Consider the following 128,997-nt stretch of genomic DNA (forward strand, 5'->3'; position numbering starts at 1 on the left):
CATGAACAGTGCTCTCAATAAAGGCACACACAAACAAGGGCAAGAAAGTATAAAATAAATGAAATAAAATCAATTTTTGGACACTTAAAATTGATTCTGAATCATACTAAATGAGAATCGTGATTCTTATGAGAATCGATTTTTTGGCACACCCCTACTAACTAGTGACACATACCAGCATGCATGTAGTGCCAAACTCGCAGCTAGTCAGCTTTTTTATGCACTAGTTGCCCACTGGACTAAACAAGAAATGTTCAAAGTCTTACTAGTTGACTAACTAGTAAGGCACAAAAGCTCTAACATGTTTACTAGTTGACCGTGAATTATTCTAACATGTGAACTAGTTACATCTGATTTCCTGCACTAGCTAACTAGAGAGCTGAAATACCTACTAATATATTTATTGCATTTTAAATTAGGATGAGCGGTAAAACGGGAAAAAAATGGATGGATGGAAGTTTTACTTACGTTATTCATATTTTTTAGGGGTATCAGGCGATTACAAATTTTAATCGTAATTAATCTCATGACTTCAATAGTTAACTCACGATTATTAACAAATTTTACACCTGCTCTAAATGTAGAATAAAATATGAATAAATAAGTTTTCATACTCTTGTTAAGATAAAAGTGAGAAAAATGTTAAACTAATAGAAATATGGCTGCATATTTTAGTTGTTGATACAGTAATTTTATAATCATTCATAAAATTGAGTTAAAATTAAAAAGATGTACTGTAAAAAATGAGTGTGATATTGATTTGTGTTGGTCATTTTTCTGCCACTAGATGGCATAATTGCATGTGTAAGACATTGGTGACAGCTCAGTGCATTTTTCTTTTTATAATAAGAGCTATCTAATTTTTAACATGAAATTACTTCACATTTTTAAAATTGTAAAATATCACTTGACCCCAGTCTCTAAAAATATACGCATTATTATAAAATTTATAACTGCTAAATGCTTACATGGATGTGTCTGCTTTATTGCGACCGGGATTCCCCCAGTACAGGCTTTCCAAGTAAGGGGTGGTAATGAATCGTGCGTTAAAGGAAATTAAATTAACTCAAAATTAACACACTTTTACTTACAGTATATGTCTATGATGTTTTTGCACTTGACAATGTTAAAATGTTTTATGAAACTCTATTTGCATTTAAAGTTGTAAGCGTTCTACTCCCCCAAACTGGATTACTTCTGTTTGGTTTATATCACATGGTGTAAGTACTGTATATTGGAAATTTTGAAGTCTGTCCAATTGAGTCTTTCAAGTGTCCACTAAATATGTTTTCTGTACAGTGTAATTTCTAAGGTTGAGACCTATCCAATTTGTTTTTATATTTGGGGGTGTGGGGGTGTATCCCCGTGGAAATACCAGTGAGCAAGCACACTAACACACGGTCAAACTATGGTGCTGACAGTCATACTAGTGCAAAAGTAAGTTATACAGTGTAAATAACAAAAGTCAAACAATGGTCGCATTTCAATAATGTTGACACAAGTGGAAAAGATTTGTTCTCCCCGAGGCCTCTCATTTTGCTTTTGCCGCCTCCTCGCCTCACAAACGGCAGTCATCCTAACAGGTTTCCTGCGGCTCCTTGAAAAGTCTTGGCAATGAATCTTAGTCGGGGGGCTCTTATCAGATGCATGCCATTTATGTACTTAAGCAACTCTGGACAATGTGGGGGATTGAGAACATTGTGAAGTTTGATGAATCACATTGCATGTGTTTTCAGCATTTGCAGAACACACAAAATGAACTGCATGACAATTTTGTCCATTTAGAAGCCGATAAGCTTCCACCTGTTTGCATAAGCAATGAAGTGTGTGCCCGTTATTGGATTTGCAACGTTTTAGTAAATCATGGTCTGCGAAGGTGAGTTAAATAACTACAGTAAATTTTTAACATGCATAATTAAAAAAAAAGTAAATGTCAATAGTCAAAATGTGTAACTAACACACAATGAGGCAGCAGTCCTAGCTACTGTTGCCACTTCCATCATATATTTTTCTTAATTAACACCCTTTGTTGATTCTTGAACTTTGGGAAGAAGTTTTGCAAAAAAAAGCTAAAGTAAAAGCAAAACTTGTGCAGAGAAATTATTCCATAAGCTCATAACTCACTGAGCGCCGAAGGTTTGTGAAAGTTGATTTTCTTCAGGGTTCGTTCTAGGTCGCAAACGGCCATTTGCCCACAAATAGCCTTTATGGTGGCAAACTAATTTTCTTGTTGCAAGGAAATTTGAACGTGAAAAATTTCTTGGTGGAGAAAATGCCACTACTGAGAAATTACCAAGAGGTGGACATCATTTTATAATTGAAAAGACAAGAAGAAAAGTGGTTAGGGATGCTTCCAGGAGGCCGATAGCAGCACTGAAGGTGGAACTAAGCAACATCATGCTAAGTCTATTCTTCTTTAGCTGGAACTGGGGCCTTAGTCAAGGTGGAGGGGCAGTATTAATAGTTCAAAATGAGTCCTTGTTGGCATTTTCCCTGTACCCTCTCTAAAAGAATTTTTAACAGGTTGTACAGATTATGAGTCATAAATATTGAAAAAAAATGTTTTGAAATGATTTGTCTTGGTTTCAGATTTTTATATCACAAATCCTGGCATTTGGACATGGGTGTGGAGATTTTTTTACATACACTGTAGACTATATGACATATGTAAAATTATTTCAGACAAATATTGCTTGGACAAGTGGAAAAGATTCTGTCGTGTTTGGGGATTCTGAGGTCTTTTTGACTTTTCAATAGGTTGTAGATAAGTAAGACTAAATGTTGAATTATGTATCTGATTTCCTCCCTGCAGGTTTCTTAAGAATGCATTCACACTCTGCAGTGCAAGCAACCATGAGGTAACGCCCCCAGAGTTCCACCACAAGGATGTGTGAGTGCTCGCAGGACACATTCTCCCGTCTCCCAGGCCACCTACATTATTACCATTACCACCCTCCTGAGTGCACACTTGGATGACATTTTCTTTTGGACTAAGGCCTAAAGTGCTTATCACAGTTAAGAGATGCATTTTGAGGGACCCTTTTGAAGTTAACAAAACACACAAAAAATAATTTTACTGGTTTTATAAGATGATTTTAATGTAATGCACACTCTAAAAACAGATTAGTCAAATTTATCCCCCCTCTGTGTTAGAGGCTGACATTTTTTCAGGATGTGATCTAGCTAGACTTACTTTCTATTGTAACATATTTCATTGGTTGTTTGACTAACCAATAAAACTGGTATGCCCGTAACCACCCGGAATGGTCAATGTCTGACCAATCTATTGGTTAATCAAGCCAATATGAGCTTAACCTACTAGATTGGTAGTTTTTTTTTAACCAATCCATTTTTAGAGTGCAGTCACTCTCTGTTGTACAGTTTATGCAGTTGTGTGTATTAATTGTGTATGTATTTATTACATTGTCTTACTACTGTCACATGGATGTGACCCATCCGCACTCCTTGTTTTCAAACTGTATTTTTAAGAAAGAAAAAAAAAACATTTCTACAGGATGTTGTTTGATGTCTTAAGTGTTGTTCAACTCATATATTTGCATCGCCATCAAGTCTGTAACACATACCGGCAGATTCACTTTTCTGCACATTGTGTTTATTTTGTAATGTTACAGACATGACAACACTATATAGGCAATGTACACTGTAACAAATTTCTGTAAAATCGACAGTAAAAAATTACAGCCTTATCTTGTTTTTTTAACTGTATACGGCAATGCATTGTGGGTAAAACAAAATGCATTATGAGTTAAAACAGTACAATAATTAGCTGCATAATTAGCGGTCAAATACCGTCAATTTTACAGCAATTATCCTTTGGCATGTATACATTTGGATTCCAGGTAAATACTGTAAAGATTGCCGGGTTTTGGCAGGTGTCTCTACCGGAGAAGAAGCAAACAGCGGATCCTGTATTGTCACCAGAGCAAGGACAAGAAATCAGCGAATTGGTGAGTAATATTTTAGCGCGAGGGCAGTCTGCATCGTCTTCACATCGCATTTCTCCGATTAACAGGCAACTTTACAGCTAACATTCATTTATGCACTCGGCTGCAGAACGAGGATTGATTTTACAACCAGGGCGGCATGGTGGATGACTGGTTAGCACGCCCACCTCCCAGTGCTGAGGGTGTGAGATCGAGTCTGGGCTTCGGCCTTCCGGGTTGGAGTTTGTATGGTCTTCCCTGCGTGGGTTTTCTCTGGGGTCTCCTCCCACATTCCAAAGACATGCATGGCAGGTTAATTGAGCACTCTGAATTGTCCCTAGGTGATAGTTGTTTGTCTCTGTGTGCTGTGCGATTGGTTCAGGGTGTACCCCACCTACTGCCTGAAGCCAGGATAGGTTCCAGCACCCCAGCACCCCTGCGACCCTTTTGAGGAATAAACGGTTAAGAAAATGGATGGATGGATTTTACAATGACAAACTACATTTACAGGAATTTACTGGCAACTTTAGTTGTCAGTAAATTCCTGTAAATTAGAATACAAGAAACAGTTGTAAACTAGATTACAGTGAATTGCTGTTTTTACTTTTTTGCCAGTTCTTTATTGTAAATTTTACAGTCAATTCATTACAGTGTAGATATACTGTAAGGGCTCTGGCCGGAACAACAATGTTGGGCTGATCAGTCTGTAATTTATTACGCAGTCCAAAAACAAGGGCCATGTTACTCTGCATCCCTCTTGCTTCATTTCCATGGTAACACTAGCCTGTTGCCATGGAGTTAGCGACACATTGCACAGCTGGCAGAATTTGGTGGCACATTGTTAAAGATCCACTACTGAGTGACGCCAATATGCATACAGGGCTTGCACATGATATTGGACATGCTTGTTTTTGTTCATTACTGTGCTTGTCAATATGTTTTTTTTTTGGTCACATAGGTGGGGGGTGAATGGTTATGAAATGGAAAAAAAATACTTTGTTGTTATTGCAGGGAATGTGTTAAAAGTAAGTTTTGAATTTATCGGAAGAGAAGAACCAGGGAGATGCACAAAAAGGGTTCATGTGACAATTTATTTGGGGCGCTAGGTGGGCCCATAGCAACAATGAGGATATAAAAAAAAAGTATTTTAAAACTAGCTAAAACCCAATAAAAATGAGCAGTTACAATAGAAATAAAACCAAAAATAAAACAATTAAAACTTCTCAAAATGAGAGTGGGAGTTAAAACCAATCTCTTCTTTTTAAAAGACGAGGGAGGGGTGACCTCCTCAGGGACGCGGCAATAGAGTAGCGGTAGTCCTTCTTGGCGGGGGCCCGGTGGACCTCGATGAGTCAATTCGCAGCTCTTCGGGTGCTTCTGTGACCACGGCTAGGCAGAGCGTACAAAGAAAAAGATAACCGTCAGTACAAGGGCCAAGAATCTGTGTGCTGCCATTGTGGTCCTCGCTGGGCCACCATGTGTCACAAGAAATACTCACAGCCCAGGCCGGGCTCTTCACCGTGCTGCTGCGGTTGTGTAGCGCTGTGACACCTCCCGAGCCAGTCTCGTCCTTCTCCCGTCCGCTCTGCATAAGCCTGATAACGATCCTGTTGATTGGACTCAGCTTGTGTTTGAAGTGAGAAACCTCCAAAACCTGCAGGACTCCGGCCCTCGAGGACCGAGATTGCCCACCTCTGCCCTGGGTGCTCTCGATCCCTTCGTCAGTTTCCCTGTCCGTTTCCTTCCTTTCTTTTCTTCCCTCTCTTCCCTTCGCTGATCCAATGCCAATTGACCTTTTGCACGTGATGTCACAGCCCTCATGGGAACGCCCCCTACGGGACGCTGGATGGCAAAAAAGACACTTGCCTATATTGCAACCATTGAATCTCGTACAGCGTAAAGTTCTTTATCTAATCGATTATCTTATAAAATGGTCATATGTTGCTGTGGGGTCGGTTGTACAGACAGACAAAGGAGTAAACCAAATGTTGCTTTTTATCGCATACCTACTAATGAAAACGAACAACGTCGATTGATAGCAGCAATCAACAGAAGGGACTGGCAGCCCACAAAGTATTCACGGATTTGCAGCTATCATTTTTTGCAAGGTTAGTAGATAAATGTTCAAACATTTTACTAGTAAACGTACACTCTAACAAAGACTGTAATGGAGGTGTCGAATTGCGTGTTCCTAATCACATTAACGAGCCTGATAGTTAGCGTCCACTCCAACTGCACGAACACACAGCTTACTTTTAAAATGTACCTTGTTCAAAACTATGAAGTGCATTTGACTGTTTAATAATGGGGGATTTTGTCTTTGTGCTTGGAGTTTTTCACTCTGGAGCCGGAGTCATATTCATGAAATTACCGCATAGCTTGCCACTACAATAGTCATTTGTTCCATGCTAGTAAAGTGAAGAGGTTAAATGTATTCCTCTTTTGCGTGTTCCAAAAATATGAAGACAGATTTTTAATGTAAGAAAAAACACCTTTGCAAAGATGATTTATTAAAACAGAGATCTCCGGACATCGGGACGACCCTGAACATCACGTAGGAGGTGGAATTTTCAGAGTGCCCATTGTGCCCCCTCCTTTGCGGAAGATGGCTTCTTATAGTATCGAGCTTGGAAAGTGAAACGCCTTTTAAAACACGTTATACAACAGATTTGCAGCTGTGCCGATCTCCAGACAAAATATACTCTCCGGGTACTTTTTCTCAAAACAATATCTCACAAACAAGTTGAACTAGATTTAGAGTGGCCGTGAGCAATGGCGCAAACAGAGTGTGTGTGTGTGTTCGAGGCAGATTCTGTTCTCACGAACAGAATGTGTTTTCGCACACTGAGAAAGAATTTTAGACTAATCAAAGTGTATGGTTTAGGTTAAGGTCAAATTTTACTGAGTTCAACACTATTTCACCTACTTTACACATCTATAAAACATTTCAACATGGTTAATATATGAAATAAAGAATTAAAATGTTAATAATATCTAACAAAACATAGTAACATAACATCATCACAGCGTTTCAATATAGAACGGACTATGTCAAAATAAGTCAGTTAGCATGATAAACAAGTTTTACCTTTGCATTACGACGAGGTATATTGTCCCCCAGTGTGAGCGTAGCATCTCGTCCCAGAGACTCAAGCCAGCGACAAGCTTTTGAATCAGCCCCGGTGTAAGGAGAAGAGACGGCATTGACTACATAATGATATAGGTCGTGCGTTGTGAATTCCGGCAAAGTCAGCGATTTGATTAACTTGGTAAAAACAGCAGGCAAGAGAAGGTAAGGGCTGTTTTCAAACTAGCGATCTCCAACTTAAGTAAATATCGCGCTCTATGAGTCCTGACGAAATGTGCAACTTCGACTGACAGGCGAACTTTGGTTGAAGTAGTAGATTCCATGGCTCAATGGGCAATAATAACTTTTAATTTGTAAAATAACAGTCGCTAAGTCACTAAATCGCTCCGGGTCACGTCCACTTCCATTCAACAATCATTTCCTTCCGCCGTCCGTCTTAGAGCAGTCACGTGATCACGTGACGTCGGTGCAAATGGTCAATACCAGTGCCGTTTGACCTCATTTGACCAATCAGACGTAGCCAGCAGGTAGTCACATGACCACAGGCAGTCTTTGTGCGGCCCCACAAAGAAGCAGTTATCAAAGTAACTTGTTTATGAAACATGGCAGAAATCTGTATTTACCTTACAGATGGTCTACACCAGAAAATGGATAGACAAGATCAAGAACAGCGATGTCATGGACGCTCATCGGTGCCTAAAATATTGGCATTTCAGCCTACAAGAAGCCTACTTTGAACTTGAGAGCTCTAAAAGATGCTGTCTCAGCCTCAGTTTGGAAAATGGAATGCTCAGTGGAATAACACCAGCAGGTCAACGATACAGCACTTGAATGTAAAATGCATTTATGCACAATCTTAAGGAGAGAGAGGAATCTGCAATATATGCCCATCACTGAAGATAAAGATGTAAGTTGACACAACTTGGTGTTTTTGAGTAATCAACCACTAACCAGATATCAGCATTGCATAATCTAATTATATAACAATCTGCCTGGTAAATATTGTGTTTCGCGTGAGTAAAATTTAATCCAAACCATTTATTATGGTTAAAATTGCTCTGGTTCATGTTATTAAAGCTGCTCAATGTAGAAATTTGCCCCAAAATATCTTTACACGACTCAAACATCTCATAATTAGGATTCTAACATCTTTTCACAACGGGTACTCCTGTAAGCCTCTGACCAATAGTTTTCAGACTGGATTCAGGTTCGAATAACCCGCTCTGTCTGCGGATGTGACGCCATGTACAAATTGTGTATGTGAAGAAGGGAGTGTGCAGTTTCATTTTTCAGCCATGCTTGGCAGTAGCGATAAAAAAATTGAGCAGCTTTAAAGGGATACATGAGCAATTAATACCGTTAAAAACTATTTTTTCCACTTGCTGTGGACTCATTGGACGGAAAATGACATCACCTGTGCTGGGGAAATAGGTTTGCTGACCAAACCCAGAAAACAGGTAAGCCGTGATTGGTCGACTTGTTACCTTTTGAGTGTTAATTAGATACAAAAGTGCTATATAAATCCAATGCATTATTATTATTATTATTATTATTATTACTTATGTCCTTCCTCAGCACAGATAATGTCATCTTCAGTCGACAGCAAGTGAAAAAAATGTTTTTTATAGGTATTAATTGTTCATGAAAAATACCGTAATGAAGTTATGACATTAATTATAGACAAGATATTATCTACTTACTGTTGGACTTAAAGCCGCATTGTTGAAATGTTTGAAATAGCATATTACCATTGAATGTTTTGTCTATTTGACATTCATGTACCAATAATAGAAGCTGCTCACCAGATACTGAATACTTGAGTAGTTTAGTCACTGAATACTTTGCCGAAGTAAGGTACAGGACTTTTTTTTTTTTTTTACATTCTAAATTAACAATAATAGTGAGGAAAATCTTGAGCTAATCTGCCCATCTCACACTTATCTGAGCTCACGTCAGTTGTGACTACATACAAGCACCAAAGTAAAAATTTTAATCATTAGTTTCACTTAGTGCTGAGATATCCGTATAAAACTTGTTTAAAAAAAGTTACGATGTTTTTTCCCATTTTATTCTGGTGTTTAGGTTTCAGGTGGGTCTGACGTCACCCCACATTGTCCCAGGATGTCTCCCACTTCTCCCAGCGATACTACAAGGAAGTCCCGCCCTTTAACGCAAACGATTGGATGAAAAATAAATCAGCCCGCTAATACTCGCCTCTGATTGGCTGTAGGGGCTGCTCTCTACTGTGATCTGGCTTTGCGGTTTGGAGTCAGGTGGAACTCACACCGTGGGAGAACAGGATAAAACTTTGTGTTGCCCCACGGGAAGTTGTTTTTTTATTTTCTTGTACTGCTGATGCTTTTAGCAAAGATAGGAGGAATTTGACAAGCCAGCAATTCGAAATGAAGAGTCTCAAGTACCGGCTGAAAAAGCATGAAGTTAACATCACTGTAAGTGGACTTTGTGTTGTTTCTGACGATTGCTACTCTTTTTTTGTGATAGCTGATTTAGCTTTAGCTGTGTATTCGTGTGCGATGTTCCACCTTCTTGTGGTTTGCAGTGTAGTTTGACCTCTGCTCAGCCACACTTTGTCTCATTCTCACTTTCCGAATAGAATCAGCCTGTGGAGCACCTGCGGGTGTTTCAAGCCAGCCACTTGTTGTGTACGCTCAATATATACAACCAAACATGACTCGACCGGTGCGTTCTCTTTCTAAGTAGTTCCAAGCGCCTATTTTCTTCTCTTTTCACCGGGGACATGCTAGCCCAACTAGTATGGACGTTCTAAATTCTCATAATGTCCTGCTTTTTGGGCCAGATTCATTGTTCTGGCAGACAGAAGGGTGCGTCTGTCTACTACATCCGAAATGGCGAGCTTTGACTTTGAGTAGTACACTGTGTGTTGATTGTTGAATGAATCCCTAACCTGACATTAAGAAAAGTTGGTTGTGTATGTGGCCAAGATAACTTACTTTGTCTAAATCTTGTGATAATTCACGAGCATGTAAACCAGGGATGTCAAACTTGTTTTCATCATATGCCACCCTGGATTTATGCTCGCCCTCATCCTGCTTGTTATAATGGTGATAATACGTGCATGTAATAATTAGTTTGATACGTTGCTTTTAAAGTAATTTCACACTGCTTACAGAGAACAAAATGCAAAACTAGCTGCTTATGTTTTTGCATACAGGAACTTTTTGCAAAAGCTTTTTGCTAGACTTTTTTACTTTTTTACTTTGTAGCACTTTGAGATTGTTGAAATATAAAGTGCATCACAAATACAATGTATTATTATTATTATTATTACTACTAACATTTAAAATAAAACATCAACGTTTCCTTTTTAGTAAAGTGCAACAATACATCAATAACTTGGCTGCAAGGGTCAGCATCAATGGTGGTCTGAACAGCCAGTGAAAACTACGAGGGCCGACTTATTTAATCAGCCAATTTGACAAATTTACTTAACTTCACACTTTCTAACTATTTACAGCAGCTGCTGCAGTCTGTAAATAATTGCCAAAGTTGTTAATTAATAGCAATTAATAGCAATCAAATACAGCTATCAACACCGTTTATCTATTTATTTTGCCTATCAGTTAACAAACGTAACCATATTTCTTCTCTTGGAATTAATGTGCAAAACTTCTACCTTGAATCAAATACTTCTGGAAATGTAAATCTATGTGTTGATACAGTAGAAAAATAGTGCCACTTGTGTCCCTCCAATATGACACAAATAAACGTCACATTTTGGCTTTAATGTAGGAACCGAGGTCTGAGCTTGTCATCCCCTCCAACTGTCTGCTGATTTTACAAGTACAAATAAATACTGTTGTGTAAATTGAGGTGGCTGTTTTGCCATTGTCTTTTTAGCGTTATTTAATTGGCCAGTCCCCGGTGTAAGAAAATCGGCCATTTTACTGTGATTAGTCCGCTTCACAAAGTTCACCCCATCCTATAGATTTCCTTTCACTTTTCAATTAGTTTTGTCACTGAAAATAGGCTCTTATCAGCATTACCAGCCCACTATACTACATTTCATAAGGATTTTATGTCGCAGACAACGCAGAGGCTGATAAGCGTCACGGACACGGCGAGTGAAAGTAAGCTTGTCTTTCATACTGGTAAGTGCTTGCAAGGTGAGTCCGTCTTGGCGAGATAGTGTACATGTTGCGACCACGCAGCGACCTTAACGTGCACATTTGTGCTATTCACATAAGCTTATAAATGTCTATAAGCAATCATGATAAAATATCCAATTACAGCAGGCTAAAGATTCCTCGCTCTGGCAATTGACCAATATTGGAGCCGTTAAGAGCAAAACTATCACTACTATTTGAATTGCCAGTCATGGCAAAATAACCACTGCCTAAACAAATGCCATGGGGTTTTTTAAGCAATATACTTGCGGCTAGGTAGCATGGGTTGCACATACCTGGCTTCTCCCGTTTTCAGCAAGTGGTGAAATCGAGTCTTATTAGCGAGGGGCAACATGCCCGCTTTCGTGATCGCTCTTATTGTGCCCCTTTCTTGTCATACGTGCTTCCTTGTGTTAATGACTCCCCCACTGTAACATGGTACAGTGTTTGTTTTTTTGCAGGAGTTTTTTTTCCTGTTGTTGAGTTCCTCCCATATGGAGTGTGTGAGGACACGATTAGCAAAGCTTAAGCTACGGAAGCTATGGGGGCGAAAGCGCGGGCGCGGTGCAACGAAAGGGGGAAAAAAACTCTATATTATAATTGTTTTATCCGTCCACAACAAAACACTTGAATTAATTCAAAAAATCGATTTATCGCTCAGCCCTAGCTGGACAATAATTCAATACAAGTATGTATTGTGACAGACATGCAGTGTTTCCCACACAATACTTTGGCGGGCCGCCCAAGTAAATTGGCCACCAGCCAAGAAGTTTTCAAGAAAATTTATTAAATATATATTTACTTTACTTTTATTATTATAATACATGTGGATCGTGAGGCTAAAGGAGTTGAAGGAACAGGACTGAGACCCAACCCGCCTCCCATCCTCACCGCCGGAGTCCACCCACCCAAGTCGATTTCAAATCTGTGGGAAACACTGACATGTGATCAATATCAGTACAAAATGCATGAAAAAATGCGTTGTGTAGGCAGAGGGTACAGTGTGGCGTTAGATTTGTGCCACAATTACAAACATGTAAGAGAACATTTTGTGCATGGAAGAAAGGTTCTTGAAAGTCTAGTTCACTGCCTGCTCGCCTACTGAGCCAAGGAAGAAGCCGTTGAGGCAAATCATTGACTATGGCAATAATGAGCCTGCTAAAATGATAAAGTAGTCCAAAGATGGTTGGTAAGATAAGGTAGTCCAATGACGGTTGGTCAACTGTAATGTATGCACCCCAAGAGAGTATTTTTTTATTAGGTTTTTTGATATGCTACTTTAAAATTGAACATTGAGTAAAAGTTATTAATGTAACTGAATCAACAATTCTGCTTTGAGGTAGCGTTTTCTACAAATAAACAGGTGCACTGTTGGAGCAGTATTCATGTACACATTACAATGTACAAAAAAACAGTGTACATTCCTTGAACACATTTACTACCAGATACTTAAATTGGTATTTTCCACTTCATAGTTGTTTTATTTCATTTGATCCTTAATCATACATACAAACAGTAAGTTCTGGACTATAAGCCGCACCCTACTGTACCCGCAGGTGTTTTAATGTTATCGCACCGGGGTCCCACGACTTTCTTTTCCATAATGAGGGCACAAATTGTCTCGCTCTCGTGCTGTCTCTCCTACTATATTTGGGCTCACTTGGTTTGTTTTGCTCTATGTCTGTCGCTCCTGCGCTTCCTTTTAAAGTGTGCCCCCTTGTGATCTGATGGACAAGCGTCACCTTTATATTAGCCACAGGGTTGAATGCAAGTGAAAAAAGTAGTGTCTTATAGTCCAGAAATTACTGTAATTTTAATTTTATCTTTAGCTCGTTCACTGCTTTTGACGATTGTATTCTTCAGACAAAAAAGAAACGCTCACTGCCATTGACAAATACATTTGTCAAACCATTTTTTAACAGGGAATGCGTTGCTTACAGTCTCGCCTACTTATACTGTGACTTTCAAGTCGTCTGGATCTCTATACGGTGTATTGCAATTAATGCATTCTTATAATTTCCCGCTCTGTGAATACTGTACAATTTAATCAAGCAATTGTATGTTGTTGACAGTAGCATTTTATAATTGCTTGGATTGGATTGGATTGATTTCGATTTTTATAGTATGTCATTTGTAAGTAAAGGCTGAATAATACCCATTCTGGGCTAAATCCGTTCAACCATGTGTTTAGTCCATGTACTAATCTTCAGTCATTACTCATTACAATTCTGCACAGTTCAAGATGGAGTGTTTTTCCCGCTTCACTCAATTACCATGACAAAAGGCACAAAGCTCTGTGTGGGAAGCTGGTCCCTATTTAAGGACTAAAAAAATCATTTGAGAAGTAGAGGACAAATATATTCATACTGGAAGTTGTGCCTTCATTTTCTGCAGCGATTTCAATGAAGGGTTCAAGTAAAATTCCTCCTCTTTCTGCCCTGTCTATTACTTTAAAATCTGACGGGCTTGAGGAACTGTTCTGTTCTGTTTCAGAAACATATCATATTTACAAATATCATTTGATTTGATCTGTGCAGGCAAACTGAAAAAAAAGAACACGTTTCAGATATGAAGCTATCTGACAGGCCTGAGATTTAGCCAGCCAGGCGAAGGAGCTCCTAACATGGGAAATTGAGGTAGCCCGGTAATTTTCCAGGTAGCCTGACCCTTTGATACGAAATATGTGCTTTTTTTTTTTTCAAGTTGTACTGGATACTGCAACTGAAAAACAATACATTTTCCAACAGCATCCCTTAAATGTTGGACATCATGATAAATACTGGTAATAAGGGGAGAGGGAGGGAATGGGGGAAGAGAGAGCGGTGTGTGAGGGAGAGATTATTTCCACTGCCACTCTAAATCAGAGTACGCCTGCGCCTCTTTTTGCCAATGCATGTGCCGTCTGAAAGAGTCCTTTACTCCCGTTGACAATCTCTTCCAACCCGACACCCACGTTTTCCTAATATTCCTGGTTCTCCTTCTTTTGTTCATCCGTTGACTTGAATTTCTTTTGTGGAGGCTCAGAAGTGGTACTCCAATCGACCGCTTGAAAAACGAAAACTTACTGTTAAATGGGAAAAGGGAAATTATGGAAGGGTTCTCACGAGACTTGTCGCAAAGTCATGGTGCAGTGATAAAATGGTGTCACGTTTCTGTGTGCAGTGTATGGAATCACTTCCACTCGCGATCATTTTCAGGTCGCCATCCGGGCGAAAGGTACCATAAACTGAGTTCGCCCAGCGTGATTTTTAGTGGCCATTGGCACGTTGGCAAACGTTAAAGCTCAGCCCTGATCTGAGATGCTTAAGATGAGCATCTAGGGCTGGACGATTATGGAAAAAATAATGATCACGATTATTTTTGATTGAGATTGATTTCACAATTAATAAAATGATTATTCATTGATTTTAAAACTTAATATTGTTTCAAGTACAAACAAAATGTGTATTGATTATCAGTGGTTTTTGAAGAATTATTTGGGTTTATTAAAAAAAATTTACCCAGGCAATGCATTTAACTCTTTGACTGCCAGACGTTTTCAGAAACGGGTTGTCGCCAGTGCCAGCCGATTTAAGCATTTTGAGTGATCTTTCAAGGTCCACAGAAAATGTTGTGTTTGGACTATGGAAACACACATACTACCAAATGAAAGATTGAACGCTCATCTTTCATCAGAAAAAAAAGTTTGTTTCTACCTTATTCCGTTCTTCAGTAATCAACAATAGAAAATGGTTACTTTGACCGAAATGCTCTGTTTTGAAACAAAAAGCGGCGGAGAAAAAGAGCTTTTTGTAAAACTGTTATTTCATGCACTCTAGTGAATTGTACACTTCTTTTTGTCCATGAATGATGCCACAAACACCTAAATAGTTCTTTACTTCTGTAAAACGCTTTCACCAACAATGAAAAAGTGTTTTTAGTTTGCAAAATACGTTAATTTCCATTCAACAGTGTAACAATTTGACAAAACAATTTCACAAACTATTTACAAATGTGTGCAACTGTGGTACTACTTACAATTATGTGGATGTTTCAAATACAGTTTTTCTTTTTGTAACGCTCTCCTGCGTGCAAGGAGACGCCGCTGAACTCGCACAAAAGTTTACTTTCACCTTCGCATTTGTCCGTTTCGCGTGCAAACGTTACACTTTCTTGACGGCCTTTTTTTCCGAGGAATAAATAGCAAGTAGCAGACTGTACACACTCCTCCAATGAATATGCATTGGACCCGGGGCACTCTTCGTCGTCCGATTGAACGTCCGCCTGAGCGTTGTGCTCCGTGTTTTCCGGTGTCAGCATCGCTCGCCCGTGAACCTTTATAACGTCGTCATAGCCGCCGCGCCATCATCATCATCGATTATCATCATCGTCGTCATCAATGTGCTCTTTATCGTTGGTCGATGTCTTTGAAAAAAACGGCTCGACCGTGAGCTGCTTGCAAGCGGCCGCCATTATGGCTTCTTCAGCCAATGTCCCCTCAACACTCTAGCCCCGCCTCACGTCTTCTACTGACGCCCACCCAATCTTGTCAAAAGAGAGTCATCGCTGCCCTCTAGGGGCCAAAAATAGTCATTAGGCACAACAGACTTGCTGGAAACTTTCACCACAGATGCGGAAGGGTTCCCTCTACCCGTTTAAAAATTTTTTTAAAAAAAATGGGTGGACGTCTTTTAACGTCTTTGGCGCTCCTCCGTAGGTTTTTGCAGAACGTCATTTAACGTCTTTGGCAGTAAAAGAGTTAAAGGGGCGTCAGTTACACATGGATTTTCACTATTCACAGGCCCTCCTGGTCAAACTCAATCAATCACACTTTATTTGTAAATCACCTTTCATACATTAAAACTATTGCTGTCAAAGTTAAAGCATTAACGGATTAATCAATCACAAAAAAATATCGCATTAATCATTAACGCAGATTAATGCTGCTGCTCACCGCTCCCTCAGGGGATGGGTCAAATGCGGAGAACGAATTTCACCCCACTGAGTAGGGTGTGACAATCCGTGGTACTTTAACTCTTTGACTGCCAGACGTTTTCAAAAACGGGTTGTCGCCAGTGCCAGCCTATTTAAGCATTTTGAGTGATCTTTCAAGGTCCACAGAAAATGTTGTGTTTGGACTATGGAAACACACATCCTACCAAATGAAAGATTGGACTCTCATCTTTCATCAGAAAAAAAAAGTTTGTTTCTACCTTATTCCGTTCTTCAGTAATCAACAATAGAAAATGGTTACTTTCACCGAAATTCTCTGTTTTGAAACAAAAAATGGAGAAAAAGAGCTTTTTGTGAAACGATGTTATTTCATGCACTCTAGTGAATTGTACACTTCTTTTTGTCCATGAATGATGCCACAAACACCTAAATAGTGCTTTACTTCTGTAAAACGCTTTCACCAACAATGAAAGTGTTTTTTGATTGCAAAATGCGTTTATTTCTATTCAACAGTGTAACAATTTGACAAAACAATTTCGCAAACTATTTACAAATGTGTGCAACTGTGGTACTACTTACAATTATGTGGATGTTTCAAATACAGTTTTTCTTTTTGTAACACTCTCCTGCGTACAAGGAGACGCCAGGACTCGCACACAGTTTACTTTCACTTTCGCATTGGTCCGTTTTGCGTACAAACGTTACACTTTCTTGACGGCCTTTTTTTCCGGGGAATAAAAAGCAAGTAGCAGACTGTGCACACTTCCTCCGATGAATATGCATTGGACTCGGGGCACTCTCCGTCGTCCGATCGAACGTCCGCCTGCGCGTGCTTGGTTGCGCTCCGCGTTACGACACCGTCATAGCCGCCGCGTCAGCGGTTCCAATTTCGCCGTCAAGCTCGGATTCACCTTCATCATCATCGATGATGACCATCGTCGTCATCAATGTACTCTTTTAGCGTTGGTAGATGCCTTTTGTCTTGTAAGTGTAGAGCTGCTTGCAAACGCTCGCCATTGCCCGTTCCCTCCTCCATCTAGCTCCATCTAACGTCTTCTACTGCCGCGTCAATGCTTTCCAACCACGGAGTCACCATCATCTTCATCATCGATGATGATCATCGTCGTCAACAATGTGCTCTTTTAGCGATGCTTTTGGTCTTTGAAAAAAACGTCTCTAGCGTGAGCTCCTCGCGACCGGCCGCCATTTTTCCTTTGTTTTCCATTCTGATCTCCTGCTCGACGCTCTAGCTCCGCCTCTACTGACGCCCACCCGATCTTGTCAAAAGAGAGTCATCGCTGCCCTCTAGGGGCCAAAAATAGTCATTAGGCTCACGAGACCTGCTTAAAACTTTCAGTACAGCTCCGCAAGCCTTCCCAGCACCCGTTTAAAAAAAAAAAATTAAAAAAATGGGAGGACGTCTTTTAACGTCTTTGGCGCTCCTCCGTAGGTTTTTGCAGAACGTCATTTAACGTCTTTGGCAGTAAAAGAGTTAACTTAAAGCGTTTAATAAATGTTTGCATATTACATTTAGAATATTTGTTCATGTCAATATATTGGGGACATTTTTTCCCTCATTTTCAATTATACAAGTAATTCACTGATTAGAAAAAAGAGGAGGATGAGCGTGTGCAGTAGATCAGAAAATGTTGAAGACGTCCTCATAACATTAAATGACAAAAATAATTAACACATAACCGGTGCTGTTCAAATTTGGCAGGAAAAAAAATGTTGATTTAAAAAAGCCTTTTTGTTAAGCGATTAATCGTGATTAATCAAAATTCTAGGATGTGATTAATCTGATTAAAAAATATAATCGTTTGACAGCTCTAATTAAAACTCAAGGTGCTGAACAATAAAAACATCCATACTACAATACAAAGATAACCCACCCCTCCTCCTGATTCGCCGGGTCGGCTGTATCGTGCGTGTGTGTGTGTATGTGCGCTGTTACAATGCAATTTAATTTTTTATAATGTTTGTGCAATATTTCTGTGCTGTCCTTTTTTACCTTACGCCCTCTCAATATATTATGTTTAAACGTGTTTGTATTGTGTGTTTAAAGAGCTTAAAAAAAAAACTTGGAGCGCCGTAGGTGCTATGAAAACACAATTGGGTGTGGATTACTGTAATTGAATGATATGCAGAGACAGCAAACTACTTAAACAAACAAACAGTTAACTTTAGAATTGGAGGGTTTTACAGCTGATTTATGCAACAGAGATGTAAAGCAAAAAATTTATAAATAATCAAAATTCCACACCTGGTCTACAGTCCACAGTTGTTGCCTCAAGAACTTGCACAGCTCAGCTGTTTTACTATTTTGTTGATTTTGGATTTTTGATGTTGTAGTTTGGTGACTAGTTCACCAAACTCTGACCTGCCACTACATAAGCACTTCATGTGTTTGCTTAGTATTGTAACGATACAAAAATTCAGACTTTTATGTTATTTATACCTGCATAAAGTAGATCCATTGATACATCAGCAAATCCGGTCATGCTGTATCTCCCCAAAAAAAGGTGTGACCAAAACCTGTGTGTTGTGACCAACTGAAAAGTTGGTAGCACCAGTACAAAAGTTAGTGTAGGGCCCTGGAAACATTTAAGTTGACAAAGTTTGAAGGTTTTGGCCTTAATATGAAGTGCAGGTTGATTTAATGCCAAATGGGGTGGGGGGGGGGGGTGCATAAGTGCCTTAGTCCTTAAGTCCTATGAGTGTCTGAAGTAAGCTGGTAAAAGCCAACCAAATTAAATATGTACCACTGAGTGTGGCTCTATTTAATTTGAAGCAAGTGGTTTTATTTTTTTATTTGCTTGCTTGTTTACTTTAAATAGTGATTTGTAACAAGTGTTCACCCTTGCTAGTTCATACTGGTCTTTACTTACATTTGATAAGATCGTAAACTCTCATAAAACATCCGGGCAACATCCGAGGTTTGGGATACTGTGTGACTTGGGTATAGAATGTGTGTTAGGGTGACAGTCTGTGTTTTTAGGATTAATGTCTGGCTCCACAGGGGCTAACCATGAGGTCATCTCCGGTTTTACGCGTCTGTGTTCCCATGTTGTGCAGGCTGGGAGTGGCATGTTTGCAGCTTTTCTACACCAACCTTTTACTGTACGTAGATGTGTGTTTTCATATTCTACACATGATGTCACGTGTGGATGTTTGTAAACTGTAATGAAGACTTGAGAATCCACCGCTATTATGGATTTTGGTACTGTATATGTGAGGGCTTAATGCTATTGACCCACTTTGGGTGGGCTGCGGATAATATCATCTTTGCCAACACACGCACACGCACGCACACTCTGATGCCCATATACTACATGTAGGCATGCTCAGCAGCAGGGATACACAGGTTCTGCTGATGAGCACCAAACTGTTGTGACTTGGCTCAGACTAAGCCTCATCAAGCTGCGCTCTGGGCGTTGTTGTTTTTCTGTCTTGATGGATTAAACACAGACAAGTGTTGGTTTTATCTTTCACCTCACATTTGTGACAAGTTTGGGCCGTGCTCATACTTGACATGGGCAAATCTGATGTGTTGCTCCGCGAAGGCATTAGAACGATATTAAGTGGTGTATTGTAGACATTTTCTGAACGGTTTTTGTTCTATTAGTTGACAACAGGTTATTTGGCCTTGCGATTTTTTTAAAATATATATATTTTTTGTTGATTTTTGCTAGGAGCACAGTGTCCCCTAACCTAACATTTTAGGGGTGAAAGTAGATTTAGGGGCACACTATAAATTAACTTGCAAAGTAAAATATTCATTCCACTAATTTTCACTATATAAGGTAAGGTAAATTCCACTGATTGTCACTCCCAACTAAGTGGGGGCGAAATTCGTTCTCCGCATTTAACTGATAAATGGGCTGCAGTATGGAGCAGAAGTATGACTGCAAAAAACAAAAAACAAATCATGAATATTAATTAAAAAATCTGGAAACTTACTGGTTGCGCTAGCGCAAGTAGATGAACATTTTAGTTGCGCTTGTCTCAACACTGGCAAAATGACCCATTTAGGGGCAGTCTGGAGCCCTGTTATTGGTCAGTCCACGTGTGTGTGTTATTTTTACAAATGACTGACCAATGTAACGTGTTGAAAATGGCTTGTTCTCTTTGAACATGCAATGTTAATAGTTGAACAAACATGCAATTTTTGGGGTCTCCTCAAAGTGACTATTTTGGAGGTAGGTTTCAATCCAGTGGCAGTGATATGTTGCATTAATGGGAGATAACAAACAATGGTATCCCATTTGCAATATGAAACCTAGTTGCATTCTAATATGGCTTTTCAGGGGAAAAAAGTGCACTAACTGTCGGAAATTTGAAATGTATGGCAAATGGCAAATCGTACTTATCGTATCACTCATTTTCAATGACTGTTAAAATGAACCATTATCCCTTCAAACAGTTCAAGTTCCCACTGAACTTTGAACTTTGCAAGCCTTGTGGGGTTCTTTTTATTGCCGGGATGTTTATTGTAGCACATTGCTTGTCTGATAACTTGGCAGTGTGTATATACTATTACGTTACGTAAAATAGGGTGGAGACTTCTCATAAATGTTATTTGTTAGTCACAGGTCCCTTGTTTTGAGTTAGGCAGGTTTATACATGCTTGCTCTTAACTGATCTCTATCTGATGTCACAGGAATGTGGTAACATGACTTTGAGGGCTTTCCCACCCTTTCTTGCATGTCTTTCCATGCAGTTTATGTTAAATGCTTAACCCCGGTATACAGGGCTCAACACTGCGACCATTTTAGCCGCAAATGTGGCCAACTTTACAGTGAGTGCAGGTAAAACTTCATCCAGTCACACGGCGCAAGTATATGTCTTAATTAGTGGTGCAATAGGTCATCTTTGAGCCGTGATCAAATACCACGTTTCGGGTTGTACATAGTCCGCTGAGCATGCTGCAAAGGCCAACTTTAAAATAAAATCCTTCCAACTAATACATTGACATCAATGTAATTGCCTTGGTAGACTTAGCATTTAAGTTGACACTCACAGCACGTGGTGGCGTGGCAGCTCAAGGCGCCTAGCTTGACTCGTCCTCATTCCACCACACCAAGATCAACACACCGCCATCCCGAAATCATTTTCAGTCACTTATTAAAGACGCTAAGAAACCGCCAGTTTATTAGTCTGTCATTGTATGTATGTATGTACAGCACAAGTCTCTGGTGTTTACAACTAGCCACTAATGGGAGTGTAAACACTGATGGCGTTCAGCGAGACACGAGGAACATTCAAATGCAGTTGGACATTAAACGTTAATACAGTAATTGCAAATATCTAAACAATGTGGACGTCTATCAATTTATATAAGTTTGCATACATTACATTATTTTCTCTAGCATTTTTTTCAGCTGGGGGGGCTAGGCCAGTCAGCCATACTTGCCAACTTTGTGTTGTGAAAAATCGGGACATTTTTTTTACACGTCATGACGGACCTTAAGTCGTTGGGGGGAACGGACAGATCAGGGCTCTACGCTAACTTATGCACTGGTTATCACTAGTGCTATCAATTTTTTCAGTCGGTCGCACCACACAGGATTTGGTCGTAACCTTTGTGGGCAGGTGCAGCATCAACATATTTGCTGATGTATAGTTGTCTGAATTTGCATACCGTAGTTTAAGATGACGCAAAGATTGACAATGACTAAAGATATTAGGGCTGGGACAAAATATCGTTTGGCAATTTATCGCGATACTTGTTCACACGATCCGCAGTATCGATCAATTAATTAATTAATTCCACTTAATTGATACCGTACATTGCCGTGCAGTGAGCCCGGCGTGCAGCGCGGCTGCATTACAAGTAGCCAGCTACCAATCCCAGAGGGGGAGCAGCATATACAGTGCTGCTCAAAAGTTTGGGAACCTCTTGAGCAATTTGGACTTTCCAATAGTTTCAACCTGATTTTGTTGTTCAATCTGAACCATTACATTTTGTATAAAATAACAGGTGTAGGTTTATCAATTCAGTTCTTTTTTTTTAAATCAATTGTGTAATCAAAACTTAATTTGCAAAAGTAAGTGAACCCTGAGTTGCATTAGTAGGATCAGGTAGGACAAATTAGTAGCTAAACTAACCACTGAAATGGACCAATGAAATGAGAGCGGTTTAGCGAAGAAATTGTGCATCACTGACTGAAACCGACAAAACCACGTCACTTAAGTCTTAACCAGGTGAACCCATACAGGTCAGTCATGCTGAGAGGAAGAAAAATGTCAGGGGATCTCAGGAAGTGGGTAGTGACAGCACATCTGTCTGGGGAAAGCTATAAAGTCATCTAAAAAAAATGAGCTTCATCATTCCACTGGGAAGCAGATCTTCTGCGACTAGAGAACACTGAAAATTACTAAAATCCAGCCTAGAAGTGGATGACCTTCTAAAATATCAGCAAGAACCACAAGAAAAATTATAATTCAGGTGAAAGCCAACCTGTGTATCACATCGAGGGATTTGTATGCCTCTTTTGCTGCATCTGGCACATGTACGTGCATGCTTTAACAATCAGGAGAAAAGTCAATCGACAAGGCTTTCATGGAAGGCTTACTAGGTAGAAGCCTCTACTCACAAAAAAGATCAAAGCTGCCCATCTCAACTTTGCCAGCGAGTACCTGGACAACACTGAAACGTCTGTGGACAGATGAGTCCAAAATTGAACTGTTCGGTCACAACTAAAACATGCTTGGTGAAAAGTCAACACTGCATACCAGCAAAAGAACCTTCTCCCTACAGTGAAGCATGGGGGTGAGAATGTTAAATTCTGGGCTGGCTTTTCATCCTCAGGACCTGGACAACTCCACATAATCCAGGGAATTATGAATTCAGAGAAATATTGTGAAATCCTGGAACATAACCTGAAGCCGTCCTTTGTTGGGGTGTGTTCAAAAAATCAATGCGGCAGTACATCATTGCGGGCCTCATTAGGAGGAGAGACGCAATTTTGGGCGAGTAGGAGAAGCCCACAGTAGACAAGGAAGTAGGTGGTAGCATGTGGAGGAACATTAGTTTAGCGATAAGAAATTGGTCAAGACGTTCGAAGCCACCGGGTTGTCGCGCGTATCTTTGATTTACCCGTTCAACGGATGAAGCTTCGCGGGCAAAAGGCATCGAGCTAGCACACCACATTGATCAAAACAAGCCCCCCGCCCCCAGTCAGGCCACCGGGTCATCGTGCATCTCCTTGACTTTCCCATTAACCGGATGAAGCTCCGTGGGCAAACTGCATCGAGGAAGTACGCCACGGATCCACACAGTAAACATCAGGAAATGCACCTTCGGGGGCAAGCTGCGTCGCCATCGAGGTGAGCACGAACTTGGTCCCATGCTAAATTTCATAACTTCAAGATGACCGCTTTCACTGTCCATCAGCCCATGTCATATGATGCCTATACTATCTATTGCCTTGTTAATTATGTAAATGTAGAGTTATAGATAGCATTGCAGGATAAGTAAAAAAAAAAAAAAATGAAAAGAAAAAGGGTCAGTTCAGCTAAAACCACTGAATAAATGAAATGATCAAAGATAAATTGGGATGCTGTGCAGAATAAGAAACACAAGGCTTGTGGTAATAAATGCAAGTGCAGCAACAAAAAAGTATTTTTTGTAATGTACCTTTTTCTTTACATTAGATTGTGAATCCAGCACGAGAACCATTAAAGCTCCTCCTGTTGCAGTGTAAAGAAAGGTAAAAACTTTTTTTCTTCATATTGCAAGAAGTAAATATGTTCATGGTGATTTTTATTTATTAATTTTTTTATTGTGCACTTCAGGTAGCAGAAGTCGAGATGATCCTTGGATGTCATCATGCTGACATTGTAGTATGCATCATGTTGCACAAAGGACAATGCTTTCACCTCTACCAGAAAGTATGCGTCATCTATGTGGATGAGACTGCATACATGCACACACGACTGTACACATGCACACGCGCTTGTAAATAACTCAAGTCTTCATAATTTGGAAAAAAATTAAAATTGTAAATAGATACTTGGATAATTTTGTAGTTATATAATTGTGTTTTTTTTGGCATCAATATATATATTTTTCTGAATTGTTTGATGTTATTTTGAAGAAAAAAAATACTGTTTATATGTTTGACATGTAATAAAAACAAAAAGTATTGCTGACAAAGTTGAATTTTTACTTGAAATGCATCTTTTCACGAAACCCTTTTTAAAAAAACAAACAGGATTTTCGGTTAAACTTGCCTCTCTTCTACTGCTGATTACTCAAGAATGACAAATGCTAGAGACAAACTTTTTGTGATGAAAGATGAGGGTTTAAGCTTTTTTTCGGTAGGTCCCATGTTTAATACCCATAGAACACAATATTATGTAGGCCGTCACAAATTGGTTAAAATCCTGTAAAATGGCTGGCACTGAGGGGATGGCAGCGCTGCAAATGGCTGGCATTCAATAAGTTTAAAAAAAATAAATGTATAAAGCATGGCTGCCGATGAAATTGAAATTGCATACTAATATCACTTTCCTGAATAAAAAACAAACAATGAGTTTGAGTGAAAAATGGGCCATCCTGGCAGGATGATCCCTTTATTTATTTATTTATTTTTTAAATCTAATATAATTTAATATTTAAGTACGCACCCGCCCCCACCCCACCCCCAAAATGGCCAAAAATAAAACTCAAACAAAAGAAAAAGAAGAAAAAAGTATCAGATCGCCACCAAGGTATCGGAATCCGGATTGGATCGTGACAGAAGTGGATCGTCCAAGCCCTAAAAGATAAATTTGCAAAAATATTTGACTAAGAACTGTCTGCATCAAGCAGTAACTGGCAAAACAAGCCAATCATTTTATATAACTTTAAAAGAAGACATTGGATAAAAAAGGCTTTTCTTTTATGTGAGCATTATTTTGTTCAACACAGAGGGTCCGGCTCTCATAGTGACGGCGGCTGCAGGGCTCTACACTAACTTTTACACTAACTTTCTTTAGTTGGTCGCACCACACAGTATTTGCTCACACCCTTTTTTTTGGGGAGGTGCAGCATGAACATATTGAACATATATCACGTTATCTGTCGAGTGTTACTTGATCAGTTTTGATTAAAATAGACCCACCTGAAAATGTAATACATCTCTAATAATGTACTAATGTACATTATCGGTAAAAATATTGCAATATCAGCGAAGATTTTTTTTGTTACATTATTGGTTAAATTATTACATTATCGGGTTTTATTATATTTTTGAGTAAGTGCAAACTTTATTACATTTTAAGCGTTATTACATTATAGCGTGCTACAAGGCTTCCAACAGTCGCTGAGAGTTGAGCAAGCTCTGTTGGAAGTGTCGATTGATTGTCATTGTGTCTTGTAGTGTAATTAAATTGCATTCGTTCTTGCAACTAGTTTCTTCATTAGCGCATGAGCACTGAGCAGAGAGATCCACTGCCAAGAGTTGAGTTAGGGCACTACAAAATATATCACACAGGTCTATCTGAGAGAGTTTGTTTTGAGAGTAATTGTTAACTGATCAGTGCCCGTCTGCCTTTGCTACATGTCCAAGGAAACATGTTAATTTTAGGGGTAGCTGTGATTTTACTATTTACCACTAGAGGGTACATTAGTCTGACAAGCCAGCAGCAATGCTCTGGCCAGTAAGTGGCCTTGCTAATCTCACTTTTGTTTGTACCACACTGTACTCAGAAACATCCGGCCTGAAAAATTTGAGGAAATTCAAAATAGAGTATGTCAAAAACTATATTAACCTCAAGCTTAAACATATGTTTAAACTCAAAAGTTTTTAATTAACCAAGTAAAAAAATTGTGTGACAAATTTGGTTGGCCTGACAAGGAAGAATTTTTTTTGCAAAGCAAGTTTGTGTTTGTTTTCGTTTCTTTTTATGACTTGTCTTGAGATGAAAAATCTTGTGTCTGTGTGTTGTGGTTATTAATTATTATGTAATGTAAAAAGGGCATGATAAGATGTTGCTTCACCTTATGCCTTTTCGATTGGCTTGCTTGCTCAGAAAAAAAGTTCTGTTTTATCTGTATTTCTGTTGATTGAGGCTGATCGAATAAAATTAACCAACCAACCAGTAATATAGTGAAAATTAATGGAATTAATGTTTACTGTACAAGTCAATTTACAGTATGTGCCCCTAAATATTCAGCTCGTTCTCATTTTAATATGGAACCCTACAGTGTCCTGCCTACAGATATGCTGCACTAAAATACTGTACTGTGATTCATTAAACATGGAGGATCGTAAAAGTCGGTGAAATGACAAGAGTGGCCCTAAAAAAATACCACTTATCACGTTATGAAAAGTCCGTCCATCCATCTATCCATCCATCCATCTATCCATTCATTCATTTTCTTAACCGCTAGTCCTCACAAGGGTCGCGGGGGGCGCTAGAGCCTATCCCAGCTGGCTTCGAGCAGTAGGCGGGGTACACCCTGAACTGGTTGCCAGCCAATCGTAGGGCACAACCGTCCGCACTCACAATCACACCTATGGACTTGGAGTGTTCAATTAACCTGCCATGCATGTCTTTGGAATGTGGGAGGAAACCGGAGTACCCGGAGAAAACCCACGCAAGAACCGGGAGAACATGTAACCTCCACCCAGGAAGGCCGAAGCCCGGACTCGAGCTCACGTCCTCCGCACTGAGAGGCGGACGTGCTAACCAGTCACCCACCGTGCCGCCGTTATGAAAAGCCGATATATATATTTTAACAAAAATTTCAGAGCCCGACCGATATGGAGTTTTTTCAGGCCGATTTTTGGCAGAAAAAAAATACAGATTAATCTGCAGATTAATTTAAAAAAAAAAGTTAAATGCAAAAAATAATGTTATTTTGAAGAATTACTTCATGCATAGGTCAAATTCCATGTACAAAAAGATGACTCTCATTCATTCTTCTCATCTGTCTGGTCCGTCCGTGGGCATGCTCCGTTAAAAAAAATCAAACCAGAATTAAAAAATCTACCAGATTTTAAAGTGAAAATTGACCACCGGTTCACAAAACACAACGAAATTGCAGATGTTTTCCAGTTGTGTTATTGTCTATTCATCTGACGTACTGCTGCGTGCTGCACTCCTCTCCCCCTCCCCTCCAGCCTTGAACGAGTGGCGGGTAAGGTTTAGGAGTGGTGTACCGCCGCTATATAAATGAATGTAGAGGAAACGCTGAATTTGTTTTCATAAATTCTTAAATCCTCCCACCAAAGTGAATGTAGTGTATTTGATTGTGATTGCTTTAATATAAACAATATCTATTTGCATTAACAAGCTGCCTAGCGCTTCCCTATCATACTTTGACATTTCCTGCCGTAATGTCATCGATTATAAATAGATATATACGCTATGCCTACTATGACCATTTTCAACACCATCGTCATAACCTTGTGAAACCACATCTGTAACATCAGTAGTTTGGCAGTGTCAGTTTACATATTAGCCTTCAGCTTTATGCTTGTGTCCTGGCAGGGGGCTGTTATTAGATAACTGTCTTTTCTATTTGCTGCCAGTGATTTCATCCATCAGGACATGAGAGACCTGTTAGTCCAGCTCGGAGAGAGGCAGGAAACCAAAGTGTCAGGAAGAATTACAGCCTGCACTGAGGGGATTGATAGCATGAGTAAAGGATGACAGAGGCCTCATGCTGAAATATTTCCAGGCAAAAAAGAATGTGTGATTAGTTAAACACCTTGGATGTGTCAGGTGATGTTATGCTCCCAAGGTCACTGTGTTTAAATAGTAACTTAATATGGTGACATGCTACCTTTTGCATGCAAGGCATATATAATCTTTTCAACAAAACATGCAATAGTGTTATTACCTTTCCCTTCAAAAACAAAGAAGCTGAGCAGTATTTAACCATTTTGGTGATTGTTGGAAAATTAACTGAAGTCTGAAACATCATAATATAAAAAGCTTTTCCTTCACAGTTGAGGAAGCAGTATCCTTTTATCGTGTTTTGCTAAAATGTTTTTACTCGGGATGGGCATAGCAATTGTTAAGAATTCGTATGATTGTGTCTTGTATCTTGAAGCAATACAAAAGCAGCAGTTGCAATCAACCTTTAAGTTGAAATGTTTAATTGTTTGAACACATTTGAGTCTTTTGAAAGAAATTCCCAAAATGCGTCTTGGTGAAAGAAATTCTCAAAATGCATTATACGACTTGCACTGCTTGCATTAAAACAACCACCATGGAAAAACACATGGAATGAAGTTTCTTAACTCATTCAAACCCAAAATCGTATACATATGTTTTTAATACTTTGTCCTGCACTCCCAAAAACTTATTTATACGTTTTTATGTTTTTTTAATGCTAGAGTATACAAAAGGCTTTGATACAGCTTCTGACATGAAGAGATCGCTTAATGGTAGTTATTACAAAAAAAACGGCCAACAGGTGGCAGCACAGTATAAGAGATCAGCCAGGGCCATGGTGCAACAAGCTCTTTTTCCATTGTTTTCAACAGGCTTTTTTAATAAAGATGCAACTATATGATGAAGCTATATTCTAATGCTTATTGCTGCAAAACGGAAACCGATACAAACATACTTTATTTTCCTCTAATCTTTCTTTTGGTAGGTTCCATGTTTTTATAGCAATAGAACAGAATATTCTGGGGACCTTGCAAAATTAGTCAAAATCCAGTAAAAGAACCGAGCGAAGGGGGGTTGCTTCAGTGAAAATGGCTGGGAGTTAATATGAGTTAACATGTTGTTTTGCTAACACCTCTCATCCGCCCCCAGTACGAGTAATTGGTTTACAAGGATGTGGTCGTGAGAAACTGCTTTGCCATCACTAGTTTGTGTGTCCGTAATCCACAATGGACGGATATCATATGGCAAGTTTTCGGAGAATGTGTGTTTTATTTGTCGATATCGCAGCTTAGCTCTCTTTGAAAGCAACTAGGTTCTTTTTTTGCTTGCTAACAGTCCTATTATTAACTAGTACATAAACAGACTGACAAACAAATACACACACAATCAACTCGCGTGAGATATTTACGTCATATGCTCTACTGTATGTTGTGTGGCTAGGTGCCATTTTGGCACCTTTGTCTCCATGCTAGGGTGAGCAGCTTTCGTAAATTGACACCCACTTCTTCATATGTCATGTCATGTGGAGGAGGATTTTGTGCATGTTTGTGGATCTGATGGCCGCTCTGTTTACACCACTTCTGAGCAGAGACCAGTAACATGAGTCCGCTCTGACCTGAAAATTGTGTCAGTTAACTACCATACTCATCGCTTTCACTCTTATTTTTATGTGACTTTTCATGTAATCAAGTGAACTCTGAACTCTATGTCTGTGGTGTTATTAGTATGTAACTGAGCTGCAGTCTCAGACAGCTGGTTGTAAAAAGGTTGACTTTTAACCTTGCTACTGTGGAACTCTGATCGCGGGGCTTTGCAAAAGCACCTCTCTCTCTCTCTCTCTCTCTCAACAGCAGCCTTTGCCAACTAATATGCTATGAGTGTCCATGCCAGGACCCTTTTCCAATGTGCAAACCTTAATCCACCTGTGACATTATTTGCAGATGAAAACAAGTAAGGGATACGGTGGGGGTTGTAATGTAAGCAGTGTCTTTTAGACGGCCTTCTTTCGTGCTGGGAGTGGAGACTCTATAGCCATTACTCACGGTGCAGTAATGTGCAGAATGTATTCTTGGCTCCTGTCTTCCAATCAGTCACTGTAGAAAGGTTTGCAAGTCAAAAAAAGAGGTAGCCAGTCTGCTTGCTGTCTGCACCACTGCTATTTACCAGGGAGGGGGTGATATTTTAAACCGGAGAGCCCACATATTTACCCCATTGAGCTTGACTGACCTTGCCATTTGCTGGGGGTTAAGGCGCATGAGACCACTGACAGTGAAAAGAAGCTGGGAAAGAGAGAGGCTCTCTTAATAAGCAGCCTGCTTCCAGTGTCTGCAGGCAGACTGAAAGCTGTCCAAAGAAGAGGAGGAAGACTGTCAAAAAGAAAACTGAGTAAGGCAACTCGTGTAAGATTTTGACGAGCGTGGCGGAAGACATTTGGTGGAGTTGAGAAGTAGCCAAGCTGAGCTGACTTTCCCCCCCGAGGAGGAGTTGCAGTTGCCGGCCAGGGCAGGTCCCAAGGCTGGCAGGGGCTGGCCCTACTGCTTCTCCACCTCCATTTCTTTTCTCCTCTTCCACTCTTCCTTATCCTCCCCAGAAGAATCGACTGCTGTGCAGTGCTGAACTTACAGGTAGAGCCTGTAAGGAACCCAGGAATGCTTGAATATTCCTCAAACGAAGAACAATCCAGAGGATGAGCCTTTCATAAGAGGACCTCTGCTTCAAAGTTCTTTTGTTTTTTTTGCACTCACTGGTTGAGTGCATATAGGAGACTTTTATACAATTTTTTTTGCCCTCCATTTTTGTTTTTTTAAAACCGGAATGCTGGCAACCTTTTCGGTAGCACGGTGCAAGGACCAGCTCCACTCACCCAAGATGAGTCGCTGGCTGAAATGCACCTCCATGCACTTTGTAGGTACTCCTTTCTAAAAACAACTAATAAAAGTTGCTTGTTTCATTCCTGTATAAAAGAAATGCTGTGATTGACCTATTGGATGGTAAATGGCAAAATGATTCAAAATGTATATGTTTTGGTGGCTTAGCAGTCAAATCTAACAATTCCATTCTCCCGCGCCGTAATTCACTTAATGTACAAAGAGTACCACAGTGTTTTATTTCACCTGGCTTTGTATGTGGTGCTTCCACAACATTGTTCATTTATATAAAACAACTACGCAATTACAAAAAAAAAGTTTGTAGCTCTTAAGCACGGATCACGTTTACGCTGTTAAACTATGTTCTGTTCAATAATTGTCCAATACTACATCTCTGATAGTTTTGTGTTGTTGTTGTCAGAACACAGACTGGAACAAGTACGATGATCGGCTGATGAAGGCAGTGGAACGAGGTGAAGTGGACAAGGCGGCTGCTGTTCTAAACAAGAAGGGTATCATCCCAACCAAACTTGACGTGGAGGGACGTTCTGCGTAAGTAAACACACACGCACATTTCCATACTCAGACAAGCCCAGTTACCGTCCGTTGACATACAGAAATAGCTCCTTTACAAAACACTTCCAATGTTCAATACCAAAACAGTAACAGCAACATGTTCTTGCGCCATCGCTTATATAGATTAGATTTTTTTTAAACTGTTAGCTAAGCTCTGAACTGCTTACTCAGAAATAGCTTGATACCTTTGTTTATGACCTCAAGGCTTCATCTCCCGATTTGACCCCCTAAAAATTGCAATAAAATCCTCACGGTTATGTAGGTTTCACGTTTCATATCTAAACCATATATATATATATATATATATATATATATATATATATATATATATATATATATATATATATATATATATATATATCTCCAACGTGTCCCTTTAAATGGCCATCTGCCACTGGAGGTCAGTGTAGGAGTTGGTCTAAAGAATGTTTGTGGCCTCTCGAGGCTTGACCACACTGGCCATGGGCTTTTTGGATAGTTCTTACAGGAAATGACAGCCCAAAAATTCATCTTAGATCTATTGTGGTGTTCACTACATCAAGCCAGACAGATGTTTTTGCTCAGATGAAATCTCTTACTGGAATCAGTTGACATCGCGAATGACCATATTTTACATGGTTACATTTTTGTCAGGGAGCCTCCCTGTTTTGTGCAAGCAAAGCTAGGAAAACTTAACTCCATGTTTCATGAAATGAATGCAGTTTAACCCTCACTATATTGTGGCAATCTTTGGCCTCTTCGAGATTGTGTAAAAAGACTTATAATAGAGTTATAATAATAACACTTTAGAAGCTCTGATTCTACAATCATTTCCAGTCATCTATGTAACTTGCTTTTTCGGCACTGCTGCACAAACTGGCAAAATATTAAGTGTGCTCTTCTTAATTTTCTCATAATAATGTGCTGGAATTTATCAGTACTGAGTGCTGTAACCTGGGTGCTGGATTGAAATATAAGAAAATAGATCATCATCCTGTTGCATAATCTGTCTAAAACAAAAATGAACCACAACTGCTACTCGGCAAATCTACATTTAGTTCAGTGTACCACACAGACAAACATGTGTCTATGGCATTCTGGCTGCTGCAAAGGCCGTGAAAGAATGTTGAATGGAGACCAGTGGTTATTAAAGACTACTCTGGGGGAAACTAATTACAAACTGCTAACCCATTAATTCAATTTTATTTGTGCTGGATTAGTATTGTGTAGAAGTAGTTCATTTAAGCGCCCAGCTGGGTAAACACAGTTAATGCCTGCCATGGCATTAGTAGACTAATTCGCCACACCTGCATAAAAAGTGCAGATGTGATCGCATGCCAATAAGGAGTCAGTTGCTAAAATCAATTTGATAGCACTTGATGCCTGCTCATTCAACGCCATACCTACTTCCTGTGCTTCTGTTTTTATTTAGGTTAGCAGTGTTTTTTTATTTCTTACTTTGGCAACAATATGTGCTTGTGTCGTCAACAAGGTCAATGTTGAATTAAAGACTTGGGGCCCCACCGTATTCTCCCATGTGTGTGTGTGTGTAAGTCACACACACACATTCTCCCGTCCACTCAGGTCTGTCATTCATGCCATATTTGTAGTCTGTCAAATCTGTGTAACTCCACATTCTCTGATGGGTTTGCGTACTTTTCCTCTCATGTGCTGTAAAGACTAAGTTGAGCTTTTTCCCGTTGGTTGGTTTATCACCATTAGCGCTCTGAAACAACTCTGCCAACCCCTCTCCTATTGTATGTCATAGCGACCCTGCTCGTGATTTGAACATTTTTTTCAATTTGAGGCATGGCGCTGTGTGTGACAGTACTCACTCATCTTGCACTTCGCCATTCGATTCGGCACAGCATTTAATTGTCCGTCCTGCAGCACATACACAAATAGGTTTGCTAACAGTGTGCTGCCCTAGAAATTCCTGAGCCTGATATGGCTTTTTCAGTAAAACCTCAACACAAATATGGCTCCTTCCTTCTTTGCTTTGTATTCACCACCATGGTTGTGTTTTTGTTTAAATTGCACATCTTATTCTCTTCCTGTGGCAGCGTCACATCCCCACATAGCATATATCTGTATAATATACGTTTCAGCATTTTTGTGTGGACCCGCACATTCCTCGAAACTAGCGGTGCGAATTGCCTAGTACCTGGCGATTCGATCTGTATCACGATTCATACGCCACGATTCGATTCGACACCAATTAATCCCGATACAAATCAGATATATTTTTTTTTAACTCAAATTTAAAAACTGAAAGATTTGTATGAAAATGTATTTATATGAAACTGTGAGCCACTGTATTTAACAAACTGGTTGCAATCTCTCTCATGTTTGAACAGCATTGAGGCTTAATGTTCCATTAATATAACATTCTTCCATGCTTAAAGTGTGAACCCTAAGCCCCTATCCCACTGAGTTGCGAGTGTTGCCGAACGTTGCGAAAATTGCGAGTTCGACAGGGTTCGGAATTGGTTAGAATATGTCACATTTGTGTTATTTCTAGTTGTCGGCATTATCGCAAAGAAATTTTGAACATGCTTAAAATTTCCTTGCGATAATGGCGACAACTACGAATAACTGCAAATCCATTGTTTCAACAACACTCACATTTGCTCGTAATTCATCGTAATTTGTCATAAATGTGTCGTCAAAGTTCTTTCCGAGGTCCCCTTCATAAATTCACTCTGACGCCAATATACTACGGTGAGAGAGCGTTTGTTTTCAGGCTGAGCGTGCTCTGTTTGGAGATGTGCGGCTGTGCCTGCAACAGCACACGCATTGAAATCACATCTCAAAAACGAAAAACAAAAAGCTAGTTTGGAGACATGTGTTAAACATATTTTCTAGTTTGTATTTTATGTTTTACAATTGCTCAATGTGCCCCAGCCCACCACGGGCAGCACTGACAGTCAAGCAGGGTGATATTCCTCCAAAACGCATGCAGATGTTGCCGCGTGGGTATAGGCTATAGGCTCTATCAATGGCATCTGACTCCCTGAAAAATGAAAAAAGGTTTAAGCTGATTAAGTGTCAAAATGATGACATACTGACATTACTTACTGACGTTACTGTTATTGTTATTATTGTTCATGTCATGATGACTCCCAGCCGCTATAGACACAAAACATTGTGTCAAAAAGAAAGAAGAAAAAAAAGCGACTGCTTGTTACCTAACAATTTATGAGTAGGCCTACATGTGCAGACATGTGATAACCATAGTCTGGAAATATTAGAACGAGGAACTTGCAATATTTTTGACAATATTCAAAAACGTTAACTATTATTATTATTATTATTACATGAATGTGCGGCAGCGCTTCAGTCCTAAACATTATCCAAATTATTGCTTCGTTCTAATATTTTTAGACAATGATTAACATATGTTTGCACATGTACTCATAAATTTGGTGGACAATCAGTCATTGTTTTTATTCATAATACCACCGTAAGGGCTGGTTGCGCATGGCTGTGTCACATTCTACTGCAGTCACACCTACAAATGTCTTTTTCGCCCTTTCTTTCTCCAAGGAAGAATATGAAAAACCTGACTGAGTGATATCTAAATTATGGCAATATACTTGACGACACGTCACGGCGATGGCAAACTGGACAAAAATGTCCAATAATTACATCCTCTAATATAAAGGAAAAGAAAAATAATAATTTTAACCTTTTTTGTGGGTCAATTTTACTCAAATTTGAGGTTAATTTGCACATCTCAAATGTCGCTTTTACATCGCAAACATGTCGCACGACGACAACTTAATATTTTTGGGCAATGTTCTCAATTCAGTGGGATAGGGCTTAACCCTAAATAAGACGTTATGTTGAATACTTCCATAAAAAATTGTTTAAACATCGATTCGGCCGCATATTAAATCGATACGAGAACCACGCGCTGTAATATCGATAGCGATATATTGCTGAATGGATTTTTTTTAACACCCCTAATTGAAACCATTCCATGTTTAGAACGGCTTCCATGTGGACATGGCTTCTATCAATAGTCTTCCACAAATTTCAGGGACGTTAATGAAAAATGTAAATAAAAACAGAATACAATGATTTGCAAGTCGTTTTCAACCTATACAAATCATATTTAATGTTAGAACGGATTATCACTAATTTGCTTTTTTTTGTTTTGCTTTTATTTTTGGGAGGGGTAGTACATATACTCTTATTCTGAGATTGCTCCCTGCAACACATTCCAAAATAGCCAGAACAGGGTTAAGACCCCCCACACCCAAAAAAAAAACCTCAGTTTGGAACATTGCTCAGGTGAATAGGTTAACTGAAAACAGGTGAGTGTCATGACTCATGATTGGTTTTAAAAGGACTGTTGTTCACAAAGTGGTGAACCTTGCCCCGTCCATGCTTGTGAACAACAGCGTTTCCAAATAGTCCAACAGTTTAAGAATATTGTTTCTCATCATACAATTGAAAGGAATTTATGGATCTCTTCATCTGCAGCCCTAAATATAAAAAAAATGATTAAATAAAATAATAAAAGATTCAGAAAATCGGGCGAACATTTCAGAAAGTCAAGGTTTTGAACGATAAAGTAAGATATGTTTGAGGGGGGATGAAGAAATTTAAATATTTCTTCATCAAAGAAGCAAACATTAGTCGTTTGTTGAGAGTCGGCAGCAGAGTGTCTTGTGGCAGAGAGACGCTCTCAAATGGCGTCATCTCATGGTGCATTCCCCTGCCAATATTGGCAATTTGAATTATGAAGTGCAAAATATGAAAACGGCAACCCTCGACTATTGAGCAAATGAAGTAAGAATGGCAAAGAATTTCACCTACAAAGCCTCAACAATTAGTGTCCTCAGTTTCTAAATGTTTGAGTGTTGTTAAAAGGAAAGGTGATGCAACACGGTGGTAAACATCCCCCCGATCCAGTTTTTGGAATGTATTGCAGGCATCAAATCCATCTATCTATCTATCCATCCATCCATTTTCCTAACCGCTTATCCATATTGAGTGAATATTTATTGACAACTATACATTTGACAATTATAACAATGCCTGGTAGTGTTTGTGTGCAAGTCGCAGGCAAAAGCAATACACCTGTTTACACTTTTTAAAGGAAGCATTTGCATTGCGTTGCATTAGGAAAATATCAGAAATGACCAGATGTTCGGAATTGTCAATTAGCTTTGGTGTCTTAAGAGAAAAAAGTGTCTTGGCATTGCATACAGGAGAGCTGAAGGGTTATGTGAAGGAAATGTGGGAGTTACCAAATCAAATTTAATACACAACTTTGAGACATTTTTTAAGTTGGTGTATCAGCGTACATATTATGTTATTGAAGGAGCCTCCCCATCCTCAAGAGAGGTTCAACTACAGTTTACCAATCTCTATCCACAATCTAAAAATAGCCACCATATCCTGTAGACTGCCAACCATAAAACTGCCCAAATAGTATGTGGGGCGACAACATGACATCACTGAATGTGCGGTCTTGAAGCCCAGAATTATGTGTAGCCTTTTTACGAAGCAAGTTTGTTGGGTAACAGCTTGCATCTATTTTAACTTTTATCTATCTTTTTATCTTCAGTTATTACATTCTTGGCAGCCATAAGGTGCCTTAGCATTCTTTGTGTGGAGTCAAATGACTTACGTCCCCCCTCAAACTAGTTTCTGCTTCTGAGGTGTTTACTTGGTGAGGTGGAGACCCTCCAGTGCTCCTCCAAGAATCAGCCTCTCTGGGCCATCATCGCTGCTTTTAATACTCATTTGGGTGTTGAGGTGACAGCCATGCTGTCGCCTTGGCAGATACCTTGGGGTTAGTGTATAAACAGATTCATGTGACTAGATGTGTTATGGACTGAGGTCAGTTTACACACCACAAATGCTTTACTGAGCAGCCAGTGGTCTCTCTTTACTGCTTTAGGTCAAGTCATTGCAGAGTCACAAATCTTTGCTGTCCAAGGTGGTCATTAAATGCATGTATGTAGGAGTGTTGTGCATTAGATCTCATTATCTTTTTGGAATCTGTACGACTGTATTCCTCCAGAATAATTTCATACCACAAAAAGTGAACAAATGAAAACAAATGGCAAGTTAAAATGCCTGATAACGTAAAAAAAAAATGATGCAAAGTGTACACACATTGAATGTGGCAGCTGTCAGGTAGTCTCCCTTGTTGCCATGGCTTCATCACGGATCATATCTTTCTGTATCTCCAAGGTTTCATCTGGCTGCAACACGAGGACACTTGGACTGTCTCAATCTCATCCTGTCACACAGTGCAGATGTCACTGCAACTGATGCCACTGGTGAGTCCCTGCGCAGTGACACCGCTATACTACTTCTGTGCAGTGTTTTACTTGACTTGCAGCTTTGAGATTTGCAGTATTTCACAGTCAAGTTCAAATGTCTGTCTCCTTATACAGTATGGAACTAGACTAGGGCAATTATACCTGGTCACACCCGTAAGGGTTTTGTGGACCTTTGGCTGATGAGTATGTCAGCTTTCCAGAGGGTTAATGCGTGCAACTGTCTTCTTAATGGGTCTTTCATGACTTCAGCACATATACAGTAGGGTTCTTTTCCACTCTCAACCTTGTCCATACATACCTGCTGCTGTGACAGTTGACAATATAACAAACAAGGGGCATAGCCTTGTTAAGTATTAAGTATTATTATACACTATACAGTACTCTTACAGAGCTTCTCGTTTTTGTTTTCTTTTATATTACATATTATGCAGCCTTGAATTTATGAAGGGAACGTTTGCTCTTATTCAACATCTTAGTTTGCTTTTAAACACACAACCAATCCAACTACTCTTCAGAAACAATTTTTATAAATAATAAAGGGTATTTTTTTTTATCAATTCCTGACATTGGTTTAATATTTTTATTTTCTTTGTAGGTAAAAATGCTCTTCATCTGGCTTCAAGAAATGGCCATTCACTGTGTGTGCAAAAACTCCTTCAGGTAGAGTGATTTGGTGTTATTTTAAGATTCTCATTTGTATTATGTGTTGGGAAGGTTATGGTTTTCGTCATTCCATTCCATTTCCAATTGATGTACACTCGATAGACACTAGGGGGTCTAATGATACAAATTTTTATGATAAGAAACTCACAATACAATAATTATCACGCTATTTTGGGCTCATAATATTGTTAAAAAAAAGAAGAAAAAAAGCTAATTTTAAAAATAAAAGCACAATATTGTGATTTTGTAAATAATAACAGCAGTGACAAAGAAATGTAATGTGTAAAGTATAATGGTCTATAGAATTCACACTGCTGTATTCGGCTGAAGCGGGTGACCATTAATGTTTTTTGGTGGAGATGTTGAAAAATATTTGCTGGTATGACAAAGTTTATGGGAGGGATTATAACCATATTTCCGGTTAGAAAAATAGTTTTGTCCTTGTGAGGAATAATCAGACCAGGCTTTTTCTTTGGATTGTTTAATTTGGTTGTGTGGGTGTGGTTTCTGTAAAACAAAAAAATACAAATGCAAACAAAAAATAAATATGAGCAATTGCGTGTTAATGCTAATTAACTGAGGTCATAGTTCAAATAGTACAAGTAACATTGACCTCAATGTACATACAGTCATTTTTGGACTACAAGCCGCACCTGACCAACCAACCAACCCGCGCTAGCTAAATTTGGGGAATACTACACAAATAAGCCGCACCCGACTGTAAGCCGCAGGTGTTTTTAATGTTGCCGCACCTGCTTCCCGCTACTTTATTTTACTACTTTACTTTATTTTCCATAATGAGGGTGCAAATTGTCTCGCTCTCGTTCTGTCTCTCCTACTGTATTTGGTCTCACTTAGTTTGTTTTGCTCTGCCTGATGCTCTTGCGCTTCCTTTATAGTGCGCCCCCTTATGATCTGATGGATAAGCTACAGCTTTGTAATAGCTGCAGGGTTGAATACAAGTGAAAAAAGTAGCGGCTTGTAGTCCAAAAATTACTGTAAATGACCTAACACGATATTGAGGCACTTACTTGCTAATGCATGCCTACATTAGAAAGTAAATTTGTGGAGCGATTCTAACGCGTTGCTCCCTTTCGTCTGGCGTGCGTCTTAAATGTAGGTGGCCAAAACATGCCCAATTAAAATTAAACTGCACTTGCGCTAATCACCACAGGGTGCTGGAACTGCACAAATGGAATACAACCTTGCCTTTTTAAAAGATGTGCTGATTGATCTGTGGCGTCTGTGGCTCAGGAGGTAGAGCCATTCGTTCAGCAACCGGAAGGTGCGCTGTTCGATTCCCGCTCTCTCCAAGTGTTGTGTCCTTGGGCAAGACACATCACACACATTGCCTCCAGTGCCACTCACACTGGTGTATGAACAGTGCAAATGTTTGGTGGTGGTCGGGGGGGCCGTAGTCATTAGTGTTGTTAGTATGCATGCAATGTGTATTATTGACTTTGAGGCCTTACCCTCAGACCATTTTCCTTTCAACTCCTTTAAATAATTATTGCAAAAATAACTTGAGCAAGTTGAAGCTACTGCCTACTGTATGCATTTACTTGTGTGTTTACAAAGAAGCTGTAATCTTGTTCCCTCATTTAAATGTACCCCCCTTCTCCTAAATATCCCTTTCCCACGGGGCAGTGATTTAACAGAAGTCATGCCTGTAGATTTCCAAAGTGTTGACAAGCCTTACAGCCCTGCTGTCCATCCTGGGTGCCGTCACCACTCCAGACATAGCAACACCAGCCAGCGATCTGTCTCAACCACCACAGTCTAACTTCATCATTGTCGTGTAGGATATCCCTCCTAGATGCTCAAACATCAGCTCCCCCTGCTAACCTGCTAACCCTATCTCTCCCTCCCCCATGGTCATTTGAGCATGATGCTCAATTTTGGCCCTTGTTACCAGAGAGAAGTGGATTTTTATAGTGCCTATGGGATAGGGGAGTGTCCGTGCACACTGGCACTCTACCCAGCAACATTAGTCCTCCTCCTGACCCTGTCAAAGCAGGTCTTCTTCACCACAGTGAAACAGTATGTCTTGCGGTGACAAAATCTGTTTACTGAAATGTCTTATGCATAGTATCATAGCCCTACTTGCCCTTAACTTGACATGCTAGCTGCCTCACATTTCACCGCCACCCCCCTAAAATAGTTGCTTTTGGCAAATTGTCTGCAGCAAAACTGGAACACGCTTTATTTACAATGTTAGTAGTAGGCTACGTGAACTCTTAAATGTTTGTGAATGCGGGTGTATACACGCATGGTACATTTGGTTAAGAGAGACAGTCACGAGTGTTAAATGGCATTATCAGTCTTTTCTGCAGTATCGTTTACGTCCCTACCATGGTGCTGTTGGAGATCATCATGTGCCACAAAAAATGATCTAATTACACCTAATTTATTTAGTTTTTTCACAAATATATATATATATTTTTAATGTTTCGCCAGCACTTTATTGTGACAGGGCTTCCATTATAATGCAGAAGTTACAGTAATGCAGTCATACAGCGGAATAAGTAATGGCTAGACGAGATCATCATTATTTCAGTATTCATACTTTTTGTGGCATTTTTGTTAAGTGGTGAGACGTGAGATTAAAAAAAAAAAAGTAAAATAGTTGCACTAATTTACAACCATTTCACATTTACATGTTTTAGTTAGTCGCTCACTGTTGAAAAATCCCTGTTGGCCTTTGTTCGTTATTTAGCTGCTGTTTCATAATACAGTAATGCATGGAGATAGAATGTGCCATATAATTTTTTTAATGCATTACTGCCATCTGTAGATATTGTTGGGAAATTAATACTAATACTTTATTTATTTTTATAGTTAACCAATCAATTGTTATTTTTGTTTTATAGAATGTCATTAATTTTCATCTCTTAATTTTATGTACCAGTAAATCATTTAGTACTGCGTTGTGTACAACTTGTGTGCCAAAAAGCAATATTGCACTTTCCTAAGAATGTTGTTGATAATTTAATGGTCAATTTTTTACTAAAGCTGATGATTAATGTCACTTCACCAATGTTTTAAAGTGCACCATGAAGTGCTATTGTCGTAGTGTATTATAATCTCTATTAAGCTTGTGTTTTACTTTTTTAGCATAACACTCCAGTCGGAAACGTGGACCTTCAAGGAAGAACAGCTCTACATGATGCTGGTAAGGTTCTGTATGTTTGTATGTATGTATGCTTTTTTGTAGCTAGTGTGTAGTTGACTGAGTGGATGGCAATTTTGTTTTCTCCACAGTCATGGCAGGTTGCTCATCCAGTGTGAAACTACTCTGCGACAGTGGCGCTTCTGTCAATGCCAGTGATTTTGTAAGAATTCCACCTCATTTGACACTATACACTGTAGGCTCAAGCCCAATTCGTCCCCTTAGCAGTTGTACCCTTCCCTATTTGCGATTTGTTTGGGGGGGCCAAGATAAAGGGTTTAAAAATAATAATAATTGGGCAAACACTGTTCAATAATTATGTCGTAGGCAGATACAACAATTGTTTACGATGTCGTTTTTTGTCAAATCATTACAATTATTCATCCATCCATTATCTGAACCACTTATCCTAAGGTCATTGCCTTTTTATGTAAATGTGTCTGGCAATTTAAGGGTAAAACATTTCCTGAAGGTTGAATGTTATTTTGAATTTGTTTATAATGAGTGTTTTCCTACCACATGGTAAGGTGGCTACAGTACATTTCATGGTGATCTAGTCCAGGAACACTTTTGGCAAACTGACAAAAACCCAACAACAACGGCAACAACCATTACGACACACATAACTGAACATTTGTAAAAACGGGAAAGATCTCAAATATAGAAATGAAATTTAAAAAAACAAGCTGTTCTAACAATGTAGGAATTGTATAAAACATACTGTACATATGAAAATTACAAATGATGATGCGTATAACTTTAAGAACATAAACAAATAATTGCTCGTTGCTTGTTTATCCCCATTTCCAAATGCTGCCCACCAGCACAAAGCATTGCAAAAATGTACTCTTAAAATTTGGCCTTTTGTGTTTTAAAATGATAGACTGTATTTTTGATGTCCATTTATGTAATGCTTGGTTGGATGTGTGTGTCATGTCTATTCTTTAGGATGGCAGAACTCCTCTGGTGCTTGCAACCCAAATGTGTCATCCACGCATCTGTCAGCTACTTGTAGAGCGAGGGGCTGATATCTCTGTACGGGACAAACAAAAAAAGTACGAGTCACAGTTGTCTGCATGAATTGACACTTTGTGAGAGCCTGAGCTCACACTAACATGCAAAATAATATTTGTTAAAATGTTAATGTTCTCTACTCATATTCTGTGTCAACAACACATTCCAACACAGGAAAAAGGTTCTTGATTTGTGGGTCAGGCAACCACTTATTGACACAAACATCGTTGGTGACGTTGGGCCAATTATTTGTACCTCTAAAATCGTCACTTTTCAGGAGACCCTAAAAACAGCATGCTCGTTTCAACCATTAACATTGCATCATCAAAGAGAGCAAACCTGTTTTCAGCACTTTAGATAGGTCAATCATTTGTTAAATTACACCCACACTGACCAATAGTCTAGATTTTTGAGAAATTATGTAATTTGCCAAATTGTGATTTATGAGATTTTGGCCCGACACCAGCGATACTTAGGTTATTGTTACTGCCAATAGTTTATAATACAATAAGGCTGATCTATTTTGGCGGGGTTGATATGTCACTTCTCACTATAATTTACTTGGTTTAATAGTCTAGACATTTTGTAATGAAATTGTATGTGTGTTGCTTGTTTCCTTAAGGTAGTAATGGCTGAAGCTCTTTTTTTTGTTTTCATCAACCTTAGAACAGCACTCATTCTGGGTTGCGAGTATGGCTGCAAAGATGCTGTGGAGGTGTTGTTAAAGAGTGGAGCTGATGTGAAGGACGTTGACAGCTTGGGTCATGATGCTTTCCATTACGCTCGGCTCAGCAAGAACCCAGAGCTTGTTTTGTTGGTCAAAGGCTACCTCGAGAAAGCCAGCAAAGGTGAGAATATGTGAGCGCCACTGGATGTATGCAAAAGCACAGCACAGGGGTACATCTAGACATTCTAAGGATATTTACCGGGGGGGGGGGGGGGGGGCAAATTACGTGCCCCAATCAGGGTGGCCAAAGACATCCAGCAATTACTATTCATTGTTCATTGATAGGGGGAGTCAATGCACAAAATGATGTGGTTTTATAATGCTAGTATGTTTTACTGTTTAGCACTTAAATATTTTTTCTTTTTGGCTTAACAAAGATTAATTCTAAAATGTGTTTGACTCTTCACAGAAAAAGAGGCAGCGAAAGTAGAACAGTGGAGGAGACAGGTAATGTGGCGTGCAAGAATTGGCTTATAAAATCAAACACATTTCACTCATGATTCTTTTATACTACTGATAGGTACCTACCTATAATATACGTAGTGTTCACTACTCACACATTTCAAAGGCTCTTCAAGGCCTTTCTTTCCTTTTTTCCTGTCAGCCTACAAAACATGCAGAACATACATCTGCTTGTATCCCTTACATAATTCTCATATTAACTCTCCCTTCATTTCTGTAGCTGTTACTTCTACATCAAAAACTGAATAATTGTTTTTTGATGTATTGTATAATTTTTTGCACATTTCTGCAATCACGTCACATTTCAAATCATCTTGAAGTGCACTTTTGAAACATTGTGTATCCCTTTTCTGATTTAGTGAAGTTCGGTCTTGCTGATTAAATATAATAATAATAATATGATTTCCTTTCCTCAGTCGATGGAGCGCTCTGACAGTATGGAGGCCAACCGAAAAGATCATATAATATATGTAAGCACAATCTTTTCTCATTCATGTTGCATTAACAGATGCAAATGAATATCTCATGTTAGTCTTGTCTATCACATTGTGGTTTTATTTCTCTTTAATCTTTGAACAACCAATATTTGGTTTGGTTCATGTTGTTGGAGGTGTTTATTATTTCTAGCTTTGCATTTCAGGACCTGGAGAGGCAGAACGAGTCCCTGCAGGAAACTCTCAGGAAGTACCATTTGGAGCAGAGGGCCCTGTTAGATAAGGTCAATCTGTTACAACAGCAGCTCACACAGGTAAATGCTTGTCATAGCATGCACTTAAGTTTTGTAGGACAGAGAGTTCAAAACTAAATACAAAAACAAAACCAAATATGTGTATGAAATTATGAATTAATGTACAAACCTCAATTGCAGTAAAGTTGGAATGTAGAGTTAAAAAATGGAATATAATGATTTTTAAATCATTTTCAACCTATATTCAGTGGACTACACTACAAAGACAAGGTTTTTCATATGTAAATATTCACTTGTTTTGAATAACATATTCCAGAAAACTGGGGAATTTTTAAACACAGCATTCTGTGTTTGTGGAATATGATTTAAGCAGTAACATCAAAAATCATCACAGTTGCCCAAAGGCTCAGTGAATGTCACATGACCAAGCCCAGAGATTAGGTGAGCCATAATTGGTCGTTGCAGGCATCAAATTCAAAATGAGAGAATATTTACAATTAAAAAACGACATGAATCAGTTTGAACAATAAATGTCTCAAGGTTTGAATTTTTTTTTTCCTTTGCAGAGCAGTTATTTTATTGGCTTCTAATTTAGAGGAACATTTTTTTGCAGGTTAATCCCATTAATTTATTAATCAATAAATATATGGCATTTAATTAATAAACAATCGTTTTTCTTTTTTTTTATAATTAATTGTTTTGGTTTATTAAATTCACATCGAGTAGAGCAGCAAACTGTATGTTCTTGTGTAGAAACATTTTCCATGGGGCAATTTCAAACACAAATGTAAATTACAGTTTAAATGTAGTAGTTTCCATGGCTTGTATAGTCTTTTAGTAAAACTAAATTGATTTAACAAAAAACTAACAAAACAAAAAGTAAGATCTACTGTAATGTAATTTTGAGAATTTTTATTATGCGGGCCTCAAAAGTCTCAATCAAAACTCAGGCTTCATTGTGAAAAACAAAAACAGATTACATAACTGATATTATAAATGTTTTTCAGGCTTTTTTTCCTTTCCTTTTTTTAAATTTATTTATTTTGTCGTCTGTGAAAAGTGAACTCGACCACCCAAATACATGATTCTGGTCTTAAAAAAGTGTGTGTTAATCTTAGGTTAGTTTAGCAATTAGGATGACTTCTCAAATAAGAGGTGAAATGTCTTCTAAGACAAACAGAGCAGTCTTATAAAATAAATATTGTCATTCAACTATATCAAAGGCTTTCTCAGCATTTAATTATAGTAGAGCAGTGTCTGTTTTCCCTTCCCAATTATACAAAATATTCAGCACTCGTCTCACATTGTGAAATCCCTGTCTGCGTACAATAAATCCTTTCTGATTATCTGCAATAATATCAGGTAATATTCTCTCCAGTCTCCGAGCCAAAACAAATCCACGTTAAACTAAATCCACGTTAAGGAGGCTTATTGGTCTGAGATTTCCGCATTCAGGGAATGGTTTACCAGGTTTGGGCCATAGAGTTATCAACGCTCCTCTCAATAAAACAGGAAGAATTACATTTTCATATGAATCAGAAAACATATCGAAAAGAGGGTTATGGAGTTTATTTTTAAATTTTGTATATATTTCCAACGAAATTCCGTTTGGGTCTAGAGCCTTGCCTACTTTCATACGGTCAAAATTGCTTATTTTGAACTTTTTTTTTGCAGTAGTAGTGTATAGGCTATACCGATATGTATATAGATGTGATAAAATGTTGTACAAACATGTTTTGCTGAGTAAGAAATGGAGAAGATAGCTTTAAACTATTTTAAGACATTTTGATAGATCAGTCCTTCATTTGGCTCTGACTAATTCTTTTTCTATCTCCAGGAAAAGAAGACAGTAGAAGACACCCACAAAGAGGTACAGTGTGAAACAAAATGAGCATTTGGGTATTTAGGCTTTTGTTAAACATGTTATGTTAGAATGACATCTAAATAAGTTTTTTAAAGAGATACTTGTTCATGTTTTTTTCTTCTTTGTAGCACACTTTCATATTTTGTTTGTAATGAATTAAAAAATGTGGTTGATTTTCATTCACATTTAGTAATTTTAAAGGAGCATTGTAGACTCGGTCACTTTTTTACTTGCGATTGCCACAGTTGCAGTCTTTGTTAAAAAGTCAGGTTTTTTTTGTACTCATCTGGGCATTAGAGGAGCGTGCATGATGTAGAAAAAGCTTTAACATGAACATTTTCAACAATGCACCTTTTAAAAATATTTTTTTAAATTGTACTGTGCACTCCCTTACATGTACTAATTAAGCATGTGATATGATAACCCGGATGGAGATGTCACGTGGGTGCAGCATGCCGTGTTTTCAGGCTTGAAATAAGTCGAAGTCAGGCCCCAGCAGCCACAATGATTGTTCGTACTTTGCATTATGGAAATTTGCCACACACTTACTAACGGGCAACTTCCAAATAAAATCTTTATCAATGATGACATGGACATCAATACTTTGTTAGGCTTTTATTTCAAAGTGTGCTCCACAGCGTGTTGGAGGCATGTTGCCGTAAATCTTAGTATGAACAGTTGTTTTAGCAGCTGGCTTGACTTAAATCTTTTCAACTGGAATTGCTAGCTAAGTCAAATAAATCAATAAATACAGTCCCAGAGTGTAACTGTGAATGTGGCCATACCATAACTTTCTTCACCTTCATTTTCGTTTCTCTTTTCTTGATTTAATTTGGTTGATTTTTGATCTAAGTAAAAAAATAAAAATAAAAATTTTGCTTTTAAACTATTTTTTAAATTCAGCAAGTGACTGACATCTTTTCAGGTCAGTTCCAAAATTATTCCACAAATTAACACCTTTTACAGAGACACATGTTTGTTTAATATTTGTTCATTGTTTTTATTTTTTTGTAGACACTTTGTACCCCTTATGTTGTAAGGACTTTCAAACAGCTTCTGAGTACTGTGGCAGAGTAGATTGTTGTGTACTTTATACATTATTTGTGCTATTTTAAATTCAACTAAGTTGTAGAATTTCATTGTATTTGATTTAATAAATAGAGAATGAGTTGGCTCTGTATATTTTAAACGATTTATAATTGGCTCTTTTTTGCAGTTTGAAAACAGGATCGGTATTTGTTTTATATGCGTTTCCCCAGATTTCCACACATTAGGTCAGTTAAAGTAATAATAATGAACAATATAATGTGTATAATGATTTCTTATTTAGGGCATCCTTAGTTTTAGAGAGTATCCCTATAATTTTTGACATTTTCCTTTTGACATTATCTATGTGTGACTTCCAACATATTTTTTCCCCCAAGAAATTTATTTTCATACACTCTTTCTATTTCAATTGAATTTACCATAATTTTTACCTCTTGTGTGTTTTGTCTAGTACCAAAAACTATAAACTTGGTTTTGTTTACGTTTAATGAAAATTTGTTTAAGTCAAACCAGTTTTTTAATGTGTTCAATTCATTCTCCACGGTAGTCAGAAGCTGCTTCAGGTTCTCTCCTGAACAGTAGAGAGTTGTGCCATTGGCGAATAAGACACTTTTGAATATTTTTGAGACACAACAGATATCATTTATATACAATATAAATAATTTGGGGCCTAGCACAGACCCTTGGGGGATTCCATGAGTAATCTTCAAATGTTTTGATTTTATATTGTTAATCTGTAAATACTGATATCTATTATCCAAATAACTTTTCATCCATTTATATGCCAATTCTCTTATGCCATATATTTCAAATGTATTCATTAGTATAGAATTGATAGCATCAAATGCTTTTTTTTTTAAATTATAAAAATTCCAACTGTAATTTTTTTATCTATGCTAGTAGATATTGCTTCTACAAGTTCCAGGAGTGCCATTGAGGTGGTCCGTTTTTCTCTAAACCCATATAGATTTTCACTTAAAAGCTTATGTTTTTCAATAAAATTGTCAGTCTATGTGAAAATATTTTTTCTAGATTTTCTTTTTAGAACTGTGGCAGCAGTGATATTGGTCTATAATTAATGAATTATATATATATATATATATGAATTATCTTTCTCCATTAATAACTTTTGCTATTTTCATTTTTAATGGAAATATGCCGGCTTTAAACGACAAATTACATATATATGTGAAAGGTTGCACAACATATTCTATAATACTTTTTACTAATGTCATATCAATATTGAAGCAGTCAGTGGACTTTTTATTTGTTGATATTTTAACAACATTTAATACTTATACATCATTAACAGCATTAAACCACATAGTGGATGGATTTTTTTTTTATATGCTTATCAAAAAACATGCATTCGGGATTGTCAACAAATGTCAGGAATAAGTTGCCACTACTAATACATGTGTTTAAAATGATTAAGTGACCAGCAATATGACACACTTATAACAACAATTGTGTGATTAGTGGCCAATATGGGGATGCGTCCATTCAATCGAAAATTCTGCTATAAAAGTGCAACAAATCATTATAGATATATGTATTTGTATGTATTTTTCAGCTTTTTGGTGCTTTTCCAAACTAAAATCATTACTGCTAATCATTTTAATTTGATAAGTGTCTCTTTAAAGTCAGTACAGAACATCTTATCGGTACACATCAAAGCAGGTGGATTACCCTATGAAATATGATTTAAACCTGACTTTGATGCGTGTGTGTATTTGATAAATAGCCAATAAGAATTGTTTGAAACGGACAGGCACCTAAAAAAAGATTAAGAAATGGAGTTGTACAAACATCCTGTCTGTCACCTCCATCACAGTCCACTCAGATCTACTATCAGGATTCAGACATACGCCTAAAATGACAGTTTCTTGTTCCAAACCAGATGGGAAAGAATATGGATATTATTCCTATCAAGTCCCATTCTTTGCTCTTCTTTTGATTATGACATGTCTGTTCTGATAAAAATGCAGTCAGTTCTATGGGGTTATTATAGCTTGCAGAGTCAGCATTTTTTTTTTTATTTAATTAATTTGCATTAACCCATGCACTGAGTTTAATTATTTTTTGCATTAACCCATGCAAAAGTCAGTGCTAATCTGAAAATGGTCGCTGCTAAACTTATTTGTTCTGTTTTTTTGTTCTTTTCATTGTATCAGAAGGAGCAATTAAAGGTGTTACTTAGTGCCAACGAACAAGAAGGGTCACGAGGCTTGGAGACTGTCAAGGTTCAGCTCAAAAGCATTATGGTCTGTGAATGTATACAGATCATTTGATAATATCTCCTAAAAGAAAACTGTTGAAGTTTATTCTGCTCAGATGTTCTATCTATGATTGTGTAATATATATATTTTTTTTTACATACTGTTCACATATTAAAAAGTATTGTTCTTTGTATTTGCAGGGGAACTACTCTGGACAGTCAGTGATCAAAGGTTGAGTTGAATTATTGTTATTTAATCAGATTAATCATATTTTAGAATTTTGATTAATCATTAATCATGATTAATCGCTTTATTAAAAAGGCTTTTTTATCAACATTTATTGCCAGCCAAATTATTATTATAACCCTGTTATGTGTTAATTTTTTTTGACATTTAATGTTATGATGTCTTCAAAAAAATGTATCCAATGCACTAATTATCTTTCATGAAAATAAGCCCTTATTGACATTGCTATACATATACATCTCTGAGTTAATATTCACTTGTTTTAAATTGTGTTAATTCAATGTGTGCTGTTTTACAGGAAAAGAGAACATTCTGGTCAAACAATCTTATAGCCTGGATTTGGATCAGGTAATCCAAGTTATTTAAACAACTGTCAATGTGTCTTCAGGGTTGTGGTTGCCACTAGTGCTTAGTGAGGAGAATTTATTTTCATAAGATAATTTAAAATATTAATTAGTCTGAAAACAATTCCAAATTTGTTTTGTCTTAGAATTGAAGTGTGTAGGTTTTGTTACGTGTCCTAAAATCAGAGATTGCCTTGTTAGTTTGACTTACTCCTTTGTCATGCGTTTATCACTTTTCCTGCCAGAAACTCCAGAATCAAGCAATGTCACGCTCACTGTCCAAACCATTAGAGAAGGGTCTTTCTGATGAAATTGATGTCCTCCGACATGAGCTGGAGATGCTCAGAAGAAAACAACAAGCAACCGAGGAGGAGCGGGTGCGACTTCACTCAGCTCTGGGCCGAAAAAATCGAGAGTGTCAAGAACTGGTTCAGAACAGAGATCTCATCCAGAAACAGGCTGACCAGCAAGTTCAAGTACTCGAGGATGCCTTGGGAGACGTCCAGAAGAGGATGCTTGATTCCGAATGCAAGGTTAAACAGCTGCAGGCCCATGTGGTTGCAGTGAAGGAACACTTAGGAGGCCAGGCCACTGAAGAGCTTCGTGCTCAACTTCAGGATATCAAAGCCAAGTATGAAGGAGCTTCAGCTGAGGTGGGTCGGGTTCGTAATCGTCTTAAACAGAGTGAGAAGGCATTGGAGGAGTACAAGAACAGTGAAAGCCAGCTGGCAACTGAATCTGAACAGTTAAAGGAAGAGCTCGGAGCTGTGACTACTGAGAGAGATGACCTTTCAGAAACTGTCCTTGCAATGGAAACCCAGTTGAAGGGAGCGCAGTCTAAGCAGACCAACATGGTTCCAGCGGAGAAATTTGACAACATGAAAAACTTGCTGACCAATGCAGTCGATGAAAAGGAACGGCAGCTTGCTGAACTGAGAGACGACTATGATCGTGTCCTCGAGGAGGTTGCGGAGCTCCATCGGAAGCTCGGTAATCCGACCCAGGGAGGAGCAGTGGCAGTGCCCACTGACGAACAACAAAGGATTCAAGCTGCCCTGGAAGAGCAGAACATCTCACTGAAGAGGAAACTACATGATGTCACTGCAAAAAGCCAGGCACTTATTCATGAGATGGAGGAGAGTGAGGAAGAGCGAGAGATACTGCAAGAGAAGCTGGAGGAGCTGAATAGCAGGCTTGAGGCCGACTTCATCCCGATCAAGGAACACGACGAAACTCGAATGAGAATGGTATCCGCTGTGGAGGAGCTGGAAGACAAACTCGTAGAAGCCAGCGAGCGTTTTGGCAAAGCAGAGGCACAAGTCCAACTGCTTCAAAACGAGAGGGTGATGCTTCAGGAGAATATGAACAATCTGCAAGGTAACAAAGAGAAACAGCAGAGTGAAATGGAAGCCCTGAAGACTCAGAATGCCGAAGTGGTGAAGAAATTTGAACTTTTACAGACAAGGTGTGAAGACAGAGACAATCGGTGTGCACAGCTGACAGCACAGAGTCAGACTTTGAAACAGAGCTTAGAAGGAGACTATGTCCCGAGACAACAGTATGAGCAACTGAGGATAGAGTTAACCTCTACAATGGAGAGTGTCAAGGCTGAGAATATAAATTTGGAGTCCACTGGTAAAGAATGTAGAGAGGAATTAAAGAATGTGAAAGAAGGAAACGCCAAGTTACAGGAAAAGATGGAAAAGGTTCTGTTAGAGATGAAAAACGACTATATAAGCGTTAAGGATCACAAATGTATCATGGGAAAGATGAGTGCTGCTGCGGTGCAGGCAGACAATAGAGCTAACCAACTGTCAGCGACGCATGTGTCGGCCCAGGAAGAAAATGTGAAGCTGACACAAGAACTGGAAGCTCAAAAGAAAGAACTTGATACCATAATGGAGGCTATCCAGTCTAAGTTCGTCCCAATGACAGCCGTTGAGGAAAAAGAAATTTCCTACAATACCCAAATAAAGGAGTTGAAGGTTAAACTGTTGGAAATTGAGGAGAAGTATAACAAAGAGAGGTCTGAAAGAGAGAATAACAAAATGGAGAAAGAGAAACTGAAAGTTGAGATTGAATCTGTTCAACAAAGACTTGACACTGCACTTGTCACTGGTGAGAAGCGCAAGGGATATGAGGAAGAGTTCAAGGGCCGGTATGAGGCGACGTCTCTCAAATTAACCAATCTGGAGGACAAGCACAGTGAGGTAAATCTTCAGAAAACTGATCTTGAAAACAAGAATGCCCTGTGCAACACTCAAATCCAGACTCTCCAGGACCGCCTAAAACTGGAGCTAACACGGATTGCAACCTATGACACTGAACTGAAGGCCCTTCATGATGCTACGCAGCACGCCCAGGCGAATTGCAAGAAAGCACGAGAGGCTCAGCAGGTGGAGGCCCAGAAGGTTAGTGCTCTGCAGAAGGAAGTTCAGGAACTCCACAGAGAACAGGCATCTCTGCTGCAGGAGCACGCCAGGGCCAGTGAAACCCTGGAGACTGAAGTCACTCGGCTTCGAATGGCGCTCCGAGAAGAGGAAGAGAACAGTGGCCAGAGGGCCGAGGATGTTTCAGCCTTGCAATCTGAACTTCTTCAAGCCACTCAAGCTCTAGAAGAACTTCGCTTCAAAGAAGGTCATTTGAGCCAAATGAAGAAGGAAAAGCAGCATCTGGAGGAGGAAGCTACCAACTTGACAAACAAGCTGTTGAGTTTAACAGAAGAATGTAAAGCGGTCCACCGGGAGGCCACTCAGGCAAGGGAGGGTGAGAGCAAGGCCAGGAGGGAGATGGATGCCGTTCATGAGAAGGGACAGGCCATTGAACGAGAAATTAGGGAGCTAAAAGAACGTTATGATGAGTCACTCAGCACCATTGGTGATCTTCAGAGAAGGATTCAGACATCATCTCAGCTGACTGAAGCCAAAGACAAGAAGGTAACCGTTAAATCACAATGAGCATTTCTCAACTACAGTACTTCATGTATGCTTATATTTATGGGTGTCAAAATTATTGCGTTAATATCTCGTTAACTTAAAGTACCTTTAACAGCACACATTTTTCGATTAACGACCGCCCCTTATTTGGAAAGCCTTAACTAAAGAGCCATTTGGACTGTGTCGCACTTCCACCCGTTCCCTGCTTTGAAAGAACGCACTCGGTTAGCCGTTAGCAACGAGCTAACCGTTGCTCTAGCTCTCTCTCTCTCTCTCTCTCTCCAAGAGGTGGCCATGCGAGAGCCAAGAGCCCAATGGACGCCATCTTGTCACTTGGAGTGACTCCAAGCCACTTGATCTTTAGATGTGAAGCATGTTTTACCCAGCTACTCCACAAAATAGCTCGTAAGGGTTAAAGTGAAAGTGTCGATGTGCTCGCTTGCAGTAGAGCGGCGTCACAGCTCATCCAATAACTTAACAATATAAAAGCATTCAACATCGTTAAAAAGAGTCACTATAACACAATTCAGCAGTAATAAATAAGATTATACTGAATATATTTGTGGGGACTGGCATCAAGTTGTATTTTACCATTTTAAATTGTGCAGAAGTTCGCGAGTTACTTCTTGTTGAATTTAATTAGATTGCTCTTAGAATGGAAAGAACACGTCGATTGTTCCTGGTTCCTTTGTAGTAAATTGTGTCATTTATTTACAATGCATATCCGTATTAAGCTTAACAAAATAAAAGCATTCAACGTTGTGCAAAGGAGTACACTGTAACACAATTTAGCAGTAACAAATTTAATAACAATGCATATATTTGTGGGGACTGGGGGTCAAGTTGTATTTTAAAGTTTTTAAAATGTGCATAATTTCACAAGTTACTTCATGTTAAAAATTAGTCAGCTCTTAATATGAAAAGAAAAAAGCACTGAGCGCGGTCAACATTGTCTTACAAATTCAATTATGCCATGTAGTGACAGAAAAATTACCAACACTGGGCTGGGTTGGTTTACAGTACTTTTTTTTAGTTTTATTGAATTGTTATCTAATCTATTGTTATCTTTTATTGAATTGTTATCTAATTAATTGCTTTTCCCATCAGAGCAACCCCGTCATCGCTACTATCAATGTAAAGTGTCATGTAATGCAATAAACACGCTGCAGTATCACCATCTGCATTGTATCACATTGCGACACCATAGCAAGTGTGAAAAGAGTGATTCTCAAAACTGTTGCCTTCACATAATGACAAGCAAGTAATATGGCTGGGAAGTCATTGTTTTGTTGTGCGGCCTACAGTCATGGTTTCATTATGTGAAATGCGTGTACACAATCTTGCTTAACTCCTTCATGGTGCAGTAGGGAACAAACTTAAAAGTAAAAAGCAGTGATTAAAATTACGTATTACGTCTTTTGCTTTATATGCAAATTGATGTTGGTGACAATCACTCCGATTAGCTGTTGGCCAGAAAATGAAATTCAGTTGTTACATTTCTTTCATCCGTCTAGGAATTTCCTAACAGAGGCTCAAAGGGCTATGTTGTCTTAATACACAAACTCCTCTCATGGGTGTGTGTGTGCATGCGCGCGGCAATGTGATTCGCTGGTTAAAATGTCAGCAACACAGACAACAGAAAAATATCAGTTACCTTAGTTACTTTGTTGATTAACTAATTACTTTTACAAAGCAGTAACTCCATTGCTAATTGAATTACTTTTTATCATAAGTAATTTGTAACTTTAACTAATTACTGTTTTAGGGTAGTGTGCCCAACACTGGTTCTGCTTTGTGTTATTGTGTAATTAATCCATTTTCTTAATACTTTTGGTTGTGTCAGATCACAGAGTTGCTGACGGACGTGGAGCGACTGAAACAAGCCCTGAATGGTTTGTCCCAGCTGGCGTACACAAGCAACACCCCAAATAAAAGGCAATTGCAACACATCGACACCCTCCAAGTCCAGATCAAGAACCTACAGCAACAGCTGGCTGTGAGTGCATTCACATCACACACTTGGTCTTGGGACATATTTGAATAAGGTCATCTTTCGCATCGAAAGAGGACTTATGGAAGATGCTGTATACAATAAAGTCCCTAATGTATTGATGTGATGATTGTTGTATTTGTTTTCTCTGTGTCTGTTTATTTAGGATGCTGAGAGGCAACACAGAGAGGTTGTTTCCATTTATCGAACACACCTCCTTAGTGCGGCGCAGGTTAGTTCACACCCAAATTCCTCTACTCAGTAGAATGTAGAGTCTCCAATTAACGTAACATTCATGGTTTTGGAATGTGGGAGTGATCCAGAGTACCCAGAGAGAACCCCTGCAGGCCAGAGGAGAAATATGCAAACTCCAAGGTTCAATCCTAAACCTTAGAATTCTGAGGCAGATATGCGGACCATTGTGTTCTTGTGCTGGCCCAGTCAAATGTAATCATTAACTTTTGCAATTAATATTATCTTTAAAAAATTAGATTAAGACAAATTATAAAATTTCAGTGGCATTTGTATAGTACAAAGCTCAGCCAATGTTGAACTCATCTTGAAATCATAATTATTTGTTTGTCAACCAGCAGTCTACCGGTTGTTCATTTTCTCGAAATGAGGCACAGTACTGTTTGTGTGACTCTTTCACTCCTTGCGTGCCTGCAAGTGTATAGTCTGTTTCTCTGTGTGATGTGCAGCAGAAATATGCAGCTGAGTGGGTTGAATTTCCACCTGAGATCTAATTTTGAGTGTAAAAAGTAAGTCGTGTGTAAAATAAACAAGCTTGATGCTGCAACGCAAATCATAATCTGATAGACAGAGGCTGACTATAACAAAGGGACCCTCTTTTCCCTATTCCTGCACAACTACTGTATCTTCCATTTGGTAGAACACACATTTCTCCAAGAACTGTGAAACGGCTACATTCTTGCTTGCTTGTCCAAATTTTCATTTACAGGCTACTTTCAAGTTCATGGCAAATTATGAAAGATGTTCGCAACCTTTTACATTGGAAGGGAAAGGTGTGGTTCTGTTACTTTTGATGGAAAAAGTAGCTCCGAGTGGTGCAAAAAAATACACATAACCTTAAGCTAATGGTTCAAATTCACAATTAAAGACAATGCAATGTATAAGAGTGCATCAGTACTGGAATAGTGTTAGTCTGAACAAGCTCAGTCTCAAAAGTGTTTTTTTTTTTTATCTTTATAGGGCCACATGGATGAGGACGTCCAAGCTGCCTTGCTACAGATCATCCGCATGAGACAAGAGTTTGTGTGTTAAAGCTTTCTTCAGCATAATGTGACACTACTACCTGCAGACTCAAATTCAGCATTCTCACACCCCCACAACACTGTCATGCTTCACACTGCATTATGTCATCCAGATGATAGCTCTGCAAATGGACTGTTATGACAGTTAAAAGGGGTACGCACATACCATCTTTTTTGTTTGTGATTTGAAAAGTAACCAGGAAAAAAGTCAAATGTATGCTTAGTGCTCATATAGTGTGTGGTGTACTCAAAATCACACGCACACGCACACGCACACGCACACACACACACACCGTTTTGTTGTGGCAGGTGAACTTGGAGATGCGTTATACAGTAAAAACACCCAACATTTCTCTTTTTGTGTCTGGCAACAGTATGAGCTTCAAGTTGCTTCCTGGTGTCACATTCTTATCTGTGCATTGGCCCTGTCAATCAATTGGACCTTTGCATTTTTTTTTCTCAGAAGAGAAAAAAGATCTTTGAATTAGGCCTAATTATTGGTATGTGTTTACCCTCATAATCAACTAGCATAGGACTAGTTTAAGATGGTCATCATGAAAAATTAACTAATAGATACAATTTGATACATTTTGTCTTATATTAAGTGTTTAGTTAACTCCTCAAACACATTGATCACTTCCCACATTCCTCCATAACACTCAGTCATGAGCCCTAAGACAGTATGTTGTGTGCTCTCAGCCGACATTTCAAGGATTCATAGTAGAACATTACAAATACATATATATTCAAATTAAATGTGTAGGTTTGGATCCTCGTATCTCAATATCTGCTCGTTTCTCCTTGATCAGCAGTGCTGAAGAGAAGCCTCAGTGACAAAATGTGGTTTGGGAATTAACTAAAAAGGAAAAAAAAATAACGAGGACAAGCAAAATGCTTCCAATCACCTCTTAGGCATTTCTTGCTGTTTCTTGTCCTTTCAGGCAAAACGCTAAAGTAGTCATCCAAACCTGAAAATGACTCACCATTCTGGTACATAGACTACTGGGCTCATTTAGCAATTACAGTGGTTTGTTGTTTTGGGTAATGCTGCATTTGAGTCATGGAGGTGAGTGTGTGCGAGAAAGAATTTCTCTTGCTGTGTAGTTATTGCGGTGGCTGGTCATCTCCTTGTTGAAACCGGAGTGCCCTCTAGTGGTCAGACTTGGCAGGCCAAGTTAATAGAATGTTGACTACGTGTGTGGGAGGGGTGACACTTGTTGCCTTCGGAAGCTGCTTTTATGGGAAAGCTTGAAAATGTGTCAATCAAATAATGCAAAAGGAAAACTTTGGCGGCTCCCCAAGACAACGGCTGCAGCACTTTCCTCCCCCGAAGCGGCTGCGTGTGCCCCCTCTGGGTGTTGTGTGTTGTGATTGTTGAGCGAGTCTCTTGTGCCTTTTCACTGACTTTTTCATTGCTTTGTAATACTTTGATGACTGTACTAAAATGTGACAGTTGCAACGTTCAGCAGGTCTGGAAGTAGAACGGCACAACATAAACGTTGAGCGGTATGTACTGAATAATAGGATGATATTCTAATACGATAGAACAAATCCATTAAGAGATACAATAAGTTAACCTCCTAAAACTGAATTATTTGAAGCACTCCTGCCTTTTCCTGCGAGCTTGACACTCTTAACAAGTTACTCACTCTGTTTTTATACGTTGGCCTAATTTCTTCAGATTTTTAGGATGAATTTTTACTCCCTCCACCATCAACCAAGGCTATGTTAAATCTGTTAATACTATTTGTGTTTGTGAGTCAATCAATAAAAGTGCCTAACATAGAAACTATGTTCTTGTTTGGACTATTTTTTATTGCCATGTTAGTTCCTCCAGCTACTAACCAGTAGTTATCATAGATAACATAACAGATGCCCTTAAATGCAGGTGAGAATCGCATCTGTCTATTGTTTGTCTGTTCCATCCATCCATCTTCCATAGAAAATGGAACCTATCCCAGATTTCCAGCAAAGATACCCTGGATTGGTCGCAAGAAAATCACACTCTAATAAATGCTGGCTTGTTTTCCCAGCCCGCTCGCAGGGTAGGTGCGGATTTTGAGCAGATTGGGTTACATTTTGCCCAAGCTTGGGTTAATTATTTTGGGTTGAAGTTTTGGGTGGGCTGTAGAGCTGTAGCTAGTTGCCATTTGTGAGTCTTTTGTACGGAAATGGATAGTGGGAGAACTCAACACTGGACGGTCTGAGGGCTGAGATTTTAACCTTTGACCTCGTGATTATAAGGTTGATGTGCTCACCACAACCTGCGAGTTACCATCCCAAACTGTTGGCTCATTGTTAGTGTTTTGTTTTTAGCACTTTTTGTTGTACTGTTCTTGTCATTAGTTTTCTGCGAAAAAGAAATCTGACTCAGCAGCCTTAAAGAAATTCAACTCACTTTGTTGTATTTCATGTGAGCAGTTGACTTTTTTTTGCTATCAAAGGTCAGTTATTTCACTTCAAGTCTCTAAAATGACTTGTTACTTTCAGCTACATGCAGGTTCAGACGGTCACAGCCCTGTGGGAAAATGGATTTCATATGGTTTCACTTTAAATGTAATCAGGCCAGGAATGAGAGTGAGTAGCTTTCTGGCATGCGGCGCTTACTTTTTCTCTTTCAGTTCGCGTTTTATTGATTTGTCTCCTACATGCTCTGTCTCATCTCAAGGTTTATTTTCATCAAAGTGCTCCCATACGGGACGCTCACGTGTTCCTTGCTATTTCAACAAATTCCTACCACGCAAAGCTGGGTTTTGTAAACTCTTTCAAACAGACCTTTGTGGCCCAACTGTTGAAAAAAATCAAGATTGCCGACAGCGCCAGTACACACTCATCAGCTGGAGTATTGTAAATCCAAGTATCTGTACACTCAACATGTGCACAGTTTTTTTTTTTTTTGGGGGGGGGGGGGGGGGGCTATACTTTGCCTGGTTTTGACTTACCGGTTAAGTAAAAAAAATAAAAATAACGGACGGATGTATGCTGGTAAAGATGTTCGTGCAAAGAAAAAAACAAACTCCTTTGCGCCGAATCAATTTCTTCTGAAACGTTCACATTCGGACCTCGTTCAAATCACCGCCAACATAGCAGGCGGTGACCGGAATTAGAATTACTTCCTGCTTTTGCATGTAAGAATCATGGGAAATGTAGTCCAACGATCCACTGCGATTACCAGTCGTCGCTGGTTAGAAAACGCAAACTGAGCTTTCAAAGCATTATATTTCCAATGTTACAATGTTACTAAACAGCACAGCAAACTTCCATTGGCTGTCAGCACCGAGCAAACAATTTTGGATAATGGTGAGTGCATTGACCTAATTAGCACTGTTGAGCAGTCAACCAAGATAGCTTTTAGCATTAGCGATTGACGCACATGTCAGCTGTCTTTACCCTACACTCTAAAAAGAGAATTGTTCAACCAACTTAAGTCTAAAAAGAGAATTGTTGACCAACTTAATTGAATTGCTTGTGGTAAAGTACGATTGAATAAATTGTTAATCCAAAATTAATATATTAAGTTAAATGAACTCAAGTGATTCAACTTAATGACTTTATAATTAATTATTATTGACTTGGATTAACTTAATTCAATCGTGTGTTACCACTTGAAGCAATTGGATTAAGTTGGTCAACAATTCTCTTTTTTTAGCGTGTATGCCGCTTGTCTCCATCTGCTTTGCTCTCGCTAGCTTTTGCTAGCTTCTCCCACTAGGCACTCTTTTTAGCCGCTCCAGTGAGTTGTTGCTAGCTCACTTCAAATATTGATTGGTGGTGGCCTTGTGAAGTATGGTCTCTCTGAGGCACCGTAGGGCACGTGTTTCAAAATTGTTGCATTCTATTAGTTCACCACGAGATGTCACGAAATAATACAAATTGCCTCTTTAACTATGGGGAACCAGTATACTAGTAGTACAGTAGTTTTAGTTGCTAGGCAGGGCTCGAGCATAGCTAGGGACGGTAAACAAAAAAGAAGAAAAAAAACATGTAAGTCATGCTCACTTACGTTGTCTGAAATGTAAAGCCAGGGTGAAAAGGTTGTCGGGAAAGTTGAATCACTACCCAAGTGAATTCCGATGGTCTGCTCAGTTACAAGGCCACCTGTGTCTTATTTGTTTTTCTTGTGTAACTGCAAACTGTTTTTTTTGTCATTAATAGATGATTGCTCAGGCAGCATTAGTGGGGGCAATAGGCATCATGCCAGCGGCCCCCTTTTCATTAGTCCCCAGAGGAAGTAGACCGATCTTGGACTGGGGCCGAGACAAGCAATGTCCTTTTAATGTTTTTGCAGGGTTCCAAAGCACTTTGTTGCTTCTATAAAGTTCCTTTATGGGATAATAAGGCTCTGGAGGACACATGGTGCTGATTTGAGGTAAATGTCTTCAACATGGTTCCCATTTCCACAATCAGCTTCCTTGGCTTCCCTTCATCTTTTGGACTTCTGAGCTCATCTGGTTCCTTTTTCTTTCTCCACTTCCTCACCTTTTCCTTTGTTTCTTCATCGACCGTCATTTATTGTCATTTCCAACACGCTTGTGCTGGAACTGGCTGCGCTTGCTTTGACCTGGGATGTGCACACACGGGGAGGCGGTGCAGCAAGGGTGCGAGGTGAGGAGGAACCCTCCTTCCTCAGGGCTTTGCTTGTGTTGCTGAGGGTGGTGAGGAGAAAACAGTGAAAACCCTCAGGCTGCATGAAATCGTTAATATGACTTAAATGATCTTTTATAGTACGTTCACTTAACTGTAGATCACAAAAAACAATGGTACACAAAGATTTAAAATGTAAAGCAACTATCACTTAAATCTTTATTACACACTGACTGGACTTCAATGATGCATGTATTTGTGTTTAAAATGATTTCAAGTCTGTTCCAAAGCTTCTCTTTCCCCTCGTTAATATTTGGTCAACCACTAATACTAATATATAATACTATAATACTAATAATACTAATACTCATTGTATCTACTGACCTTGTCTTCATCCCCTCACTGACTGAGTAAAAAACAGACAGTGCCCATTAGTTACACGTGACTGTCATCCTTCCCACCACATCTTTACCATTATCCCTCTGGCCTCAAATGGAAACTTTCCAGTTTCGTGCAGCCACAATTAAAGATGGTGTTGGCGGTTGGAAAGGAAGCTTGATGACAGCCTTGGTTGTCCTCAACCCAAACCCAATGTCCTAAACGGCTGACATTGGTTTAGGCCTGAGAGCTTGTTAGTGTGGTTGGAAAAAGGGCCCGACATGTTAACCATAAAGAGCGCTGAGTCTGACAGATTTATTTTATGCTGACATTTGATTGCCAAAGATGAATAATGTGATGACCAATGGAACCGAAATTGGAGTTTTAATTTGTATCTCCTTTTTACAGTCGTGATGGTTAAAAATATTGAAAAGTACGCTACACCCGTGTTTTCCAACCCGAGCTACACATACCCCTAGTGGTATGTGAGCACATTGAATCATTTATTTCCAAGATCAAAAACCTACGGCACAGCCGCACCAAAATCACAACAGTGTCAGCTCAAGTCTCATTTAGCCATTTGTCAGTAACCGCTAATACTGGCTGTCGCCGTTAATGAGCTCGTCTTTATTTGCGGGGACGTCTAAGCAGGGGATGATATGATTGGCTGGCCAGTGCTTATTAGAGTTACAGAAACTAGCCACCTCTTTTTTTCCCTCCTTGTTGTTAACAAACAGGGAAGGGTTAAGTCACACAGCCAAAAAAGGGGGAAAAGCCCTTTTGCTCATATATAATATATACAGTATATAATATCTACAATATATATATGATATACTGTATCTCATGAGTCATTTCCTGAATGTGGTATAAGTGTCTTTCCGACCTCCCTTCTGCTTTCTGTTTTAAATCCGTCATTGGCTGACAAATTTGAACTTCAATGAACATTACGCGCTGGCACTTGGGAGCAGAAGTGTGTAAAAGCAATGTTGTCACAACCTGTTAGACACATTCAACACAAAACTAGAAGCTGATATGCACATCTGCAAAACATTTGCATTTAATCATTGCAGTGTTTTACAACAACTGAATTGCACATAGCTCAGAAGTTGAAAGGCTGAAAGTTTTCTTCTTTTTCTTCTAAATCAGTGGTTGTCAACCTTTGTTTTTTTTTAAAGGGAATTATTAACTAAATTACAAAAAAAATGAGCGACACGTTGAATGACTGGTTAGCACGTCTGCATCCCAGTGCTTAGGACGTGAGGTCGAGGGTGAAGTTTGCATGTTCTCCCCATGCTGTGTGGGTTTTCTCCGGGTTCACTGGTTTATTCCCACATTCCAAAGACATGCTTGACAAGGTTATTTGATCTCTCTAAATTGTCCATAGGTGTGATTGTGAGTGTGGATGGTTGTGCGTCTCTGTGTGCCCTGTGATTGGCTGGCAACCAGTTTCAGGGTGTACCCCGCCTACTGCCCAAAGCCAGCTGGGAGGCACTCCAGCAGCTGTGAGCGGTGAAGGAAATGGATGGACAAAAAAAAATATTTGTGCGCACACAAAATATTAGCACCATTAATTGTCCTCCTTTGGGATCATAATAAAGATCTGTTCTCAAAAAAAAAAGTCCATCCATCCATAATTCATTAATTTTAAATCAAATTTTCAAATGATTGACAGGTAATCCTAGGTGGCGTATGGCAGTTTGGGTCGAACCATTCTGGTTTGAGGAGACTGGGTTTTTAGGACAATGAAATGTAATAGCCTTCTGAATATACATTTTATTAAAAATTTTCCTGAAATATTTACATAATGTAATCATTATTTTTAAAAGGATTTTTGGATTGATGCTGCTTTAAGAAATTATTCTAAAATGTTGTGTACCCCGTGGAGTGCCTTCACGTGTACCCCCTTGTGAGAACCACTGTTCTAAATCATACCATGGCATGATACAGCTTACACCCTACAGGACATATTTGTCCATTTTCCAGTTCTGGACATGCTGACATGGGTTCAGTAGAAAAGCTAAATAAATGGAAATTTTACTCACCAAGTACAAACAACATATGCATTTAGTTATTTTGTGTATATATGTATATATGTATATATATATATATATATATATATATATATATATATATATATTAGGGGTGTTAGAAAAAAATTGATTCTGCAATATATCGCGATATAGCGCACAATTCTCGAATCGACTCGATATGCGGCTGAATCGATTTTTAAACATACATTTTTTATGGGAATATATAAAGTTTTACTTAGGGTTAGGATTTACACATTAAGCATGGAAGAACGTTGTATTAATGGAACATTAAGCCTTAATATTTTATTTTTGTGCTATTCAAACATGAAACAGACTGCAACCTGAATTTTCAGATAAATGAATACATTTTCATACAAATCTTACAGTGTACATGTACAAGTTTACTGATTAGTATTTTCTAAATAAATTTAAAAAATCGCAATAATCAATTTATAGATTCGTATCAGGATTAATCGGTATCGAATCGTGACCTATGAATCATGATACGAATCGAATCGCCAGGCACTAGGCAATTCACACCCCTAATGAATATATATATATATATATATATATATATATATATATATATATATATATATATATATATATATATATATATATATATATATATATATATATATATATATATATATATAATGCCAGTTGTGCCATTGCTTGGGCTCGCTGCAGAAGCCTTGCCCTGGGTATGCCCAAAGGGAAATATTTATAAATCATCCGCACAACAAATATTGAAGCTGACCCACAATGTGAAAGCTGTTCCACCCTTGGCAGCATTGTGTAAATATATTTGCAAGTGGGCCTGTTGACTCACCTGAAAGTCTCTTTACCGAGCACCTCCCTGACTTGCGTTTGTTCTCACATATTCGACCACATCTCGTCCACAGTGCCGTGACCCAAAGACGGCAACATGAGTGTGAGCTGCAGCGGATATTGTTTACGTGAGTAGCCGGTAGCATGAATTCTCTGTCGGGCTTGTAAGATTTGTCTGCCTTGCATAATAGAGGTTCGACATCAGGAAGACGAGTGATTAAAATGAAAGATTTACAAATTCCGACATTCTTGTAGAAGCTTGAGGGGGACATATTCCTCCGTCCCCAATGCCATCTGTGCCCATGAATGGTCGTTTTCTTTAGGTGCCCTGTGATCGATCTTTTGTGGTGACCAAAAGTCAGCTGGGAAAAGTCAGGCTCCAGCTTACGGGCTTGCCATACCAGCTCACCTGTGACCGTGATCGGGAGCACTATAGAAAATAGATACTGTTAGATGCATGGATGGATCATCTATTATTATTATTATAATGACAATCATTACACATTATCAAAACCGTACTTGCGTACAAAAAAAGGTCTTGTGAAGCACTACATTAATGTTTGAGGATTAAAACTTCTGATTTCCAGGTATTGCAATTGGAGCCTGTAAGGTTAAAGCTTTGTAGAAAATCTCAAATATGTAGCTACGCTAATTATAGCAGCCTTGTGCACTAATGCTCCATGTTAATGTTGGTTGTAAAACTACGTTTGAGCTTTTGCATATATTATTAGACATGCAAATGCCTCCGAGGTGTGTGTATGTGTGAGCGTGTGCGTTAAAGATGGCTGCTGGCCATACTGGATGTGGGAGGAATTACGTGGGGGTAGAGCAGAGTATAGAACGTGACAAGTTGTTCGATGTGTTGAGAAAATATGAATACTTTGTTGTGTCCATATGGTCTAAATATGGTTTACGAACATATTGACCCCCCCAAAAAAAAAAAAACTGCAAAACCTTTTCACTACAACATCAAGCTCCATTTGGATTAAGCAAATTTAATCAAACATTTTTAAATTCCTTATTTCTACCATTACATCATTAAAAAAAAAAACTTTAGACATAGGAGCAATTTCATGTACATTTGATAATACTCTTAGTTTGAAAAGAAGCATTGAATGGTTTTATGCACTCCAATTAAGCAAATGATTAATGAGCAATTTTGACTTGAAGAGGTGGCCCTACCTCTGCTGACCATAGGGAAAAATTGTCATCAAGCACTCAGCAGCTGGTTGAGACCTTTTTTTTTTTTGCAAATAACCTTTTAAAAAAAGGATATTTTAAATACGTTCTTGTTAAAGATACATCTCTGGCAACACCTGTTATTTTAAAATTAATCTTTAACATGTATCGCTAACAGCAACTGTTATTTTAAAGATTTAAAAAAATATATATATATATATATATTTTTTTTTTACATTGTGTGTGGCCAAAAATGGCATTGAATTACCTGACGTGGAAGTCAAATGGAACGAGACCTGAAGCAGCTCAAAAGGCATGAGTAAAATGAAAGATCCCTATAAACATGACTACAGTATTATTGGAGCCGTGTAACCTATTTTCCAGCAGAGGGCAGCAAATGCTCATCTAGTTAGCCTTGATTTGGACAGGCTGAGTACCTAGATTGGACTGGAACCTAGAGTATTGTACTTACGTGAAAAAAAAAGATAGAAATGAAACAAGTTGGTTAAAATTTTAAATAAAATAGTGAAAATATCAAGATTGTTGTTTGTTGAGAGTTTGTAGGTGGTTGAAAAATGTGTTTTCCTTCCCCCACTTTGTGACAGGCACAGAAGGTTAAAAGAACCAGTGTACCTGTTTGGTCATTTATTCCTCTTTTTTTTTCTTTTTTTTTTTGAGGCGGCATTAGTTACAGTTTCAACAAAAGGAAAATGACATCGTCTTTGTATGCAATTTCAACACAATTGAAATGACATAAAAATTAGACAAAAGGGGTCAGGAGATAAATTCTGTCACTTTCATGTCGTTTTGTAACAGGTTCCATGTAGAAAGGGACCAAAGCCTTTTTTTCATTTTTTTTTCTTCATTTTTATTGGGTGTTCTTTTAAAAAATGTGTATTTTATGAGCAAATGGAAAACGCATAATATAAAAACGGTATTCATTTCATGCAACTTTAAGGAAATATGCTATACTGACTACTACTGTAGGTCTTTGTTTAAAATTACCTGTCATTGGTTGAATAGAAATTCTATGTATCAAAAGTACTAGTGGTATCGGTACATCGTTATCGGTGACTGTACTGGTATCGCTCTGAAAAATGGTGGTATTGAACATCCCTAAATACAGTGGTTGTAAACAGTTTGGTTGTTCTCTAGTATGCTAAAGCTAGCTTACTAAAGAGAACACAGTGGACCTTAAGCTGAATATCAAAGATTTTGAAATGAGCTTCGCACAATGTTCCATACTGTAAGTAGGACATGAATCAACTTTGATGCGTCTTGCCACAGCATCACGAAGAAGTGATTAGACAGACTCGCAACAAGACGAACCGCTGAGAAAGTTTAGAACACGTTTCCAACCTCACCACTGCGCTGCTAACTGCGTCCTCAACCCTCAAGTGTGTGTCAGGCTGCTTTTTGGTGAGACATCCTAAACCACTTCTTTTGCTTCTAAAGGAAAAAAAAGTGGTGACCTCATTCTGCTCTCATGAGAACCAACTGATTTGATTCCAGGCCTGACCATGTGGGGGCCTCGCGGATGGATAAACCAGGCTGCTGCTCCATTGCACTCGTGCACTTTCACGCTCATAAACACAGTCAAGGCTCAGTGCCGGCACACTCATCACTGAACTCCTGCCCCTCCAATCCCTCACTGTTACTCTTCCAAATTCCTACACACACGCACACACTTTGCTCCTTCTTCCAGCTGTTAAACTGGTTGTTGTAATTAAATAATTTATTTGCCATTTGTTTCTCCTGCTCAAGGCTAATTGAGTGTTCAAGATCTTAATTAGATTAGTGCTCTCTTTTCACCTCGTTTTTTTTTCTTCTTTCCCCTTCCCCTCCCCAGCCTTTCTCTCTCTCCAACGCTTGGCTTTTCATGTTTGGAGTGCAGCGTTGGAAATCTGCGAAAGCTGTGATCACTGAGCAACCTCTGCTAATCATTCCCTACGCTCTGGAAGCAGCCGTAATTAATGAAGTGCTTACAAAGTGACAGGTACGCCACATCCAAAAGTGTTCGTATAAGAACGCAGAGGGGTTTTCTTTTCTTTTTCTTTTTTTATCCTAAAAAAAAAAGTATTTTGTTTCTCCGGGTGCAAACGCTTGTGTTTCACAGACAAACAAATCCCAGCCAACTTGTTTTGCAATCTTGGTGAGGTTGCAGACAGATAAAAGTTTTAAATTATTTATGGTGCGGTTGTTAGCAAAGATACTCCGGGTCCTAATAAACTCGGCACTGATTGATCTTCTCAGTACCTTTGTGCTTAAAATAGGAGAGTCAGAGCTGGATTCCGACAGAAAGCCTTTTATTTTGTTTTTGTTTGCTCTTCTGTGACTTCTATTCACCCTGTTGTCTTATTGGAAAGTTACTGAATAAAAACTTGAGTAATTAGATACGGAACTTTAAGTGACTATTTCACAACATATTTAAACAAGATTTGTTTTTCATTCAGGATTGTCATCTTGCATGCACCTTAAAATAATATTTTAGGGCTTCAACAACCCTTTACAATGGGGCTAAACATTGTATAGTACAAAGTGACAACATTAGGGGTGTCAGGCGATTACAATTTTTAATCGTAATTAATCGCATGACTTCAATAGTTAACTCACCATTAATTTTATATCTGTTCTACATGTACAATAAAATGTACAATATTTTTTTCTTCTAAGTTTTCATATTCTTGTAAACATGAAAGTAGAAAAATGATATAAATGAGAAATATAGCTGCATCTTTTAGTCATTGATACAGTACTTTAATAATAATTCATAAAATTGAGTTGAAATGAAAAAGATGTACTGTACTGTAAAAAAATGAGTGTGATATTGATTTGTGTGTTGAGGTAATTTTTCTGCCACGAGATGGCATAATTGCATTTGTAAGACGTTGGTGACAGCTCAGTGCATTTTTATTTTCCTATTAAGAGCTATTTAACATGAAGTAACTTGTAAAAATCTGCACATTTTTAAAGTTGAAAAATATAAATTGACCACAAATATATGCATTGTTCTAAAAATTATTTCTGCTGAATTTTGACTTGGACTTGTCTGCTGCATTGCGACTGGAATTCCTTCTTTCCAAGCAAGGGGCGATCATTAATTGTGTGTTTAATTTTTTTGGGGTGGCATTACTCAAAATTAACGCACACATTTTGACACCCCCAATATACATACATACATACATACATATTTAATGGAGAGTGTTAGTTGTTGTGATAATTTAACTTGTCGAAAAAAAATCTGACACTATGTTGTGACTCGCCATATTATACCTGGTCATTCATGTTTAAAGTTAAAAATCAAGTAAGAAAATGTCTTTATTATAATATTTTCTATTAGCCCCAACTAGTGTAAACAAGGCATTTTGATTTTGTGGAATATGAATTAAGCAGCAAAACCCATCTGTCTTTATCAGTGCAAGAGGGCGGCCATTTTGTCACGTGCTGTCAACTGAAAATGACGTCACAGTTGCTCGGGCCTCATTTAATTACCAATCAAGACTCAACCATTTTTTGAGTTTTGTCCTGTTGATATTTGCAAGCTGAGCCATGATTGGTTGTCACCTGAGCCCTGAGCATCTGTGTTGTCATTTTCAGTCGACAGCATGTGGCAAAATGGCCGCTTCCCTGAAATAGATAGAAACTGGTGGATTTTGCTGCTTAATTCATATTCCACAAACGTAAAATTCATCAGAATACTGTTTCGACTAGTGGAGGCTGCTAACATGTTATTGCAAAAAATTTTTTGGACTTGACTTAGTTACTTCTGAAATATTTGTGCTCTATAGTCACACCTGACATTCAAAAACGGGGAAATTGTGGCCCAGACCACCACCAACTACAATCTAACCTCTCACACTGTGTGAAAAGTGATGTTAGTCTTGCAATGTTAATATCCCAATGGGCCAGAATTCCAAAACAGCAGGTCCTTGCAGACTGCAAACACATTTGTCAGTAGAAACCGCACGCTTAGTGGAGCGGGTTATTATTATTGCCCGCCACACCACCTGCTGAGAAACTCTTTGCAGGCTGCTACACTTACGCATGTTGATGGGAAATAAGCAAGAAATGCAAATGATGGCAAATTTGAAAGAAAGAAAGAAAGAAAGAAAAGAATAGCACCATAGTTGCAATAATCAAGTTTGAATTATTGTCAACATTTGGTCAGCTTTAATATCCACTAGCTGGTAGTCTGCTTCCAACATTATGCAGTGTCGACCTTGTCTTTTCCTACACTTTATTACTAAATATTTTCATTTAAATATTTTTGTAGAAACTGACAAATAGGAGAGCTTCATGTAATTTGAGGGAGTACAAGTTTGCTAAAACTCTGCTGAAAGACTTCAACGAGCACTTTATGAAACAATTGAAGATACAGGTTCAGTATTTTTTAGTCGACATGCACATAATAGATTCCAGTGAGTCTCGTGAGGTGTGCTCTCTGCCTCTTTTAAGTTTTATTTTCAAAAGAAACAACAAATAAAGAAGCTATTCTTTTCTAATGCTATTTCTCTTTTTTTTTTAGCTGGGTAAAATATTGAAGGGCAGAAAGATTTTGAAAGTTTGTCCAAGAGGATTAATGGTTAGACCACAAGAAGTGATCATGAAAGGTGGTGGGGATTCTTCCAGTGTGCCAGTATGAGTTTATTTTTTATTTATATATATATATATATATATTATATATATTTATGCGTTCGAGACTTCAGGCTATAATTGACAGCAAAAGAATTGTAGCAAAGTATTAAAACATGAAAGTTTAATTTATGATTGTTGATTTATATTTTACTTTTGGTTCCATAAACGTTTTGGTACCACAAACTATTGTAATTCTACAGCGTTCACATGATATGGATACAAATTCTCTCAAATCAAGCTATCAGTCAGCAGTTAAAGCACATCTTGCTTCTTTCCAGCCATTCTACCAACTGAGCCATTCCGCTTCTGCTGTGTGTTAGTATATTGATGTTGTACCTCCCAGAGACTTTTTTTGGTCTCATTTTGGACACACCAGCAATGCATTATAGTGGCATGGCTCAGGTGGTAGAGTGGCTGTCTCCCAACTGAAGGTCATAAGTTCCTTCCTCAACGTTTGAGTAACTTTTTTAAATTTTTTATAAACTTGTAAAATGTACTCAAAACTCTCCTTGTAAAATTGACTTTGAATTTGTGAGTGAAAAAACGTTACAAGATTTTTATTTTTTTTTACACACACACACTCTTCATCACCCAAGCAGAAAAGGGGCAAATGATCTGTTTTCCACTATTTGCCGGCTTCCAAGTCTGTGTGTCTCTTGTACTGCCTCAGTGAGTCAACACAATGTTGCTGCGTTGGGACATTCATAAGGACGTCCTGAGGCTTTGTGTCTGCATGTTTGCGGCTTTGAGTGTTGTCGGTTGCTACCCGGTTGACATCTGGCTAAGACTGTTGACTTGATTTGTTGTGACCATTTGTCAGCATTAACTGGTGTAGGTGAACAAGCACTCCGGGTCGGTACGTTTTGTGTTTGTTGGTAGCCTGTCGTCCAGACATGGCTGGCGTAGATGTCGCTCTGTGCATGACAGAAGTTCTGTAGCTTTGTTGAAACATCTATTTGGCAGCTGGAAATATGTAGTATAAACAGGTTCTATTTTAAATATTACCATGCTCCCAAAGACGTATTTATGCGTTTTTTAAATGTTTTTATTTATCAATGCTAGAGCATTGATGCAGCCTCTGAAGTGCAAAGAATGTTTGAAGAAATGGTAGTTATTACACAAGCGACCAGCAGGTGGCAGCAGAGTATAAGAGATCAACCAGGGCCATGTTTCAAAAAGCTGTTTTCCCCACAATTTTAAGCAGATTTGTGAATAATGATGAAACTTAGCTATATTCTAATTCTAATTGTTGCAAAACGGAAACAGATAGAAATGTACGTTTTTTTCTGATGAATAAAGAGACTCTTTATTTTGGTAGGTTCCATGTTATTACAGCAATAGAACACAATGTTATGTGGGCCTGTCAAAATCCAGTAAACCAGCCGGGAGCGAAGGGGGTTGCTTCAGAGAGAATGGGTTAAAGATGAATACAGAGCCATTAAAAAAGAGAGAAAAATGTGGCATTAATGTAATCCAGTTTTGAGCGTGAGTGTGATAACCTTGACAGAATTACGAATCAGCATAAAGACAACTTGGACCTTTGCTCTCAGCAGCCTCTTGAGTCACTTTAGATCCAACCATTACTGAGCGGTTAAAGGTCGGGAGGTCTGGCAATAATTGTTTCTACAGGCTTTTGAATAACAATGAGCTTGAGGCCAATTATAAAATCACTGTGAGCTACCGCAGACGTGTAAAGTAGAGATGGAAGGCGACAAGGGACCCACAGGACGAGCGAAGCCGTTTCATCACTTTTGCTTCCCTTCCTCGGCAGCACGTTATTAATAACATAAATCAGTGGTGGCATCAATTTTAATAGAGGGCTGTGGGAAAACAGTTGAGGTCTCTGTAGATAGCTGCTCCTCATTTGAAATTCCATTTGCATAAAAGATTCACACAATGCAGATTTGAGTTTTTAATATAAACTGTGTATATTCATTTATTAGTAATAAAATTCTTTTTTATGGTGGGATTTATGCAGCAATGCTTTGGAATATAAATCAATGTCTTTTAAGAACAAACGTCTTTGCGGCTTTTTTTCCGATTTGTGGCGTGATCGTGTGCGCTCATGCATGCGTGCATATATCAGCTACTGTCCGTCCCTGCCGTGGTAAAAGCAGCCGCGTGTGCTTGTTTGCCAAGATGCTCTAATGCGCTGTGATGTTGTGTTTTAGGTGACATGACATCAGTAGACAAGGCTGAGTGGCCACCTGGAGGCTGTCCTCCTCTGAGAAACAAAGGAACAACTGCTCCCATATTAGTGCTTTGCCAGGGGTGGGGGGCTTGTCAGGTGGAACATGCTGTGAGGCGAGCTTCCCCTGCACTAACACTTTGCTCACAACTGACATGCTACTACTACATCAGCCCAGCAGCCTTTAGAGCTTTGGTTTTTAACCTTTTTGGAGGTACTGAAGCCCACCAGTGTCGTATGTGCATTTCCTGAACCCTTCTTTATTGAAAAATAGTTGGCATGGCTCATTGGTAGAGTGGTTGTCTCCCATCTGTGAGGTTGTGGGTTCGATCCTCACCCTTGGTGACCATGTCGAAGTGTCCTTGAGCAAGACACTGAACCCTGATTTGCTCCCAATGGACCATTGGCGTGTGAATGTGACCATTGCCCTGTATAATAGAAAAGTAGCACTTTGCCGCCATCATGTAGCATATATAGGCAATTGTAAATACTGGTGGCTATTAATTGTGCTCAGATTTTCACTATTTATTGCAGTTTATTGTTCATTTCCACAGACCTCAGCTCATCCTTCTAACCATTATTGCACCAAATTGGAAATATTGATCAACGCTACTGAACAAAATGTGTACAAATATCCTTGTATTGGTTAATGCATACTGACAAATGGAAGCATCAACTTGTTCGTACTGTATATGAAAAGAGTTTTGCCATAAAAGATACGATACGGGGTAACAAAGTGAAAGATATAAGCCTTTAGATTGCACTTACTGTTTAAAATGCATTGATGACAGTGACTACCTCCTTTTGTAGCTGAGTTTATTTTGTCTCTTGATGAAGCAATCAATGCAGTTTTAATTGTTTGCTGTTAGCCTTAGTGCTTCCCTAATAGAGCCGTATTTGCCTGTTTGCAGGAGGAGGCCATGGTGCTGAATAATGCATGGCCCATCGCACAGCTTTGCCGTATGAATTATGGACACATCGAAGTGAGACACGAACTTGCGCTGACTAGCTGCAGGTGAGAATAGAGAATGAGACAGCAGGAAGAAAAAAAAAGTTTCATTCCGAGCTGGCTGCCTGACCTTTATTGGATTTGATGCACGAGAGGAAGCTGAGATGTCTTGGCCACTTCCATGTGATGCGGCTATGAAACCTAAATGGAGGTAAGACTCCTTGTGGTAAGATACCTTTTCTCTTTTGACGTAGATGTGTGAGTTTGTCTCATTTTGGCATTCTGTGGCCTTGATGGTCTTTAGTGATGATTACCTCCTTAATTAAAGGGCATTTGGCACTTACTCCCTTTTGGTCATCCTTTTGTAATGTGCAGTTACAGGAGTTGGGACTGCTGGATTATGGAAAAAATAATTATTATGGCAATAATTTAAATCACGATTATTCAAACGATTATTTATTTTTGGTACAAAAAAAGAAAATGTTTTAACATTTAAAAATATTAAGACCAATTAAAAAAAAATAGAAACACTCTAATTATGTAAGTTCCTTTTTGACCAAACAGAATTTATAATATTGTTTATTTATTTATTTATTTAGGCAAAAACTTGAAGTTGGAGTGCAGCTTCTGCACTGTGCATTTATTTTTTTAGACAAAACAAAAAAATGTTTAAACAGTTAAAAATATTAAGACCAATTAAAAAAAATAAACACTATAATTATGTAAGTTCCTTTTTAACCAAACAGAATTTATAATATTTTTTATGTATTTATTTATGTATTTATTTATTTATGTTGGCAAATACTTGAAGTTGGAGTGCTGCTTGTGCACTGTTTATTTTTTTAGACAAAACAAGAAAATGTTTACACATTTAAAAATATTAAGACCAATTTAAAAAAAATAAACACAATAATTATGTAAGTTCCTTTTGGACCAAACAGAATTTACTACAATAACAATATATATTTTTAATAATATACATTGATTTATGTTGGCAAAAACTTGACGTTGGAGTTCAGCATGTGCACTGTGCAGAAGGACGTTTTTTTTTTGGTACATAACAAGAAAATGTTTAAATGTAAAAAAATATTAAGACAAATAAAATTATTTGAAACACTATAATTATGCTAGTTCTTCTTGGATGAAACAAAATGTATTACATTTGTTATTTTAAATTGAAAAAAAGATGCAAATGTATAAATAAAAAAAATAGTATTAATATTTTTTTTACGGTGATGCTGATTTTGTAATTGTGGAGTGTAATACAGGAATTGAAATTGTAATTGAATTCAATTAATTGCACAGCTGAATATTACCCGTCTACATTTGAATTTTTTTCCCCAGTCAAACAAGTTATACGAACACAGCACAGTGCTTAGCACTATGACATAATTTGGTTGCTCTGAGTCCCACTCTGCCTCAGTATGGTGTTCCACAGGGTTCAATTTTGGAGCCCCTGCTGTTTTCATAGTATTTGCTACTCCTGAGTTCCATTTTAAGAAAACATAGTATCCCCTTCCACAGCTTGTGCTCTATAAATAAATAAATAAAGTTGTGTTGAGTTCAGAACGCCAGCCTCGCAGTTTGAAGGTTCTGGTTTCATATATCTGCTCTGGTTTTCTAGTGTGGACTTCACACATTCCCAAAACATGCAGTCAGGTGCATTGAAGACCTAAATTGTTGATGGGTGTGAATGTAAGTGTGGCTGCTTATTTGTCTGCCCTGCAATTACCTCTCGCCAAAATGTCAGCTTGGATCGGCTCCATCTCATCTGAGATGATGGATGAACTTGAGCCTCACGTGTTACCATTTATCTTTTTTTCTTTCTTTAAAGCCAAACACATTGCTCTTCAAATTACAACTTGTTTTGTTCTCAACATCCGCCTGCCCTGACAAAGACAACTCCAGTGCGTGAGTTGCATCTGCATGCGCACATAAAAATAGCCCAGAGCTTGTCAAGTTGTTGCCTTTCTTCTTGTTCCTGTCTGCTCTTTGAAAGACTGTTTAGGAATCGGATGGTGTCTGATTTGTGGGAGGCGGCTGCTTTGTGTTGAAGGCTGTGACACTGGGGTGCGCTTGAGGGCAAAGAGGACTTGAAGCGGAGCGTCACCTTGGAGATGCACAGGGAGCAGATCTATCAGGAGAGAAGCTCGGGCATCTCACCCCCCTCGGGAAAATGTGCGTGTTGTCAAAGGAGAAAAAAAATGCCTTCTGACAACTTATTATCATATTCATAGGGAAAAAAAAGCAACAGTAACAGCACAACAAAACAAAAGCGTACAGAAGCGTGTGCAGCTTTAAGGACATATTGGCCGCTTTCCATTACATCCTCAACTATGCAAATGAAAACTGTGTTTGCCTTGCCTGAAAAAGCAACACTATTATTATTAGCGGCATAAAAGAAAAGTCTGACTGGGGGTTATTTTACCTCTCCCAGTGGGGAGTGTGCAAATTAACAAAAGAGAAAATTGAAAGCAACATTCCCTGCTTCTTTATTTTTCATCGCTTGCCCCCACACGAGCAAATTAATTAGCTCTGAATATGTCTTAATGATATTTATACTTTTTGGTGTCGTTGTCTAATTGTGCTTTCTTAAAGAAATGTATTCAGTGTGTTTGAGAAGAAAACTTGCTTGTAAGGGTAAATTATGAGGAAAATGTTGCGTCTTTTTATGCTGTATATTTTCCCTATTGCTTACATCATTAGCCCGGCTTCTGTTGTGATTATGCCGAAGCAGCCTGCTTCTGTCTCCAGTTGCCGTGTCTCTGGAGGTATCGATTCTGCACCGAGTTGTTGGTCAATTAGTATGTGCGTGTAATTCAAAGGCTGAGGAACGACCGCAGGGAAATAAAAAGTCATGTGGTTGTTTTTTTCTTTTTGTCCTGTGTGCTTTCAGTGCTGGTGTAAATTTGGATGTTTTGGAGAAATATAAGTCACACTCCACCTCCACCAAGGTCGATTCCTCCTACCTAATTTTCTAATGCAGGGGTCTGCAACCTGCTGCTCTGGAACCACACGGGGCTCTTTAGTCCCTCTCCTGTGGATCTCTAAGAAAACTTAGAAGAAATGAATATTTTTTAATTTTTAGGTAAAAAATTTTTTTTTTACATATTTTTAATTTCAGAAAAAAGAGATAAAAGGTTAATGAAAAACTTTTTTATTTTATTTTATGAATGACCCTCAAATGTCCAAGAAGTTACCATAAAATATCCAAAATTGAAGAGGTTAAGTCCATGAAATTGCCAAAAATGCCAGAGAATTGAATAAAAAAGGAAGAAAAGAAAATTTTCAAAAAGTAACCTAAAATGTCCAAAAACAAAAGAAACTCAGAAAATTGCCATCAACTATTTTTGGAATTGCCCCCCAAAAAAGAGTAATTATAAAATGTCCACAAAATTGAAAAAATGTCAGAAAATTACTAGCAAAAAAGGTAGAACAAAATATCAAAAAATGTCCATAAAATTGTCAGAAATTTGACAGAAAATCTAAAAATATATGAAAAATTACAAATAAATGAATGCAAAAATGAGAGGTAGAAGAGAATGAATCTCAACGTATTGGATGCTGAATATTTTTGTGTTATGGTGTAGCTCTATATAGCTCTTGGGTCTTCAGTAGTAAGTACATTAGACTAACACTAACACTCCGATTCCTTCATCACAATGTTCAATTGTTTTGCAGCTCCAGACACATTTGGCCTAAAAATGCTCATTAACGTAAAATTGTAACACACAAGCTGAGGTCCTTGTACACTTCACTAACCTGCTTAAAGTCTAAACTTCCTAATTTGGACTCTTTCGTGTAACTAAATACGGTAACCAAAACATTACTCGGCTCTTGGTGTGGTGCAGTACCGTTCGACACCACTGCAAGTACAACCACAATAATAAACACAATGTTAAATTCATACCTCTCTCACAGTCACAGTCAGTCATTAATAGGCCAATTAACGCGTGTCTGTGAATTTGGTAGACCGCAATGTGCGTCACTAGCCGTTTTTCTATTACACGTTCCCCCTGCGCATCTGTAAATTTGGTTCCAAAAAATAGACTCGATTTTAGACTTTGTGGAAGCCGGTCTAAATGCTAGCGCAGGTGGTGTAACACAATTTTGTTGGATTTGATTGATTCGCAGACAGATTCTGACATTGTCATTGTTTTTACAATTAGATGATATTTCAAAATGGTTCAGCCCTAATTATGATGTTTCTGGCCAGTGTATATAATAGGATGGTCATTAGGGTGACATATTGTCCTCCTCTAAATTCTTGGCCTTCCCTGCCAAAGCCAATTAAAAGTGCATCAGATGTCTATTTGATCAAATCAAAGCTTATTGAGTTTAATTAAGTCTTTTAATCCGCCCAGTTATTTATTTTCCACAGCGTTAATATCACCTTGATTTGCTTATTACCGACTAACGAGAGGCTTTTCAGTGCAGCAGGCAGATGCAAGCCAAACATTTGTTTAAGGTTTTAAGATAGTACTCCTCCATCATTTTTTATTTGAAAAGAAAAAATAGGCTTTACTTCATATTTGACCAATTTTATATATTTATTCATCATAGATTAATACCACACAGTTTTAAATTGATACCCTCATTATCTCACGCTCAATTTTTTTTTCTTAAATGTGCACACCTCTAAATGCATCCCTTCTCTTCATTTCCATCTGGTTACGGGAATCAAGAACGCGACAACTTTTATGAATATTTCACACTGATCATGACCAGTCCACAAACGGGAGAAGGTGCAATGATGTCTTATGGAACAGACGGAGAAAATGAGAGTGGGAAGGCAAAGGAGTGCAGACGAGGAGGGTGCTGCTGCACTGCTGAATTTTAATGAGGACCGCGGGGAATTTCTTTCTCACATTTTCCCATCTTGCGCTTTTTACATTTTGCCCTCCTGGAGATCTCTCTACCTCTGTCTGCTACATGGCGTTTTTTTTTTCTTTCTTTCAAGCTTGTATAGCAACTGTGACACTGCACATGGAGCTAATAGGTGAAGCTCCATTTGTGCCAGTACACCAGCAAACAACACCCACACATACCGTCTTTCTCGCAACTAGCACATAACTAACTTCCTCGCCTCGCCATGACTGATCTGTGAATTATTCATTCTTTTCATTTTGAATCTTCTAGAAATCATCATAGACGACCAACCGGCCTGTGTTGTCGTCTCTCTTCCCACTCGAAGCCTCGCTAGCCCGCCCGTGGCTTTTCCACACTGAGAGGACTTTATTATGATTTGCTCTGACAGCAAAGTACACAGATAAAAGATAATTGCCTGGCTTGACTCCTCCATTGATATGAAAATAGGATTTCAATTATTCACGTCTTTTAAAGGTTAGTTGAAGGTTGTTACTGGCAGAGAGAAAGCGCAAATCAAAAAGAAAGCCAACACGTGCTCAGGGTTGGGAGGGTTACTTTTAAAATGTAATCCATTACAGTTACAAGTTACCTGCTAAAAAATGTAGTTAGTAACGTAATCCAAGTACCATAATATTAAAGTAATGTAACTGGATTACTTTTGGATTACTCCAATTGAGTATGCTCATGAAGGCAAAATAAAAATAAATATCGCCACAATATATATTCTATACAATGTGCCTCTGCTATTTGCGGGTGATAGGGACCCGGGCAGCCTACAAATAGCAAAAGTCCTTGTGTAATCAAAAAGCATGTAGGCTATTGATTGATTGATGGCCATATGCTGTTTTCGAACTGTCACTGAAAGCAACCACACCTCACAGTTTGATAGATAAATAGATAGATAGTCATCCAATGAGGATGACGATGCGTGACAACTGCAAAATGAACTCTTATCCCCGTCACAAGTTTAGCCGTGTATGATGTTTAAATAGAGAAAGATTTGTTTGGAAGGTGTAACTCACATTATGGTTGTAGGCTAGCGGGCTAGCTAGCAAGAAGCTACAGCGCGTAGCATGCCGCTGGACTCTTAGCTCAAACTTTCGCTCCGAGTAAGTTGCAGTGAATACCGGTCGTCATTTCCTCCTCCCGTCCGTGAAGCTTTTTCAGCCCACGTGTGGAAGACACGACTAGTCAGTTTGTTCGTTCGTTCCCACCTCCCCGACATGTAGCAATGGTCCCACTCGCGTGGGCGTGCTCTCTCTCTCTCTCTCTCTCTCTCTCTCTCTCTCTCTCTCTCTTTTTTTTCTCATGCCCTCTTTCACGCTCTCTCCCTTCGTAGAAATTGTGTAATCCCTCGAAGTAATTGGAATTTGTGATAAATTTACCTGTAATCTGATTACATGTTTTTTCCTGTAACTGTAATGGAATACAGATACAAAAAAATTGCAATCTGATTACATATAATGGCGGTACATATATATTTCGTTACTCCCCAAGCCTGCGCGTGCTGGTTGTTGGCCGGCCGCAAGGTGAGGCGGCTTTTGAAAGGTTAATTTGCAGTCCCGGCTGCACAGACGGGCAGACATCTTGTGAATAAACCACAAAAGCCTCTCAGGGGATCTCCGACATGCTAGTGGAAGTCAATTATGAAGCAGCAAATGAAAGGTGGCTTCTCCACAGAAAATTGACGTGTAAATAATACCCGTTCCTGGCTACACTCAAATCCTCCGTCATCTCCTGTCTAGCCCGGCACAGCATTTCCTGCTTCATCCAGTGTACTCCAATAATAAAGCGTGTCTTCCTGGAGAGGATGCAACGGGGCTTCGAATCGAGGTCCGTTCTATGGGCACGCCGCCTGCTTCGAATTACTCACTATCCCCGAGGATACGCTCCCTGACCGCAGCGGGGGATTGTGACATCAACAGCAGAGGGGAGAGGTTATCAAGAGACTTTTTCTGCTTCACCCGCATTACCTCAACAGCAGCATGTTTGTCTGAGAGGTTTTGCTATGCCTGCAGACAGGATTGGAATCTATTCACAATGTCGGTGTGCTGCAGACTCTGTGGACAAAACAATCCCACTATCATCCACAGCTTCGAGTGCTTACGAAAACACACACCTTCCTCCTCAGTGTCGCCATATTGTCTGAGCTGGATCATTAGCTTGCTTTGTAAACCACAAATAAATGGAACAATGATTTTGCACTGTTAACGCTTCATGCTACTTTCAAGTCCAAACCTTTTTTTTCTTCTTTTTTTTTTTAGTCACTGCTACTAATAAACAGGAAAAAAGTGGCTCCCTGCAGCGTAGTGAACAAACAGACTCCTGCTGCGGCACACAACATAAACATGCTGTGCCAAAAGAAATGCTAATTGTTGCCATGAAAATACAATAGTGTGCTGAATTTTTACTCTGGTAAGACTTTGCATTTGGGCAATAAAGATCCCACATTTGTTATTGGGATTTTTATTCTCCACACTTATTTTTTTGCCATGAAACAACTCCCACATAATACTTCCGAAAAATTCACGCCTCCTGGGGTATATATCGTCTGATTCCACGTTACATTGTGTACAGTATTTGCACAATTTAACGTTAAATATCACTTTTCCCTATTCATTTACATTGGGACTGACAATGAACTTTTTCTTAGTGCCACTTTTCCACGCCCACTTCCATACATACAACTGATCATCATTGCCAGGTGTCTGATACTGCTCGTTAGCGCACTTGGTAAAGTGCACTTTCCACTAACCAGGAGGTTGCAGGTTTGAATCCTACCTCTGACTGTACATTGCAAATATATCCATGGTGGAGAAAGTGGGTTCAAACCCTGCTTGGACCACATTTTAGTACATTCGATGGTTCGATACCAACTGACTATCAGATCAGGAAATGGGTTATAATTTCACTGAAATTATTAAATGCACGTTAGATCTCAGCATCAGATGAGACTTTTCAAAATAAATACGCCATTAGCCATGAATTTGAACAAGTCAAGTTAGGTCAGTGCTTAGAGCAATTGCCTCCCACCACGGAGAACCTGGGTTCAAAGCCCCCTTGGATGTCATTCTAGTACATTTGATGGTTTGATACTCACTGACTTATCATATCAGGAAATGGATAATAATTTCCCTGAAAAGATTATATCCCACCTTAGACAGATTGCAGTCCAAGTTTTTTTTTTTTTATTAATTTGGCATTTAACTACAAGTAAAAATCTGTAATTTTCACATAATTTATCTTTCAATTTACTTCATAAGCAGATCCATTCTAATCTTAGCATTCAGCTTTTCAGCATTCCCACGCAATTGCTGCAGAAATTGCACTCTGTCTCGTCAGAATTATTATTATTATTACAGTTGTGCATTGAGATACTAGTTTAATTCATTCTGTGAGCATACTCATATCTCAAAACACTTGCATCTCAAATCACCTTTCACCATTAAAACATTGCCATTAATTTGTTCCAACCTTCCCAAAACTGTGTTTTAAATGAAGGAAATAGTACTGTATAATATTTACTTCATAAAACACATAATTATTTGGAATGTAACAAAACTATTGTTAAACGTCATAGCAAAAAAAGGCACAAAATTCTGTAGGGATGAGTTGCTGCGTATTACAATTAATGAAGTGAATAAATTGGAATACATTTACAGTGTGCACCTCAAAATGTTCTGCTTGAGCCCCTAAAATTTTAAATTAGGGGTGACTGTAGTCCTAGTAAAAAAAAAATTGCCTTGAGCCATGAAATGTCTGGCTCCAATTCTTCAGCCTCACACCCACAGCATATTGATTCCCAGGTGTCGATATCTTGATATCAGCAAATCAGTGGAGACAAACCAAGCTTATTCCTCTCCACATTCTATCAATAAAGATACAACCTGAGGGCACTCACCACTCACCACACGCCACACGCTTTTTCCAGGTATGTGCATCTTTGATTTTTCAAGCCCAACAAGGGATTCATGCACCTGTAAGGATGCTGATGTGTTCATGAAAAGCAAGACAAAAAGGAGATCAAGCACGAGTCTTCTCCATATGCACAACTGCACGTATTTCAGAATGATTCAGTGTGACGTTACCCCTTAAAAACAAAAATGCATCAACTTAAACTCTAATCTGCAGATTCTGACAAAATTCAGGCAAAAAAAAAAAACCTCTCAGCATTGTAATACATACTTGAAATTAATCACTGATGAAGCAGACTGTGTGTCATTCCTAAATGATTACCTCACACTCTTGAAGCAGCCATAACCATTTATCATGACTACAAGGTGTTAATCTGCCAGTGATTTGTAGCAGACTGGTCTTAATTGTGTTGTGTCTTAATGCTAATTCAGTCACGTCTGGAAAGGATGAAGTTGAGGCTAAACGAAGCCACAGGACAAATATGTTGTCAATAGCATCTCTGCACCAGCAGATTTCATCCTCATCCATTTCCAGTGCGTTTGTCAGCCACCCTCGGGTCTAACTCGTCTCTAATAAGGTCAGGTCAGTGCACATCTTTCTCTGTAGCAGCTTTTGTATTTCCGAAGCCCAGTTCACATATGAACAAAGATAATTGGGATGATTTGGAGCTCGAACCCACACAGCTACCCCCTCCAACCAAATTCAGCAAAGATCTGATTATCTTGAAGGCTCTTGAGTTTATCGTGATGGATTATCCTGTGGAGTGAGGTGTCTTAAATGTTAAATATTTTTTCCAAAATCTGCTCAGAAAACAATGAGGATGATAATCATACATATAATTATGAGGGAAATAAAAGTAGAAGAAGAATTTTCTTACGGTTACACTTGAAATTATACATAGGATTAATTGATCAATATTATATATATATATATATATATAAAAATAATGTATTTATAGAAATACAAGCCTTCCAAACTTCTGCAATTAAATAATTAAACACCCACCATTTGTTAAAGGAGGTAAACTGTTGTAAATTATTTTTCGATCGTAGTATTTATGAATGAAATACGATGGCACTGAGTCTAAGTTTATTTTGAACATGAAAAATAATTTAAAGCTAAATTCAACAAAGCGCACCTAACATACATTTTCCATGTTCAAAAGGAAGTGGGAAGAAGTCACAAGACTTACTAAATCTCCCCTTTTCCATATTTTCTTAGTTAACATATTTATTCTTCATCAATGGTGGTGAAAAATAAAACTGAAGGTAACAAAAGTAACAATCTACCTGTGCCAATACTTAGACATGGTTCAAGCAGGCGCAAAATTTAATGACGAATTGCTGCCACCAAAATGTCAGATGTGCCTGTGAATGTCAAAGGAAATGTCCTCGTTATGCCGAAGCAAAATTCCCAAACTCTAAATAATGCTTGCACCAACACAAAAAAACTAATCAAGATGCGGCAATTTTTACCCTTCAGTGCATCTACGCTGTCTGCCAATATAGAACCCTAAATTACATTTGACATTCATACCATCGCGAGCTGCATTTCACTGGCGTCGGGCGGAAACTTTTGTCCAAACTGTTGATCATGGCCATTTGTTCTGTTCATTTTTACAAAATTATTGAGCAATCTGTTGTAAATGGCTCTTTGACGATTTGACTCAACAAACATGACCTTTTTTTTTTTTTTGTGGTGTCCTTGAAAGTGATGGTTTTGAAGGTACGAGGAACCTGAATTCTACCATATTCTCGTGGGAACTAACCCGTCATAAACAGCTATGATTTTTTTTCCCCAGCAGATGTGATGTGTTGAAAATATTGCTGAAAATCTGTGTGTGAAGATGTATGTGTGCATATGTGCGTGCGTGGCGGGTGCAGTGAGGCCAGCCCAGTCTGAGATCTGAGAAAGCCTGCGGGAATGTTCCCTGCCTTTGAAGAGTCTGCTATGTGCGCTCAACAAATATCAAGTCCAGAATGAAGAGAATGTGGCTTCATCCCAGTCCTGTTTTATTAAGGGATCCCCTTCTCTTTTTCATCCTGCTGCCTGTGTTGTTGTTGGGGATGAAGAGGGCACATCCATAATGATGAGGAGAGTTGGACTGGAGCTCACAGAGCTCTGCCTCTTCAGTCACAAGCCAGAAAGTAGGTTGACGGAATTCACGATGCATGCTTGATAGCTGGAATGCTTTGGAATATGCCCAGTGTTTCCCACACCATGTTAATACTTGGGCGCGCTACCTAAGTAAACTGGCCACTACCCAAGTATATTTCAAGAACTTTTTTTTTTTTTAACGTGTCGCGACCAGATATACCGCATGTAATATTAGTTTGCCATCACTCACTTGTCAATCATGATGTTAGAGGAGACGTAAGTAGCAGCACTGGGAACACCTTACACCCCCCCCCCCCCACTGTCCGGAGTCCACCCGCCCGGATCTCAATTTTTTTCTCAAATTAAAAATCTGTGTAAAACACTGACGCCAATACAATATCTTGCAAAAGTATATGTTTGCAAATATTTTATCATATCTTTTCACGTGACACTGAAGGAAAATGTAGAGCGCTTGTAATATTAACAAAATAACTCAACACAAAACCATTAATGTCTAAACCAGAGGCAACAAAAATGATAATTAGGAGTATTATTTGGCCCTATATCAATGAAAAGGTTCATGTCAAAATATCCATCCATCCATTATCTGCCGCTTATCCAGGGGTAGCCCAGACTTCTCTCTCCCCAGCCACTTCAACCAGCTCCTTCGGGGGGGTGGGGGGTTGTGTCCCAAGGCGTTCCCAGGCCAGCTGAGGGACATAGTCTCTCCTGAGTATCCTGGGTGGTCCCCAGGGCCTCCCAACGGTAGAACATGCCCGGAACACCTCTGTAGGGAGGCGTCCAGGAGGCATCTGAACCAGATGCCCAAGCCACCTCAACTGGCTCCTTTTCTAAATATCATCATATCATACATACCACTCTTATAAGTGACATTATTTTTGTAAAATATTGTTTGTTAAATGGCTTATTTTAATTATACTAAAAAAACATTTTTTTTAATGAATTTAGCGCTATTATGCTAGGTAGCGGCTAAAGAGTGGGTTGAGTTATTACTTTGGCTATTGCTAAATGCTATCTTAGAGTGACCGAACGTCCTGCTTTAGCCAGGACAATCACATTTTTGGAATTTTGCCAACCTCATTATTATGCAGGTTCCATCCCAGTGTCTCGATTTTTTGCCATTTGCATGTCAATCACAGTTATCATTGCAATTAATATGATAAACTCATTAAAAGGGAATTTAACTCTTAATGTACTTCCAAATTCACATTTGCGTTCTCATTCCCATCCGCGTCCTGTCGGTCGCAGCCAGGCACTTAGCATTGAACCACTCGCTTTCACATCTAAATCATGCTAAATGTAATCTACTATTCACTGTGGTCACCACTCGCCGTCAACGCGGGCTGAACTTTCTAGCAGTAATGTTCTAATACGTGACCGGCGTGAGGCACAGCACAGCCAGCTTCCCATAGCTGTCGGGACAGAACAAATAAGGTTGGACGGTGAATACTTTGACTTGTTAGCACTGTTAAACTGTTGACCAAGATAGCATTTAGCATTAGCGCTTCTACCCTTGTGTTTGCATGTTAGGATGTAAATTAAGCGATTAATGTGATTCAATGACAACAAGATCCTTTGACCTCTATGAAATGTAATAATCACCCCTTTGTTTAATCCCATTAAGCGGAAGAAGGGAGCATGTTTGGCCAGAGTAATTTATCTGTAGGTTAAATGTTTTTTGTCCACATGTAGCGTACCGTTATTTTCTGTCACTCCTCTTGCCATCATTTTTTTCATCTCTTTATTATTTACTCCTCTCTCATGACTCAGCTTCTTACCAGCCCAGACATCAATATTGAGTGTTTTTTTTAATAGTAGCCACAATTTTTCCTTGTTTGAAACAATATAGCCTCACTCTTGTTATTGATTTTAGTGGATTGTGCTCCACTAAGCACTCTTTCAAGCGCCAGCTGCTATATTAAGCAGTCGTTTCCCACAATGGATGATACACTTTCCCTGCCTTCCGCTGCAATTTGGTCTGCTCTAATGGGCCTGGCATCACTCAGACGCCACATTGATTGCACAGTAGTGGATTTTAAAAGGAGCGGTTGAGTGTGGTTGTCACAAAAGAGCCTGTTTTTTGATTCACACGGACATTTTCATCTGGATTGGTTCAGTCTGATAGTTGCAGATACTTCTGCCACTGAATGATATTCAACCCTGCTGTGACGGAGGCCTGAAGATTTTGCGGACTGAAACTCAATATTGCACTTCCAAATAGTGGACTCCTTTTTGAGATGAGCGACAATGATGTTCCACGATTGATTTCTGGGGTCACGCATTTATTTTGCTGCCTTTTGTTCTGATGTGATGTGACTACATTTCATTTGGAGGCGCTGCATGCTTTGGTAGGGCAAGTACGAATGATTCCATAGGCTGGGCTGCTTTTCCCATCAGTTGTGGTGCGCCACATTCCCGCTACACTATCTATGATCGGCTTCTTCCCATGTCAGCAAGTGTCAATAAATGAATATGCGCTACAGGCAGACCACAGAACATGGGGAGAAAAAAAAAAGAACATGGGGAGAATAACATGCCATGACATGATTAACTTAGTGATGTCATCTAATTGGTTGCACAAGATGTCAAATGCTGTCTGTTGGGTGTTCTTTTTTTATATATCCTAGAATTTAAAAAAAAATTGCTGTGTGAAACTTCGGTCACACATGACTGCCACATAGCTCGCAGAGCTAAATTTTTTGGGGACTTTGCAGCTTTTAGAAACACTTATTCTGAAAGAATATACACTAGAAGTTAGCGGAAGTACTTGATGAAAGTATCAAAACTTCACTGTCATGTACATCATAAATTATTTGTAAAATACACAGTGACGTCTTTTACTTTTTTAGAGCAACTTCCCTTTTCCCACAGTTGTGTCATATGTAACACTTTTAAAAAAAGTTAATGAAGGTGTCGGTTGTGCATTCCTTGTGATAGGCTGGTGATCTATCCAGGGTGTACCCCGCCTCTCACCTTAAGTCAGCTGTAAAAAGGTCCAGCATACTCGTGCCCCTAGTAGGGGTGCAGCAATTAACCGGTTTTACGATTAACCGTGGTTTTTAAACCAGGATTAAATAATCACAGCCGTTCAACAACACCGGTTATTTCCGGTGACGTGAGGTGCAAAATGAGCCATGCGGCATAGTTCATAGCTCTTCTGTTTCCACTCGGCCCATTTAGCGGGTGCACAACACAGGGCTCAGCTTTGAATGCCGCCTGGGGAGAGTTACGAACCCCTCGCCGGCTGCGGCCCAGCCTGGACCAGGTTGAGTGGACGTGGAGAAAGGTTAGGCCGAAACGAGGAGGTGGCAGCGGCGGCGAGTGAGGCGAGAGGGTGAGGCGGAGGCCCCATGGGTCGCGATGGGCCGCTGGGAACCACCGGCACACCGCTCGCCGCTCCGTCGCCACCGACCGGACGCCTTCCGACCCCGGAGCTCCCGCAAACCCCCCATCCACGACTGCCCGCTGGAGAGGCCATAATCCGAGACTTTTGAAGCCGTGGTGCCGCCATCTTGGGACTTATCTCAGCATACGCATTTCACTGCAAAATGCCTACATGTGTAGCGGTAAACATCACAAATCGCCAGTTTAAAGGCTGTGGACAAACATTTCATCTGTAAGTATGGTTGAAATGGAAAGAAATTGAACGATTTTTTTTCTTAAGATGAAAGAAAAAGAGGGTACACACCGTCCACTTGTTATACATAGTGCCCAGGCCCTATTTTAAGAGCCTACGGGCCATCTTGTTTTAATAGGCAGCAACTTAAAAATAAATAAATAAATAAAAAATATATATACTGTGTATATATATATATATATATATATATATATATATATATATATATATATATATATACTATATTCAGTTATTTATTGTTGACAAAATAAACTTTTTCAAAGAATGTTGATGTGATTTTTTTTAAATGTCTACAAGAATAATCCTAAAAACTGTAAAACCGTGTTTTTTTTTCTTTCTCAGACTATAATTGTACACCAAAATCTGAAACCGTTGCACCCCTACCCCCTAATAAAGATTTGTAGTATAGAAGTGGATGGGTGATGTCTGTTGCACAATCTGTGGCAGGACTCATCATGGCACAAAGGGACCACAAGCACAGTGGAAGAAAAAATTACATAAATCCAAATTAAATTCCTCAATTAATCTAGTAAATATAAATGAACACAGGCTTGAGTGTCAAGGGAAACAGGTTCAAAAGAAGAAGGTTGAAAGATATTTCTGGACTAAATATTAGCAACAATTTCAGTTGAGTGCATATTTGTTTTTTAATTTAAGAACATTCGTCTGTCTGTGTCTTAGTGAGTCATGGTTAAGAGTTCCAAGTTAGTGTGTGGAGGGATCATGACGTTATTGTGTATGCATCCACGGAAGAAGGCTAACGTTGCCCACACAGCTGTCTGTCAAATGCAAGGGGACAACTGTCCAATTAAAAGCCTCCAATGCATGTCAATAGATCACAATCTGCCTCCTGGCTTCAATTATGCCGCCTCTCGTCCTCCAGGCTCCCCTTGGCGTGGAGAGGAGAATTAGCTGTGAGCCTCATCATGTATTCCGAGATGTAATGTCTTCTGTGTGCCTGCGCTGCATAGATTAGCACCAAAGACCAAAAGGGGAAGCTACATGTTGGATCAGGCTTTATGAGCAGCGCCTTGATGGATGTCGAGCCCAAGTGTCATTAGCAATGTTGTGCACTGAATTGTGCTGTAGATTGCCAAAACAAACCTGGCTTGGTTTCTAATCGTGTAGCCACGGGGCATGAAGATGTGTGCAGTAAAAAAAATGATGGAAAAGGATGTCTTATTTTGTGAATATGGTCAGCATGTGATGCTAACACGTACGTGACAAGCTAGCTCCCTAGTTTACCTCTACTAGCCCCGAGCTCAAGTGTCAATGCGACAGAAGGTTAGGGGGGATCATTTGAGCACCCCATAAATTGTCATGAAGGCCGCCTGCGACATTCATTCCCTCGGCAGGCTGGCATATAAACTCCGTGCCAGCCCGACACACTGCCATTGGCCCATCCCAACACTTTTGACGGTGAAGCGCAATTAATGGCATAGATCACTCACATGGTGGCAAAGCTCATTTTCATAATGTTTCCTTTATTATCTGAGGAGGATATTAAGCCAGGAATATATTTACGTACCAGCTGCCAATGTTAACAGCTTGCTAATTGCCTGTTCGATGATTAATAAGCTTACAGCAGATGCTAATGAAGTGAGCAGTCATAGTTTCAAAGGTGCCCATGTGGCAGGGATTGTATTTTTTGCAGCTTAATTACAGCCATAATTATGCACTTGTTGCATCTGCTTTGGTGCAAATACAATTAATTGATGGAGATGATATATCTCAGCTAATGGATGTCTAATTGTGGTGGAGTGCTGTCACTTGTCAAGTAATCAGCATCGATTTCATCAAGGATACTTTTTTGAAGATGTAAATATTAATGCAGATTGACAAAGTGTCACTGAACACACCATTTTGTGCATCATTTAGAGATGGTTTAACTGCTACCCGATGACTGTTATAATGCATATACAAGTACTGTATGTCATCCTGTTTCCCTTCCTGAGTCTGACTTTGTATTTTATGTCAACCTGATCTCGTGCTGTCAAAGACAAAAGAACTGCCTTTTTGTCTTGCCATCCCCGAGACTGGTAGCTTCCAAGGTGACCATGCCATGCCCCATCTCTGGAATGCAGACCCCTTCCACAGAGCAGGAGGTCAAAGATAACAGGGGTAAAAAAACAACTTTTTTACCAGAACTCATTTATGTCTTTAACCGCCAAAAACGTCTATTGACGCTAAGGATACACCCACTTTATACCGCCAATAACGTCAATTACGTTTTTTTTCTTTCACAATGGGCAGTGCAACGTCTTGTGCAGCGTTGCTTTGTAAATGGGGTTGAAAAATCCCAACACACCCACTAACTATGGCCAGCAGATGGCAGCATTGTATCTCTTTTCAATGGGCTCCCGGTAGTATCAAATTACATGAAAACATGGCGGATCTTAGGAAATAGAACGTGTTTGCCATTCTAAAATGTTAACACTATGAATTATGTGTTTGGGCATCTCCTGACTTGGCAATATCAACCTTTTTTTTAGTGCACATAAAAGAGTAATATAATAATTATAATCAAAATGATCAAAGGTGGAACCAAAGTTTAATCTGCATGTTCTACAAAATGCTCTCTTTCGAAGAGGTGTAAACTGGTAATTTTCCACCACCGTCCATAATACCTGAGACAGAGAAGCCTTGCTTTTGAGGGTTGGTAGCTACAAATAAAACCCGAGGGGTCACCCTGTCTCTTCCTCTTTCCCGGGACCTCGATCCTCTGGGCTCTTCCAAGCTAGACATAACTTGCGTACCAGCGTGTTCCCGCCATTTTTTTTCATTCTTTCGCTTTTTGGGTGGCGGGAATATTAGAGAAATCACTTTTTTCTCTCTGTTTCCTTTTTTTTTTGGTTGTGTGACCCAACACGCTCCCTCACGGCCCCAACCATCACAATGCGACAGGCAATCGTAGACTAGGCAACGCTTTCGCGTCTCTGCCAGGCTTAAGGCCGACCGGAAAGGCCGACTTGAAAACTAGCAGATCAGACTCCGGGAGGATTGCAAACTGCAATCACGTAGGGCCGCGAGGACAATTTTTGTTTTTATGAACTCTCTCCCTGCTGAACTTATTATTATTTTTTTTTTCCATCTCTTCTTCATTTGGCCTGCTTGCCTGCGAGCCTGAAATCAGGGCAAGCCTCCCCGGGTCTCGGATGCCAAACCAAACCAGTTGTACATGTAACTTTGCAGACATTAACCAGATTGTACACATTGGTGCCTAGTGTTGAGTAGTAAGGTCAACTTTACCAGTTTGCCTGATTAGAGACATTCAAACTCATAAAAATGTATTAAAATGTAGCATCCTTCATGACTTGAATGACTGATTTACTGAGGTTATCATCTGTTTTCCTGATAAATCATCTAATCTAAAAACTGATGTGGTGCTCCAAAAACCGAGCTTGAGTTTAATTGAAATATTACACTTGAGTGTCCTCTATTTAATTAATCAATCAATTATTTAGTTTAATAATTAATTGACCCGATTTACACTACATCATCATGCCTGTATTTGTAATGCCAATGAAGAACGACTGCTGGATTACTTTTACCGCTCTGATGCAGTAATTGCGAAGGATTTCTTTGTAAGCGTGTTTGATGATGCCTATTGCCCTTATTTAATTCTCGCAATACTGTACTGTAAATATGGACTATGTTCAGATACTGTAAACTAGCCCTCGGCTCTACTGTATAACCAGGCTTGGGGAGTAATGGAATACATGTACTGCCGTTACGTAATCAGATTACAAAAAAAATGTAACTGTATTCCGTTACAGTTACAGGAAAAAAACATGTAATCAGATTACAGGTACATTTATTCAAAATGGGGATTACTTCGATGAGCGAGGCTGAGAGAGAGAAAGAGAGTGAGAGAGAGAGACAGAGCGAGAGAGCGTGCACGAGTGGGACCGTTGCCACATGTCGGGGAGGTGGGGACGAACGAACTGAGTAGTCGTGCCCTCCACACATGGGCAGTTTGAAAAACCTTCACGGACGGGAGGAGAAAATGGCGACCGGTATTTACTGGAACTTACTCGTCTTGCTGAACGAGCAAAAGTTTGAGCTGAGAGTCCAGCGGCATGCTACGCGCTGTAGCTTCTTGCTAGCTAGCGTTATCCAGGCTTGTGGAGTGTCACAAAACTTGGAGGCACATTGTAGTGGCCAGCCCAGAATCTCATGGTTCTTTCCTCACCCCCCCGCCATTTTGCCACATTCTGGCACGGTTCTCCCAACAAGCTTGGGAAGCAACATATTGGCTTCTGTGGTAGACCACGGTCCGAACCGTAGTGCACCTATGAGACTGCAAAATCCTTCTCCCCATGGCCTGTCACAGATGGAGTGATAGACCGTGAGAAAACTTTGCAAGACTTAAAATACAGAGAGAAAAAAATGGTCAAAATCCTAAAATGCGCTACATTTCGGTCAACCAGGACTGCTGTGGCCCCCGTAATGTAAACCTAGCATCAACAGTACATTCCGGTGAAGCAACCACAAAAGCCAAAGATGCTTGCCAAGAGTTACTTCCAGCAGTACCACAAACTCTGAGAACACCTTTCTGGTGTCTGTGACACCTTCTTTTTATTTTTAATCAAGCAGTGGTTTACTTTTCTCAACACATGACAGTTGAGAATGGTAGGAAGGTAAAATGGTCGGAAAATTGACCAAGTTGGAAGCCAACCAGCATTGTAGTGTTCAACATGTGTAGTTATTGTTAGAAAGTGAGAGAAATAACATGTACCCAAGATTTTCTTTCTGCAAGTGCTCTTGTAGCACGTTTAAATCTTCAGAGAAACAGACCAAAATGGCGCTCTTGCATCAATGTGTGTATGATTAGTATGACTGTATGATGAACGCTATCTCGTCTTTGGCACAGACAGACGAGCTGTGGTTTAAAAAATGGAGGCAGACCCACCGGTCGTGATGCAGAGCAGAATAAATCCTTCTCTAAATCCGATGTTTTGCCTCAGTTATTATTTCAAATATCCCTCATGCTGTTTTTGGAATCCTACAAATGCACCCACTCAATCTCATCACAGTGACGCATACTCCGAGCTCGTAACACTCATTAACGGAAAACAACGCATTGTCTCTGTCTTCTCACAGGCTTTTAGTTTAAAGTTAATAAACGGCTTTGAAGTAATTGTATGGCTACAAAGCGTGATTAGCTTAACAATGTCTGCCGAAGCCTCTTTCTGCTCTTTATTTAATTGTCCCTATGATGCTGCAGCTGTGCTCTATTTATTTTGCTGCTTAACTAAAACAAAAGGCCGGGTTCAACTTGAGCGGAGGCTCATGCAATATTGAGCAGAGTGGAAGACTGAGCTGCACTCCGGAGACGTCGCTCCCAAGCTTGCTGCACAAAGACGAGCAAGTGTGGGAGCTTGTGTGTGTGTTTTTGCTGGCGTTGGTTCCGTGTTAGTGCCATGCCTGCGAAGAACACAGCTTTGAGGCTATGAATAATTTCCTGTGTTTATGCTTTCCATGCCCCCAAAGTTGCTATCCCCCCCAAACACCCCCCCCGCTGGAATCATTCCATTCGTCCATCCCACAGATTGACTCCTGCTTACCTCCAGGATCAGTTGTAATCATTACTGAAACATCGAAATAGATTATATCCAAAACAGAATAGCTTTTCTTACAGCAAAGGATTAATAACACATGGTACCTATTAGATATTCAAATACATATTGAATCAAGCCCATCACTATATGATAAAGTAAACTCACTCAGCTTTTACAGCGTCTGTCACAAAACTGAGAAGGAACATGAAACAGAAGGCAAACTTATCTGGTCATTTTCATACTTAATATTATACAATAGCCTACATGATTAGACATTATCTACGTATGTGTGTGTGTGTGTGTTGGTATTAGGCTGATATTCATTAAAGGTATTAGAGAGGATTTTACTACAAATTAAGTTGTCTGATTCACTTAAAAATCGTTTTATCAACCTATAACAGACTTGTACTTATGGTTAACAAAAAAATATATATTCAAAAACTGTGGACATGGTGGGGAATGTTAGATTCTAGCCAATCAATAACGAAGGTGCTTTGTTATTGATTGTATCCTGGCTTGCCAATCACACTTCTTGTGTATGTGCCCCGAGTACGTAGCTTGCGTAGGTCTCTAGCGTAACAGTGTTTACCAGTGCGGCGGTGGGCGGCGTAGCTTCTTCCTACCGTAGCTAGCTCCTCGCGTGTGTGTTCAAAGTTAACCAAAAAATGACAGAGAAGGATACAGGACTACCGAGCCGTAAAAGAAAGACTGTTTTTCAGGTTGCTGAACAGAGGAGACAAGGACTGAAAGAGCAAAGTCATTTTGGGCGATGGCGTGCGCTAAAGCAGCAGAGAGGTCTGAAGCGGATGCTTTGGTCGCTAAGTTTCTGCTGGGCAAGTAACTTCAGTTTACTTTTTGAGTAAGAACTATAGTTTATGAAGTTTGTCAAACATGTAAAGTTGCATAATGACACCAGCGTCAATGCAGCTCAACGGTTTGTTTATTGACGCTAACTTTTCTTACCCACACAGCGAATGTTTTGCAAGTTGCCTATGTCGTGTAGTTTATGTATGAACAGTGGAGTAGTACAACCACTGGTTGTAAACAAATACACGAGACTCCAGCGCAAGTTTCCAGAGAAGACGTTTCCTGCGTTAAAAGCAGGGAAGAGGGGGAGGAGGGGGTGTTTTTAAGCGTGCACACTATTGAGAAAACCACAAACAGCCGTTGGGCTACTCGTTCGCCGCAGAATCCTCTCTAATACCTTTGAGTATGCATAGGCCTACACATTGGGCGGGGATGGAAATGAGTGAAGACTGGGATTTTATTAGGGCTGGGAATCTTTGAATGTCTCAGGAGTCGATTCGATTCTGATTTTTGGGTCTGCAATTCGATTCAGAATCAATTTTCGATTAAGAACGATTTTTGCTTCAAAATGATTTGATTGACAAGGATTTTTGCTTCAATCTATAGATGTGCAAGGAATTGTAATGATCTACTCCAGTCTGACTTGCTAATGCTAATAAGCGCGCTACTCGCGGCACTTTTATCACTCAAAAGAACTGCTCTATGCTGGCGAAAAATAACTTTTATTGGAATAACTTGATCGTGACTTTTTCCTTCTACTCTCTAATGTGGCTACAACTTAACAGTGTATCAGACCGCGTGGAACCACACTGCCCCTCAGTGGCCAAATCCGGTACAAAATGAACAGCGCTCCAAATAAAGGCACACACAGACAAAGGCAAGACAGTATAAAATAATTTAAATAAAATTGATTTTGGGACATTTAAAATGTCGATTCTGAATCGTACTAAATGAGAATTGCGATTCTTATGAGAATCAATTTTTTGGGCACAACCCTAGATTTTATGTTTCAGATCTCAAACAGTTACAGTGCAAGTGTTACAAAACATAGCATACCAATACTTTTTGTCTCAGGTTGATATCAAAGAGGTGGTTGAGACCAATATAGTTACAGTTGTTGTACACAAAAAGCAAGTGTTACCTAGGCAAACACATTTCAGCTCATTAATTGACTAAAACTGGCTAGTCTGTAATCTCTCCCTCATAATAGAGTATATTTATACCAACAAATGTTCAAGGGATGTGTAGTAAAAAGTAATACAGGGACCAATTAGGCAGAGTGCGGCGCCTGAGGGTTTTTTTTTTTACACATTATACTATTCAGAGAAAATCAGCATTTTATGATAACAATTTCTTAACATATTTTACAAAGAATACTACCAGGAATGCTGCTTACTAATAAGTTGTGTGTACTTCACATGCTTTATTGAGGTCACTAATGTATGTGTGCTCTTTAACTTGTAAATTATTCATGTATTGAGTCAAGTAACTATTTATTCATTTCCCCATATTTCACCATTAATGGGAAGTAGGCATGCTGTAGTGCACCACAAATCTGCATAAATTATAGATGATTAAAAGGATATTTCAAAGGCTGTGTTGCTTGATTACAATGTGATAGTGTGTATTGGCTTTCACTTTGTTGGTGTCCAAGAGTTGTTTACACCTGTGCTACAGTATTTTATTGTCAAGGGGTACACTACCAGTGTTGGGAACGTTACTTTAAAAAAGTAATTAGTTATAGTTTGCTTAAAAAAGTAACTGAGTTAGTAATTGAATTACTTCATAATCAAAGTAAATCGTTACCAGGCAAAGTAATTATTTTCACTATCAAATAATGTGGACTTTTTAACTATTACTATTATTATTATTATTATTATTATTATTATTATTATCATACAAGGAATTCAAATTATGTCCAGGCTATATAGGGTGTTTTCATTTATTTTTGGGAATATTTATGTCACACAAATGCCTCACTCCTTATGAGCGATAAAGATAGTTTTATAAACTGATAACCAATTGACTCCATAATGTCAGAGCCTGGCTAGAATATGTCAATGTTTATCTGTTTTATTAAATGTACCAATGATAGCATATGCAAACATAAAAGCTTTAGGCTAAAAAGTACAAGTTTCTAATTCTTCTGCTGGATGGGTATTTTACAGAAATGTAGCAATCACAATATTTTCAGAGTACACTTAGATTTAATACATTAATCATCACAAATGTTTTATACAGTAACTGAGGTTGTTGAAATGAAAGCAGTGGAAAAACAGATTTGGAAACTTGAGTGTGGTGTTCCTTAATGTGTTATTTTGTAAAAAAACAAACAAAAAAAAAAAACAGTTACTCAGTACTTGAGTATTCTTTTTTACTTGTACTTGAGTGATTTTTTTCAATGACTACTTTTTATTTTACTTGAGTAATATTATTTTGAAGTAACACCACTCTTACTTGAGTACAATTTTTGGCTATTCTACCCACCTCTGCACATGACAACTCAGCTTGTGTTAATTTGCCAACTGCTCTGATAGTGTGTGATCGAAGACATAAAACAAGATAGGCTAACTGTTATCTTATCTCATTACTACATTGCAGATGCAAACTCTTCTCTTTGTCATTTATGTTGTGGTGAATGACTTGTTAAACAAAAAACGCTCGCTCGAAGTTTAGCAGGTAAAACATTTAAGATGCCCATTTTCCATACAGATCGGTAAAGGAAAATCATTCTTAACGCATCCTTGCTATTAATCGTTGAGGATTACGTTTCCAAGACATCAGTGACTTTGATGAAAAATGGCTAAATTTAGCTTGATTTAGAAGCATGTATTGGGGATGTGTGAGGAAAGCAGGACTTACCCATTCGGAAAACAATTCCTGAAACAGCATTTACTGTCATCACGTGTGCCAGGCTTCTTGGGTAAATTTAAATTACGTGTACTATATTGTTAATGGTTACGGTTATTTAAACTTTATTTAGCCATGCAAAACAGAATAAGAACAAACATTTTATTTACAACTGCAAGAGGCAACAACAACAAAAAACTCTTGAGGGAGGGGAAAATTGGGGGTGGGGGGAACAACATTGCAACATTAAAGCCACTGAATGCAGAAAATTGTATTTCGAATTGCTACTGCCACCTGTGGCCATAAAATGAAACTGCACATTTCCTTCTTGATGTACATAATGCACACATGACGTCACATCCGCAGAAAGAGGGCGGGAAATTTGTATGTTGAAATGGTTACATAAAACTTCACCTGTACAGTTAATGAAGGTTGTATAATAGTACATTATTGTGCGTAAAATTAAATCAACTTGGAAGTCAACTAGTATCATGGATTGTGTTATAATCATTTACAGACCTAACCCTTGAACTCTCATACGGAATGCATAAACAACAAACATTCTTAAAGTACAACTAAATGACCAGCTGCAAAATGTTAGTGCATGAGTAGCATTTGAGTTTCCTGTGAAAATGAGTAAAACAGCAGAAAATCCCAAAGCCATCTTTAAATAATCATTTTGAAGAAGAAGAAAAAAAAGTTAGCATACCATCGTCATTCTTTCAAGTTGTGCTCTAGTATTCCACAATGTTCTATGTGGGAAAAACTTTTGATGATGCAGTGCGATATTTGCCTTTTAATCCCAACCATTTGTCATCGTGGATTATGCTTAAATGGTGCTCAGTAGTATAAAATAAAGCGTCTGATAAAACAAAAAACAACCATCATCAGACATGCATTTGCCCTATCCTCTGTGAAACCTCTTAAAATGTTTGTCTGCCTCAATCAATTGCTTTGAGCAAACTCTGGCTTTATTCTCCATGGAGAGGAACTGTGTTCTAATTCGACATATTACTTTGACAACAGTGTTCATTATTTTAGCGTGTTTTACTCATATCTGATCAAGTGCTTTGCATATGAAGCTAATGGAGGAGTTGCGTGTATTGTGATTTTCCATGGTCGGAGGCCGGTTGTTTTCTTATGACCTTAAGGAATGTACACAAATCTGTGCAAATGTGACGCTGCGGAAGTGATACCATTAGATATGATCATATACAATATATAAGGTGGAGAAAACCCACACAAGCGAGTGGAACAGGCTGAGGACGAAGGTGCAAGTCAAACGTAAACCCTCTCGACTGTTAACCGGACGTGTTAACTAATACTCCATCCTTATAAATAAAATCTCAGATTAAATTCATAGCACAAACTCAATCACTCATTTGAACTAATAGACATGATTGTATTATCTTCTTGATGTCAGCCTTCAACTATTGTCTGCACTTTGGAGGTTTCAACGTAGCTTCTTTCCTAATTATGTTCCCACCGGGGACTAATTATGGACTGTGGAAAGGAACATTTTCCACATCTGTGACAGTTTAGAAGATGTAGATATGGAGACTATCTTTCTAATATTTCCAGAGTTCATAGACAGTTGAAGTCATGTTTTTTATTAACTTTTGGGAGGCTATGAGGGTTTCATGTCAGCTTCAATATTTGAATATGTAAAAATAATCTGTCATCCATGCTTGCGAACATATGTATCTCTGGAACATTATGCATTAGACAAACATACATCATCCTTTTTGTTAGCACTGAACACTATCTGTTCAAGTTTTAAAACATATAAACAGCATTTTGTGTGCAGGAAGCCATATTGGTCAAGGCCCAAAACAAACCTAGTTTTCATTGCCGTTTTCACTTATTAGCTTCAAAACTTGAAAAACGAGAACAAAAAGATGACAAGTGATCATTGTTTTACTGCAATTAACTTGCAACAATATAGATGGTGTCATCATTAATGTTAATGGGTTGTGAGGTATGGAGGAATAAAACTCACCTAATAAAAAAAATAAATACATAAATAACAGTGAAAATATAAGTCAGAAATTAAATAAGGACTACACCCTCATTTGAGTAACTTAACTTAAACACTGCAAAAACAATAATTTCTTAAATTTAACCTAAATTTGCTCATTTTGATTTGACAAGTTATTTTGACTTAAAATGAAATTGTCAGGCAAGATCGTTGTGCTTATTTTAAGATACTTATTACCTAATTATCTTTTTTGATCAAGGAGTCTTGGCATTGAGTGTTAACAGCCAGTTTTAAGTACTGTGAGGATTAAAACAAGCATTTCCCATATTTTAAGATGACAACTAACCAACATCAAAGGCCCTGAACTGGGGTTTCATGAGTTTTCTTATTTTAAGATTTTGCATAATCTAGTAATAAGATAAATGGAAAAAAATACAAGTATGAAAACAGACCAGTGCAATATGGTTAATTTCGTTGTATTTACTAAGATCATTTTTCTTTCTTTCAGTACCAGCTCAGTGGTCTAGTGGTGGAGTGCCTACCCTCAGACTTGAAGTTTGCGGGTTCAATTCCTGGCTAGGTCATGACAAAGAAAATGGGACCTGTTACCTCCCTGCTTAACATTCAGGCTAAGTTATCCAAATTTTTTTTTTAAAAACACTCATGTATTTTAAGAAAATAGTTCGACATTATTTGTTTTTAGTCTGAAAATACTATTTTCAAGACCGCAGTGGGTTGGTATGGGCCTGGTATTATTTTCTTATTTTTCAAAATTTTCCTGTTCTGTTGGCAGATAATTTTGCTTATTTGAAATAATATTTTTCTAATTTTACTATATTTTTTTCTTACATTTTCTACAGTCCTTTTTGCAGTGAAGAAAAAGCCACGCGTCAACGTGCGTGTCTCCTGAAAATGTCAATGTGCAAGTTAGCTGGCAATGCTCCAGGCCCTTCTGCCCTTGCTGGATGACAAACTCAGGAAGGTGGTCGCTAATAGCTTTCCTGCACCTGCTTATTCATCCCAAATCCTTCACTTAAAAGACGAATAAGATTAAGTTCTGCTCAGGCATCCCTCTACTCCTAAACCCACTGACCCTTGCTGATTGAGTCATCAATACTGAGCCAACTTGAAGCTTTTGAAGTCCAACTATCTTACACAGCATAACCAAGAGGCTCAGCTTTTAAAATGAAGACATATGCTGGCAAGCTGCCAATTTAAAGGATATTTCCTCTCTTTTAATCACTCTCAAAACACAGATTTCATAGTTTGTATGTAAAAGATGAGTCATAAGTGGTTTCAAACATACGGTGAGCGAATGGTGTCAGAACCTTTCTTGTCCTTTAGCAGCTAGCAGTTTACATGCCTATATAAGAAGATGCATGCACTTTTTTTTTCTTCTTCTCAATCTCTCTCACTATCTGACATGCTGCTTAACTCAACAAAAAATCGATCATGTCACATCTTCTATGTTCAATGTCAACATTTGAGATAATTAGAGACACACACCTTAGGAAGTATTTAAAGGGGTACTTGACTCATTGTGCCATTTTCAGCAGTAAAAAGTTAATATTTTGTCCAGAATGAATTTCATAACTTAGTTATTTTTCTTGTACAATTAATAACTTTAAAATTGATTTTTTCCACTTGTTGTCGACTGAAGATTACATCACCTGTGCCAAGGAAGTAGCTAAGGACCAATCAAACCCTTTTTCAGTCGACAGCAAGTGGAAAAAAAATTGTATTTTAAGGTATTAATTGTACATGAAAATAATAAAGTTACCAAATTCATTCTGGACAAAATATTAACTTTTTGCTGCTGAAAATGGCTCAATGAGTCAAATATCCTTTTCTCTGCGTAACATCATGGGAAAGTCCAATGTGGCCATTCCTACAAATTTTCTCCTGAAAAGTTGGCATATGAGGTGTATATACAAGGAAGCACCAGGGAGCACAACGATGACAGCTTGGGAGTCCGCTAACAAAATATTACTAAAAATATGCAACCAAGCTATAAATAAACAAGCAGCAATATCCTCTGTTATGAATATCTAATTTCTGTCCTTAATAACTATTGTGGCCCAAGGGATGGTCTGCAAACAGCACAGCGAGCACGATATTCAAATAGAACTTATATTGAATTATTAAGGCACGCGCACACTGCTCTATTTCCTGTCAGGTGATTGGCTCTTCTGCCTACCGACACCTGTTTGGGAGCCGGAGGTTGAATTCAAATCATCGGCACGGACGAAATCAACACCAAGGACGAGGTGCAACCACCGCAAATTTATTTCCCAGATTCCAGGCAATAGAATGGAACGCGATCGTCAAACCCGACCCGGCAGGGGAAATAAATTGATTTCTGGAATGACATGAAACTGGATTCTTGCCATCTCAAAATGAAAAAAATAAAAATAAACACACACATGCACACAGTATCTGGACAAACTACTGGGACACTTCTATTCACAGTCATTGCAGCTTACACATTTTCTAGACTGACAATAGTCAGTAATGTTTTTAGAGTGCATTTGGGTTGTTTTTTCTGTTCCCTCAATATGCATTCATTTGTGAGGTCAGATTTTCAAAACAAAAAAATGTGTGAGAGGCCAGAGGTCTCATTTTGTACTATAAAAAAAGAGCTCTAAAACGGCAACATCATCGAGCAATTTTTTTCAGTTTTTATATATTTTTTTGGAGTCAAAAAGTTTGTTTGATTGGTGCTTGAGTAGACTGATTTGCAATTTAGGCCAGCTGGTGGATTTTCTGCATCGATCTATTCAGCTTTTCTTCGCCGGTGCATTCTACAAGTATACTTTCTTTGAGCGCTATCAGGTCACATCTTGTGTTGCTGGATAATTTGCTGTCTTTATCTTCTTTTCATGTTTGAAGGTTTGTGTTATGGACAGTTGGACGAAGTCTGATTTAAGAAGTTTCACAAACTACAGAATTTTCCATTTCCAATTAGGAATCAATCAGTCATGTCAATGAATTATATTTATCCATAGAATGCAGGGCAATTGACAAGAATAATTAAAGCACAACTTTGCATTTTCGGATGAAAATCCTTTCCAATAACTGCCTGAAGTCTAGAACCCAATTGACCTCCGTCTCTGATTCAAGGTTCCTGATTCCTCCTTGTTCTTTTATCACACCTTGGTAGTTTAGTTCAAGTAATTTCTAATCCAATTATTTAACTGTTAATGGTGTATGAAACCAAAATCATTAAAACACTAGCATTATTTAAACATTTATAGAGTTGGAGAAAATTACCGTCCAACTTACAAGAATCAACATAATATTGTTAATTAGTGACTGAATACCTTCTGTGCCTAATAAAACATGACTGCTTTTATTTTAATGTAAAATTATAAAACATGCTATATTTCTTGCTGCGTGGCTTGTTGTTGCCATATGTGAATTTGACCAACTGCCATAATTTTTTACCATTCTTGACAGGATGAACTACTGCAATAACTAGCATGAGTACATTTGAAACCTGCCTTGTTAGCTCACCTGAGAGTCATATGTGCGAACATGACATTCTGTATGAACAGCAGATGCTAAAGTTGTTAAAACAAACAAAATGTGAAAATGTCAAAAGAAAGACTACATATATATATAGTTTACATCACATCATCGTCATCAAAATGACAGTGTTAAACTCACTTTACACTCTGATCCTCATATTTATAAAGGATCACAATCAAAGGTGTTCTGTCAGTGAACAAATAACTCGGGTTTCAAAGAGAAATACATCTTCTCACAAAGGAGATCACAAGTTAGCCATTAGCATACTGTTTGTTTTCCTGCAAGTGGGTCACTTCATGTAATGAATTGCCACATTATCAGGAGTGCTTTCTTGTCAAGACGGAAACAGTAATAATGATAAGTAAAGGGAAACAACATTAAACAAGTTTCCCCGAGGCCGATAGCAGTTTCTCTCTCTCTCTCTCTCTCACTTCCCAAGCTGATAATCAGGCGATTATTCCATAAACAATGCTGGAACCGACTTGGGATTTGCCTAACAATGTCTCATTACTAGTGTATGAGCATCTTCTTTTCCTTGAGATAATGCAATTCGTCAAGGAGAACGGCTGAGGGAGGGGTGTGAGAGCGCGGGGTGGACCTGGGGGGGAGGAGGACAAAACATTTATTAATTTGCACGAAATGGAATTAGCAGCGGGGAGTTAGAGGCAACGGAGTTTCTAATTTTACTCTTGCCCCCGTGCGCCGATGGTAAATGGAGATTTGTCACACTCCGCTTGGCTGGCTCCCCAGCTTGATGAGCTGTCTCCCTCGCCGAAATCTCTCGCACTGGCCACAATGCCAGCGCTCACATCACTGCCACAGCCCCGCTGAGACGTCATGGCAGTGGGAGGAAGTGTCACCAGATGTCACATTTCACTGGTGACGCTGGATTGAAAAAGACGGTGTGAGAGCAGGCATTAATTTCAGCTCCCTTGGATGGAGACGCTGACGACAAAAGTAGTGAATATCCTCCATTGGGCAGTTTTGGGAAGGCCCTCTTTCTTTCCAGTTTGGATATGTACAAAGCAAGGACCATAAAGGCTTGGGGCCCTACTTTCTTACTACCCGAACCCACTGTAAGTCTTACTGTGTTCATGGGTGGAGTTGCCTTTCTTTTGTTTGTTTTTTTTGGTTGATTGACCGATTGTCGTTCCCTTTAAATTCAATGCAGGAGATGTGCGTGGAGTAAATTCTCCATCCATCCATTCATCCATTTTCTTAACCGCTTATTCCACAAAAGGTTCTTGGGGGTGCTGGAGCCTACCCCAGCATTTATATAGTGCTTTTCCACCTTACAGGGACCCTCAAGTAGCCCTCAAAGTGCTACTCGTTCACCTACTGATGATGCACATCAGGAGCAACTGGGGGTTCAGTATCTTGCTCAACGATACTTCAGCGTGGTCTCAATGCCGTGGGATCGAACCCAAAACCTCTGGGTTGCAGGACAGCCACTCTACCACTGATCCACACCGCCCCGTAAGCGGGCTACATCCTGAACTGGTTGCCAGCCAATTGCAGTGGAATACATTTCTAAACAGAGTCTATTTGATCCAACTCTAAACAGAGTAAAATTTACACTTGGAAGAGAGTAAAATATTCAGAATAATTTCTTCTGAAAGTATTTTTAGAGTGTAAAAGAGAATTTGCCTATCCCATGAAAAAAAAAACCTATTAAAGATTTTTCACTCAGAAATTTTAAACAAATTTTGCAAGGAGAGACTTTGACCAAATTTTACTAGTCTATTAAAAAAAAGTGACACAAGGGATGAGGAGCAAACTCACGACCTTCAGCTCGGGAGACTGCCACTCTACCACCTGAGCTATGCCACTCTTACTGTTTGCTTATATCCAAAAGGAAACATTGTTTTTGCTCAGCATTAACGACGATTCCAACTGACATGAGCGATATACTAACACACAGTAGGACCTTCACGGCTCAGGACTAGCTTGGCTGTTTTTTCCTCAACCCTTTAGTGACTTTTTTTTATTCTCTTCCAAGTGTAAATTTGACTCTGTTTAGAGTTGGACCAAATAGACTCTGTTTAGAGTAAAATTTATTGTACAGAATTTACTGTGAAGCATAAACGGACTCGTTGGGGTTCATGCATGAGATCGTCACGCTCGAAGTAGAGCTCCACTTAAAGATGATGTAAAGTGGGCACTTCCACATCCTTCCGCCCGTGATTGTGTGTGACAGCCTATAGCTGTGCCGCGATCAGGGAAATATATTAGAGATGATAATAATAATCATACGTTCAATAAATTGACTTCTACACAGTAAAATCGGAAGTGTAAATTTAACACTTTCCCTGAGTTTATATAGTTCGCACCAGTTCCGAGTTAAATTTACACTTCCAAAAGTGTAAAAATTTAACTCATTGGCAGAGTGAAATTAAAACACCCATATTGTCATTATTTGACACACAAAAGTGAACTTTTTACACTTTAAAGTGTTATCTACTTTCACCTATCAGTGTCATTTTTTCACATTATAAGTGTTATTTTGTAACACTTAAAAGTGTTATTTCCTTTTATTTTTTTGGTGTTAATTATCACATTTTTTACCATGAAGTGTTATATTCATTACTTTAATTCCCCACAGTTTTAGTGTTACTTCTTGACAAGTTTTTATTTTCCAACCCAAATGGAGAAGTTGGTTGCCGCAAACTTCTTTCTTGCAGAACTAGTTCCCGCACGACTCACGGTATGACAAAAATATCCACTTTGTTTTTAGTTTTACAGAAAAACCGAATAATCCAGACCTAGAGTTGTCCTTAAAATCCAGGGGAAAACGTAGCTGCCTTGCATGAAAGAGCCCGGATATAAAAGCTATTTCAGCCTGGAGTCAATGAGTTTGACTCGCTGAAATAACACCACCCGTAGAGCTTCTTCTTCTCTGAGTGTTCAAATAACACCCAAATCAACACCCAGTAACTCAAAAATAATTAACACTAGATTTTTAACTCAATTTAACACTACATAATTTGAGAGTTTAATGCATGTTATCATGTTTATGGATGAAATATGATGCCATATCCACCACATACGTCCACAGAGCTCAGAGTCTGTCTGCCTGCACCTTGATCAAGTCCACCAAAGTCCCATTAAACTCACCTGCGCCACAATTTAGACCTACTTTTAGCTGGTCTAAAGATTAGTCTACTTTCTGCCACCCAATTGTCAGGTCCCTGGAACGCCCAACATGGTCTGGCAAATTCCCAAACATGCTAAGAGTGCGCTGTCCACAAAAATAGTATTCTCCTCATGTCGGTATGGCAGCATTACATGTTTGTCCTAAAACTACTTTGCTTTTTTTTGTATCATTCTAAACACAAATGGAGGAGCAATGGCTGGTTTATATGCCACATTCCTTGCAATCAAAACAAGTCGAGTTGTTCCAGTTCCTCCTGGAGCACACTGATCATCAATATGTATGATGATGTGCACAACTGTTGGCAATAGACAATAAAACAAAATTAGAGCTGTTGTGTCTCTTCAAATCTCTCCTGCCATCTTGAGCAAAGCCGCAGCCGAAATGTGTTAATTGATTTTGTTGTACTTAATTGCACATGTATACATTCTCACCCACACACAAACAAAGGAGTGTGAGAAAGAGTGAATGACATAAACAACCTTGTCATACAGCCCTTAAATCAAAAGCTAGAGGAAGACCTTTTTCTCTGTCAATGTATTGGTTGTTATGTCTGCAGATTGTTTATCCATTTGCTTAAGTCCCTCCACAGATTTGTCAGGTCATTCAGTCCGCAAGGCCACACAGTGATTAAAGGGAAGCCACTGAGTCACACACAAACACACTTTTGCCTGGCGATAAGGATCCCGATGTGTCTGACAGCGAGGTTGACTGCCGAGTGTGAGGGAATTAGAGGGATTAGGGGGTCATAGAGTAGCGTGATAGCCTCCGGGATGACGGAGGGATTAGCTCGATTATCTCTCCTTCTCCCACTTCCAGCCAGGCGGGCCTCGTCTGGAGCTGCCAGATGTGGCACCTTAAGAGCGAAAGAAGCGACCAAAACAAGAACGGAGGAAGAGGGACCTTACAGAGAACAAAACACGGGAGAGAAGGAAAAGCAACGTGAGACAGGGATGCTTTTTACAGACAGCCGGGAAGAGAAGAGAAATATCGAGGAGGAAATTGTGTGGGAAGAGATAAGCAAGGTAATAATAGCGTCGAAAAAGGGATGAGACAGGAGGCACAGCTTCACCCTCCTTCCCTCCTTCCCTCCAGTGCACATTGACTCCTTGCTCACCTTAATGTGGGATTTCATTAAGATGGTGCTTTGAGCAGCTTTACATTTTAATTTGCACATTTCGCTCCATACCACTCATTCTCGGCGATGTTACATACTTGAGTGACAGTATACGCAAAAAGTAGTCACTAGTTGTTAATGTTGTCATGACATAGGAAGAGACCATTTTTAGTGCTGTATTTTACATAACTGACCTTCATTTAGTCATCATTATGCATGGTACAGGTATACATCTTAACACAGCTCTCCTGCTGTTGCCACAGAAGACACTCATGCTAAAATTAGCTTGGCCAGCTCCAATATTAACCTACTTCTCTTTAACTCATTTAACTCACTCCTAAAATTGTGTAAATACGTTCTATTCTAAATGTTTTAAGTGTCCCAAAGACACTAGATATGTTTTTTTTTTTTATGCTGGAGCACACAGAAAGCTTTGATGCAGCCTTTCAACTGCAGAGAACGGTTGAGGAAATGGTGGTTATTAGAAAAACGGGCCAGCAGGTGGCAGCAGAGCAAAAGAGAGCAACAAGGGCCATGTTGAAAAAAGCTAATTTACCCACAGTTCTAAACAGATTTGTGAATAATGATGAAATTTAGCTATATTCTAATGCTAATTGCTGCAAAACGGAAACAAATAGAAATGAAGAAGAGACTCTAAACTGTAGATTTTTATTATTATTATTATTAGCAGTTTATTTGCTGAGCTACATGATCAAAGAGCCAACAGATCATCAATGTGCGAACTACATAGGAAACTGATGGTATTGGTAAATTATTCTGGAAACCTACTTAACTCATTTGCTCCCAAAATGTATTTTAAAAATGTTCTATTTTAAATAGTGTCATGGTTCCAAAAACGTATTTATATGTTTTTATGTGTGTGTTTTTTTAATGCTAGAACATACAGAAGGCTTTGATGTAGCCTCTGACCTGAAGAGGTCGCATGTTTTGCAACAGATTTGTGAATAATGATTGATGATAACTTAGCTTTATTCTAATGCTAATTGCTGCAAAACAGATACAAATATACTTTTTTTTCCTGATGAAAGAAGAGACTCTAATGTTTCTTTTGGTAGGTTCCATGTTTTTATAGCAATAGAATACAATATTCTGTGGGCCTTGCAAAATCAATTAAAATCTAGTAAAACAGCCGGGAGCGAAGGGGGTTGCTTTAGTGAAAATGACTAGGAGTGAATGAGTCAAAGATTAACTCAAGAATATTTTTTTATTTATTTACAATAATATGTTCTATGTACCCACTCGTCAAAACACAGTATTGATATTAATATTGCATTTGTGGAATACAAATTAATCAGAAAATCTATCCGTTTTTTTTTTATCCATCTCAGTGAGCAACCATTTTGTCTTGTACTTAAAAAAAAAATGCTTTTATTAACACAATTCAACACAACTTTACGTTCTAGAACATACACACGTCTTGCAAATATACCTGACAAAATCTGTGTTCATTTTAAAGATGGTATACTACAAGAAATAATAATAATAATAAAATAGGCATGTCACAAGAAAACAGGTCAACAATCTTTGGATATTACACAAACAAAGCCATTTTGCTTTGTACTGCTGGTGGATTTTTCTCCCTAATTTATATTCCATGAACACAATATTAATCAAAATGCTGTTTTTAGACTAGTAGGGGGCACATGGAACATAATTATTGTAAAGAAAAGCTCTGACTTAACTACTCTTTAACAAAATATGTTTCATTACCATGGCCAACAATCACATACTTGTTCCAAGTGGCAAATTCAGTGAGGCATTTATTTTTTTTTGTCCATTTCCACCTTCTGTTATTCGAGCTTGTGTGGAATCGTTTGATAACCTCCAAAATAACAAAGTCACAAAAATAAAGTGTCAACTACGGTGGGCCATATTTGTATCTCATGTGTAATTGAGCCGTAGGTAGTGCTGACAATTTGCCCTCATCAATACAAAAGGATGTGGATATCTCTCAGAAGTGTAGCTAACCTCAGCAGGGGGTGCTCACATTGGTTAAATAACGTTCATATTCTCATGTTGCACTGTTTATTACTTAAGTTACAATGTGGCAAGAAAGTCAAGTTATTGCGTGACTTTTTAGTTCACAATTCTGTAAAGTGAAGTTTTTCCTTGGTTCTTTCTATCTCTCCTGTCTCTGCGATTCATGTGCCACATCTTACTGTAGATTTTTTTTCCTCATTTTGCGAAATGTATACTTAAAGTTAAATTTCTAACTTCTTTCATCACATCAATGCAGTTGTCGCTGCAAAACCAGTCAACCAGACTATTTTAAAATGACTTTTGTTGTGTGTGTTTTTTTAAAGTTCTCTGTGTCACTGTCTCACACCCGAGTGGTGGCTCACACAACCTAAATATGTTGCTGACAAGGAAACTGAACCGTTACATCTTATGCGAGAGCCCACAAGCCACAAAACCACAAGCGGAACCCAGCGCTCTCCTCCCTTGCGCACTAAAACCGTTTAGTCTTTGAACACAGACCGAGTAGAATCATTCTGAAAGTCTGCACTATGCGCCCTCTTCTTAACATTTTATGGCTGCTTTCATGAAAGTGTTAAATCAAGTGTTTTATCTGCTTTTTTTTTTATCTGCTGTTTTAAAGAGATTGTTTAGTTCCGGATGTCTGACGCAACAAGTCATAGCACCACATGGAGTTGCGGGTTCTTGTACACGCCATTGGCTCACAGCTACACAGGATGTCGCGGCTGAGCAGCTCGACAGTTCTGTCGCGGTGAAGCACATAGACTGTTTCCATGCACTTAGGTACATGTTTGTGCGCGTGTGTCGATGAACAAGTCTGTGTAGAGAGTGTAAACAAGATTTGGTTTTGGCCTCAAACTGTGGCCAACATGGCGCTCTTGTGAGCACAGTCAGCACACACTTTTTTCCCGCAGGTTATCAGGTTAAGGAGTGTTTGCATGGCAACATTTGTTTCCTGTTTATTTGCAATAGTGGAATAAGCACAATGCAAACTGACAAATGCCTTCTGGCTTGACTACAGTTTTTGTCAAGGGCAATTCTATGTCTTGTTATTTGTGATTTTCATTTTGACTATTGAATACATTACGCTGTACTAGGGGTGTCAGGCAATTAAAATTATTAATCGTAATTAATTGCATGACTTCAATAGTTAACTCACAATTAATCGCAAATTTTATATCTGTTCTAAATGTACAATAAATAAAAAAATCCTAAATTTTCATACCCCTCTTAACATAACAGTGGAAACAAATGTTACACTAATATAAATATGGCTGCATCTTTTAGTCATTGATACAGTAATTTCATAATAATTTATAAAATTTAGTTAAAATTAAAAAGATGTAGGCTACTGTACTGTAAAAAAAAAAACCTAGTGTCAATAGATTTGTGCTGAGGTCATTTTCTGCCACTAGATGGCATAATTGCATTTGCAAATTATTTGCATTTTTCTTTTCATATTAAGAGATCTAAGATCTAATCTTGAACATGAAGTAACTTGTGAAATTCAGCAAAATTTTTAAATTGTAAAATACAACTTGACCCCAGCTTGCATTATTATTCCATTTATTACTGCTAAATTTTGACGTGGATGTGTCTGCTGCTTTGCGACTGGAATTCCCTCAGTGCAGGCTTTCCAAATAAGGGGCAGTCATTAATCGCGCGCAAAAAATAAAATAAAATAGTGGCGTTAAAGGAACTTTAAATTAACTCAAAATAATGCAATCATTTTGACGCCCCTATACCTTTCATTCTACTTTGAGGTTTAGACAAAGATATCCATTATCAAAGGTACATGAAACAACCATACCCATGTACACACTAAAGCCTGGATGCTCATCGTCATGCTGTTTTCAGTGTTGGTCAAAGAAAATAGTGTCCAGTCTACTAAAAACACTCGTTCTTAGTTCCAGATTTGGCTGCATTTTGCTGCAGTTTGCCACAATAAAAGGCACTGTAGTGCCATCAACAGATAGACTGGTCACATAATTCCTGCTTGCGCTGTTCTTGTAAGAGATAAACAGACTTACTAAAGCAGATTAAAGCATGTGTCATTGTGGCGGCCATCTTGGCAGTGGTGACTTTCCCATTAAGGATGCATGGACATACATGTTAGCAGGGGCGACTGTCCCATTAAAGGTAATGGAAAAAGCAATTTTTGATACAGTAAACAGGTGTTTTGTAAAGTCTAAACATTGTTTAAAAATTGTCTTAAAATTGTTTTGCCTACTGTATATATTCTGCGTGCACAGATGTTTCTCATCTAAAATTTCTCGTCAGAACAACTCAACAACAACAAAAAATGCTACTATGAAAGAAATTTGGAAAATAGGTTATCACCACACAATTGCTTAACTTTGACCTTTAATACACTCCAACCAGTATATATGAAGTTGCGCTGGAAAGTTTGTGTGTCTGTGTGGTTTTGGAAATGTGCATAGTGTGCAAGATGACACATATCAAAATATAGCATTGGAAGTGTTTTGTAAGACTGACAGCACACTTCTTTTTTTATGCTGCTCACACACGCACCTGTTTTTTCCCCACAACAATAATATTTTGAATTATTACTTGACATCAATGCACGCTGACCATAGCAGCAAATAGTGAGTACCTTTAAAAAGAAATCTGCATGAAAAGGGAATATATTCTGGCCCTGCATCACCATAGTGAAAGTAAATTACAATAATAATACTTTCTTTTAGCAGGGCAGGAATCTTTATTATTATGCCATCAAAACGCATTGTTTACCGGCAGAAGTTTAGAAATCACATTATCTGAAATGTGCATATGAGGTTAAAGTCTCCCTGGATACTTTTTTTCATGCTCATTTCACTACTTGGCTTAAGCGTGAGTATCGCAGTTAATTTCAACCTAAATCTGGCTCAAAAAGGCCGTCTACTTCAACAATCATGTCATTTGCTATCTGTGGATTTCTTTCACGTATGCTTTATTTGTGCAGATGTACTTGTGTCCGTGTGGAGCGAGTGAGCAAATTGAGCATCAAATTTAAACATGTGTCAGAAGACAAAATTGCAGTGTAGACAAGACCACCCATCAACATTTTGGCTTCCTTGTGAACTGAATTAGATGCTGTCTCAAACACTTGACCACAGATCTCTGAGAAGCAGCATAAGAAACAGATGCATCACGTGGTCTTTTGACTCCATCGAGAAGTTCTGTTGCGCTTTAGTTTTAAGAAGAAGAAAAAAGTTACAATCAAAGACAATAGTGTGCATTTCAGCATAAACGGCACTTTGTTGCCCGATTATGTGTGACACACGGGAATAGATTTTGAAGTGGAGTTCTGGGCTTGCACTTCTTCTGCTGCCAAACTGGGTCTGTTTCTTGATGAAAAAGTGAAGACAGAGAGTGTTTTTTAACTATGCCAAAAATAAGCATCGATCACATGCCCAAGTTTCATCGCAATCTGAATGACGACACAATCATTTTCTTTATCCATTGCCTTTGGGAGAATCAAACTGTCCTTGATCCTACGTTTGAAATAAAGTTCCTTAAGGTTTGTCCATGATTTGACTCTCATTAGCTAAACTTGAAGAAGTCGCCATTGGTCATTACTCACAACCAATCCTCAAAGTTTAATTGGCTTCAAAAACAAAACACTTTTGATCTTGAATGATAATGATGACCCAACATGGGTAGTACCAGTGCAGTACAGTCCTTCCTGCCCTTTTCAAAAAATATGCAAAATTCAATGATTTTTTATTTTTTTTGTACAACAAAACAAAAACCTAAGGCAAGAAATAAGATGAATCAGGTTTGTAAATGTTCAACCTGAACACAATTTGCAATAAAGAAAATGTATAGATGGGAAATGGAATGATGGCTACATGAAAGTGGGAAAATATTCAAGTATATTAGAAATTGAAATAGTGTACATTAATTTCCGCAATTGTAACCAACTGTACGTGCGTGAAGTGTGCATCACGCAGAATTTGAGGGAAATCATCTGTTCTGTTTGTGTTACTACTGTTTTGCAGTTACTTAATTTTTAGATTATCCAGAGTTCAACCTAGCCCCACATCTCCTGCGAAATGGACCTAAAACGATATCATTCGTTTGTGCTGCTACGGTTTTGTAGATATTAAACATTTTAGCTTCTAGTGATTATGTCACCCAGCCACCCCATCTACTGTGAAATGGACCCCAAATCACACCATTTGTTTGTGCTGCAAAAGTTTACATTTGCGCTGCTATTGTTTTATAGGTATTACAATTTTATTTCTGATGACATCGGCACAATTTACTCACAAATGTACTCAGTGTAAAATCTGGGCTTGTTTAATTGAACACAAAGCTGATATACTCGCCTCAAACCATGACCTATTCTGTTGTATAGTATGTACATAGAACATTTAATTGTTCTGCCTGTCACTATACTGATATAAATTTGTGTCTAATGAATGATAATTCTCATACAAATTAGATCATTTCCCATGACACCCCTAACACCCCTCCATGACACTCGAGGGTGCAACACGGATTGGGAGCCACTAGTTATATAGCAAGTAAGTTAAGTCTAGAGTAAGCAACAATGTGTTATATTTTTGTTCTTGCTCTTTCCTGCATGTCATTCCCTCTGTCTCCTGCTTCCTTTCTTTATCAGCTTTCCTGTCCCTCTCTGAAAAAAATCCCAAAATAAAAATAAATTAATTAATTTAAAAAAACTTCTGGACCGTTGCCACAGCAATACCCCATTAACCTATTTTTGGGGTTATGGTTATTTGACGTTTGTTTAAAGACATGAGAAAATGTTAATGGGACAGATTGTTGTTCAATTATTTGTAGTGGATGATAGGCTATAGCCTACATAACTTAATTCCTCTCTGTCACTTGCCTACTATATTTGTGAATTACATTATACTATGAAATAATTAATAATGAAAGATGATCAAAAATGCGATATCAAGAAGGATCAGTAGTCTCCTCATATTGAGACTCAATCCAGTATATTGCCAATATACTGTACGTACAGTATACACCACATCTATTTCATTTGATTCTTAAATCTCGTTTCCATTAATAGAATGAAAGATATTGCTACAATTTACAGGGCTAGCCTCTTCTTTTTGAATAGTGGGCAAGCAGCAGTAAAAAGGTTTGTGACACCATTATTGATTTTAATGGATGTGGTCACTGCAATTGTTGTCCTGCTTGGACTATTTTTATGAGTAGGCATAAAATAACAGTGGGGATATTATTGCCTGGATGATTTCCATGTATTGCAATCAGAATTTACAGTATGTAGTGCCCCATTAGCCAGCTTTCCACTGGTTACTCTTGCAACATTAGCAATTATTTTCACATGGGTTGCCCTCATAAAACCAATAATCTAGTGATTTAAAGCCTTGGCAAGGCTGTAGGAGAGAGGCCTTCCCCTTTTAGATTTGAGGCTGCTATTAAAGGAGCTTTCCAAGAACAAATTACTTGTGGGTTTGGCGAAAGAAAAGAATGGAGAGGCCATACCAGCACAAGTGTGGGCGGCTGAAGCAGTTGAAGCTATAGAAGAAGAAGCATGTGCCGAGCGTAAAATCGTTTCTTGTGACTGTCTTTTGTGTATCCATTCAGTGTAGGAGTATGTCTTAAATGTGTTCATGGAGATGAATGGCTTCAGAAAGTGGTGGGAGTAGACAGTGCTTAAAGACATGCACCCATCAACCTTTTACTGCTACATGAAGAGGAGAATACACAGAGAAAAAAAGGGATGATGAAGGAACTGGTGTGATCAATAGAGATCCGGACGCTGACGTTACGCATCCCAAAATGGGCGTCAGCGCAGCCAGTTTGGCAGCATAGAAAACGTGTCTGCCACTTTGAGTAAACGGCAAACGCCACACTTTAACAATAATTGACAGCTGTTGTAGACCAGCTGCCACAATGAGAAGAGGCAAAAAAAAGGATTGAGCATTCTCCAGGCTAACAAAAGATGCGTAGCCAATGGATCACAGCAGCCATAAAAAGGGTGAACCACAAGACGGAGGATTTGGGATCCTCCTCGTTGCTTTTGTAGCGATCACTTCATATCAGGCGAGTCGATTGCTGAATCAGTTAGTTGTGTAGATGTAGCTCAATTGCATAGTTATTAAATGAAGGCGACAGACGTGATTGGGCACTTTGTAGCCTACATGGTGGCGAAATCAGCAGATGCTACGAGGCTAGCTTTAGGCAAGTTACCACACGCCAAATGTGGGGGAAATCTGTTTCATTCATTTGTGCTGCTACAGTTTAATAGATACGTTTTTACGGCATAAATGATGGTGGTGGCGGACGAATTAGCAGATGCTACGTTGCTAACGTACCTAAATAACACTGCAAGACTTGCGTGAAACTGCTAACTTCGATGGCATTTTGAATTGTACAAACTTGTAAATCTTTGTATGATCACATTTGCAAGCACTCACCAGGGTGAGAGAGGGGTTAATTCCACGTAGTAGCGTCGCCTAGTTGAATTAAAAAGCACTCCTGATACTTCATCGGCAATATCTTCCAACCTATCCACCTCGCGCATATATATCATGTCCTTCCTTTTCATCAAAGTTTGGGTCAATGCTTTTTGGTGCACGGATAAACACTAGTTTTATCCCTCCTCATCATTGTAGTCTATTAATGCGGCGCTGCTACTTTCTTGCCACAGAGGTCGAATTCAGAGAAATAGTCACGTGACATCCGGATTTCTATTGGAGGGAAATGAGGAAGACGCCCAAAGGCCAATGTTAAATGAAAGAAATTGACTCTAACGAAGATGATTAAAGTAATGATGATATATTGACGGTTACAGTTTGGTTTATCTTGAAATTATGATGGATTGACAATGACGGACGGGTGTCCCTGCAATTGATGAATGACCACCTCAGGTAACAGGTCTGAGCTGGCATGTGAGAAAATGGCTCAAATAGGACTTGTCAGATGGAATTGCATTCTAGATTTTACCTCCACTGAAGGTTGCGCGTTCTGTCGTGAAGTTCATCGATGTTCCGTGAACTACATGAAAGGGCCACTCAAGAAAGTTTAGTTTTTTTCTGGTTCATGAAAGACATGAACGCAGTGGTTGCGTAAAGATAACTTCTATTTTTGAAACCCGGGGTCCATCTGAAAGAGTCTGGTGTTTTTTAGTTGTGGGGACTTACCAGTCTCGGGACTTTTTTTCCCCTCTTGTAATTCGGCTTTTAATGTGGGGAGCGTGCGCAAACCAAACCAAAACACGCATATGTTCACATTAAACATGTAATCTGAGGGAACAGACGCACGCAAAGAAATTAAGACTCACCCGAGCAATTACGAATATACTAACTCACAGACATCTCTACAAAAATGGCAGTCAACACACAGACGCACAAATGCATGCGCACAGTGTGGTCCGATATTTGGCTCTGAAGTCTGTAATGAAGCTTCAGTCAAGGTCTACCAAGGAGGCCCGAGCAGTAAGCCAAGAAGGCATGCGGTCTCATTCAGACAACCATCTAGCCCAAGTGGGTTGGCCCGGCCTCAATGAGCAGTCAGTGGGTGGGATGCTCCGCTGATCTAATCCGGCACGGAGGAGAGTGGAGGTTTGAGGAAGACTTGGTCAGATGTGGGGATTGTGGGACACCGTGAAGGCCTTTCATTTATTTGCTGCCAAAAAACTCTTGCGTTCCCTAGCCTCATCTTCATCTTCTGGCTTGATGAGAGAAGACAATAAGAATATTGGGGAAACGTCACCAATCCTCCTCCACAATAACAGACACTCAGATGCTCTTTCAAATTGTAACTCAAGACTATTTAAACATCTCACTTTCCACCGGCACACCACAAATTCAAACACAAACACACAGACTCGCTGAAGTACAACATGGAAGCTTCCTTCATGAACACAATGTGAATGCCAGGACTGATGTAGGAAGTGCGGTCTTGAAGTCTGTCGAGTCATTTGACAGCTTCAGAGGCGGAACATCGGCAGATGCCATCACAGTGCAAAATATAACACCCGAGACTCACTGTTCACACCGCCAGGCAGGAGGTCAAAATAGTTGGGGGAAATGAAACGATCGCTCCTCTATGTCGTCATTTGACAGAAGCCGGGTTTACATGGAGACTTTTTAGTCATTGTGATTGAAATCATTCCGAATGAAGATCTCTGGTCACCTGTTTGCATGTGATGTGATCCATTCCGATCTGCCGTTTATATGCTCCCCCGTTTAATCAAATCAGCCCCGTGGCAGACGCGCGGACATCGATCACGTGATTTATAAAGATGGAGTTCATTCGTCATTTAGCACAGTAGTTGTGATAGTGTTAACACTTTTATTGAAGCAACATCTTGATAAAAAACAAGTTTCAAGTACTTAAAAACAAGTTCTCTCCTCGCAGACAAGCTCTAGGGCGACGCCGCCATTTAAGTGGGTGGAAACGTTGACGTCAAGACGTATTTACGTCAAGACAAACAAAGCATACTCATGCCGGACGAAGCCTCGCCATTCTGAATGAAGTGTATACATGACGCTCGTTCGGTTTGATGAAAGGAATACACCACCCCTGTGATTCCGAATGAAATTCCATTCAGATTCAGCCTTTTCATTCCAATTGAGGTGTTTATATGGAGCGTTTTCATTCCGTCTGGCCGTTCGGATTCATTCTAATCAGAATTCATGGCTCCATGTAAACCAGGCTAGAGACGGTCTACTACAGACTTCATTGACGTGCAACACAAATCAATTGTCTGCGTGGCTGAATTATTACGATCACCACAAATGTCCTTTTTATGATTTATATGTCAAGTGGGATTAGATCAAAGCTAAACACAACAGCTTCACATCTTTTTAGCTCGTATCCAATTGAGGGATGAATGTTTGCGATGCTAGCCAATGTTCATTCCACGTCAGGGTTCGTTCAAGGTGGCAGTGTTTCCTAAACATCAGTCCTAAAATGGTTTTCGAAACAGTCTTAATGGTCACGGAGAATTGTTCAACACATAGGATACCCACACATCACTAGTGGCAGATAAAAATGTGATGCAAAGAAGTTTTGAACCGAACATGCTCAAAACTTCCTTGCAACAAGAAATTTACAACTGATTACAGAACCATTAAAGGGGAAGTCAACCTTAAATATTTCTTGACAATAATATGTTATATGTGACTTCACTAGTCTAAACATGACATTCTGATTAATGTTGCATGTGTGGAATCTAAATTATGAAGCAAAATCCAGCCGTTTTTATCCACTTCAGGGGACGGCCATTTTGCCACTTTGACCAATCACAGTCTTGCTTAACTGTTTTCTGAAGCTGAGTTGTGATTAGATTGTACCTGACGCCTGAGCATCTATGATGTCATTTTCACTCGACAGCAAGTGTCAAAATGGCCGCCTTCTGATATTGAATAAAACTGCTGGATTTTGCTGTTCCACTAACGCAATATTAAATATAAAATTGTTTAGACCAGTGAGGTCACACAGTGTTTCCCCCACCATGTTAATACTTGGGCGGGCTACCCAAGTAAATTGGCCACCACCCAAGAGGTTTTCAAGAAAAAATATATTGTAAAAGAAAAAAAAAGTTTTACGACAGGATATACAGCATGTAACGTTAGTTTGCCGTCACTCACTTGTGGATCGTGAGGCTAGAGGAGACGTAGTAACAGGACCAGGACTGGACTGGCATTTTGACTTAGGCGTGCCGGCCCAGCCCAATTCCTGACCACCCTTGGCTACAATGTAGCTCCTCCACTGATATTGATTGGTTCAGTTTGCTCCATATATTGTAAATAGATTATTTGGCTGCTGCGTCTAAATTGTGGGCTGGTCTCTTGGGGTAAAATGAAGTAAAATAATAATTGAATAACACCACATGGGCCCCATAAGACACGGGCCCGCCGGGCATCTCCCTTTATGCCAGATGGCCAGTCCAGCCCTGAACAGGACTGAGACCCACCTCCCGTCCAGACCGCCCCTCCCATCCTCACCAAAGTAGATTTCAAATCTGTGGGAAACACTGTCACATGTCACATATAACATATTATTGTCAAGATTTTTTGGGGGGAGGTTGACTTCCCCTTTAAGACTGTTTAGAGAATATTTAGGAAAAGCTGCGACCTTGAACGAACCCTGACGAGAAATCAACATTTGTTAGCATCACAAATGTTTGCCCCGCCGTGGCAAACAGGCTGCAGATGCAAAGACTATCACGATTGGTTCATTCGAGGAGCGAAGAGTCACGATTAAGAGACTTGAGATGAGCCCTAAGATTGTCGAAGTGGCCCTTGTGCGTTGATGTAGCCCGCTAAGGAGATAGCACGCGGATATTGGGTCAGTGAAGAACCATTTAGGTACCAGTACATTTGTTTGAACTTTGTTAGGTAACAATTGATTGTATTGCTTATTATGGCATGAATGGAACAGTCGCTTTTTAAGTGTGGCATTGGTGAATACATTTAGTGGTAAACAACAAATGTATCCATCGATTTTCTATGCTGTCCTCATTAGGGTCAAAGAAACAGGAGGCCAGCTGACCTTGGTGACAGTGATAATCACAGCATTTTGCCAAATATACCTCTTATATACATTATGTGATTTCTTTGATCTATTCGCAGCAATTTCAAGTTGTCCATGTCTTGTTGAAGTAACTCGCGTGTCTTACCTTCCTTTCCACTCAATTGCTCCACCGTACCAGCCGAGATGACATTTTGGCCCAGCTTACATTGTCAATTACGCCTGTCACACAGTAAATGGTTACCAAGCCAATTTCCTCTTCCTGCCATTTCTCACTTTCCTGGAATTGCTTTGTCTGTCTTTTGACTCTGATGGCTTTCTGCCCTGGTTTTCTCCTCTTCTGTTCGAGCTGATGGCTAAAATGACATGGCTGTCGTTTTCATGAGACTATAATTGCATATTTGAAAATGACTTGAAGCAGACACAGACAAAGATGAAGAGAGAGGAATAAGAGGGAGAGCAGCAGGAAGCGGAGGTTGCGTCCCCAGTGTTCTCTCCAGCGGAATTGATGACAACCTCAAGTGAAGTCTAAAACCTCAGAGCGCTTGTCAACATTTCATGCAAGTTGGACAGCATGAGTTTACTTCGATTGGAATTATATTTCAGTGTAAGCTATGTTTTGGAGGCACGGCTGTTTTGTCCATGTAGTAATCTGCAGGAGGCAAATTTGAAGACACCGTTTCCCATTGTAGACATAGTACTTAAAGCCCATGTGGCAGTTTGCTGTGTTACTGATCTCAGTGCCAGTTTTAATAAATATTATTTAACACTTGTGTGTGGAGATTTATTTAGAAAGCAAAAGTCCAAGAAGGAGAGGTGTCATCAAAAGTCAAAACAAACAATGCCTGTCATGGAAGGAAAAAGTTTTCTTGGAGTGACTGTTGTCTAATTCACTTTCTGGAGTCTGGCAAGAGCAGCTCCATGTTAAATGGCTTTTTGAGTTTATCCAGTGAGGTCAGAGAGAAAATAAAAACATCACGCAAGGCCTACAATTACAGCCCTCGAACATGACAAGCGTCTGTTTTTGCGCTTTTGACTGAGGGCCCGCTTTTAATGATGGGTTCAGCTGCAAGACAAACAAACAGTCATGGGGTTAGTGTAACCTCTGTCTACGACTGCAAGTCGGGCCCTGCCAGTGAAGACAGCCAGGGAAGCTTAGCTCTGCTGCAGAAGTAGCTGTGGTTTTGGTGGAAGGCTAAATTACAGCATAGAGCAAAGTTGTGGTTAGTATGCAACCTACTCACACACTCACTTTAGTGTCTCTTCTCAAACACACACACGCACTCACGCAGTCAAGCGGCTGTATACAGGACTGCTTTGTGAGAACTTGAGAAAACTTTTTATCAGGCGTACTAATTGAAAGAAATTTAAGAGCTGTATTAAAAATACCACAGTTATTTTTTTTTTTTTAAAGCTCAGTTTTTAATTTAGCAGCCACTACTAATAATTATTTGGACCAATTAATAATTTTGTGAATAACTTTAAAGCAACACCAGCAAACTGATAACGGTACAAGTATTCAACTCATGAGCGGTCTCTGATACCGATACCAAGTACTGATACCAATAGTAAGCTACTTTTGATTCATAAAAGTTCCCCCAAAAATGACTATGAATCAATATATATATATATATATATATATATATATATATATATATATATATACATATATTTAAGTAAGAAAGCAGTATCTGAAGCCACCATGAGTACTGATACCATGAAATAAGGCCGGGTATCAGTCTGACACCGATCTCTGGTATCAATACTCGCCCATCGCTAATAAGAAACAAATGACCTGAAAGAAACAGGAAAAGATAATTTTATTTTTTTAACTCTAAATTAGGGGCGATGGGTAGCTCAGCACCATGTGTAGAGGCTTGTACTTGGCGCAGGCAACCCCGATTCGATTCCCGGACTGTGTGGTTCTTTCCTGCAGGTAATTCCCTCTATCACTCATTTCCTGTCAATTTTTCAGCTGTCTTATCAATTTAAAAAAGGCTAAAAACAAAAACAGAAAAACTCAAAATACCCCATATGTAGCTTTATACTTGCAGTAATTGGGGTACAACTTTTCAGTAGACTGAATGTGGAAATGGTGTGAAATAAACAAAGCTTTTTTTGGCATCTTTGTTATAGTTTGTGCTTTAACAATTATATGTGAAAGCTTAAGTTTTTTGAAACCTTTAGAAGTATTATTTCGCCTGATTTAACATTAATATAAGTTTTGTATCTCAATAAACTGTACTAATAAGCCTTGCGCTTATTATTTAAAAATGTCTGCCTTTAAAATTAATTGATTCAGGATCCCGTTCTTAAACTACAATTCATTATTGTGCAGGTGTATCTAATGAATAGTCTTCTAAATGTCTTCCCACAGGGGTGCATCTACGGGCGCTAATGGCCTAGCAACACTTTAGCTGTCAAACCTACCGGTACGGTCTTCATCAGGAGACCGTTTGTACTTTAAGATCAGTTCTAAACCTTGTGGGAACATGTAATCTAATGGGATCTCATTATATGGTGCTTAAAAATATCCTGTCAGGTGACATTAAAATATTGCATCAGTCTGTGTTCGCTACCATTCAGGCCCGAGGGGCTAATCAGATTATCACAGACAAATTTCCATTCAGAGAGACATCTTGTTTGCAACTAACTCTTGTATGGTTAAAGTAGCTTTAGTTGACTCTGCTCTTTGATACTGTAAACGACAAGTATGTTGTCTTCTATGTGCTAAACTAACCATGTCACACTGCTTTTGTCTGTAGAAACGCACACTACACAGATTTTCCAATTACAGACTGGAAGAAACACACTCATGCACCCACACACCTGCTGCTCATCCTTCGCCTCAGCCCCTTGTGTTAATGGATGGCAGTCTAATTACCACTCTCACACTGAGACGACTTTCTCCGCACTTGTCTCACAGGGCATGAGGGTATGTGTGTGCTCGGGAGTCGCGGCGTTAGCGACTGTCATCTCAAACACACTTCTCATTAGACCAGCTCACCTGTCATTTGTACACACACACACACACACACACACACACACGCACGCACGCACACGCACACACACACACACACACACACACACACACACACACACACACACACACACACACACACACACGCACACAGACACACGTTGCCAGCGCTACAAGCAAGAACACTGTGGAACACAGCACGGTATTCGGCTCTGTGTCAAAAGACAGAGCGGTAGAAAGCCAGAGAATGACGACTAAAAGATAAAACATCCCCAGTTTAGTTTATAAATAGCAATGAGAAAGAGACGCTGACTTCTTTTTCTGACACTTCCCACTGTTAGTGAATGAGCTCTGTGTTTTGACTCTATATAAAACAAAAATGACCTCGACCATGACTTCCTGTGTGTACTGTCTCTATACCAACAAAGAGCAGCATGCAGGTCTACAGAGGAAAAGCGGCTCAACACAGCAAAACAAAAGGCCACCTGGCTCCGAGCAGCGTGACGGATACGAGCACTCCTTGGTGACTGTCCAGGTCTGTGCCAAAAAGTCCTCACCCTTGAGGCCTAATTAGCCCTTCAGCGAATGTGTTGCTAATCGGTTATAAATGCGTTTACTCTAATTTATTTGACCCATAGTGTCACTATGTTTGAATATAGGGCGGAGTTTTGGTCCATTTACTGCTTGGTTGTCCCATCAAATGTTGCATTAAAGCAGTATTAATGATGAGCTTTTAATGATGCAATCATTATGAGCTTATCTCATAATGATATACAATCAATGACTATGTTTAGACCTTTACTCTGATGGACTCATTATACATAGCCATTGACCACTATAGTATTTTCAAAACGACAAATTCTACAATTGCATCCATATCTTGTCAAGCAATGAAGGTTAAGTGACACTGACGTTTCGGGGATCATAGTTTAAATGGAGCTTTAACAGGCAACTATAAACATTACGTGGACAATAAATAGAAAAAACACTTTCTTTCTTTTTTTTCTAGCTAAAATGAATTTCATAACATTTTCACAATAACATAAAATCCATTCATGTGTGATACTGTTTATTATTTCAGGATAACGTCAGGGGCTTCAGTGAATGTAGTTTGCATTTAGTTTACACTGAACTTTCACCAGATGCATGAAAGTAGGTTATGTAAACCACAATACCAATAATATCTACATATTACATAACAGTCATTCATTTATGGGTGATTTCACAATCATCAATCAAAGAAATTTAATTTGTGTGTTCATCCCAAATTTTCAACAATAGCCCTTCAAATGTTGTATCGCGGCTAAGAAACTTTGCTTGGCGATAAATTGCCCCAGAAATTATTGCAATAAACGATAATATTGCGGTGTCCATATCATTTTTCAACTAGAATAATGATAATGGTATAATGAATAAGTCCAAAGAATTCCCACACATGAGCAGTTGCGTTCGGCTTTGATACCAGTTCCACTTGTCCGCATTATTTCCAAATGATGGCTGTCCCTACTACTCAGCCGGGGTGGTTTGTATCCCTTGCCGCAGTATCTAATGACTTCTCTCGCGTAAAAGTGGTGATTTTTCGAAAATGTTCCTTGTTCCTAACCCTACCCATAACCTTTAACTTAAAAAAAATGTGGAATAAAACCGAAAAAGCATTAGCATTCATCAGCCGTTTGAGCTTTTTTTTATAATGTATTCTGAGATTTCCTACTGCGTGCGTGGTCATTGAACGCACCTAGAGTCCATTGCAGAATGCGAGCTTGTTCTTGCTTTTCTTTGGTTTATCTGCGATAAATATTATTTTTCTTGTTACAAAACATTGTTTCTAAAACTCAAAAACACCCTTGTCTTCTTCATGCGTTTATTGAAAAACATGCGTACCCGTGGCAAAAAAAATTCAGGGGTAACTAACTACTTTGGCACAGCACTGCCTCCAAGAGTGCGTGTCAACTTTGTCAAGATGATTCACTGCGCAATACGTTTAGCACGGTTTAGGAGTCGGTCGTGACAGGAAAGTTAACTTATTACCCACCCAGTGTCTTTGGTAAAGCTCGTATCTCACTGAGCAGCCCAGGATTGCGAGGGTGTGTGCACGTAGCGAGTGTTGCTTTTTCGGCAGGCTTTGAAGCACAAGCAATGAATCAAGACAACACGATAGCTGTGGTGCGCTGCTAGCAATAATGCTACATGGCTATTAGCAGCGCGACTGCCACAGCTCACAAATGAGAAGATTCGATGGGACACATGTGAACCAAAATGTTTAAACTGGTTTTAAAAGCCGCTTTACGGGCTCCGGGTGGCGGCGTGGTGCCGTGGGTGGAGGCGGCGTGGGTTCGCTTACCCGCCTGAGAGACCATGTTCGTGTTTGTGTGTGTGTGTGTGAGTGAATAGAAAGAAAAAAAAAGCCGCGACTGACAGAGTGAAGCAACGGACCAGCGCGAATGTTGATGACGTATGTAAACAAACACACAAGCACATGGCTGAGAATTATCACGTCCGGCAAAGTTATCGAGCTAATTTTTTATTATCGTGCAATTAATTGATTTATTGCATATCGCGACTGCCCTAATCGCGGCCAATGAAGTAAATCTAATGTGCTATTTTTTCCAATTCAGCGGCAAAACCGGTTGTCATTTATATGTTAACGTGGAAGTCAAGCTTAAACATTTCTTGACAAAAACATGTTATATGTGACCTCGCTAGTTTAAACATGACATTCTGATTAATATTACATTTGCGGAATATGAGTTAATCAAAATCTGGCTGTTTTTATCCATCTCAGAGGGCGGCCATTTTGCCCCTTCAGTCAACAGTAAGTGACAAAATGGCCGCCCCCCTAAGGTGGATAAAAACGGCTGGATTTTCCTGATTAACTCCTATTCCACCAAGTTGTCGTTACATTTTTAAGCAAGTAGTGAGTAAAAACACTTATATCCTTTTTCAAGGTAACTGTGGCAACACTGATAGTGACAGATGACTATGCCTGTGAGTTTCCTTTATTGTTTTGTGGTTGACTTCACAGCAGGCATGCGGGTGTGTTGGTGAAGCGTATGGACACTAACCCGGGTGAGCCCTAAGAGTGGCAGCATTGCTCCTGACAAGTCAAAACCTTTGGCTGACATGTTGTCCAGTGGGTATAGACACTGCTTTCGTGTGCGTGTCTGTTAGGGTGGAAGACGCACTGTCTGGCAACATCCCTGACTTGACTTTGATTTTGAGGCCATTGAAGGATATGCAGATGCTGCTTCTGGAATGTGTAGAGACTTTTATTTTGTAAGTACTGTGGTAAGTAGGAAGTGAATCTTCATGACGTGTCTTCCAAACAATGCACAGTGCACGGCCACAGTGAAAAGCAATTTGCTGACACTACTGTTCCACCAAGAAAGAACCATTCAAAAGATAAGTAAAGCTTAAACACACTCATTAAAATCGCCAAGTTAACAAACACGCACTCTCCCATTGACAAAGCAAGTTGGCAAGACATCACTAATCATCCATCAGCTACATTACTGTACTTGACGCGAGCAGCTAAAAGTTAGCTTTATGTCTGATATTCATTAACATTCTGTTTACACGCTCAAACTATCTGTCAAAAATCGTGGCTTCATTTGTTGTCACTCCAAATGCAACAACACTAGCAGTTGTATTGCTCTAACACCGCCTGTGTTAAGGACTGTCTTTCATTGGAGTGGAAGGCAATGCGAGACCAGTATTTACTGCAGCTCAAAATGTCAATATGGAGTAATAGGAGAGATTTATGTGGCATTAATAAATATGAAAACATCCTGTGTAGCTTGGACATAATTTCAATTTCTTCTTTCTGTGAAATAACATTGTATGGTGTTTTGCACAAAAATGTATGAAGCAATTGAAGTGGAACTTCAGTTTAAACTGAAATGTATATTTGTGTTTGAAAGTGCCACACAGAAAATGTTTCTACAGAAGAAAATCGTTTGCTACTATGCACAATGTAAATTTAAGAAATAGGAACTGTTGATTTTAGTGTTTTTAATTATTATTATTTTTTAAAAGGTAACCAATTGGTAGTTAATTATTGAGTAAAATTTTTTAATTTTATTTTTAATATTTATCATTGCTTTTTAATCAAGTAAAATATATTTTATCCAAGTATTTAATTATGTGATATAATTTTCAGTTACTAAAATATTCAATAGCTGTATGTCTAAAATCCCCCCATTATATTGACATCTTCATATAGTTGAATTAAACACTCTAAAAACAGTTGGGTCAAAAATAACCCAACTATGTGTGGAAAATGGACCAATCCTCTACTTGGCTCAATTTGACCCAACTTTGAGTCTAGAAATGGGTCTTTTAGTGTAAAACAACTCATAAATAGTGGTCAAAATTCTTTACTTGGGTCAAAAAATTGGGTCAAATTGACCCATGAAGTGGATCGGTCCATTTTTGATCCATAATTGGGTTATTTTTGACCCAACTGTTTTTAGAGTGTGATTTCTGATTTCAAATGATTGGAAGAAGAAGCCTGGCTAGATCTGTGTATAAAGAGAGTGTTATGTGTTTAATGTTGTGGTGGAGTGAAGCCATAACGCCTGCCTGCGCCTGTTTCCAGCAGAAACACTGTGTCAGACTGAGCAACCTTTAGCTGACAGGCCTAAGAGTTCACCGGACCGTGTGTTCATGTGCACGAAGCCGAGTCTTTGACTGCATGGTCTTGCATTTGTGCAATAGCGTGTGTCAATGTGGGTGAATGCATGCATGTGCGATTGAGTGCCACATGTCCTTTGTGTGTGTGTGTGTGTGTGTGTGTGTGTGTGTGTTTGTTTGCAAATCTCCCAGGGTTGCAATTCATCTTGACAGTCCGCGTAGCCTCATCACGTCACTGCCACTCCACCGTCTCACTCGGACGAGTGATGGAAGAAGTCCGCGGGGGGAGAGAGCGAGTGAATGACAAAGAGAATGACAGATCACATTGGACTCAACAGGAAAAAGTGCTGTGACACACACTCTTTTGCACATCTCCAGTATAGCTGAGCGTGCCATTCAAGGCAGAACGAAAGAAGCAGGAGTAACCTTTCCACTCATCTATGGATACAAGCTTCGTTGAAAGTGTCCACACTGATTGGCAATGTCAGAGAGTTGTTCAAAATGCATTGTAAGAGTTTTCAAATTCCCATTCCCATCTGAGGACATCATCGTTTTCAGCGGATTGACAACTCGTGTCCTTAAACAGCAACAGAGAGATTTATGCTCCGTGAAATCCTGAAGTCTCATTAAATCAAAAAGTTTGTTTTTATTTTAGGGGTGTCACGAAAAAAATTTTTGCATCGTAATTAATCACATGACTTAAATAGTTAACTCAATATTAATCGCAAATTTTATATCTGTTCTAAAAAAAGTTTTATACTCTTGTCACCTTAAAAGTGGAGGGGAAAAAAATGTTAAATAGAAATATGGCTGCATTTTGTCATTGATACATTAGCGGCATACATGTGGCAGCCGTGGCTCAGGGTGTAGAGGCGGTTGTTCAGTAACCAGAAGGTTGTTTGTTCGAGCCCTGCTCTCCCTAAGTCATGTGTCGTTGTGTCCTTGGGCAAGGCACTTCACACACATTGCCTCCAGTGCTACTCACACTGGTGTATGGAAGGTACGAATGTTTGGTGGTGGTGGTCGGAGGGGCCGTAGGCGCACACTGGCAGCCACGCTTCGGGCAGCTGTGGCTACTTAAGTAGCTTACCGCCACCAGAATGTGAATGTGTGAGCGCACGAATAATGCAACCACTGTGAAGTGTCTTTGAGTATCCAAAAAAACGCTATATAAATCTAATGCATTATTATTAATTTCATAATAATTAATAAAATCGAGTTAAAAATTAAAACGATGTACTGTACTGTAAAAAAACAAGTGTGATATTGATTTGTGTCTAGGTAATTTTTCTGCCACTAGAGGGCATAATTGCATTTGTAAGACATTGGTGACCGCTCAGTGCATTTTTCTTTTCATATTAAAAGATATCTAATCCTTAACATGAAGTAACTTGTGGAATTATGCACATTTTTACAATTGTAAAGTACAACTTGACTCCAGTCTCCACAAATATATGCATTATTATTAAATTTATTACTGCTAATTTTGACGTCGACATGTCTCCTGCGCTGTAACTGGAATTCCGGCAGTACAAGCTTTCCAAATAAGGGGCGGTCATTAATTGTGTGTTAAAAAATTGCTTTAAATTACCTGTATCTCAAAATTAACACACTAATTTTGACACCACTACTTTATTTTAATTTAATTTTAATAACAACAAACTGATCTTAATCTTAAACAGCACTGTCAAAAACACACTTCTAATTCAGTAGTGATAAAGAACTTCACTTCACTGGTCCAGACAGCTTTTTTTCAAACATTTTGATTGTCTGATGAAGCTATACTGCGCTACACTGTATGTGACCTATTAAATGGGTAACTCATATGTTCTAGTAATTGGGAAACATGAACCATTTTCATGGCATGCTGGTGCTGTTGGCCACATTCCAGTTACTGCGGATTTAGGTGCACACATCATATATATCACTACGCCATTTGGGGGATTGAACAGTACACATTCTTGAAAACCACACAATCACAGTTTTGCCCCACCGATCTTTCCTTTTTCTCAAAAAGAAAAGGGCTTTACAGACCACAGTCATTGTGACGGTATTGGGGTGTTATAGTCAGAATGGCGTGGCTTCCATCTGCAACAGGGAGATATTATTTTCTTGCACTTGTTTTTGTTGGGTTTTACTGAAGTTGTCCATTTTCTTAACCGCTTGTCCTCACAAGGATCACGGAGGCGCTGGAGCCTATCCCAGCTGGCTTCGGCAGTAGGCGGGGTACACCCTGAACTGGTTGCCAGACAATCGCAGATTATTATTATTATTATTATTTGTGAACTTGCAAGACTAATTCAGGTATTAAAAAGTTAATTAATCCAAACCAAGTTGAAAGCTATAGTATTTAATAACATGACATGCAATTTTGTAACCATAAAACATAGGTCAAGACGCACTGTACGTTGTGAGCAGGCCCGGACTGATAAGGCGGGACCAGCGGGATTTTCCCTGGTTGGCCACCAAGGGGCGCTGTTTATTTCGGCCTGCGAGTTCGTTTACGAAGCAGCA

General features: G+C 39.0%; 1 protein-coding gene and 1 long non-coding RNA gene across 4 annotated transcripts; one reads left to right on the plus strand and one right to left on the minus strand.

Moving 5' to 3' along the window:
- Positions 1-5,016: 5,016 nt before the first annotated feature.
- LOC144050536 (uncharacterized) lies at positions 5,017-7,457 on the minus strand. 2 transcript variants are annotated; one of them, XR_013293866.1, is made up of 4 exons: positions 7,033-7,457; positions 5,637-5,786; positions 5,443-5,551; positions 5,017-5,333 (listed from the first exon to the last, which is right to left on the minus strand). It is a non-coding gene; the product is annotated as an uncharacterized LOC144050536 (long non-coding RNA). The 2 variants fall into 2 exon arrangements; XR_013293865.1 differs by having other exon boundaries at positions 5,443-5,786.
- Positions 7,458-7,606: 149 nt separating this feature from the next.
- uacab (uveal autoantigen with coiled-coil domains and ankyrin repeats b) lies at positions 7,607-57,878 on the plus strand. 2 transcript variants are annotated; one of them, XM_077563879.1, is made up of 20 exons: positions 7,607-7,939; positions 9,115-9,482; positions 31,008-31,138; positions 37,352-37,440; positions 38,039-38,103; positions 41,221-41,278; positions 41,368-41,438; positions 42,224-42,330; positions 42,956-43,137; positions 43,426-43,463; positions 43,895-43,948; positions 44,119-44,226; positions 46,004-46,036; positions 49,252-49,341; positions 49,497-49,527; positions 49,841-49,890; positions 50,132-52,822; positions 54,666-54,818; positions 54,979-55,044; positions 56,025-57,878. In XM_077563879.1, exons 2-20 carry the CDS (start codon positions 9,435-9,437, stop codon positions 56,094-56,096), a joined length of 4,137 nt encoding a protein of 1,378 aa, XP_077420005.1. In that variant the 5' UTR covers positions 7,607-7,939; positions 9,115-9,434; the 3' UTR covers positions 56,097-57,878. The 2 variants fall into 2 exon arrangements, with proteins under 2 accessions (XP_077420005.1, XP_077420006.1); XM_077563880.1 differs by lacking the exon at positions 49,252-49,341.
- The last annotated feature ends 71,119 nt before the right edge of the window (positions 57,879-128,997 follow it).

This window comes from Vanacampus margaritifer, chromosome 4 (genome assembly GCF_051991255.1).
Source record: "Vanacampus margaritifer isolate UIUO_Vmar chromosome 4, RoL_Vmar_1.0, whole genome shotgun sequence".
Classification (NCBI taxonomy): domain Eukaryota; kingdom Metazoa; phylum Chordata; class Actinopteri; order Syngnathiformes; family Syngnathidae; genus Vanacampus; species Vanacampus margaritifer.

Coding starts and splice junctions, on each gene's coding strand:
- uacab (XM_077563879.1), top strand. CDS start 9,435: ATGAAGAGTCTCAAGTACCGGCTGAAAAAGCATGAAGTTAACATCACT. Junction 38,104..41,220: donor GTGTGCAAAAACTCCTTCAG/GTAGAGTGATTT, acceptor TTACTTTTTTAG/CATAACACTCCAGTCGGAAA. Junction 55,045..56,024: donor ACCTCCTTAGTGCGGCGCAG/GTTAGTTCACAC, acceptor TTATCTTTATAG/GGCCACATGGATGAGGACGT.